At 49.2% G+C, this 123,978-nt stretch overlaps 2 protein-coding genes and 1 non-coding gene across 4 annotated transcripts; 2 read left to right on the top strand and 1 right to left on the bottom strand.

Annotated features, from left to right (window-relative positions):
• Positions 1-764: 764 nt before the first annotated feature.
• IL10 (interleukin 10) lies at positions 765-6,040 on the top strand. Of its 2 annotated transcripts, none has more exons than XM_038749624.1 (5): positions 765-950; positions 2,238-2,300; positions 2,934-3,083; positions 3,864-3,929; positions 5,881-6,040. In XM_038749624.1, exons 1-5 carry the CDS (start codon positions 786-788, stop codon positions 5,971-5,973), a joined length of 537 nt encoding a protein of 178 aa, XP_038605552.1. In that variant the 5' UTR covers positions 765-785; the 3' UTR covers positions 5,974-6,040. The 2 variants fall into 2 exon arrangements, with proteins under 2 accessions (XP_038605552.1, XP_038605553.1); XM_038749625.1 differs by having other exon boundaries at positions 2,241-2,300.
• A 12,987-nt stretch (positions 6,041-19,027) lies between these two features.
• LOC119931207 lies at positions 19,028-19,166 on the top strand. Its single transcript, XR_005452062.1, has one exon. It is a non-coding gene; the product is annotated as a small nucleolar RNA SNORA7 (small nucleolar RNA).
• Positions 19,167-47,738: 28,572 nt separating this feature from the next.
• MAPKAPK2 (MAPK activated protein kinase 2) lies at positions 47,739-121,497 on the bottom strand (the record flags this gene model as incomplete). The annotated part of the gene is made up of 10 exons (XM_038749630.1): positions 47,739-48,900; positions 50,317-50,397; positions 50,491-50,576; positions 51,066-51,190; positions 51,882-51,957; positions 52,419-52,545; positions 52,895-52,974; positions 53,417-53,481; positions 54,959-55,098; positions 121,246-121,497. Coding segments are annotated over 10 exons (1,176 nt in total), but the record flags the coding sequence as incomplete, so codon positions are not given.
• Positions 121,498-123,978: the final 2,481 nt, after the last annotated feature.

Genomic DNA, 123,978 nt, shown 5'->3' on the forward strand with positions numbered 1-123,978 from the left:
ACCCCTTAAGCACTTTGATTCTCTCCCCAGCCCCACAACATTTATAAATGTAGCCTCAAGCCCTGCCACTTCCCCTATCTGCAATTTATTTTAATGTCTATCTCCCCTGCTACACTGTAAGCTCCTTGAGGTCAGGGGTCGTGCCTACCAACTCCATTATAATTCTCTCCTCCAAGTGCTTAGTATAATGTGCTGCATACAGCAAGCGCTCAATACATTCCCCATTCTGCTGACAGAATTCCCAGCAGAAGCCCAGGGGGCGCTTGAAACTGTCTAATGCCTTAGGAACAGGCTGCTGGCATCAGCTGCTGGGCCTCAGTGCCCACGGCTGATAGGTACCGCTCACGATGCCCCACGGGAAGGAGGAAATCACCATTTATGTAAGCATTTTGCCAAATGGCAAAAAAAAGAGATTGTCCCTTTGATAAGACTCCCTCCCTCCTTCCATCCTAAAAATAGCCCTAAAGCAGAAGTTCTGGTCTGGCCGAGTGCACATGAGTGTCGCACATTTTTAAGAACCTACCAATACAAAAACCCCTCAAAGCCCAGTAGCTGCTACGACCCAATACGATCTTAGGTGGGGAAAAAGGGAGGGGCTCTGAACACAGGAAATCTCTTGCCAGGAAATCTATGACATATGACATTTTGTGACTGACAACTTGGAAAGTCAGCCCGCTTTTTGAGACTATAAATGGGGACCCTAAAGGTGCAGGACTGTATATCGGGGTTCGCTCTGACAAAACCAAGTTCATCACCAACCAACGAGAAGAAGGACTCACCCCAGCATGCATCACCTCCTCCTACTGCTTTCTCTGGTTTGCATCTTCAGCACGGAGCCAGCCTGGGGGCAGAACCCCCCATCAGCAGAGAACTGTGTCAGCCTTCCAGACACCTTGCCCACCATGCTCAGAGAGCTGCGATCTACCTTCAAGGAGGTGAAAAACTACTTTGTAAGTATTGATGATGCCTCTTGCCGCTTTTTCTCCTTCTGTCCCCTGCTTCTGCTCTGCCCTGATCCGGCTAAACCAATCCACTCGCTCCAAAATTTTCTCCCACTCTGGTGCTGTGGGGGTTGGTGTCTCCTGCTGGACCGTGATGCTGAGAGAAATGATGTGCTTTGAGCATTTGCTTCTTCCTTGAAGAGCCAACATTTGTGCAGTGCGGCACTTGCAGTTTCTGCACACCAAGAAACTTTTCTCCGTATCGACTCCTTTCGCAAGCTGCAAAACTCTCACCACTCCCTAAGGGGAGATTTTGCAACTGCAGGACTTTCTAAACCTGGTCTCATGTTATTTAGAAATGATTCAACCCTCGGCATCAAAAATGCCTTGGGTGGGCTGGGGAGAGAGTGAGGGTGTTCTTCAGCCGGCGCTTCCAAAATCTGAGCGATGGGGTTCCTTTGGGACCCAGAAGCTCCATAGTGACCAGCTCACTCTGGCTACTCTTCTTTTAAGTGTGATAAAGTGGAGAGGAGCCAAGAAAAATTTTGGAAGGTAATTTCAAGAAGCGTTCCCACGTGACAGCCATTTGAATGACACTTTTTCAGTACTTGACGTGTAAAATGGAGAGTTCACCGAGTTAAACCAAAGGTGAACGCGGGGTAAATGGCCATCGGAAAATGGCCTGAGCATTTAGATGCTGCCGTCTGACTCGGTGCCCGACAAAGTAGACTTGAGAGGAACCGGCTCTGTGTAGGAAAAGGGAGCGGGATGTCAGAATAGAAGTGGGCCATATTTAATCAACGCCTCATCCCAAACTAGGCACTTATCACAATAAACTGTCCCGTGGAATGAAGGACTTGGGCCCCGGGTGCACTGACGAACCTTGACGAGTTGATGGACTGAATGCTTGAACTCGGACGTGAACTCGGGCCCCAGAGGGGGATGCTTTCCATAGAGGGAGGGTTTCCTGAGATCTGAGCAGGGCAGAAGCTGGCAGGGGAGCGGAGTGGAAGCGGGGAGGCCCTCCTCCCCACAATGGGATGCCCACTTTCCTTCTCTGCCCCCGAGGTGACAGGACTCTAAGTGGAACCAGATGCAAAGAGGGAGCTCTCATTTCCATCCAGATCTGAAAAATGACAGCTCCGCCATCCAAAACCCTTCATTTTGAGGCGTCTGAGTTCCCCTTTTATAAGCCCTCGGCCAGGTGCATCCTCAGCACGAACTCTCTGAAAACCAAAAGTCCAGGGCGATCGTTTTTGCACCTCTCCTTATGATTCCATCCTATGCTTCTTACAGCAGAAGAAAGATGACAGATTGGACACGATCTTGCTCAAGGCCGATCTGCTGGAAGATTTTAAGGTGAGACTTGTCCCTTTGGGGCATTTCCCTCAGCTCAGCTTCCTCCAGGCAGAGATATGTGTGCGTGTGGTTAAGACTGGAGGAACTTTAGTGGCTTTTGCAGGCAAATTCTGGAGGTCCGTGCTCATCATACTTATTTATATCAATGTCTGTCTCCCCCTCTAGAATGTAAGTTCATTGTGGGCCGGGAACGTGCCTGCCAATGCCAACTCTGTTGTATTGGGCTTTCTCAAGTGCTCAGTATAGTACTCTGTTCACAGTAAGCACTCAATGAATACCATCGATTGAATGATCGTTCCCAGAGAAATTTAAATCAGAATACTAATCGTGGGGATGGTCAAGCGCTTACTATGAGCCAAGCACCGTCCCTAAGCATCGGGACAGATGCAAAATAAGTCAGTCACTCGGACCCGGGCCCTGTCCGGCACAAGGCAATAAGTGAAAGTGAGAGGTTTACCTGGTGCAGCAATGACTCAGAGGGAGGTTCCATGGGGATGTCTCGAGGAAGGATTGAGATCGGGAGAAGGTGTTCGGCGAGGATTCTTCACTTAGATGCACCCCCCCCCCCATCCCCCTCACCCCTGTCCTCCATGGCCTCAAGCCTCATGCGCCTTCTTTTCCGGCTCACCCTAGAGCTACCTGGGCTGCCAGGCCCTGTCGGATATGATCCGGTTTTATCTGGAGGAGGTGATGCCCAGGGCGGAGAAGACCGAAGAAATCAAACGGCACGTGGGCTCCCTGGGAAAAAAGCTCCAGAGCCTGCAGCACCAACTAAAGCGCTGTGTGAGTATAAGCGGCGTCAGCAAACCTTCCTGGAGCCCAGGGGAAGCTGGCAGAGACACCCAACACACACATCTCTTTCTGGGGCACGCCAGATCCCACATGCCACACATGCACGCATGCACACCGTACATGCACACACGCACCGACCACACCATACACTCACTCACTCGCTGCCCCGTTCATTTCTCACTAAGCAAAAACTGGGGGAGGCAGTGAGCATTTACATAGCTCTGGGTATTTGCAAACAATTTTCCTGTCATTCTGAGTCATAGGCCACAGGACCACAGAATCCTTCTAAGTATATTCATTTACCCTTTCCTCCCCGCCACCACCCCTCCAAACCCAATCCCCCACCTCCCCGTTATTTGGTTGGGAACACGGAGGTTGCCAAAGGGGTTTCCTGACTTTTTACTCAAACACTGGAGACACCCAAACTGGAATACAGAGACAGGCTGATGCAAGTCCACAGCTTTGGTCAGCCCTCAAGAGACCCTATTTCCCTTTTCCTCTAGGATCTGTTTGGCTGAAAGATTTATGTGGGGGGGCCCCTGCCTCTCGTTTTGAAATCATTCCACAGAAACTAGATAGGTTTGGTCCAGGCAGCGGGTTCTAATCTCAGCTCTCCCACTGAGTTGCTAGGTGACTTTGAGCAACTCATTTAACCCCGCTGGGTCTTAGCTCCCCAATTGTGAATGGAAACAAGGAAACTTGCTGCCTTTGTGGTGGGTTTGGGTTTCCCAAAGGGCATCTGCTCAAAGTCTCTGGGTTATTCTTTCACAGCACAGATTTTTGCCCTGTGAGAAGAAGAGCAAAGCCATTGAAGAGATCAAAAAAACCTATGACCAGGTGAGTCTAGGTCCTTGGGACCCAAGAGGTGTGAGTGAGAGAGGAGAGAGTGAGCGAGAGAGAGAGAGCGAGAGAGAGAGAGAGAGAGAGAGAGAGAGAAGAGAGAGAGGCAGACAGTCAGACAGAGTTCTCTTTTAGGAAAAGAGCAAGGGATTTTCCCCCTTTGATACCTGTTAACATTTTGGGAAGCCCCCTAAATAGGGTGAAATTTGATTACGTTGAGACTGGGGATGGAAGACAGCCCCTGGAGACATCAGAGGAATATGAACTCATAGTCAGGTGGTAAAATCTCCCTAGCTGGAGATTTATTTTAAAAGCTCACATGTGTACACACACCCACACTTTCTGGATGGGTGAGGCATTTATCTGCCCTGAGGGTTGAACTAGCATGGCATAGTGGATAAAGCACATGCCTGGGAGTCAGAAGGTCATGGGTTCGAATACCGGCTTCACCAGTTGTCTGCTGGCTGACCTGGGGCAAGTCACTTCACTTCTTTGTGCCTCAGCTACCTCATCTGTAAAATGGGGATCGAGACTGTGAGCCCCACATGGAACAGGGACTGTGTCCACCTTGACTTGCTAGTATCCATCTCAATACTTAGTACAGTGCCTGGCACATAGTAAGTGTTTAACAAATACCACAATTTGTATTATTATTATTATTATGAACTCTTGAGGTTGCTCCCAGTTCTAGGAATCTGTGGCTCCTGGAAGATAGACTACAGGGAAATGAACAAAAATACCATTAGGAGGAACTGAGGTTAGACATCAGGAAGAACTTCCTGGCTTTAAAATAGTACTGAGGTCTGGGAATGGGGACCAGAGTTCCATGGAAATTGCCAAAGACAGGAAAGGCCCCTTCCTCCCACCCCCATCTGATGGGAATGGGGTGAGGTAGTCCTCCCAGAAGGCAGAAGCTGGGGATAGAGGGAGGAGGGAGTTGGGGACAGCGGGGAGGTCTTCCAGCTCTATGCTTCTGAAATGCAGCTTTGGGTTCTCTGAAGCGCAATCATCAGAGACCCAGAGGCGTAGGGGAAGCCGAGACTGCCGTAGGCATGTCACTGCCTCAGAGCTGGGCCCGCGATCTTGAGTATGACAGAGGCCAAGGGTCTTGGAACCCAGCCCCAGTCAGCCAGAGCCAACCCTACTCCCGCACACCCCGCAAAAAGCCGAAATTCTCCCCTCGTACCTTCTGCAAGGCGTGTGAAAACCGAGAGCGCATTATCGCCTCCGCTGTAGCGGGCAAGGCCGCCTTCTTGGTTAAGCTTGTTTTCTGTGAAGTGTCTGTAGGGTTTCTAAATGACTCTCGGTAAATTCTCAAGACCTCATACACCCCTGGGGCTGAATTGTGCTCTCTGAAACCAAAAGGGAGTGGGAGTTATACAATCATAATATATTCAGAGAGAAAACTTGAGTCCACTCTAGATGCTCACTTGATGGCCCTCGGAGAGCCTTTAATCACTCAATCGATCGATTGATCAATAGTATTTACTGAGAGCTTATTGTTTGCAGGGGCATCCCTGCCCCTTGACTTATTTGGAACCCCAGGCTCCCCCTCACCCTCTAGGATCCAAATTCAAGTCTCACCCATATAGCTGGCCCAGCCTAGCAGCCCCTTGCTTTCCCCATGGGATTGATTGTGTCCTTCCCCAGGAAACAAAAAGATAATAATCATAATAACAATAATCATAATAATAATGGTATTTGTTGGATACAAGACAATCAGGTTGGACACAGTCCCCATCCCACATGCAGTTCCCAGCCTAAGGGGGAGGGAGAACAGGTACTAAATCCCATTTTTTCAGATGAGGAAACAGAGACCCAGAGAAGTTAAGTGACTTGCCCTAGGTCACACAGCAGGAAACTGGAGGAACCAGGAGTCAACCCTGGCTCAGCTCTCGATAAATAGAAGACTTGGATTTTGACCAAATTCCATTTCCTCCCTAAATAGCTCAAAGACCAAGGCATGTACAAGGCTATGGGTGAATTTGACATTTTTATCAACTACATGGAAACCTACCTGATGCTGAAAATACAAAAGTGAGACCACTGGAAGACATCCCTAGAAGACAGAAAATCTCAGAAGAACTCCAGAACAAAAGCTCAACCAGTCCCCGGACTCCCAACCCCAGGGTTTCCGGGGGCTGGGCCTTCCTCGAACTATCCCGTAATCCCACCGGACTTATTTATTACCTTTGATACCTCAGCTGCCAATTTTATATTTATTTTTTTACAGCTTTTCTTTGACCTGTTTTGAAGAGAAGAAAAATGGAGTTATTTTTTCAAGTTATTTATTTTTTTTTCTAAATATCTTAAAACTGTTTACACTGACTTTCGTTCCCGGTCGTCTGCTCCAGGAAAATAATGCAGGTTATTTATGGGGAGAAGCTTATGGATTCCTTGCTAGCCCCAATCAACTCCTCTCTGCAGTCTACAGCACCCCTCCCCCTAATTGAAGAGAACCACTGTGGGGGGAGGAGGAGTCTGTGCCATTTGGTCTACTCCAGATTACTACGGCTCTGGGGTATCGGCCTCTGCAGAAGGGAGAGGAATCGGGTACGCCGGGTGACCCACTTCCTGTCAGGTGGTTCATCGCGGACCGGCACTAGATGTTTCCCTATTAGTCCAAGCTCAGACTACAGGGACACCTCTCCCAGCACCCCCAACATACCCTTTTTTTCCTCTGCAGCCTACGAGACTGCTTTGGGTGACCTGCTTTTGGTTCTAATAGAACTCGGATTTCATGGGTCAGAATGATCAGAGCCTTCTTCTCCAGACTGGAGATGGGAAGTGTCGGGGGATGCTTGATCCGTTTCCACCATTTTAGGTGGATTTTTAACTGGTATTCAACTGCTTCGGTATCTTGAGGGGGCTGAGAGAACTTAGTTGACTGCAATGGATTGTCAGGCAGCCAGTCAGTCCTCAGCAAGAACCCTCTCTCTGCAGTTGGAAGTGTCTTGTCTCATTCAGCAATCCTCCTGGAACTGACTTGGAGTCCGGATGGGGGCTTTAGGTGCGGGCAGGAAGGAAGCGACTCCCATGGTGAAGCTGGTCCGTTTGGGTTCCTTTGGGGTATCGATTCTAATATTTAGAAAATTCCCTCAAATGTCCTCAAAGGGACAAGCACCCTTCCAAAGGGAGAGGAGTGGGGTCTCCTTCCCCCCGCCAGAACTACCCCTAGGGTTGGGAAAAATCCATCCCAACCAGGTTCCATCACTCTCGGTACCAGAGTCCTAGCAGGTCGGTATGAGACAGAATGGTGAGAGTGAGTTGTCAGAAGCGAGGCCTCCTGGCCTTGATCTGGGGCCACCACTGGAGTAAGAAACAAAACTCCTGCACCTCATTCAGGGGAGAAGTTCTACTTCCAGAATTGCGGCAGGCACCATCCCAGCACTCCCTGGAGGAGACAGCTAGAGGATGGAAAAGGGCCCAGGTGGAGAAGGACAGAGTTCAGACCTATGGTTCTCACTGGTTCATCTTCTCCATGAACTGTGACCTCCTGAGCACCCAACCCCAGTTTGTTCTACATTGCAGAGAGTTTAGCATAGTAGTCAATGCACAGCAAGCACTCAGTAGATACTATTGATTGATTGGTTGTTTGAATGCACGATCATCTTGATTATTTGTCTTTGTATCAGATTTTTATTTTGGAATTAAAAAAAAGCTCTCGAAGACAGTCCGTGTACCTCTTTGTCTGTTGAAGCTCACTTTCAAAGATCCAGACAGGAGGCAGGAGACACTTTAAAGTTCTGAAAAGTTTTTTGGTATGGGGAGGTGGTGCGTGGGGAGAAGGGTTGGATGAGGATTCTTCTTACTAAGGAAGCTCGACTGTGGGGTGTGGGAGGGGAGTTGAGCATTAACTGGTGAATTTGACCCACGAAGGAGGTGTCATCCCCCACACCACCTTTTTGCTCTCTACCTGAATTTCTGCCCCTAATGATCCAGAGAATTGTCTCAGCTCAAATAATTCTGTCTCTACAGACTTATAGGAGCGGGAGACATTTATTTTCCAGAGGCATGGGGGTGATTAGAGTTAGAAGAAATAGGAATTCAAAAAATGTCGCCTGTTTACCCCCTGTTCACCCCCACTTCCAGGTGCTTAACTTGCCTAATGTTGTAAAGCCTCGGGGCTGCCTGGTCTTATCTCTCCTCTGGCCCAGGCTTCTGGATCAGTCCACTCTTAGGAGCAGAGTGAGCATACCTCTAATCCTATCACATAATTTCTTGTTTATCTGCAAGGCTGACCACCCATCAGAACTCACTCTTGGACTCTAGGGTCCTGGAAGAGGGCCCTTGGCAGCATCACCACAGTGGTTAATGGGACCAGTGTTTGAAGATTAGAGGAAAAAATAAAGTGGAGGAGAGAGGGGAGAGGGAGAAGTAAAGAGCTTCATTAGAAGGCATGCCCTACCATAAATCAAATGACCAGAGCAGTTAGGCAAGTTCGCTGTGGACCAGAATGTGCCTGTTTGTTATTTCGTACAATCCCAAGCATTTAGTACAGTACTTTGCATACAGTAGGCACTCAATAAATACGATTGAATGAATGGTGAATGAATAGGAAAAGATCACGTGACCAGAAATCCAGTTGCCTGACTTTTTCACTCCCAGTAATAGATTTGCTGTGTGAGCTTGGGTAAGCCACTTGACTCCTCTGTGCAATTAGACTGACACTCAGAATCAATCAGTCAAACAAGGATATTTATTGAGGACCTACTGTGTGCAGAAAACTGTACTAGGAGATAGGGACAGTATCAGAAAATTAGTAGCCATGTTCCCCTCAAGATCGCTGCCCTCTACACTTTAAGCTTGCTGTGGGCAGGAAATATATCTGTTATATTGTTATACTGCACTCTCCCAAGAGCTTAAAGATACAATGTTCTGCACACTGTAAGCGCTTAATAAATATGATCGACTGACTCAAGAAGCTTACAGTCTAATAGGGGAGAGAGACACTAAAATACATTCTTGGATTATTAGCCTCCAAGAAATCAAGGATTGGGTCTTTTTTATTTTTTTAAATAGTATTTATTAACTGCTTACTATGTGGGGCAATATGAGATAGATACAAGATAATCAAGCTGGACACTGTCCATGTCCCATATTGGGCTCACAGTCTCAATCCCCATTTTACAGATGAGGTAACTGAGGCCCGGAGAAGTTAAGTGACTTGCCCAAGGTCACACAGCAGAAAAGCGGTGGAACTTGGATTAGAATGGAGGTCCTTCTGACCGTGCTCAATCTACTAGGCCACCTGATCCTGTCCATTTTATCTTCACCACATCTCTAGAACCCACCCCTTCCCCTCCTCCTTCTCCTCCATCCAAATGGCTACCATGATGATCCAAGCACATAACCCCAAGCACTTACCCTATCGCTCCTTGACTTCTGCGTCAGTCTCGTCCCTAACCTCCCTGCATCCTGTCTCTCACTAGTTCATACTTTCTGTTGCTGCACTGATCATTCTCTAAAACAATGGTAAGTCCACATCTCCCATCTCCTCAGAAACCTCCGATGGTTGCCCATCCATCCCAAAAACAAACAGAAACTCCTTACCGTGGGCTTTAAAGCACTCAATCTTCTCTCCCCTCTTATCAACTCATTGATCTCCTACTACAATGCAGTCCACACATTTCACTTCTCTTATGTCAACCTGCTTACTGTACCTCCATCTTACCTATCTCACCACCAACGCCTTGCCTACGTTCTGCCTCTGGCTTGGAACTCCCACCCTCTTCATATCCAACAGACCACCACTCATCCTTAGAACCCTCCTAATATCCCATTTCCCCCAAAGGTTTTCCCTGACCACCCCCTCATTTCCTCACCTTTTCCCCATCCCCTTTGGGTTGTCTATGTACTGAGATTGTTCCCCTTAAGCACTTTGATTTTCTCCCCACCCCAGCTCCAAGGACTTATATACGTATTCTTACACACTGCCATTTCCCCTATTTCTACTTTATTTAATATCTGCTTTCCCTTCTAAGATGCAAGCTCCTTCATTCATTCAATTGTATTTATTGAGCGCTTAGTGTGTGCTCAATAGACTGTACTAAGCGCTTGGGAAGTACAAGTTGGCAACATATAGAGACGGTCCCTACACAACAGTGGGCTCACAGCCTAGAAAGACAGGAATCACATCTACCAATTAGCAAAAAGATAACTGCTCTCCCAACTTCAAAGCTTATTGAAGGCACACCTCCTCCAAGACTTAATCTTCCCTAAGCCCTCCTCTCCTCTTTTCCTGCCCTTCTGTGTCACTCTGACTTGCTCCTTTCATTCATCCTCCTTCCCATCCCCACAGTATATATGTATATATCTGTGTATATCTGTTATTTATTTATTCATTGATTTATATTAATGTACATCTGTCCCACTGGATTGCAAGCCGGTTGTGGGCAGGGAGTATGTCTGTTCCTATTTTGTACTCTCCCAAATGCTTAGTACAGTGCTTTACATACAGTAAGCGCTAAATAAATACAATAGAATGAATGAATACCAACTCTATTGTACTGTACTCTCCTAAGTGTTTAGAACTTTGCTCTGCACATGGGAAGTACTCAGTAAACACCGTTGGTTGATTGATTGGGGTTTAGAGGGAGAATTGGGTGGATAAGTTGGAAGGAGATGGCCGACCGAGTGCCTCAAAAACAATGGTCAGAAGGTTCTGTTTTGTGTGGAGAGAAATGGGCAGCAAAACTGATAGGGTTTGGTGACAGCCTGAATATGGGTGAGGAATGCCAGAGAAGAGTTAAGGATCACCAAGGTTGCAAGCCTTAGAGATGGGAAGCAAGGTAGTCCGGTCTAGGGATGCGCATGGTGTAGTGAATAGAGCAAGGGCTTGGAGTCAGAAGTTCATGGATTCTAATCCTGGCTCTGCCACTTTTCAGCTGTGTGGTCTTGAGCAAATCACTTCACTTCTTTGTGCCTCAGTTACCTCATCTAGGGAAGCAGTGTGACTCAGTGGAAAGAGCCCAGGCTTGGGAGTCAGAGGTCATGGGTTCTAATCCCAGCTCTGCCACTTGTCTGCTGTGTGACTTTGGGCAAGTCATTTAACTTCTCTGGGCCTCAGTTACCTCATCTGCAAAATGGAGATGAAGACTGTGAGCCCCATGTGGAACAACCTGATCACCTTGTACCCTCCCCAGCGCTTAGAACAGTGCTTTGCACATAGTAAGCACTTAACAAATGCCATCATTATTGTTATTAATATTATTATTATTAAAATGGGAATTGAGAATGTGAGCCTTATGTGAAACAGGGACTGTGTCCAACCCGTTTTGCTTGTATCCAACTCAGTGCTCAGAACAGTGCCTGGCACATAGTAAGTGCTTAATGAATACCATGAGACAGTTAGGGGGAGGAGAGGATTTGCTGGAGGAAAATGCAGAGTTCAGTGGGGAACACACTGAGCTTGAGGACAGAGACTTGAGGGACAGCCTCAGTTAGGGAGTGGGAGGTGGAAGAAGAAACTTGATCCTAATAATAATAATTATTATGGTATTTGTTAAGCACTTATTATGTGCCAGGCACTACACTAAGCACTGACCCAGCCCATCTCTCCCCATTAACAAGGATGGAGGATAAGGAGGAGGAGGTGGAGTATGGCGACAAAGGACAGAGATGAGGAATGGGGGAGTCACGGGGAAGGGGCTGGGTGTCCGGGTGGAGTGGGTTTTTTTATGTTAGTTAAACATTTACTCCATGCCAGGCACTGTACTAAGCACTGAGGTAGATAAACGCTCATCAGGTTGGACACAGTCTGTGTCCCAAAAGGAGCTCACAGCCTTATTACAGACAAGGTAACTGAGGCACAGAGAAGTGAAGTGACTTGACTGAGGTCACACAGCAGATAATTGGCAGAGCTGGGATTAGAATCCAGGTCATTCATTCTTCCAATCGTACTTATTGAGTGCTTACTGTGTGCAGAGCACTGTAGTAAGCCCTAGGAAAGTACAATTTGGCAACAGATACAATCCTTACCCAACAACAGGCTCACAGTCTAGAAGTGGGGAGACAGACAACAAAACAAAGCAAGTAGACAGGCATCAGTAGCATCAATATAAATAAACAGAATTATAGATATATATGCATCATAAATAAAATAAATAGAATAATAAATATGTATATATATATATATATATACACAAGTGCTGTGGGACAGGGTGGGGTGCAGAGCAGAGGGAGGGAGTCGGGGTGATGGGGAGGAGAAAAGGAGCAGAGGAAAAGGGGGCTCCCAGCCTGGGATCTATCCACTAGGCCATGTAAGTCCCCTAGAGCCACAAGATGATCTCTGAGTCTTGAGGAAGATGTTCTGATCTGAAGAGTTGGTGAACGATTCTTGTAATCTAAGTTTTGAGCTTTTGGTTTGGGAGAGAGAAATCTGCCTGAGATGGTGTCAGGAACTGGATAAACAACAGTGAATATCTCAAGAGGAAACAGCCCATGCAGTAATGGTGATCTCAATCTTTCACATGACAGAAGCAGAGGAAATCAGGAGGTAAATCAGGAAAGCAGAGTGGCTTAGTGGAAACTGCTCAGGCCCGATAGTCAGAGGACCTGGATTCTTAGTCCAGCTCTGCCACTTACCTGCTGCGTGACTTTGGGCCAGTCACTTACCTTCTCTGTGCTTTCATTCCTTCATTTGCAAAATGGAGATTTAATATCTATTCTCCCTCCTACTTAAACTGTGAGCCTCATGCGAGATCTAATAATAAGAATAATTATTATTATCATGGTCCTTGTTAATCAGGTTGGATACAGTCCCTGTAGCACACTGGGCTTGCACGCTTAATCCCCATTTTTTACAGATGAAGTAACTGGGGCACAGAAAAGTTATGTGACTTGCCCAAGGTCAAAAAGTAGACAAATGGTGGAGTCCGGATTAAAACCCATGACCTTCTAACTCCTGGGCCCGTGCTCTATCCATAACACCATGCTGCTTTTTGTAATTATGATTACGAGACCTGATTACCTTGTATCAACCCCAGCACTTTGTACTGTGCTTGGCATATAGTAAGCACTTAACAAATTTTATTATTATTATCAAATGCTTAACAAATACCATTATCATTAATAATAATAATATCAATAATAAATACCACTGGATGGTGAGTGGAAGAGGTTTTGTTGGGTTTGAGGCCACATGGGAGAGGGTGGTCCAGAGAGGTGGGAAGAAACTTACACTTGGTCCCAGACATTTTGTGGGACAAGGACAGAATAACAACTATGAATAGGACAAGACCAACTAACTCGGAGTCATGCTCCAAAAGCAGGCTTCTAGCCCATGTGCAATTGATTTTAGCATCTGTCTTCCCCCACTACACCATAAGCTCCTTGAGGGCCAGGATCATGTCTACTAACTCTATTGCATTCTCCCAAGCACTTCGTGCAGTGATCTGGACACACTAAGAGTTCAGTGAAGACCACTGATGGATGGAATTATCAGAAACCAAAGGCAGTAGGAGCAGATAAGAGCTCTCAAGGAACGGACACAAGCCACTGAAAGATCCATTTGAAACAGAACCACAATGCGAAGCAACTAGACACCCCTGAATCCAGGTTCTTGAAGATTCTTGGGGATCATCTGGGGGTTAGCCAGGTGATTGTCCTACAAACCCTGAGAGCTTTAAGAAACACTTAGGATCCCAGCTGCTACAAGTTTGTTCCATCTGTGGTATTCCAGAAATTTTCAGAGCCATGGCAAAGGCAGACAAGCTCCAGAAATTCCTGGACTTCTGGTTTCTGAAATTGGAACACCTACAGTTAATGTACCAGAGGGCACCTTCTGGCCCGGAAACCTTCTTCTGTTATATAATGATGCTTGGGTTGAGAGGAGGAAAAGTCTGATGCAAAACTCCCTGGCCCAAGACCCTGAAGCAATATGCTTTCCTCCAGAGTATATTTCTAAACACTATGGTAGTTCTGGATGTGAAAGCTCTAAATGCCATAGGCATTTGAGTGGTTCCAGATTCTGAGTTGTTCAGATTCCTTAGAAAAGTGGGTAGGGGGTTCCCTCGAAACCCTGGAGGGAGAATTTTAGATTTTTCATAATTTTCCAGGAATAGTAATAATTTCTTGTCAACCAAGTCTTGATTCTCTAATCTTCCTGGCTTTAGATTTTCCCCAAACCTCTGTAAATAAAGGTTCTAGATGAATGGACACCCCAGAGGGCAACCATCAATTCATCAATCAATCAATCATATTTACTGAGCATTTACTGTGTTCAGAGCACTATACTAAGCACTTCGGATTGTGTCCAACCTGATTAATTTGCATCCACCCAGGTGTTTAGAACAGTGGCTGGCATGTAGTAAGCACTTAAAAAATACCATTTAAAAAAAGTGGCAGAAAAGCTTTTGTAGGCAGAAATGTGTGGGTGGTTGCGTCTGCCCCATATACTCGGCTCTATCCCTGCCCCATGTTGTAATTTTTCAGCAGGAGAAGATTCTCCTGCCTTTTAGCAGGTCACGCCTGACCCCATTGGCCGGCAATGAGCCGTTGACAGCCCGGGACATGGGAGCTTGTTGTGGGCAGGGATTATGCCTGTTTATTGTTATAAATAAACAAGTGCTTAGTACAGTGCTCTGCCCATGGTATGTGCTCAGTAAATATGATTGACTGAGCGAGACAGAGGCCCTGCCAGACGTCAACCGTTGCGCGTTCCGGGTGCCGACTGTGCTCCTAGACTAATCTCTGGTTAAGAACTGGGATCACTTGCTGTTTGTCAGGGCAGGGCTAAAAGCAGTGGGTGGAAAGTGGACATTGGTGGAGGGGCGGGGGAGGTGGGGGCTACTGGAGCCTGAGGGGCCACTTAGTTAACAAAGAGACAGCATCTGGGTGTTCCTTCCGTCGGATCACATGTTGAGAAGAGGTGCCCATGGCCAAGTGGCCGCCTCCGGTTGCAAGAGGAGTTAACTGGGGGAGGGATGGCAAGGAAGAGGCCAATGGTTATGCTAAGCACTAGCCTCCTCTATCCAGAAGCTCCTCTCTGGGGCAGTCTGCTCCCTTCCCTGGTGCCTTCTGCCCAGTCAGGCCACCCGGAGCCTCCCAGTACATTGGAGGGGGATGACTTTGAGGCCCGTGCCCCGGCCGCCCCTTTCCGCAGAGCCGGGGCAGATGCGGTGAGTGCTAGGCGTGTGGCGGGTGACCCGGTGGTGGTGGTGGTGATCCGGCTGGGCCGGGGTCTTCCCGGATCCAACCTGTTCCACAGAACTCTGAGCCGGTCTCGCGGCAGCCAAGATTGTCGGGTTTCCGGATCTTCCCCTCCATCCCACTGCGTGGCTTTCTCAAGGTCCGGCTTTCTTAACTGTCTCCAGGATCGCACATCTGGCAAGCTGGGGGCGTAGACAGCTGGTGGGGAGATCCCGCCGTCTCTGCAAGCAGCCGGCGTGGGCCACGAGCCGAGGCGGGATGTGGAAGCTGGGAGGTCTTCCGGTGGGGCGGTTCCTCTGGGAGCCGGCAGGATGGAATTCGGACCTTGGAGTGGTTCTTCCCTCATTGGCTGTATCGAGCTCCGAAATGGTGTCTGCCCTAAACCCCCACTGACAGGCTCTTGGCAGTGAGAACCCTGCATGCACTAGTCTGTCACTCAATTGTATTTATTGAGCGCTTACTCTGTATAGAGCACTGTACTAAGCACTTGGGAGAGTACAATACAACAATATGAGACACATCCCCTGCCTACAGTAAGCTTACGTGGCTCAGGAGAAAGAGCCCGGGCTTTGGAGTCAGAGGTCATGGGTTCAAATCCTGACTCCGCCACTTGCCGGCTGTGTGACTTTGGGCAAGTCACTTCACTTCTCTGTGCCTCAGTTCCCTCATCTGGAAAATGGGATTAAGACTGTGAGCCCCCTGTGGGACAACCTGGATCACCTTGTAACCTCCCCAGTGCTTAGAACAGTGCTTTGCACATAGTAAGTGCTTAATAAATGCCATTATTATTATTATTATTATTACAGACACATTCCCTGCCCACAAAGAGCTTACTCTGTAGAGGGGAAGACAGACATTAATTTAAATAAATAAATTACAGATATGGACCTAAGTGTTGTGGGGCAGGGAGGGGGGATGAATGAAGGGAACAAGTCAGGGTGACCGAGAAGGGAATGGATTTCATCATGTCCCATTGTCATTGTTGGAAGTAATAGGTCGGTTGGACCATTTTCCTGGCCCAATGATGACTTTGCTTATGTTCTTAGATTTATTTTAGGGATCCAATGGAAATAAAATTGGATTCCTCAGCTGTATCTTTGACCAGATCTATCAATCAGTCAGTCGCATTTATTGAGAGCTTACTGTTTGCAGAGTACTGTACTAAGTGCTGGGAGAGTAGAATATAACAACATAAAAGAAATATTCCCTGCCCACAACCAGCTTACAGTCTAGGGGAACAGATGTTGCCGATACCTTGGAAATAGAAATTCTAGCTTCGCTGGGGGAAAAGCTTCTAAGATTCCCCTTTTGCCCCCAACAGACCTCAGTCATTTTCAAACCAGAAAAGCAGCTGAAGTTCTAGAATGAGAGACCCCAATCTGAGATTTTCCAGCTGGAAGATGACGGGAATCAAATGTTTCCAGCCTTTCTCTCATGGCAGATCTCCAAATGGGATCTCCAACTACCCCATCCTGGTTGCTGCTCTGCCCCTGTTTTTTATGACATTTGTTCAGCGCTTACTATGTGTCAAGCACTCTTTTAAGCACAGGGGTAGATACAAGTTAATCAGGTTAGGCATAGTCCCTGTCCCACATAGACCTTTTCAATCTTTCTCTGTTGCACCCAGAGCTGGTTTCAGACAGCTGGCTGCCCAAATATTGATGTTTTAAAATAGTTATCATTATGTATCTAAATTGTAAGGTTGTTGTGCGCAGGGAGCAGGTCTGTTTACTGTTATATTGTACTATCCCAAGTGGTTAGTACAGTGCTTTGCTCACAGTAAGCGCTCAATAAATATGATTGAATGAATGAATGAAAAGCATTTCTACTGCTATTACCCTTACTATTAGCATTATTGTGTGAGGTGGGAGCCTCCTACTCCTTGAGTCCCTCCAGAAAGAGCAATGGGTGGGTTTCCTTAACTCTCTGATTCCACACCTTCCCCCATCACCCATTCCACGATCTCAAAATCTTCCCAATTGAGTAGCTCTTGGCTTTGGTCTGCCCCAAGTCCCTGTTGCTTTAGTGGAAATCTCCAAAAATCAATCAATCAATCAATCGTATTTATTGAGCGCTTACTGTGTGCAGAGCACTGTACTAAGTGCTTGGGAAGTACAAGTTGGCAACATATAGAGACAGTCCCTACCCAACAGTGGGCTCACAGTCTAAAAGGGGGAGACAGAGAACAAAACCAAACATACTACCAAAATAAAATAAATAGAATAGATATGTACTAGTGAAATAAATAGAGTAATAAATATGTACAAACATTCCTGCTAGTGATCTGGTCTCACTCTAGCCCCCAATTTTGCTGGATGCTAAAACCTGATTTATATCTCTTCCGTTCCCTTCCTATCTCGCCAACCCCATCTCCCAACACACACACCCCTCCAAGAGGCAACAATTGACTGAGAATGGGAGTGTTTCTGTGTTTTGTACATAGCTACATTTCCCCACTGAAGCTGGGGAAGAAGACTTCCTCAGGAAGCAGGCAGGGAGAGGCGTGGACCAGTAACCTTGCTGACCCCCCTCCACCCCAGCCTTAACCCCAACTTTTATGCAAAAGGCAGGCTCCTTCTCCTCACCTCCCCATTCCTCCCCCCACCACCCCCAATCAGACCGCACAACAGCAGAGGATGGTGAAGCAACTGTTGGCAAGAAGCCAGTCCATCTCAGAAACTTCATTCTGGGATGGCCCCCGGATGACTTAAAGATCCTTTTCAGGTCACTGACCCCGTGGTTGCAAGTCATCTTGACCATCCCCTGACCCAGGGCAGGGTTAATTCTCAGTCAGTCCTGACCGAACTGGCCACCTCTCAAGTAATGATAATAATAATTGTGATATTTGTTAAGTGCTTACTCTGTGCCGGGCACTGTAATAAGCACTGGGGTAGATACAAGGTAATCAGGTTGGACACAGCCCCTGTCCCACGTGGGGCTTGCAATCTTAGTCTCCATTTTCCGGATGAGGTAACAGAGGCACAGAGAAACCAAATGACTTCCTCCAGGTCACACAGCAGACAAGTGGCAGAGCCGGGATTAAAACCCAGATCCTTCTGATTCCGAGGCCCGTGCTCTATCCACTACTTAGTAGTAGTAGTTGTTGTAGTAGTAGTAGTAGTGGTAATAGTACTGGTTAAGCACTTACTGTGGGCAGAGCACTGTACTAAGTGCAGAGAAAGAAGATAAGGGTGGGAATTAAGACACAGTTTCAAGGAAGGAAGAGCAATAATCACTACAATGTGACCACCTATACTCTTGGGTTCCCACCCCACGCTTCCCCACACCCCATTATTACTATTATTATTATTATGATTAAGGTATTTGTTAAATGCTTACTTTATCAAGCACTGTTTTAAGTGCTGAGGTAGATTCAAGTTAGTCACATGGAGCTCACAGTCTAAGTAGGAGGGAGTAGGATTTAATCTCCATTTTACTGTTGAGAAAACTGAGGCCCAGAGAATAATAATAATAATAATAATAATAATGGTATTTGTTAAGCGCTTATTATGTGCCGAACACTGTTCTAAGGGCTGGGTAGATACAAGTGCTGGAGTCTATACAAAGTGAAGTGACTTGTCCAAGGTCACACAACAAGCAATTGACAGAGCTGGGATTAGAACCCATATCCTCCGACTCCTAGAACTGTGCTCTTTCCATTAGGCCATGCTGTCACTGGAGCAACAGGAGTAACACGGAGTAACGCTAAATCCCCCCGACACTGCCAGTAGCACTTACGCACATATCTTTAAACTCTTGTTGCTTCCTCCTACTGTGATTTATTGAGTGTTTGCCTCCCCACTGCCAGGCTGCAAACTCCTTAATGGCAGGGATTGTGCCTACTCAATCGATCACTGGTATTTATTGAGCACTTACTGTGTGCAGAGCACCATACTAAGCACTTGGAGAACCAAATAGAATTGGTAGGCACTATTGTATTATTTCCCCTCTCAGGGTCACACCTGGAGAGTTTCCAGTCCTCTACCAGTCTCAGCTACGGGGAGGGAGAGTCAAGCAGAGGCATACCCATTCCATCCCTAGCTTGGCCAGTGGCTAGTGAGTGGAAGGCAGTCTGCTAAAAGTCAAAACTCACCTGCGCCGGGCAGCAGCAGCATGGGAGACAGTCGAGGGCAGACTCGTTTACTGCGCGGAAGGAGGCAATGGTAAACCACTTCTGTATTTTGACCAAGACAACTCTATGGATACACAAACAAATGGAAGTGAGCCATTCTGGGAGAGATGTCTCCTTGCCGTTGCTATGGATAGGGCACAACTCGACAGCATAAGACAAGAAGTGCAGTATTAGTGTAGTATTGTGTTAAGCAATGTTCAAAGTGCTGGGGTAGATACAAGTTAATCAGATCGGACACTGTCCCTGTCCCAGTTGGGGCTCACATTGTACTCTCCTAAACGCTTGGTTCAGTGCTCTGCACAGTGGAATAATAATAATAATTCTGATGCTACTATTAATGATAGTATGGCATAGTGGATATAGCATGGCTGGGAGTCAGGAGGTGATGGGTTCTAATCATGACTCCACCACTTGTCCGCTGTGTGACCTGGGGCAAGTCACTTCACTTCTCGGGGCCTCAGTTATCTCACCTGTTAAATGGGGATTGAGACTGTGAGCTCCACATGGGACAGGGACTGTGTCAATCAATCAATCAATCAATCAATCAATCGTATTTATTGAGCACTTACTATGTGCAGAGCACTGTACTAAGCGCTTGGGAAGTACAAATTGGCATCACATAGAGACAGTCCCTACCCAACAGTGGGCTCACAGTCTAAAAGGGGGAGACAGAGAACAGAACCAAACATACAACAAAATAAAATAAGTAGGATAGAACCCGATTTGCTTGTATCCACCCCAGCACTTAGCACAGTGCCTGGCACACAGTAAGATCTTAACAAATACCATCATTATTATTAAATCCCATCGACTGACTCATCAAGGGTAGACTAGTTAAGACCAGAGGGAAAAAAATTCCCAGGCTTTGAACGTAGGCCCCTCAATTACCCTTACTGGGAAGTTCAGTTGGGTCTCTTTGTGCTGGGTTCTCCCTCTTAATCTTCCAATTCTGCTTTACACAAACACTCACGTGGACACAGATCCACCAGTTTTCACAACAAAGTGAAAAACACTTCCCCCATTTGTACTAAGTCAATCCGGTTTACTAAACCAAGTTGGCTTACGAAATGGGCGAGAGCCCCAGAGCAGCTGCTTCTGCTGCTGCTGCGGTGATGTCAGAGAGATGCTCTTCTTCTGCCCAGCTGCCTCACTGTGCATGCCACCCTATCAGGAGGGCTGGGCGAGGGAATATTGCAAACCACAACTGCTAAAACAACTCAAGCACAGGTTCTCCTGGCAGAGTGCCACGGACTTGCTCCCCTGACCTTGCCCAAGGTCACAGAGCAGACAAGTGGTGGAGTCACGTTTAGAACCCATGACCTTCTGACTCCCAGCCTTGTGTTATATCCACTTAATAAATACCACAATTATTATTATTTATTATTATTATTACTGTTATTATCGGCTGCCAGCGGCTGTCCCAGGCAGGAGGCGGGGTGGGCAGGATCCATCCCGGACCACCGTCAGGGACCGTGGCTGGCTGGGCCTCCCCGAGCCAGGAGCTGCAGTCAGGACCCCATCCTGAGAAGCCATGGGGCCACGATGCAAAGAGCACCGGCCCCCAAGTCAGTCAGGGCTCATCCCGGCTCTGCCGCTTGCTCGTCTTCTGACCTTAGTCAAATCAATCAGTCAATCGTATTTACTGAGCGCTTATTGTGCACAGTCCACTAAGTACTAAGTGCTTGGGAGAGTACAACGCCACAATATAACAGACACATTCCCTGCCCGCAACAAGCAAATCCTCTCACTTCTCTGTCCCTCTGTTGCCTCTTCTGTAAAATGGGGCTTCAATCCCTGTTCTCCCTCCTACTTAGACTGTGAGCCCCGTGTGGGACAGGGACTGGGTCCTAATTATTTCATATCTTGACCAGCGTTTAGTGCGGTTCTTGACACAAAGGAAGCAGTTAACAGATACCGGGGTTATCGTCACCACTGTCCGCAGGCTCTCTCGGCCTCCTCCATCTCTGCAGGAGGCCTCCATATCCTACCTCTGTCTGGGCCTCCCCGGCTGGTCCCCCCGCTACCCGATGTCCTGAATCACCCCTGACTCACCGCCCAGGTCCCCCCAGGCGGGAAGGAGCAGGGTACAACCCCTGTCACCACAGCGGAAACACCTCCTTATTTTTAACCCCGAGCCCAGTCAGGCCAGCCAAGCCCCTCTTCCTCCTTGGTCAGAAAAGGGGAAGGCTGGGACTGAGGCAAACGGGGCCCTTTGCGTCTGAGCAGGCGATGTCTGTCCTAGTGACGAAAACTTGCCCGGTGATCTGAGGGGGGGAGGGTTTTGTGTATGTGTGTGTGTGTGTGTGTGTGTGTGTGTGTGTGTGTGTGTGTGTGTGTGTGTGTGTGTGTGTGTGAATGGGAGCTCAAGGGAAGGGGTGAGTGTGGATGACGGACTGCATGTCGATGGTTTACAGGCCAGCCGCTATGCCTAAGCAGGAAAGACAACGTCCAACCTCTCTGCAATGCACCCTGCCAGGTGACTCTATTCATTCATTCATTCAATCGTATTTATTGAGCACTTACTCTGTGCCGAGTAAGCACTTGGAAAGTACAATTCGGCAACAGAGACAATCCCTACCTAACAACGGGCTCACAGTCTAGAAGTGGGGGAACAGCCTTAATCTCCATTTTACAGGTGAGATTACTGAGGAACAGAGAAGTTAAGGACTTGCCCAAGGTCACACAGCAGACAAGTGGCACAGTCAGGATTAGAACACTCGAACTCTGACTCCCAAGCCCATGCTTGCTTTTGTTTTGTTGTCTGTCTCCCCCTTCTAGACTGTGAGCCCGTTGTTAGGTAGGGACCATCTCTATATGTTGCTGATTTGTACTTTCCAAACACTTAGTACAGTGCTCTGCACACAGTAAGTGCTCAATAAATACGACTGAATGAATGAGTGAATGCCATTTCCACTAAGCCACGCTGCTTCAACTCTAGATTTTAGACTGTGAGTTCGTTGTGGGCAGGAATTGTCACTCTTTACTGTTGTTTTGTACTTTCCTAAGCACTTAGTACAGTGCTCTGCACACTAAGTGTTTAATACATACATTTGAATGAATGAATGAATGAATGAATGAATGAATGAAAGCCTGAAGGACCCGGGAGAAGGAGCGGGGCTTAGCGGAAAAAAAACAGCCCACGTAGGACAACCTGATCACCTTATATCCTCCCCAGTGCTTAGAACAGTGCTTTGCACATAGTAAGCACTTAACAAATGCCATCATTATTATCCCGGCTCTGCCACTGATCAGCTGCGTGACTTTGGGCAAGTCACTTGACTTCTCTGTGCCTCAGTTATCTCATCTGTAAAATGGGGATTAAGACTGTGAGTCCCTCGTGGGACAACCTGATTACCTTGTGTCTACCCCAGCGCTTAGAGCAGTGCTCGGCACATAGTAAGTGCTTAACAAATGCTATTATTATTATTATTATTAAAACAGGCCGGGCAAGTCTGAGGTCCTGGGCTCTCATACTGGCTCCGTCACTTACCTGCTGAGTGACTCTGGATAAGAAGTCATTTCACTTCTCTGGGCCTCAGTTTCTTCATCTGCAAAACAGGGAGTCAATCCCTCTTCTTCCTCCCTCTTTTTTTTAATGGTATTTGTTAAGCATTTACTATCTGTCAAACACTATTCTACAGTGCTTGAGTAGGAACAAGTTAATTAGGTCAGACTCTGTCTCTGTCCCACATGGAGCTCACAGTCTAAGTAGGAGGGAGAACAGGGATCAAATACCTGTTTTACAGTTGAGGAAACTGAGGCACGGAGAACTGATTTGCTCAAGGCCACACAGCAAGCAATTGGCAGAGCTAGGATTAGAACCCAGGTCCTCTGACTCCCATATCCATGCTCTTTCCACTAGATCACGCTGCTTCTCGGCAGCTCCTTAGATTGGGAATCCCGTGTGGGACAAGGACTGTGTCTGACCTAATTAACTTGTAACTACCCTAGCGCTTAGAACAGTGCTTGGCACATGTTAAGTATTAGCAAATACCCTGATTATTAGTATTATTATCCAGTAGAGGTGAAGAGATGATCTGAGTTCAGAGAAAGAGGAGACTGGTTTAAAAGACAACTGAAGGGATTGAAGTTCGACAAAAGAACTTCCTGAAAACTAGGTTTGTTAGACACCAGAATGAGGTCAAAGGAGATACTGGTGTTTGCTTCCTTGGCGATGCTTAAGAAAGGATTCACTGATTCATTCAATCAAATTTATTGAGCACTTACTGTGTGCAAAGCACACAGGACCAAGCGTTTGGGAGGGGACAATATAACAATAAACAGACACTTCCCTGCCCACGACGAGGTTACAGTCTAGAGGATGACATGGTTTTAGCAGGGTCTATCAAGGACAGAGGACCAGATGGCTCTCCAGGCCCCAAAGCCACCTTATGATTGGTCCTGGACACCTGGTTTTAAACCATCTTTAGCCAGGTCCCCTGGGATGCCTCAGAACTCCGGGCTTTGAGAGCACTCCTAAGTCTTCTTACTATTCTATTTGTTTTATTTTGTTAATATGTTTTGTTTTGTTGTCTGTCTCCCCCTTCTAGACTGTGAGCCCGTTGTTGGGTAGGGACCGTCTCTATATGTTAACAACTTGAACTTCCCAAGCGCTTAGTACAGTACTCTGCACACATTAAGCGCTCAATAAAAATGATTGAATGAATGAATGAATGAAGTCATTTTCAGGATTGGATCCATTTTAAACAATAATAATAGTAATTAATTATTGGGGCATCATTAATCCCATACTATGTGTCAAGCACTCTACAAGATAATCAAGTCAGACATAGCCCCTTTCCCATGAGGAACTCACAGCCTAAGGGGGAAGGGGGAACAGGTATCGAATCCCCATGTTACAGGTGGGAAAACAAAGCACAGAGAAGTCAAGCTACTTGCCTCAAGTTCCACACAGCAGGCGAGCCAGGATTAGAAGACTTTTATGTCCATTTTTTTCTTTATGGCAGCAAGCCTCCCTCTGCTGTGGCTCCTGCCAACATGTTCTGCAGCTCAGATGGCGTTCCAGACTTCACCCGGAGCTGGCAGGGGAGCACGAAGGCTCCGGACCAAGGTGGAGGGGTGGGAGTTCCGGGACAAACACTCAAGTTTCCAGCCCAACTGAGCGGATTTAAGCAAAAATGGAGGCATGTGACATCATCACGTCACACCACGCCCTGGCGTAGGGTATGTGATGACACAAACACCTGGAGGATGGGAATTTTGGAGTGTGTCTCTGGCCACCCTAGGGTTGACCCCTTCCTGCGCATCCCTGGTGGCTCCTCTGCCACCCCTGGATTTTGTAGAAAGGGCCCAGAGCTAAGGGTTGGCAAACACACACCCTAACCCTGACTGCCACAGACCTGGACAGGGACTTGGAGCAAGGCACTAGTGTCAACCCTAGCATTTAGAACGGTGTTTGACACATAAGAAGTGCATAGAAAATACTATTAATAAAAGGCACAACCATCCTTAGCCTCAGCAAATTGACAAAAATAATCCCTCACCCCAACACTTCCTCCACCACCCCCACATATCTCCTGGGGATGATGAGAACCAATGAAAATACTGACACAAAAATGCCAGATGTTTATTATTGTTGTTATTATTATTACCAAGACTGTAGACTGTAAGTTGTAGTCCATAAGCTCATTATGAGCAGGTAATGTGTCTGTTTATTGTTGCATTAAAGTCACCCAAGTGCTAAGTATAGTGCTCTATATCTCAATAGATATAATTGAGTGAATGAATTACTATTCTTTGTGGTGTTTTAATTACACTCTGTGAGGGTTCTTGTCTCCCTACCCTGTTGTAATATCCCACATGCTTAGTACATGCTCTGCACACAGAAAACGCTCAATAAATACCGTTGATTGATTGATTGATTGATTTCTGGGATTTCCTGATTTTCCTGAGCAGAGAGATGAGGAGAAGGGAAAAGAGAGGAGAGATGGGAAGAAAGAGATGTTGGAAGGGAAAGTAGCTTTTGACCTTATAAACTGAAGAATTTCTCAACTACCAAGCCAAACCCAATCAGGTTTCCTCTGAAGCCTCCTTCCCTTCCCCACAGCACCTGTATATATGTATATATGTTTGTACATATTTATTACTCTATTTATTTATTTATTTATTTTACTTGTACAGTGCTTTGCACATAGTAAGCGCTTAACAAATACCAACATTATTATTATTATCTATTCTATTTATTTTATTTTGTTAGTATGTTTGGTTTTGTTCTCTGTTCTCCCCCTTTTAGACTGTGAGCCCACTGTTGGGTAGGGACTGTCTCTATATGTTGCCAACTTGTACTTCCCAAGCACTTAGTACAGTGCTCTGCACACAGTAAGCGCTCAATAAATACGATTGATTGATTGATTGATTGATTGAAGCCCTGCTGCCGTAGCCAGAACGTTTCTCAGAGTAGGTGAAGTGGATGAGGCTGCAGATAGCAGAACCGCTGTTCTAAAGCCAGGGTGGGAAGGCAGAGAGAGGAGACATGGGGAGCATCAGATGGAGCTTATATTTGGGGGAAGCTATTCCTTGCTGCAGAATGGACTCAGTTCACTTCCCAAACTCGGGAAGCAAGCAGAACAGGAAAAGAAAACCTTCTGGCTCATTCCGGATTGATCTGATTCCAGTCTATATTCCCCAGCACTTAACACAGTGCTTGGCCTCTAGGAAGCACTCAACAAACACAACCACCATTATATTTATTATTTTTATGGTATCTGCTAAGCAATTACTATGTGTCAGCCACAATATATTAAGTATTGGGGTAGATACACGCAAATTGGATTTGGCACAGTCCATGTCCCACATGGGGCTCACCGTCTTAATCCTCATTTTACAGATGAGGTAACTGAGGCACAGAGAAGTTAAGTGACTTGCCCAAGATCACACAGCAGGTAAATGGTGGAAGCTGGATTAGAACCCAGGTCCTCTGACTCCCAGCCCCATCCTCTTTCCATTGGGTCACACTAATCCAACAGATAATTACTCTTCAAAACCTTATTGAAGGCACATCTCCTCCAAGAAGATTTCCCAGATTAAACCCTCATTTCCTCTTTTTCCTCTCCCTTCTGCGTCACCCTGACTTGCTCCCTTTATTCATGAGAAGCAGCGTGGCTCAGTGGAAAGAGCCCGGGCTTTGGAGTCAGAGGTCATGGGATCAAATCCCGACTCTGCCAATTAGCTGTGTGACTTTGGGCAAGTCACTTCACTTCTCTGGGCCTCAGTTACCTCATCTGTAAAATGGGGATGAAGACTGTGAGCCCCCTGTGGGACAACCTGATTACCTTGTAACCTCCCCCGTGCTTAGAACAGTGCTTTGCACATAGTAAGCGCTTAATAAATCTCATCATCATTATTATTATTATTAAAGAGCCCAGGCTTTGGAGTCAGAGGTCATGGGTTCAAATCCCGGCTCCGCCACTTGTCAGCTGGGTGACTTTGGGCAAGTCACTTCACTTCTCTGGGCCTCAGGTCCCTCATCTGGAAAATGGGGATGAAGACTGTGAGCCCCCCGTGGGACAACTTGATCACCTTGTAACCTCCCCAGGGCTTAGAACAGTGCTTTGCACATAGTAAGCGCTTAATAAATGCCATTCTTATTATTATTATCCCCCTTCCGAGCCCCGCAGCACTCATATCCATATCTGTAATTTATTTATTTATATTAATGTCTGTCTCCTGCTCCAGACTAGACTGTAAACTTGTTGTGGGTAGGGAATGTATCTGTTATAAAGTACTCTCCTAAGTGTTTAGTTTAGTGCTCTGCACACAGGAAGCGCTCAATAAATGTGATTGACTGGCTGACTGACTAGTTCCCTTATTTGAGTCATATCTGGCCCCAGTAAGGCCGTTTCTTCTAGAGCACCTGCTTTAATCCCATGATTTGGCTAGAACATAATGGAAATATAGGGGACGGTTCATTCTACACTGTGATTCTGTTTCGGTTATGACCCGATTCATGGAGGGGCAACGGCAAGTAGATTCAGTGAAGAAAGAACCGCCGTGTATGTGTGAGGAGAGTAGCGTTGAGCCTGTCGGTATGGATATCACAGGTGGTTAGTACAGTGCTCTGCACACAGTAAGCGATCAATAAATACGATTGATTGAATGAATGAATGGTGGTGGTGTCTGCCAACTTGTTCAATTTCCGCTGAATCAATGGTTGAGTGAGGCAACTTTCCCATCACCTGAGAATTTTTTTTTCCAGAACAAGGCCAACACGTTGAGGCAGAAATGACTATCGCTGAGAGTCACTTCCACAGTCTGTTAGAAGAAAATGGGATAAGGCAGCCACCAGCGAGGCTAATATCCAGAGATCTGCTGGGAAGATTGCGATGTATTTCCAGTCTCTGCCTCTCTCTGTGCCCAGTCCCATAAGCCCCTTTTCTACCTCCACATCCATGCACCCCTGCTCTGTGCCTGCTTACTTCACCCCGCCTTTCACCAATCATTCATGTCATCGTATTTATTGAGCGTTTACTGTGCGCAGAGCACTGAACTAAACATTTGGAAAGTACAATTCGGCAACAGAGACAAACCCTACCCAATAACGAGCTCACAGTCTAGAAGGGGGGAGACAGATGACAAAGCAAAACAGACAGGCCTCAGTAGCATCAACATAAATAAATAGAATTATAAATGTAAACACATTATTAATAAAATAAGTAGAATAATAAAATATTCATTCATTCATCAATAGTATTTATTGAGCGCTTACTGCGTGCAGAGCACTGTACTAAGCGTTTGGGAAGTACAAGTTGGAAACAAACAGAGACGGTCCCTACCCAACAATGGGCTCACAGTTTAGAAGTGGGAGACAGACAACAAAACAAAACATGTGGACAGGTGTCAAGTCGTCAAAACAAATATGTACATACATAAATAGAATTATAGATATAAACACATTATTAATAAAATAAATAGAATAATAAATATGTACATACCTACACAAGTGCTGTGGGGCGGGGAAAGGGGTAGAGCAGAGGGAGAGAGTCGGGGTGATGGGGAGGGGAGGAGGAGCAGAGGAAAAGGGGGGCTCAGTCTGGGAAGGCCTCCTGGAAGAGGTGAGCTCTCAGTAGGGCTTTGAAGGGGGGAAGTGTACTAGTTTGGCAGATGTGAGGAGGGAGGGCATTCCAGGCCAGAGGTAGGACGTGGGCAGGGGGTCGATGGCGTGACAGGCAAGATCGAGGCCCAGTGAGGAGGTTAGTGGCAGAGGAGTGAAGTTTGCATGCTGGGCTATAGAAGGAGAGAAGGGAGGTGAGGTAGAAGGGGGCAAGGTGATGCAATCCTTCTGTCTCCCTCGCCCCCTCGCCAATCACCTGACCTTTGTCCAGCCCTTGTGTCTAGGACTCTTCTAGAACACCAATATACTCTGTGTATTTCAATCTCATCTATGTCACAGCCAACCCTTTGCCCACATCCTCCCACTCTGTAGTCCCAACTGCCAACTTCTAAACATGGTATGGTTCCTCAACCATCACCCTCCCCTCTCATACGCAACAGTCCATCACTCTCCCCATCTTCAAAGCCCCCCTAAAATCACATCTACTCCAAGAGGCCAGCCCTCATTTTTCCCTCTCTGCCCTCCCCTCGATGTTGGCACCCAATTGGCAAGAGGCCGTCCCTCATTTTTCCCTCTCTGCCCTCCCCTCAATGTCGGCACACAATTGGCTGTGTAGCCCTTAAGAACTTCATTCATTCATTCATTCATTCATTCATTCAATCATATTTATTGAGCACTTACTGTGTGCAGAGCACTGTACTAAGCGCTTGGGAAGTACAAGTTTGCAACAAATAGAGGCGGTCCCTACCCAACAGCGGGCTCACAGTCTAGAAGGGGGAGACAGACAACAAAACATATAAACCAAATAAAATAAATAGAATAAATATGTACAAGTAAAATAACTTCAATACTCACCCCAGCCTCAGAGTACTTATGTACATGTCCTTATACTCTACTCTTTCTCCTATCAGTAATTGATTTTAATGTCTGTCTCCGCCCATACTGAAAGCTCCTTATGGGCAGGGAATCATGTCTACCTACATGAGAGCACTGTGCTCTCCTAAGTGTTTAGTACAGTGCTCTGCACACAGTAAGCGCTCAACGAGTACCACTGATTGACTGATTGATTCTGGGAAACTACTTGGCCTCCTTGGAGCTAGAGGGATGGGCTGGATGATCTGAGGAGTGGGTGCGGAGAGGAGGAAGTTTCAGCCAAGACCCCAGCTTTCTGATTCTTCAGCTAGAAAGCATCCCACCCAGGTAGTTAGCTTTACATGTATTGACAAATAAAAATTAATCAATCATATTTATTGAGCACTTATGCATGCAAAGCACTGTACTAAGTGCTTGGAAGAGTATAATATAACAAAGTTGGCAAACACATTCCCTGCTCACAACTAGCTTTCAGTCTAGAGGGGGAGACAGACATGAATATTCATTCATTCATTCATTCAATCGTATTTATTGAGCACTTACTGTGTGCAGAGCACTGTACTAAGCACTTGGGAAGTACAGGTTGGCAACACATAAAGACGGTCCCTATCCAACATTCATTCATTCATTCAATCGTATTTATTGAACGCTTACTGTGTGCAGAGCACTGTACTAAACATTTGGGAAGTACAAGTTGGCAACATATAGAGATGGTCTCTACCCAACAACGGGCTCACAGTCTAGAAGGGGGAGAGAGACAAAAAAACACAACACGTGGACAGGTGTCAAGTCATCAGAATAAATAGAAGTAAAGCTAGATGCACATCATTAACAAAATAAATAGAATAGTAAATATGTACAAGTAAAATACATGGAGTAATAAATATAATAAATGAAGGATATGGACACAAGTGCCATGGAGCTGAGGGAGGGGTGAATAAAAAGATCAAATGCAAGTGCAAGGATGATGCAGAAGGGAGTGGGAGAATAATAAGAAGTATTGGGGTATTTGTTAAGTGCTTATTATGTGCCAGATACTGTTCTAGGAGCTGGGGCAGGTACAACATAATCAGGTTGGACACAGTCCCTGTCCCACATAGGGCTCACAGTCTTAATCCTCATTTTGCAGACAAGGCAACTGAGACACAGAGCAGTTAAGTGACTTGCCCAAGGTCACATAGCAGACAAATGGCAGAGCTGGGATTAGAACCCAGGTCCTTCTGATTCCCAGGCCCACGCTCTACCTGCTAGGAAGAAAAGTGTGTCTACTTCAAAGCTTGTTGAGAGCAGGGACTATATCTATTTATTGAGAGGCAACGTGGCTTAGTGGCGAGAGTACGGGCTTGGGAGTCAAAGGACGTGGATTCTAATCTTACTCTGCCACTTGTCTGCTGTGTGACCTTGGGCAAGCCACTTAACTTTTCCGTGCCTCAGTTGCCTCGCCTGCAAAGTGGGGATTAAGACTGTGAGTCCTATGTGGAACAGGGACTGTGAAACAGCGTGGCTCAGTGGAAATAATAATAATAATAATGATGGCATTTGTTAACCACTTACTATGTGCAAAGCACTGTTCTAGGTGCTGGGGGGGATACAGGGTGATCAGGTTGCCCCAAGTGGGGCTCACAGTTTTAATCTCCCAGACGTGGGAGTCGGAGGTCATGGGTTCTAATCCCAGCTCCATCACTTGTCGGCTGTGTGACCTTGGGCAAATCACTTCACTTCTCTGGGCCTCAGTTACCTCATCTGTAAAATGGGGATTGACTGTGAGCCCCACATGGGACAACCTGATTACCTTGTATCTCCCCCAGCGTTTAGAACAGTGCTTGGCACATACTAAGCTTAACAAGTACCATAATAATAATTATCTTGTACCTGCCCCAGCACTTAGAACAGTGTCTGTAAAACGGGGATTAAGACTGTGAGCCCCACGCAGGACAACCTGATTACCTTGTATTTACCCCAGTGCTTAGAACAGTGCTTGGTACATAGTAAGCGCTTAACAAATACCATAATTATTATTATTATTATTGTTATAGTCTACTCTCTGAAAAACTTAGTACAGTGCTCTGCATACAGTAAGCGCTCAGTGAATACGACTGATTGAATCCATTTGCTTCAATAGGAAGCAGCAGAAAAGCAGCACGGTCTAGCAGAAAGAGCTCGGGCCTGGGAATCAGAGGGTCTGGATTCTAATCCCGGCTCTGCCACTTGTCTTTCCCACTCCCTTCTCTGTCTCCTTGACTTGCTCCCTTTATTCATTCCCCCCTCCCAGCTCCACAGCACTGATGTACATATCTGTAATTTATTTATTTATATAATGTCCATCTCCTCCTCTAGCCTCTAAGCTTACTGTGGGCAGACATTGTGTCAATGTGTCTGTTATACTGTACTCTCCCAAGAGTACACACAAGTAAGCACTCATAAATACAACTGACTGACTGACTTGGTGAATCACTTCACTTCTCTAAGCCTCAGTTCCCTCATCTGTAAAATGGAGATTAAGACTGTGAGCCATATGTGGGACAAGGGGACTGTATCCAACCCGATTAGCCTGAATCTACCCCAGCGCTTAGTACAACACATTGTAAGCGCTTATCAAAAACCATCACAAAAAAAAAGATGGGTGGGAGTGGTAAAGATCAGAACACCAAGAGTCCTGAGGAAGAGAAGCAGGGATGAAAAGAACTTTTGTGCATGACTGTATTCATTAATAAGCAAATTAGCACCTATCAGCGGGATCGGGGAACATGTCTGCCCACTCTGTTATATTGTACTCTCCCATGCAGTTAGTACAGAGCTCCACACATAGCAAACACTCAATAAATGTGTTTATCACACATTTATCAAATTTGTTTATCACACATTTATCAAATCATAGTAATCGATTTATCGATTGATTGATTGCTCTTGCATTAGGGTAGCCAGTTGATCCTCAAGGGAGGGAGGTGAGGGAGGAAGTGAGAGGAATGGGGGGAAATGGTGACTGTGTAGATAAGGAAGCTCACCACAACAGGTCTCCAGTGGGGGCCAACAGGGAAAATAAGACCAAAAATCTAACAATCAATTAATCATATTGACTGAGTGCTTACTGTGTGCAGAGCACTGTACCAAGCACTTGGGAAAGTAATAATAATAATAATAATAATGGCATTTATTAAGCACTTACTATGTGCCAAGCAATGTTCTAAGCACTGAGGTAGATACAAGGTAATCAGGTTGTCCCACGTGGGGCTCACAGTCTTAATACCCGTTTTACAGATGAGGGAACTGAGGCCCAGAGAAGTGAAGTGACTTGCCCAAGGTCACACAGCTGACAAGTGGAGGAGCCGGGATTAGAACCCATGACCCCTGACTCCCAAGCCTGGCTCTTTCCACTAAGCCATGCTGCTTCTCATACAATATAAAGTACAGTGTAAAAGTACAAGTACGATATATAAGCTGGTGCTCTAGACTGTAAACTCATGATGGGCAGGGAACGTATCTGTTAATTCTGTTGTACTCTTCCAAGCTCTTAATACAATGCTCTGCACATAGTAAGCACTCAATAAATACCACAGAGTTGGTAGAAATGTTCCCCGCCCACAAGGAGCTTACAAGGACCCAAGGGGTCAAAGTACTTGATTCAAATCACAGTGTGTCTGCATCTGTCAATCAGTCAATGGTATTTATTGAGCACTCCTCCCTCCTACTTAGACTGAGAACCCCATAGGAGAAAGGTGTCAGTTCTGATAATCTTGTATCTAGTCCAGCATTTAATACAGTGCCTGGAACCAAGTCGGCACTCAACAAATGCCACAGTTATTACTACCATATGCGGAGCACCGAACTAAATTCAATTCCTGCCACAGATCTTCACTCAGGGGCCCTAATTCCTGGCCAGTAATAATGGGAGAAGGGGCAAAACTCCCCATTCAGAGGGAGATCATCGGGGAAAGCCTTCCATTAGATTTCACTTGCAAATTCAGGAAGGGCCGGAGGGCCGGAGGAGGAGGTGAACTTTCTTCATTAGGCAGAAGCCATGCAAATAAATCTATTTATATAGCAGCAGCTCCAGACCCATTAAAATAACTAACCACAGGCAGCCCTAAAACAACTTCCACCATTATTTCCCAGCCTGTACAAGCTTCACCTTCCCCAGCATAAAAATAATAATGATAATAATAGTGTTTGGGAAGCAATGTGTCAAGCAAGTTAGAACTGCACTGAGGAAGATGCAAGTCGATCAGACCAGACACAGTCCTTGTCTCACATGGGGCTCACAACCTAACGAGGAGAGAACGGGGTATTGAATCCTCATTTTGCAGAGGGAACTGAGGCACAGAGAAGTTAATAAACTTGCCCAAGGTCACACAGCAGGTAAGTGGAAGCAGTGTGGCCTAGGGGAAAGAGCAAGGGCCTAGGAGTCGGAGGACCTGGTTTCTAATCCCGGTTCAGCCACCTACCAGCGTGGCTCTGCGGAAACAGCCCGGGCTTTGGAGTCAGAGGTCATGGGTTCAAATCCCAGCTCCGCCAATTGTCAGCTGTGTGACTTTGGGCAAGTCACTTAACTTCTCTGTGCCTCAGTTACCTCATCTGTAAAATGGGGATTAAAGACTGTGAGTCCCCCGTGGGGTGACCTGATCACCTTGTAACCTCACCAGCACTTAGAACAGTGCGTTGCACATAGTGAGCACTTAAAAAAACACCATCATTATTATTATTACCTGCTGTGTGACCTTGGGCAACTAACTCACTTAGCTTCTCGGTGCCTCAGTTTCCCTCCTCCCCCTGCAAAATGGTAACTCGGTATCTGTTCTCCCTCCTACTTGGACTGCGAGCCCAGCCCCACTGTGGGCTCTGATTATCCTGTGTCTATACCAGCGCTTAGTACATTCCTCACACATAGTAAAGACTCAACAAATATCACAATTACAACTGTTGTTTTTCTTATTATTATTTTTATGATTAAATGGCAGAGCCGGGATTAGAATCCAGGTCTTCTGACTCCCATGCCCATTTTCTTTCCACTAGAACATGTAGCTTCTCAGACAACATCTAAGACAGGATAACCCTGGTAGTCTGATGAACATCAGAGACCACCACTGAGGCTATTTACCCACCTCCACTCAATCCTCACAGACATAGATGATTATACAAAGTCACTTCCATTCTCAGTATCTCAGTTCCCTCATTTGCAAAATGTGGATTCCGTACCTGTTCTCCTAGATTGTGAGCTCCAGGTAAGACCTGATTATCTTGCTTCTACCCCAGTGCTTAGTACAGTGCTTAACACAAAATTATTACTGGGGAGAGAAACACAAAATAATTTACAGATAGTGAGAGAAAGATTGTGAGCTGCTAGAGGGCAAGGATTGGATCGTGCCTATGTACTCTACTGGATTTTCCCAAGCTCTTGGGACAGTGCTTTGCCCACAGTATGTGCTCACTAAATACTGTTGGTTGATTGAGAATGGAAAGATGGTTACGTGGATAAGTGCTGAAATAGTGGAATGTGTAAGTGGATATGTTCAGAAATGCTACAGGTGGAGGTGGGTAGAGGTGGGGGGTTCTATAAAATGGCTGAGATGGGAGTTGGGGTGCTCTGACTTGGGAAGAAAAATGGAACAAGGAAAGTCTCTTGGAAGGGGTGGGATTTCAGGAGGGCTGTAATTGTGGGGAGAGCTGTTTTTGGAGGATTTGAAAGGGGAAAGAGTTCCAGGCAGGAAAAAGGTCAGGAGCAAGGAATCGTCACAAGTGGAACAGTCAAGAATGAGTCCAGAGAGTTAGCTTGGGAGGAATAAGGAGTACAGGCTAGGGTGTAACCGGAGAAGAGAATGAATAAGTGGGAGAGAGAAGAAGCACAATGGCCTAGTGGATAAAGCATGGTCCTGGGAATCAGAAGGACCTGGGTTCTAATCCCGGCTCTGCCACCTGTCTGCTGGGTGACCTTGGGCATGTCACTTCTCTGTGCCTCAGTTACTTCATCTGTAAAATGGGGATTAAGACTCTGGGCCCCATGTTGGGTGGGGACTTTATCCAATCTGATATCTTTTATCCATCCCAGAGCTTAGTACAGTGTCTGGCATGTAGTAAGGGCTTAACAAATACCACAGGAGTCAGTCAATCACTCAGTGGTATTTATTGAGCCCTTACTGTATTGAGAACGCTGGACTAAATGCTTAGAAGAGAACAACGTAATAGAATTGGAAGACCCAATCCCTGCACACAAGGAGCTTAAAGTCTAGAGACAGACCTCAAAATAAATTGCGGATAAGGGAAATGGCAGAGTAAGGATATGTACATAGCTTCTCCGGGATACAGATCCAAGTGCATAGGCGATGTAGAAGGGAAGGTGATTAGGGGATTCGAGGGGTTAGTCAGGGAGGGCTTCTTGGAGGAGATGTGATTTAAGTAGGGTTTTGAAAATGGAGAAAGTGGTGGTCTGTCAGATATGAAGGGGGAAGGAGTTACAGGCCTGAGGAAAGATGTGGGCAAGGGGTTGGTGGGAAGACAGATGAGATAGAGGTACAGTGAGTATGTTGAGTAGCCAAGTGTGTGGGCTGGGTGGTAGTTGGAAATCAGAGAGGTAAAGTAGGAGGGGGCAAAGTGAGAGAATGCTGTAAAGACATTGATAAGGAGCTTCTACTTAATGAGAAGGTGGATGGGCAACCATTGGAGGTTCTTAAGAAGTGGGGAAACATGGACTGGATGGTTTTGTAGAGAAATGATTCAGGCGGTAGAGATGAATTTACATGGGGAGAGAGGAAGGAAAGGAGGTGAGGGAGGAGGCTGATGGTGAGATAAGATAAGGGCTTGGGTCAGCAGTGGTAGCCTTGTGTTTGGAAAGGAAAAGGAGGCTTCTAGAGATAGTGTGAAGAGAGAACTGACATGATTGGTGGCAGACTGAATATGCAGTTGAACGAGGGAGATGAGTCAAGGATAATCCCAGGGTTATATGCTTCTGAGATGGGGAGGATGGTGGTGCTGTCCGCAGGGATGGGAAAGTCTCAGGGAGGACAGGGTTTGGGAGAGAAGATGAAGAGTTCTGTTTTGGACGTGCTAAGTTGGAGCTGTCAGGAGGACATAATAGTAATAATGGCATTTATTAAGTGCTTACTATGTGCAAAGCACTGTTCTAAGCACTGGGGAGGTTACAAGGTGAACAGGTTGTCCCACGGGGGGCTCACAGTCTTAATCCCCATTTTACAGATGAGGTAACTGAGGCCCAGATAAGTTAAGTACTTGCCCAAGGTCACACAGCTGACAATTGGCAAAGCCGGGATTGAACCCATGACCTCTGACTTCAAAGCCCGGGCTCTTTCCACTGAGCCACGCTGCTTCTCTAACAGGCTTAGGGTTAGGGTTAACAGGACATCCAAGTAGAGATATCCTGAAGGCAGATGGAAATGCAAGGCTGAAGAGGAGAGAGGTCAGGGCTGGAGAGGTAGATTTGGGAATCATCCAGGCAGAGATGGTAATTGAGCCCGAAGGAGCAAATGAATTCTCCAAGGGAGTGGGTGTAGATGGAGAATAGAAAGGGACCTAGAACTGAACCTTGAGGACAGAATTAAAAGGCTGAAACAACTGGCAAGGCCAATGGGCATGGATGCCAATAAGGATGGAAAAGTATTGTTGTTGGGCAGAGAAGAGAGCAGGTGAGGGTGATTTGGGATGGGTGAGGTCAGCCTGGTGTCTTGATTTCTACCAGCAGCACTCTATATAGCTCAAACACAGGAGTAGTGTAAGCAAACTGTCGAGGTGACCTAGGCCTGAGGGATGGTGGGATGAGAGCAAGGAGGGGAGAGGGTGGTGTTGAGGGTGGATTTGTGTCAAGAGAAAATAGGTTGGGTAAGGAGCTCAAATGGGGCTTGATGACTTTGGAAAATTAGAGGGGGTTGAAAGATTGGAGGACTCTATGGGGGAACAGGTTAGTTTTGTGTGAGGGAGGGAGAGAAGGCAGGTGAGGAGGTTGTGGTCATAGAGTGCAAATTGAGTTGGTGAGGTTAGAGATTGTTCAGTGATTAGAGGTGATGAGGTTGGGTATGAAGTGGTGAGGGGGTGAGGTGGAGAGGAGCAGGAGGTTGCTGGAGCTGAGGAATGAGAAGAAGTGAGCAGAGAGAAGGTCTTCAGGAACAACCACGTGGATGACTGGATTCTGCCTCTTCACTAGTGAAGCAGCGTGGCTCAGTGGAAAGAGCCCGGGCTTTGGAGTCCGAGGTCATGGGTTCAAATCCCGGCTCTGCCACTTGTCCGCTGTGTGACTTTGGGCAAGTCACTTCGCTTCTCTGGGCCTCGGTTACCTCATCTGGAAAATGGGGATGAAAACTGTGAGCCCCCCCGTGGGACAACCTGATCACCTTGTAACCTCCCAGTGCTTAGAACAGTGCTTTGCACATAGTAAGCGCTTAATAAATGCCATTATTATTATTATTACACAGAAACTGTCCCAAGGTCACCGATGATTTGCTTCTTGCCAAAAACCAATGGCATCTACTCTATCCTAATCCTCCTCAACCTCTCAATTGCCTTTGACACTGTTGGCTCCCACCTTCTCCCGGAAACATTACAATAATAATAATTATAATAATGGCATTTGTTAAGGGTTCACTATGTGCCTGGCACTGTACTAAGCACGGGGGTAATAATAATGATGGCATTTATTAAGCGCTTACTATGTGCAAAGCACTGTTCTAACTGCTGAGGAGGTTACAAGGTGATCAGGCTGTCCCGTGGGGGGCTCACAGTCTTAATCCCCATTTTACAGATGAGGTAACTGAGGCCCAAAGAAGTGAAATGACTTGCCCAAAGTCACACAGCTGACAATTGGTGGAGCCGGGATTTGAACCTATGATCTCTGACTCCAAAGCCTGTGCTCTTTCCACTGAGCCATGCTGCTTCTCAACGTGGTTAGATAGGGTAGATATAAGCAAATCAGGTTGGACAGTCCCTGACCCACATGGCGTTCACAGTCTCAATCCCCAATTTACAGATGAGGAAACTGAGGAACAGAGAAGTCAAGTGACTTTCCCAAGGTCACAGAGCAGACAAGAGGTGGAGCCGGAATTAAATCCCATAAACTTTTGACTCCAGGCCCCTCCTCTATCCATTATGCCATGCTGCTCAGTTTCCTGGTTCTCCTCCTATTTCTCTGGCTGTTCCTGCTCCCACATTCCTCCTCTGCCTCTCATCCTCTACCTATGGGAGTCCCTCAAGTTTCTTAGAGCCAATGATGTGGTGTTTCTGTGTTATGTGGGCAAAAAGTCATTAAAAGTTTTTGAGGCCAAAACAATGTTTTAGAAAAATAATCCAGGCAACAGACTGAAGGATGAAGTGGAGAGGAGAGACTGAAAGCAGGGAGATCAATGAAGGAGCTGATAATAACTGTGCTATTTGTTCAGCACTGAGTATGTACTAAGTCCAAAGATAATCGGGTGGGAAACAGTTCCTGTTCCACAAGGAGCACCCAGTCTTAGAGAAGCAGCATGGCTCAATGGAACGAGCACTGGCTCTGGAGTCAGAGGTCATGGGTTCAAATCCCAGCTCCGAAAGTTGTCAGCTGTGTGAATTTGGGCAAGTCACTTAACTTCTCTGGGCCTCAGTTCCCTCATTTATAAAATGGGGATGAAGACTGTGAGCCCCACATGGGACAACCTGATCACCTTGTAACCTCCCCAGCACTTAGAACCATGCTTTGCGCATAGTAAGTGCTTAATAAATGCCATCATTATTATTATTAAGTAGGAGGGAGAATCAGGATTGAATCCCCATTTTACAGATGAAGAAACTGAAGTATAGAAAAGTTATGACTTGCCTTCCCTCGCCAAAGGCCTCTGCTCCCAACATGCTCTGGATGGGACAGAGAACAGCACTGGCAGGCTGAGGGCTCCACAAAACCCCAGGAAGACTGGTGGCTTCTAGAGAGGCTATCGTGGCTAGGGGTGTGCCTTGGACTCTAAACCACGTGGAGCTTGAAATTCTGCTCCTCTGGCCCGCACTTTCGATTTTTGTTTTTATTTTGGGTAATTGTCCATGTTTTTGATCTTCTTTTAGTGTTTTCTTGTATCATCCTCCCCGATGTGTCTGCCTCCATGCCCCCCTCCCCACTTATATACTTAGATTGGGAGCCCCACAAGGGCTAATCCCACCTGGGTATTCTTTCCCAGCACTTACAGTGCTCTGCAGACAGAAGGCACCTCATAGTAGGCAGACAGTAGGCATATTACTACTACTACTACTAATGAATTGTTGGCCCTTGGGGTGGAAGACTCCCCTCCCCATAGACTGCCTGCATGGGCAGAACCGTTGGCTTTTGGGAAAGTCCCAAGGCAGAGCCAGGTATAAACACTCACTGTTCCTTCTGACGCCGTGCAAAGCGGGCCTCTCGCTTTCCCCTGCATGACCAACCACCCAGATCCATCAGTCTGGGTGATGCAGAGCAGCTGGGGTTGGAGGTCTCTGAGCTGCTGACAGAGGGCAGGGAGGGATAGAGGGTCAATCAATCAATCAATCAATCAATCGTATTTATTGAGCGCTTACTATGTGCAGAGCACTGTACTAAGCGCTTGGGAAGTACAAATTGGCATCACATAGAGACAGTCCCTACCCAACAGTGGGCTCACAGTCTAAAAGGGGGAGACAGAGAACAGAACCAAACATACCAACAAAATAAAATAAGTAGGATAGAAGTGTACAAGTAAAATAAATAAATAAATAAATAAATAGAGTAATAAATATGTACAACCATATATACATATATACAGGTGCTGTGGGGAAGGGAAGGAGGTAAGACGGGGGGATGGAGAGGGGGACGAGGGGGAGAGGAAAGAAGGGGCTCAGTCTGGGAAGGCCTCCTGGAGGAGGTGAGCTCTCAGCAGGGCCTTGAAGGGAGGAAGAGAGCTAGCGCGGCGGATGGGCAGAGGGAGGGCATTCCAGGCCCGGGGGATGACGTGGGCCGGGGGTCGATGGCGGGACAGGCGAGAGCGAGGTACAGTGAGGAGATTAGTGGTGGAGGAGCGGAGGGTGCGGGCTGGGCAGTAGAAGGAGAGAAGGGAGGTGAGGTAGGAGGGGGCGAGGTGATGGAGAGCCTTGAAGCCCAGGGTGAGGAGTTTCTGCTTGATGCGCAGATTGATCGGTAGCCATTGGAGGTTTTTGAGGAGGGGAGTAGTATGTCCAGAGCGTTTCTGGACAAAGATAATCCGGGCAGCAGCATGAAGTATGGATTGAAGTGGAGAGAGACACGAGGATGGGAGATCAGAGAGAAGGCTAGTGCAGTAGTCCAGACGGGATAGGATGAGAGCTTGAATTAGCAGGGTAGCGGTTTGGATGGAGAGGAAAGGGCGGATCTTGGCAATGTTGCGGAGCTGAGACCGGCAGGTTTTGGTGACGGCTTGGATGTGAGGGGTGAATGAGAGAGCGGAGTCGAGGATGACACCAAGGTTGCGGGCTTGTGAGACGGGAAGGATGGTAGTGCCGTCAACAGAGATGGGAAAGTCAGGGAGAGGACAAGGTTTGGGAGGGAAGACAAGGAGCTCAGTCTTCGACATGTTGAGCTTTAGGTGGCGGGCGGACATCCAGATGGAGATGTCCTGAAGGCAGGAGGAGATGCGAGCCTGGAGGGAGGGGGAGAGAGCAGGGGCAGAGATGTAGATCTGGGTGTCATCAGCGTAGAGATGATAGTTGAAGCCGTGGGAGCGAATGAGGTCACCAAGGGAGTGAGTGTAGATTGAGAACAGAAGGGGACCAAGCACTGAACCTTGGGGAACCCCCACAGTAAGAGGATGGGAGGGGGAGGAGGAGCCTGCAAAAGAGACTGAGAAGGGTCCAGCTGGGTGAGCCCCCAGCCCAGGCCCTGACTAGCAAACCTCACCCCAGTAGAAGCAGCGTGGCTTAGTGGTTAGAGCACAGGCCTGGGAGACAGAGGGTCATGGGTTCTAATTCCGGCTCCGCCTCTCGTCTGCTATATGATCTTGGGCAAGTCACTTCACTTCTCTGGGCTTCAGTTACCTCATCTGTAAAATGGGGATTAAGAATGTGAGTCCCATGTGGGACAGGGCACTGTGTCCAATCCGATTATGCGTATACATCTCTATTTCTATTAATTTATATTGATGCCTGTTTTACATGAATTGACGTCCGCCTCCCCAGCTCTAGACTGTCAGCTCGTTGTTGTCAGGGATTGTCTCTTTATTGCAGTATTGTACTTCCCAAGTGCTTCGTACAGTGCTCTGCACACAGTAAGTGCTCAATAAATACTATTGAATGAATGAATGATTAGCTTGTTTCTACCCCAGTGCTTAGGACAGTCCTTGGCACATAGTAAGTGCTTATCAAGTACCATTATTATTATTATTGATACAAGCCTTCCTGGGCGATGGGGCCGCCAGAAGCGGGGCTGGGGTCAGGGTCGGAGTGCAGGGGGCCATGGTGTGGCAACTCAGAGTGGAAGGGTGGCGGAGGTAGGGAGGAGGAGGAGGAGAGAGAGTTCTGTCCCGCTGGGGCCCATCAGAAGCAGGTGTTCTTTGCCCAACAGCAGAGACAAAGTGGCGTAGAGCCCTTCTGGGAAGCTAATCCCAACTCCTCAACAAGAGCAGAAGCACCTGCCCAGGCTTTCGAGCCCCCCGACCTGCCCGGGCCCCAGCCCCACTGGCTTAGGGCCAGACCTTCCCCTGGGTTGTTTACATCCACAACTTTCCCCTCCCATTGAGTCAGCTGTGATGAGGTGGGTCTACGCCACACCTCCTCCTCTCCTCCTCCTCTTCCTCCCCACCTCCGACGGCGGCAGTGGCTCACACATCTCCCCCAGGACTTCCTGTCCCCAACCAGACAGGTGACGCCGGTCTCCGGTCTAGGAGATGCCCCAGGGTTGCCTGTTTTTGCTCACCTCGCCGCAGACCTCCTCATCCACCGCTCAGGGCCGGGACAGGGAGGCAGGCGGCCTATGTCCTCGCCCCCATCCAACGGTCAGAGCTCAGAGCGGGGCCTCCCAGGGCTCCCCTTCTTCTTGGGGCTCCGATGGGCAGCAACAGGATGGGAGCGGCAAAATTCCTGCATTCCAACTTTGGACTGGAGCTCTAAACAGATCCCAAAGAAGCCAACTCCTACCCTAGCTCCCACAGCCTTTCCACGGCATGCCAGGGGTTGGCAGCCTGGCCCGGTGGAAAAGGGCACAGGCCTGGGTGTTGGGAGACTGTAGACCAGAAGCGCATGGTGGCCTGGGGATGTCTGTTAAATTGTACTCTCCCAAGTGCTTAGTACAGTGCTCTGCACACAATAAGCCTGCTCAATAAATACCACTGGTTGATTGATTGATCGAAAGGAGACCTGAGTTTGAATCACCACTCCTTCACCGGCCAGCTGCCTGACCACCGGCAAGTCGCTTAACCTCTCTGCGCCCCCATTTTCTCAGCTGTAAAATGGGGGTGATAGTGTGACTCTGAGCCCCATTTGGCGTAGGGACTGAGTTCAACTTGATGGTGTTGTATCTACCCGAGGATTTAGCACTGTGCTTGACCCATGTAAGTGCTTAGTAAATACTATCGTTGTGATTATGGTAATAATAGTAATTGCGGTATTTGTAAAGCACAGGCACCGTACTAAGCGCTGGAGTGGTTACAAGCAAATCGGGTCGGACAGAGTCCCTGTGCCACTTGGGGCTCACAGTCTTAATCCCCATTTTACAGATGAGGGAACTGAAACACAATCAATCTTATTTATTGAGCACTTACTGTGTGCAGAGCACCGTACTAAGTGAAGTGACTTGTGGTAGTTTGCCGAGGAGCTGGCAGGGTGGAATGAAAGCTTCCAGACTTCAGAAGCCAAAGGGCTGCACCAGTCTTTCCCTTCACCGTCAGCTATCTAACCCTTGATTCTTTTTTTCTGTTTGTTTTATTATGGTATTTGTTAAGCATTTACTGTGTACCAGGCACTGTACTAAACACTGGCTAGATACAAGCTAATCAGGTTGGTCACAGTCCATGTCTCACATGAGGCTCACAGTCTTAATTCTCATTTTACAGATGAGGTAACTGAGGCACAGAGAAGTTAAGGACTTACCCAAAGGCACACGGCAGGCAACTGGCAGATCCGGCATTAAAACCCAGGTCCTGCTGACCCTCAGGCCCGTGCTGTTTCTCACTAAGCCACACTTAGAATGATGCTTGGCATATGGGAAGTGTTTAATTGTTATTGTTATTTTTTCACTTCACTTCTCTGTGCCTTAGTCACCTCCTTGATAAAATGGGGATTAAGACTGTGAGCCCCATGTTGGACATGGACTGCGCCCAACCTGATTATATCTACCCCAGAGCTCAGAACAGTGCATGGCACATAGTAAGTGCTTAACGAATACCATACCAAAAAATAAATAAATTATGCCAGCTTCCAGAGGAGCTGGTACTGTGCAGTTAAAGCCTCCAGCCTTTTTTTAATGTTAATTTTTAAGCACTTACTATGTACCAAGCACCCTATTAATCACTGGGGTAGAGAGAAATTAGGTTGCACATAGTCTCTGTCCCATGTGGGATTCACAGTCTTTATCCCCATTTTGCAGCTGAGGCAACTGAGGCACAGAGAAGGACTTGCCCAAGGTCACACAGCAGACAAGTGGCAGAGCAGGATTAGAACCCAAGTCCTTCTGACTCCCGGGCTGGGCTCTAGCCTCTCTGCCCACCATCCTCTAACCCTCGATCTCGGGAAAGTAACAGCCTTGAAAGGCTGGAGGCCTGGGTTCTAATCCCCTCTCTGGTATGAGAGTTTAAAAAAAGATTGCAAATACCTAGGAGGGTCTAGAATAGATCACCTAAGAGTGCTGAGATAAAATTTAGAGAAGCAGCGTGGCTCAGTGGAAAGAGCACGGGCTTTGGAGTCAGAAGTCATGGGTTCGAGTCCCGGCTCCGCCACATGTCTGCTGTGTGACCTTGGGCAAGTCACTTAACTTCTCGGAGCCTCAGTTACCTCATCTGTAAAATGGGGATGATGACTGTAAGCCCCACGTGGGACAACCTGATCACCTTGTATCCCCCTCCAGCGCTTAGAACAGTGCTTTGCACATAGTAAGCGCTTAACAAATGCCATCATTATTATTATTATTATTATTATTATTATTTTATTACTACCACCTCCTCTCACCTCTCAAATCTGCAGCCAAGACAGGACAAGAAATATCATTTTTCATTAGAGGCCCCTGCTGCTGCTCCCAGCCACAGCCCCCCCGTTTCACCCCGGGACACTCGCCCGTAACAAGGGGAAACTGAGGCTCAGAAGACCGAGCTGGCTCTCTGGGTCCAAGCAGCAGGCCCGGGCTGGGGTCCCTAGGCATTTTCTGATTCTCCAGGCCCCACTGGGCCTGTTCTAGACCTCTGTAGCAACACCCCCTCATTGCCTTAGACTTTTTCATCAGCCATCACTCCACGTAAGCCATTGTGGGGGGCAGGCGAGGGTGGTGTGCTCCACATCAGGTCAGGGGGCCCCGAGATCCCATGTTCCGGCCACACATTTACCTATGGGGGAGACCCCACCAGGTGAGCCCCTTTTCCTCTCCCCCTCCCCACCTTCTTCCCCTCCCCACAGCACCTGTATATATGTTTGTACAGTTTTATTACTCTATTTATTTTACTTGTACATATTTACTATTCTATTTATTTTGTTAATGATGTGCCTCTAGCTTTACTTCTATTTATTCTGATGACTTGACACCCGTCCACATGTTTGGTTGTCTGTCTCCCCCTTCTAGACAGTGAGCCCGTTGTTGGGTAGGGTATATGTCGCCAACTTGTACTTCCCAAGCGCTCAGTGCAGTGCTCTGCACACAGTAAGTGCTCAATAAATATGACTGACTGAATGAAGCCCTTTCCCAGGGGACAGAATGAGAGCCAACTGAAGTCCTGGGCCAGGAAACCAGCCAAGGTGAAAGCGCAGCTCAGTGGAAAGAGCCCGGGCTTTGGAGTCAGAGGCCATGGGTTCAAATCCCAGATCCGCCAATTGTCAGCTGTGTGACTTTAGGCAAGTCACTTCACTTCTCTGTGCCTCAATGACCTCATCTGGAAAATGGGGATTAAGACTGTGAGCCCCCCGTGGGCCAACCTGATCACCTTGTAACCTCCCCAGTGCTTAGAACAGTGCTTTGCACATAGTGAGCGCTTACTAAATGCCAACATTATTATTCCAGCGCTTAGAACAGTGCTTTGCACATAGTAAGCGCTTAACAAATACCATCATTATTATTATTATTATCTCCTGCCAGCTGGACTTCTTACCTTCGGGGCATCCGACTGTGAGGCCACTGTTGGGTAGGGACTGTCTCTATATGTTGCCAACTTGTACTTCCCAAGCGCTTAGTACAGTGCTCTGCACACAGTAAGCACTCAATAAATACGATTGATTGATTGATCAGACAAAACCTGGACGCCTACTGCCCCCTGCTGGGCATTCTTCACCCCGCCACCAACCCTGCCTCTTTTCCCACCTCCACTCCCCCAGGCACATGGTCACAAGCACACGCTCATTTCTTTCTTTCTCTTTCTTTCTCCCTCTGTCTCCCAAAATAAAGGAAATAAATTCCTTTTTTTCACACTTTCCTGTGAGCCGTTGTCCTCCCTCAGTCGGTCTGTCTCTCTCCAAAATAAAAGGAAACAGAAATTCCTTTTTTCCACTCTCCTGTGAGACACAGTCCTCCCTCAGTACAAGAGGTGAGAGGCCTCTCTCTCGCTCTAACGATTGTCTGCGGGGGGGATAAATGGGCGAAGTCCCTTACGGTGCCTCCTTTTCCACTCTCAGCTCCCTCGGGGAGCAGCAGCTCAGGGGCTTTGCTCCCCAGCACCGCTTTGGTGGTGAGCATTTCCTGCACACACACAAATATGTCAGTTAATATTGTACTCTCCCAAGGGCTTAGTACAGTGCTCTGCACACAGTAAGCCCTCGATAAATACAACTGGCTAACTGACATGCACACAGACACATACACACACGTGCACGTGCGTGTACGGATCAACTGGGCCGACTCCATTCCTTCCAGTTTCTTGGCAGCTGCTTCTCCCCATTCCAGGGTCCAGGGCGACCAGGAGGCTCCGCTCCCCTTAGACGAGGGCTCAGCTCCCCGTCATCCCTCTGCCGGCCCTCCTACCTGGCCTTTCCAGACATGGCCCGGGTCAGGATGGGACAGGAGAGACAGGCCAGGGCCAGGCCAGGCCAGGAAAGGAAATGAGCCTCTCCAAGGTCAGGGCCCTGGAGGAGATCTCAAAGGGGAAAGAAAGAAAAAGAATCCTCTCAACTATTAAATTTGTTTAGTAAAGACAGTTTTGATCGTACAAAACAACAACAGTTACAATAATCCGAGTGCCGGACATATCACAGGGGGCTCGAGTCGAGTCACCCAGCCTCCCCCGACGTGGGAAGAGCATTCGGCAGCGCTCCCTGTGCCCGACCGCGCACCCCCCTCCCCCTCTGCCACCCCTCCACCCCCGCCACCGCGGTGGGAGATCCAGAACCGATTACAGCCGATGACCCCTCCTCCCCGTTACTCAGAGGGGAAGCCCGGAAATGAGGGGTCCCGGGGGTCGGCCCCCGACTCCAGTGTCATCCCCAGGTAACAGCGGGAAGGAGGTTTGTACCCGTCCCCCAGGTAGAGCAGCGAGGCGAGAAGGGGAGAACGGCACAGCAGCTGCCAAGGGATCCAAACTGGGGGGGAAGGGGATGGCGGGGGCCTGGGGGAAGCATAGTTAGGGCATCTTTGGTGAGAGCGCTCCTCTGTCTGGCGGCTCCACCAGAGACCAGAGAGAGCAGAGAGTCGGGCGCTGCCTCCGACCCACCGAGGGCAAACCGGAGGCCTGGAGTGCAGCAGAGGATGCTGGGAATGGGGGAAAACAGTCAAAAAATATTGTCCGGGCATCAAAGATCCCAAGAACTGGGAAGCAAAGGTTTAAAAACAATAAGGCTAAAATCTAGAAAAGGGCCGGGAGCAGATAGCCCTTAGGAACGGGGCAGGAGGGGATGGGGGGAGCGAAACACCCCAGCCAAGGCCTTGGCCGGCCCCCATCCCCTCACTAGTTAGCCTGGGCCCCCTGAGGGATGTACCCAGAGCCCAGGAGTCCCTAAACCCCGGCAGAGGGAGATGGAGTGACAGAGAGGGCTGGGATACCCCACCTAAGTTGCCCCAGCTGCCCGGCTTCCAGCTTCTCCTTTGGCCCCACGGGGCTGGGGGCGGGGGAAGGAGAGGAGATTTTCCCAAACAGGCTCAGAAGAGGGGGAAAAAGGGAAGGGGTTGGGCAGAGGCCACGCTGACCAGGAGGCTTCTCCCTCCTCCGCTCCAAGCAGGCTCCCCAGGCTGGTGAGGTGTGGCACTAGGGGCTGGCCCAGGGCAGGAGGACAGGAGACGGGGGACAGAGAGGGCAAAGCGCGTCCAGCCTCTCTGCACACCAGGGAACAGTCCCTAATTCTTGTCCCTCCATCGGAATCCTCTCAGTCCCTTTTGGAGTCCGTTTGGGCCAATCCCTCTACTCTGCCATTCCTCCTTCCATCGGTAATTTATTTCAAAGTCTCTCTCCCCCTCGGGACTGTGAGGTCCGGGTGGACAGGGATGGTGTCTACCAACTCTACCGCACTGTTCTTTCCCAAGCGCTTACAACAATGCTCTGCACCCAGGAAGCCCTCAATAAATACCATCGATTGATTGGCTGACTGATTTGAATCCCTGGGATATTTGGCAACCAGGAGGGCAGGATTGGGAGGGTGGGGGGACAGAGGGGTCTCATTCCACTGCACCAACAGCTATGCAGGACCCACCACAAAGCCCACCCAACCCAGACTAGGCCGGTGTCCAAACAACAGGCCCCAGATCTGCTCTCTCATGAGCGCAAGCGTGCACACATGCACACACACATACGTACACACACTCACTCACTCCTCTCGCACCCGCCCCACCTCACTGGGGCAGCAGTGTCTCCACTCCGAGGTCAAATAGCCTTATGACCCTCTCGCCCTGGCCGGCCTCAGTCCCACCTGTCCCCCCACCGAGGTCCACCTCCAGGTGATGAGTTTGGGCAGAGGGACAGAGGCCAGCTCAAGCGCTCCAGCCCCTGTGGCTCAGTTTCCCAGGCAGCGACCCCTCCCCTCCCACCCCCTAAGAAAGGCAGAAATCTCCCCCAGGTTTGCAGGTGGGAGCTGGCTGGAGCAAGGCCCCCGAGGGAGGGGAGGAGAGGGCGAGGGGGGAGGATGAAACCACGTGGTAACAACCCCTACAGCAGGTCCGAAAAATCTGCAACCAGTTCTTGGCCCTCTGATCCCGCCGCGATCAGGGGAAGGGAAAAAAGAAAAAGAGATTTCACGAGGGCCAAATGGACCAGGGAGGAGAGAAGAGGCAGCGGTGGCCAAGGAAGGTGGGTTGGAGAAGGGGCTCTCTCCCCGAGAGACGGGCCACAGAAGTGGGCAGCAGCTGAAGGGCACAGACGCCTCCTTGCCCGGTGTCTCGGCTCCGTGCAGGCGGAGAGGACGGTTTGGTGTCTCTGCTTTTCAAAAAATAGATTTCTATTGAGAGTTATTGCTTTTCCTCCCCAGGGCGGAGGCGGGGGCTCAGCCCCGTGGGCTGAGCGGGAGGCGGTGGCGGCCGGGAACTCAGGCCGAGCGACTCAGTGGGCGAGGGCAGCTGCCTCCAGGGCCCGGGCTTTCTTCCGCCGCTTCAGAAGCAAGGGGTTCGACGCGTCCTCGATTTTCTTGATCTTGATCTGTTCGTAGTCCACACGCATTGTGGCCAAGGCACTAGTCATCTCCTCCTGCAGGCGGGGAGCGGGGCAGAAGAGTGAGAGACAGAGGGACATACGGGACACACAAGTGAGCAGACGACATGACAAGAGAGGGAAACCGGAGGGAGGGGATTAGGGGATGAAGAGACTGAGGGGAGGCTGGGGATGAGGGGATGAACAGACCAAGTGGGAAGCCCCTGGGAGACCATTCCTCTCCCTCCCGACACCAGGTCTGGAATGGAAGGGAAAAGAGGCCCTGCCACACCGTGGCTCTTCCCCAGCCACCTGGAAACGTCACTGCCCTTCTCATCTGATGAGAAAATGGAGATCCAAGGGATGCAGAGTGGTCTAATAGAAATAGCATTAGAATAGGAATCAGAGGACCTGACTCCTAATCCCGCCTCTGTCACTTGTCTGCTGTGTGACCTTGAGCAAGTCAGTTCACTCTCTGGGCTTCAGTTTCCTCAGCCGTAAAATGGGGATTCGACATTTAGACTGTGAGCCTCATGTGGGACAAAGACCATCTGACCTGATTACCTTGGATCTACCCCAGTGCTTAGAACAGCACTTGACATGTAGTAAATGCTTAAGTAATTCCATTTTTTTTTAAAGTGGGGAGTAGGAGGAGGAGGAGGGGGGAAGCAGCATGGTCTAGTGGCAAGAGCACGGGCTTGGGAGTTGGAGGACGTGGGTTCTAATCCTGGCTCTGCCACTTGTCTACTGTGTGACCCTGGGCAAGTAACAGTAGTAGTAGTAGTAGTAGTAGTAGTAGTAGTAGTAGTAGTAATAGTAATAGTAGTAGTAGTTGTAGTAGTAGTAGCAGCAGCAGTAGTAGTAGTACTTCCTTCCTTCCTCTCCCCCTCGTCCCCCTCTCCATCCCCCCATCTTATCTCCTTCCCTTCTCCACAGCACCTGTATATATGTATATGTTTGTACATATTTATTACTCTATTTATTTTACTTTCTACATATCTATTCTATTTATTTTATTTTGTTAGTATGTTTGGTTTTGTTCTCTGTCTCCCCCTTTTAGACTGTGAGCCCACTGTTGGGCAGGGAGTGTCTCTATATGTTGCCAACTTGTACTTCCCAAGCGCTTAGTGCAGTGCTCTGCACACAGTAAGCGCTCAATAAATACGATTGATTGATTGATTGATAGTAGTAGTAGTAGTAGTAGTATTAATGGTAACAATATTATTATATTATTATAATGGTAATGACACCATTATTATTATTATTATTACTTCTAATAATAATAATAAAAATAGTAGTAATGGTATTTGTTAAGTGCTTACTATGTGCCAGTCACTGTACTTAACTTCCCTGTGCCCCAGAGGTAAGTCCCGATTGCGTCCAGGACTCCAGCTCCCCACTCCTGCTGCCAGACCCAGCTCAGAGCCCTCCCTTCCCCAGCCACCTCCTCGATTCCGAGGAAATCATACTTACCTTGACATCCTCCCACCTCTCCTTATCTTCCTTCAGGACCCGGCTGGTGTGCAGTGGCGTCTGGGGGACTGTCATGGATTGCTTTGAGAGGGAGAGAAAGAGAGGGAGGGAGATTTAAAATCAACAAGAGTGGGTGCCCCCGCCCCGTGGGGTGAACCCTTGCCTTCGACTCACCATGATCCAAGGGTGGTTCATGAACTCTGTGATGGTCATGCGCTGGGTGGGGTCCGTCTTCAGTAAGTTCCGGATCAGCATTTTCACTGGGCCGGCGGGGGGAGAGGATGAAGAAGGAAGAAGAGGATGAGGATGAGGAGAAGAGGGATGCGTCACGGCAGCACTGTGCTCCTCCCCAGTGCTTCCCGCCTCTCCTCTGGGAGCTCCTTGCTCGGCTCCTCCTCCCCGGCCTTCCCCGCCTGCCCATCCCACTCCTCTACAGGCTCCGGTCCGCGCACCCACTCCCCAGCTGCCCTGGCTGCTCAGTCCTTGCCAGCCGAGCCCCTCGCCCTGCTCCTCCGCCTCGGCTCCCCGACTGAGGGCCAACCTCAAGGGGGTCGGGGGAAGAGGGTCGAGGCAAGGACAGAGGCGTCCCCCACCTGCCCTGCTGAGTCACTGAGTCTGCAGGGCCCCAACCTCGGCCCACTCACAATTCTGGGTGAAAGCAAACAGTCCCACGTGTGAGGGCACACGCGCACACAGTCACGCACACGTGCTTTACACCCAGCCCCACACCCACCAGGCCAGGCTCCTACCTTCTTCGGACACCTCCGACCACTCCGGGTTGGGAAACTCATACTGGCCCATCCGGATGCGTGACTTCATGCCAGGAGAGATGGCCAGCCCGTGGTTGGAGTAGAACGGGGGGTACCCACACAGCCTGGGCCCGCAGAGGGTGAGAAGTACCACAAAGGGATGGTGTGTTAGAGGGGGGTCGCCCTGGGCGGCACAGGGGGGTGAGGAAGTGGCGGGAAAGCGGCCTGGCCTGGCTCTGAACCTCTCACCCCTCTGACGGCTCAGTGACAATGGGGTACACACAGAACCCAGCCAGGCAGAGAACTCGGGGTTCCAAAACAGCGAGGTGGTGGGGACCTAGGAGCCAGAACCTGGGTTCTAGAACCAGCTCGGACCCTCATCTGTTGTGCAAACCGAGGCAAACCACTTAACCTCTCTGGGCCTCCCTTCTCGCTTCCATCCAAGAGATTACAATTCCTGCTCTTTCTCCCTCCTGAGCCTGGTGTTGGGGTAGGGGTAGTGCCCAGTCTTGATAATGCTATATTTATGCCACCGCCTGGCCCCGAACCCCAGAGTATGTCGGTCATTCTGGCAGCCAGCTCCGGTGTTGGCTCTCGGTGGCCATTCCCTCCAACGGGCTGGGCTCCGCCGGGTCCCGGGGCGCAGGGGCAGAAGAGGGGCCCCCAAGAAATCCACCACATGAACTGACTGGGACAGGGCTAGTTGCTCCCTCCTCGGGTCCCCTTCCCCCACATTACGCCTCCCTCCCATCCCCGGCAACTATCCCCCAGGGCCCAGGGCAGAGAGCCCTGGCTCCTGAGGGGTCTAGCACTCACAGGATGTACATGATGACTCCAAGGGACCACATGTCACAGGATTTGTCGTACTTCTCGGGTCCCAGCACTTCCGGAGCTGCAAGCCAAACGGTCGGCCCGCGATCAGCCCCGCGGCCAGACCCTGCTGTGTCGTGGGGCTGGCCAGAATGCAATGCCCCCGCCGGGCAGCCCCCTCCACAGACAGACTTCTTCTCCACGTCCCGTTGGAATGATTGGATGAAAGGAAACTCCCAAGGGACACCAAGGGTCGGGGGGTGGGAAAAGTCTGTTTCCCAGAGAGGTTCAGACCAAAGCATCCCCCTAGCTTCCGACCCGGTGGGGGGCAAAAGAACGGAGGAGCCCAGGGATGACCAATGGGTTGACACTTCCCCATGCCGCCCTCGCCCCTCGCAAATCTCCAGGGGTGGAAAAGACCAAAAGGGGTCATCTTGGCCACCCCCCTAAATCCGGGCAGGCCTCCCCGGCAAACAGCAAAGAGCCTTACTTTCTCTGGGCTCCCTGGATGGAGGTTTGGGGCCTCACGTGCCTAAGTCTTACCCACGTAGTAGGGGGTGTAGCAAGGGGTAGTCAAAGAGTTGTGAGTGGTGGTCTCCTTGGCAAAGCCGAAGTCGGTGAGTTTGAGAATGGCATTGGGCCGCTTGGAGGTGTAGAGGAGGTTCTCTGGCTGTGGGAAGAGACAGGAGCTGAACCCCAAGCCGGCCCCACAAGCGAGGAGGGGTGCGAGGAGATGGTGTATTTCTGGGGTCTCCCGGGGGTAAAGGGGGCCTTTGGAGATTCTGAGCAAGAGGTCGTAGGTCAAGCCCACCCCGACGACAAGACCAACCACCGGACCTGGGGTTGAAGGAAGTACCAAACGGCAAGCCAGCCCCAAAGAGCTGCAACTGGGCGTATGCAGCGGGAAGTGGGAGTTTCCTCTGCCTCCCATCTGCCCCAGTCCTCCTTAACCCCCATCCTCCACCTCTCTGGGCTCTAATATGGGCAACAACACCCCTGGGGACAGCCCACATAGGTACCTTGACATCCCTGTGTGCAATATTGATTGAATGTAAGTACTGGATCGCTTCCCCAATGCTCTTCATGATCTCTGATGCCTCTGGAAGGAGGGAGATGGAAAAGGAAGGAGATGGAAAAGGAGGGAGATGATGGAAAAGGAGGGTGTATGACAGGAAACAGACATACACACACGCTTCATTTAACTTCAAGTCTTTTAGAAGCAATCTCTGCTTACCCATGCCAAAAAACTGACCCGACCCGACCCTCCCCTCCTCCAAATGAGGGCCCTCAAGCTGCCCTTTCTCCCCTCGCCCACCCCCAGGCAGCCAGCATAAAACAAGGGTGGGCAGCGCACAGTAGAGAACGGCAGATCCGAGGGGCCTAGGGTCTGGAATATCTGGGGAGCCTACTGCTGGTGGGGAGCCAGGGCTCCAACAGAGAGGACAGGAAACCCCTTCCCCCCACCCATTTCCCTCCCCAGGCAGGCAGGCTGGTTCCCAAATCACCGGATGGGCACGGTGGAGGGTGTGGGGTGGGCCTACCTCTTTCTGTGAAGGCCTGGTCGCCCCGGTCCTGGATCCGGCTAAACAGCTCCCCGCCATCCAAACTGAAACAAGTCCCACGGGTGAGACTGGGGGCGACGGGTCTGGAGGTGACAGGCTTGATACCGCCGGACCTCCCACCAGGGGGGTGGGGGGAACCAGGGCAGGGGCCTAACAAAGCCGGGGAAACCCCCATGAGCCGGCACTTGGAGTGGCACCTTCTCATGGGGACTCCGTCAGGGACCAGGCCGAGCCACTCTGCCCCCCACCACCCCATCCAGGCGTCTGTCCACTTGTCCGTCCGTCCGCGGAGCTTCACCACGGGCCTAGATTCTGGGGGTGGAGCTGGCAGGGCAGGTCCCCTGAGCCCCAGAAATAAGCCAGTCTCCTCGAGAAAGGACCTTTTTCAATCTCCCTCACCCCCTGATTCCCACCCAACTGGCTCTCCCATCCCAGAGAAAGGGATGTCTCCCTCTGGTCTTTTCACTTCGGGGCCCATTCGCCTACTGGCCGCACCCTGCCCCATCCTTTCACTCGGTGGCATTTCCCCAGTGCCTACTGGGGCCGGGGCACTGTACTAAGCACTGGGGTGGAGTACCAGAAAAGATCGGTAAGGCTCACGGCCTAGGACGGGGGCCGGGCGGGGGATCGAGGGCACACGATGACCGATGGAATAGATAACTATAAATAACGGAAGAGCGCTGGGGCAGCTATGAACGCAGCTCGAGCGAGAACCCTGAGGTCGAAGGAGCCATCCTAGGGCCAGAGTCTCCAGAGCACAGCTGCCTCAGCCATCCGATGCCCCCCTCCTGCCTCCGCCCGGCTCCGGCCTGGCACTGAGGGTTCTCAGAGACCCCAAGGCAGGGACTAGGTCCCTCATCTTTCCCACTGGGTCCATCGCCACACCCTTCCCCACTTCTTTTTAAGTGCGGGCCCCTGGAGGGCCAGGGACACTGTTTTTACTCTCGTCCACGCATTCTTTCCCAGTGTTTAGTACAGTGCTCTGATCGCCCTGAGTGCATACTACTATTACCACTACTGGTGCCATGCTTGGTGCTGCTGAGACAAGGCAGAGGGACGAAGGGGTCTGAGGCGGCTCGGTGGAGAACGGGAGCCTGAGCTCGGAAGTCCTGCCCTCTGGGGAGGCGGTGGGGGAGTGAGATTTCCTGGGGAGAGACCCCAGCTGACTCCCGGCACCCTCCCGGCTCTCAACTGCTGTGGCGATGGAACTGAACTCTCTCGCCTCCATCCCTGCCCTTCAATCCCACACACTGCCCTTCATGGCCAAGCACGGTCTCCCAATCCTGGAACCCACCATCCCACTCTCCCCAGAGCCTACCTCCTCTAGGCAGTCCTCCCTGGTTCGGGGGAGAGGAAGGTGTCACGAGGCTTACCCCCTGCCACCCACACTCAACTCAAGAACAGGTTCAGCGACCAGCTCGATCCATGCAGACTCGGTCAGTGACGGCCAATCCCACGCCGGGGGCGGGGGAGGGATAAGAGGGGTATCAGGGAGTGGGGGCGGGCTTTCCCGGGACTTACCACTCCATCACGATGAGCAGACACTTCTTGGACGAGTAGAGGTTCTCGTAGACATCCACGATCTTGACGATATGGGAGCACTGGGAAGCTCGCCAGTGCAACTCGACCTCCCTGCGGGCCTTGTGACAGTCCTGCAGCATCTGCAAGGAGACGGACGGCGCTGTCACATTGGGGGCAAGCTTGGGGGTGGGGGGCGAGGGCGGGGTTTGGTCCGTCTTGGCATTAAAATCTCCCAAAATGGAGACTGGTGGAAAGAGCACAGAGCTGGGAGATGGGAGGAGACTGGGGTTCTAATCTCAGCTTTACCACCAGCCTGCTGTGTGACCTTGGACAAGTCACTACGCTACTTTCTGCTTCAGTTTCCTCGCCTGTAAATGGGGGTCACCTAGATACTGGCTCAGTGGAAAGAGCCCAGGCTTGGGAGTCAGAGGTTGTGGGTTCTAATCCCGGCTTCACCACTTGTCAGCTGTGTGGTTCTGGGCAAGTCACTTAACTTCCCTATGCCTCAATTCCCTCATCTGTAAAATGGGGATTAAGACTGTGAGCCCCACTTGGGACAACCTGATCACCCTGTACCAATCCCAGCACTTAGAACAGTGCTTGGCACATAGCAAGCGCTTAACAAATACCATCATCATCATGAGTATTATTATTATGCTCTTCCTCCTACTTGGAATGTTCTACTCCGGCTATGCCACTGCAGAAACAAGATAATCGGATCGGGCAGGGGCGGTATCCGATCTGATTATCTTCTTTCTACAGTGGCAGAGCCAGGATAAAACCCAGATCTGCTGAATTCCAGGTCTGCGCTTTTTCAACTGACCACGCTGCTTCTTTAGAATTTACCACAGAGACCTCCCGGTTCCCGCAGAAGATTCCCAAATCCTCCACTCCAGCCCTGACCTCTCTTCTTCTCTAGTCTCACACTTCCTCCTTCCCTCCTCACGTCTCTACTTGGGTGTCCAGCAGACGCCTCAAATTGAACGGATCCCAAACAGAACTCCCACGCAAACCTTGACCTCCCCCTGACATTCTTATTGCCGGAGACACCACCTCCATCCTCTCTCTCTCACAAGCCTCTAACCGCGGCATTACCCCCGCTACATCCCTCTAATTCAACCCACATATTCAGCCTGTCAGCAGATCCCGTCAGTTCTACCTTCACGACATCGCTACAATCCATCTTTTCCTGTCGATCCAAAGAGCCACCGCGCTGATCCAAGAGCTTCTCATACTTCCCACCTTGATTACTGCATCAGCCTTCTTGCTTGACCTCCCTGCCTCCTGCCTCTCTTCACTGCACTCTATCCGGATCACTTTCCTAAAAGAAACATTCTGCCCACATCTCCTCACTCCGCAAAAATCTCCAATGGTTGCACATCCACCTCCACATCAAGAAGAAAATCCTAGCAATTAGTCTATGCTCAATCAGCTCTCCCCCATCTTACCTCGCTGATCTCCTACAAAAATCCTCCCTCCCTCTAAGTCTGATGGATGATCACTCTCCCCACCTTCAGAGCCAACCTAAAATCACATCTCCTCCAAGAAGCCTTCCCAATTAAGCCTTCTTTTTCCCTATTCCCTCTTCTTTCCGCATCACCCTTGCACTTGAATTTGTAGTCTTTATTCACTCCGCCGTCAGCACCATAGCACTTATATCCCTGTGCCCTGCCAATTACCATGGGAAGCAGCATGGCCTAGTGGAAAGATCCCAGGCCTGGATGTCAATGAACCTGGGTTCTAATCCCACCTCTGCCCCTTGTCTGCCGTGCGACCTTGGGCAAGCCACTTCACTGGACCTCAGTGAAATGGGGATTAAGACTGTGAGCCTCACGGAGGACAGGGAACTGTGTCCAACCTGACTGACCCAGAGCTTAGAACAGTGCTTGGCACACAGTAAGTGCTTAATACCTCAATCACTATTATTCATTCGTTCATTCAATCATATTTTTTAAGCGCTCACTGTGTGCAGAGCACTGTACTAAGCGCTTGGGAAGTACAAGTTGGCAACATATAGAGACGGTCCCTACCCAACAGCGGGCTCACGGTCTTGAAGGGGGAGACAGACAACAAAACATATTATCAAAATAAAACAAATAGACTAAATATGTACAAGTAAAATAGAGTAATAAATATGTACATACATATATATACAGGTCATATGATATTATTATTATTATTAAAGCAGAGAATGAGACCAATTTCTTCCTAGTTAGGTTGTGAACCCCTGGTGTGTCTGTCGATCATGTGAGTCCCAGGTGGGACAAGGACTCTGCCCACCCTGATCATTTTGTATCTATCCCAGCATTTAGCACAGTATTTGGCAGAGTACTGAATAAGTAGCATAATTATCTGTATTCATTTCAATGTCTGTCTCAATCAATCAATCAATCATATTTATTGAGCGCTTACTATGTGCAGAGCACTGTACTAAGCACTTGGGAAGTACAAATTGGCAACATATAGAGACAGTCCCTACCCAACATTGGGCTCACAGTCTAAAAGAGGGAGACAGAGAAAAAAAAAAAAAAAACCAAACATACTAACAAAATAAAATAAATAGAATAGATATGTATAAGTAAAATAAATAAATAAATAAATAGAGTAATAGAGTAATAAATATGTACAGTCTCCCCCAGAGACTGTAAACTCCTTGTGGGCAGGGAGTGTGGCTACCAACGCTACTGCAGCGTACTCTCCCAAGGACTTAGTAGAGTGCTGTGCTCACAGTAAGTGCTCAATAAAGTGAATGATTGATTCCCAGAGCAGGGATCAGCTAGGAATTTGGTCTTGCCCAGGGAAAGTCACATGAGTTCTCCGGGCTTCCCCCAGCTGAGGTATCTCCAACTGGAGCAGGGGAAGCAGTGTCACCGCTCCGGGAGCGCCTCAGCTCCTTATGGGCAGGGAATGTGTCTGTTCATTGTTATATTGTAAAAAATAAAAAATAATAAAATAATGGCGTTTTTATTAAGCGCTTACTATGTGCAAAGCACTGTTCTAAGCGCTGGGGAGGTTACAAGGTGACCAGGTTGCCCCACGGGGGGCTCACAATCTTAATCCCCATTTTACAGGTGAGGTAAGTGAGGCCCAGAGAAGTGAAGTGACTTGCCCAAAGTCACCCAGCTGACAAGTGGCGGAGCCGGGATTTGAACCCACGACCTCTGACTCCAAAGCCCATGCTCTTTTCCACTGAGCCACGCTGCTTCTGGGACTCTCCAAGCGCTTAGAGCAGTGCTCTGCACACCATAAGCGCTCAATAAATATGTTCGAATGAATGAGCGCAGCAACGCATGAGAAGCAGCACGGCTTAGTGGAAAGAACATGGGCTCAGGAGTCAGAGGACGTGGGTTCTAATCCTGGCTCTGCCACGTCTGCTGTGTGATTTTGGGCAAGCCACTTAATAATAACAATAATGAAGGCATTTGTTAAGCGCTTAATATGTGCAAAGCACTGGTATATGTGCTGGGGTGGGTACAAGGTGATCAGGTTGTCCCACGTGGTTGTCCCATTTACAGATGAGGTAAATGAGACACAGAGAAGTGAAGTGACTTGCCCAAAGTCACACAGCTGACAAACGGCAGAGCCGGGATTAGAACCCATGACCTCTGACTCCCAAGCCCATGCTCTTTCCACTGAGTCACGCTGCTTCTCTAACCACACTTAACTTCTCTGGGCCTCAGTTCCCTCATCTGTAAAATGGAGACGAATACTACTAATAATAATAATGATGGCATTTATTAAGCGCTTACTATATGCAAAGCACTGTTCTAAGCACTGGGGAGGTTACAAGGCGATCAGGTTGTCCCACGGGGGACTTACAGTCTTAATCCCCATTTACAGATGAGGTAACTGAGGCACAGGGAAGTGAAGTGACTTGCCCAAAGTCACACAGCTGACAAACGGCAGAGCCGGGATTAGAACCCATGACCTCTGACTCCCATGCCCATGTTCTTTCCACTGAGTCACGCTGCTTCTCTAACCACACTTAACTTCTCTGGGCCTCAGTTCCCTCATCTGTAAAATGGGGACAAATACTACTAATAATAATAATGATGGCATTTATTAAGCGCTTACTATATGCAAAGCACTGTTCTAAGCACTGGGGAGGTTACAATGTGATCATGCTGTCCCACGGGGGACTCACAGTCTTAATCCCCATTTACAGATGAGGTAACTGAGGCACAGGGAAGTGAAGTGACTTGCCCAAAGTCACACAGCTGACAAACGGCAGAGCCGGGATTAGAACCCATGACCTCTGACTCCCATGCCCATGTTCTTTCCACTGAGTCACGCTGCTTCTCTAACCACACTTAACTTCTCTGGGCCTCAGTTCCCTCATCTGTAAAATGGGGACGAATACTACTAATAATAATAATGATGGCATTTATTAAGCGCTTACTATATGCAAAGCACTGTTCTAAGCACTGGGGAGGTTACAATATGATCATGCTGTCCCACGGGGGACTCACAGTCTTAATCCCCATTTACAGATGAGGTAACTGAGGCACAGGGAAGTGAAGTGACTTGCCCAAAGTCACACAGCTGACAAACGGCAGAGCCGGGATTAGAACCCATGACCTCTGACTCCCATGCCCATGTTCTTTCCACTGAGCCACGCTGCTTCTCTAACCACACTAAACTTCTCTGGGCCTCAGTTCCCTCATCTGTAAAATGGGGATGAATACTACTACTACTAATAATAATGGCATTTATTAAGCGCTTACTATGTGCAAAGCACTGTTCTAAGCACTGGGGAGTTTACAAGGTGATCAGGTTGTCCCACGGGGGGCTCACAGTCTTAATCCCCATTTTACAGATGGGGTAACTGAGGCCCAGAGAAGTGAAGTGACTTGCCCAAAGTCACACAGCTAACTGGCGGAGCCAGGATTTGAACCCCTGACCTCTGACTCCAAAGCCCGGGCTCTTCCCACTGAGCCACGCAGCTTCTCTCCAAAAAATCTCCAGTGGCTACCAATCTGCGCATCAGGCAGAAACTCCTCACCCTGGGCTTCAAGGCTGTCCATCCCCTCGCCCCCTCCTACCTCACCTCCCTTCTCTCCTTCTCCAGCCCAGCCCGCACCCTCCGCTCCTCCGCCGCTAATCTCCTCACTGTACCTCGTTCTCGCCTGTCCCGCCGTTGACCCCCGGCCCACGTCCTCCCCCGGGCCTGGAACGCCCTCCCTCTGCCCATCCTCCAAGCTAGCTCTCTTCCTCCCTTCAAGGCCCTACTGAGAGCTCACCTCCTCCAGGAGGCCTTCCCAGACTGAGCCCCTTCCTTCCTCTCCCCCTCGTCCCCCTCTCCATCCCCCCGTCTTACCTCCTTCCCTTCCCCACAGCACCTGTATATATGTTTGTACATATTTATTACTCTATTTATTTATCTTACTTGTACATATCTATTCTATTTATTTTGTTAGTATGTTTGGTTTTGTTCTCTGTCTCCCCCTTTTAGACTGTGAGCCCACTGTTGGGTAGGGACCGTCTCTATATGTTGCCAACTTGGACTTCCCAAGCGCTTAGTCCAGTGCTCTGCACACAGTCAGCACTCAATAGATACGATTGATTGATTCTCTAACCACACTTAACGTCTCTGGGCCTCAGTTCCCTCATCTGGAAAATGGGGATGAAGACCGTGAGCCCCACGTGGGGCAACCTGATCACCTTGTATCTACCCCAACGCTTAGAACAGTGCTTGGCACGTAGTAAGCGCTTAGCAAATCCCACTGACTCAGGGCAGGCCGGGCGGGGGCAGTGACCTGCTGGGGTCGCACTGCCATCTGGTGGCCAGCTCAGAAACTGCGCTTCTTCATTCATTCATTCCATCGCATTTATTATTATTTATTATTATTATTATTATTATTATTGATAATTATTAATAATAATATTAATAATAATAATGGGATTTATTAAGCGCTTACTACGTGCAAAGCACTGTTCTAAGCGCTGGGGAGGTGACACGGTAATCAGGTTGTCCCACAGGGGGCTCACAGTCTTAATCCCCATTTGACAGATGAGGGAACTGAGGCTCAGAGAAGTGAAGTGACTTGCCCAAGGTCACACAGAAGACATGGGGCGGGGCCGGGATTCGAACCCATGACCTCTGACTCCAAAGCCCGGGCTCTTTCCACTGAGCCACGCTTGTGTAGCACTGGACAACTACTACTAATAATAATGGCATTTGTTAAGCGCTTACTATGTGTGAAGCACTGTTCTAAGCACTGTATGGGGATACACGGGGATCAGGTTGCCCCACGTGGGGCTCACAGTCTTAATCCCCATTTTACAGATGAGGTAACTGAGGCCCTGAGAAGTTGTGACTTTTTTATGGCATTTGATAAGCGCCTACTATGTGCCAAGCACTGTTCTAAGCACTGGGGGGGATACAAGGCAATCGGGTTGTCCCACGTGGGGCTCACATTCTTAATCCCCATTTTACAGATGAGGTAACTGAGGCCCAGAGAAGTTGTGACTTTTATTATGGCATTTGTTAAGCGCCTACTATGTGCCAAGCACTGTTCTAAGCGCTGGGGGGGATACAAGGTAATCGGGTTGCCCCACGTGGGGCTCACAGCCTTAATCCCCATTTTACAGATGAGGTAACTGAGGCCCTGAGAAGTTGTGACTTTTTTATGGCATTTGTTAAGCGCCTACTATGTGCCAAGCACTGTTCTAAGCACTGGGGGGGATACAAGGTAAGCGGGTTGCCCCACGTGGGGCTCACAGTCTTAATCATCATTTTACAGATGAGGTCACTGAGGCCCTGAGAAGTTAAGTGACTTACCGACTTACCCAAGGTCACACAGCAGACGGGGGGGGCGGGATTAGAACCCACAACCTCTGACTCCCAAGCCATGCTGCTTCTTGCCCAAAGTCACACAGCTACTAAGCACTTGTTTCTCCCACGGGAGCCTCATTCATTCGCTTAAAACTTCATTCCACCTGCAGAGGTGGACGGCAAAGAGATCCCTGGACGGACCCTCAATTCCCCCAGCTGCTGGGACAAAGTGAGAGGGGACACGGGTCAGTGGGGCCGCTGGCCTTGCCCTCATTAGGAGCTGCACTGCACCCCTGCAGCCTAGAGTTGGACGTGCCCAACTTGTGCTTCCCAAGCGCTTAGTACAGTGCTCTGCACACAGTAAGCGCTCAATAAATACGACTGAACGAATGTGCCTGTCCACTGGGTACGCCGGAGCAAGATGGGCAGGCTAGTGGTGGGCACAGCCATCTATCAGTCAAAGCCAGCCAGAGGTGAGGCAGTCCAGGGAAGGATGGAGGGAAGAGGGAAGGGAAGGGAAGAGAGAAGGGAAGAGAGAAGGGAAGGGAAGGGAAAGGAAGGGAAGGGAAGGGAAGGGAAGGGAAGGGAAGGGAAGGGAAGGGAAGGGAAGGGAAGGGAAGGGAAAGGAAGAGGGAAGGGAAGGGAAGGGAAAGGAAGAGGGAAGGGAAGGGAAGGGAAGGGAAAGGAAGAGGGAAGGGAAGGGAAGGGAAGGGAAGGGAAGGGAAGGGAAGAGGGAAGGGAAGGGAAGGGAAGGGAAGAGGGAAGGGAAGGGAAGAGGGAAGGGAAGGGAAGAGGGAAGGGAAGGGAAGAGGGAAGGGAAGAGGGAAGGGAAGAGGGAAGGGAAGAGGGAAGGGAAGAGGGAAGGGAAGGGAAGAGGGAAGGGAAAAGGGAAGGGAAGAGGGAAGGGAAGAGGGAAGGGAAGGGAAGGGAAAGGAATTTCGAGAAGCAGAATCTCATTTTTCAATCATTGGTATTTACTGAGCACTTACTATGTGCAGAGCACTGTACTAAGTGCTTGGGAGAGTACAACAGAATTAGCAGCGTGGCTCAGTGGAAAGAGCCTGGGTTTGGGAGTCAGAGGTCATGGGTTCTAATCCCGGCTCCGTTGCTTGTCAGCTGTGTGACTTTGCGCAAGTCACTTGACTTCTCTGTGCTTCCGTTACCTCATCTGTAAAATGGGGATGAAGACTGCGAGCCCCACGTGGGACAACCTGATTATCTTGTATCTTCCCCAGAGCTTAGAACAGTGCTTTGCACATAGTAAGAGCTTAATAAATGCCATTATTATTATTATTATTATTATTATTATTATTATTATTATTATTATTAATTAGCAGACACTTTCCCTGCCCACAACAAGCTTATACTCTAGACAGGGAGACAGACAACGTTATGTGCAATTTTATTTATTTGTACGGATATCTGTCTCCCCCATTCTAGATTGAGAGCTCGTTTTCAGGGATTGTCACTGTTTACTGCCGTATTGTATTTGCCCAAGTACATAGTACAGACCTCTGCACACAGTAAGTGATTAATAACTACAACTGAATGAATAAATAAATGAATTATTTATGTGTGTGTATATATGTATATATATAGATAAATTAGATAGATAGATAGATAGATATAGATAGATATATATACACACACACACACATATATATATATATATATATCCCGGCTCTGCCACTTGTCGGCCGGGTGACTTTGGGCAAGTCACTTGACCTCTCTGGGCCTCAGTGACCTCCTCTGTCAAATGGGGATTAAGACTGTGAGCCCCACATGGGACAACCCGATCACCTTGTATCCTGAACAGTGCTTTGCACATAGTAAGCGCTTAGACTGTGAGCCCACTGTGGGGGTGGGGACCGTCTCTCTATGTTGCCAACCTGTACTTCCCAAGCGCTTAGTCCAGTGCTCTGCACACAGTAAGCGCTCAATAAATACGATTGAATGAATGAATGAATGGCTATACATATACATATAAATAATTCATATAGATAGCTATAGCTGAAATTGTCAGGATGATGGAAGGAGCACTCCATCCGGGGTGAGGGGCAGAGGGAGGGGGCCCTGAACGTCCCTGGACACGTCACTTCACTTCTCTGTGCCTCGGTTCCCTCCCAGCTCACTGGGAACACTGCAGCCGAGGCCCGGGGGAGGACCAGGAAAGAAAAGTTGAGCGTGACTCAGGGTGGACCTAATCTCTCGCTCCCGGGTCCCAGCTCACAAAAGTCAATCAATCAATCAATCGTATTTATTGAGCGCTTACTGTGTGCAGAGCACTGTACTAAGCGCTTGGGAAGTACAAATTGGCAACATATAGAGACAGTCCCTACCCAACAGTGGGCTCACAGTCTAAAAGGGGGAGACGGAGAACAAAACCAAACATACTAACAAAATAAAATAAATAGGATAGATATGTACAAGTAAAATAAATAAATAGAGTAATAAATATGTACAAATATATATACATATATACAGGTCGGAGCAGGGGAGGTCTGGGGCTCACGGAGCTCGAGTCCCAAAGCGAGCCAGGCCAGTTGGGCCTCCGGCCAGCTCTTCCCTCTCTCTTCCTCGTGGCCGGTGGGGAGTGGCGGGGGACATTCCTGGGTAAGACCTTTCCCTTTAGAGGGAGAGATGGGCTGGTGAGCGGAGGTTATTAATAGCTCAGGGAGCCACGAGATACGGCTCAGGCTCCCTGATGCTCCTCCCCACTCCCTCCTCCCCGATTCTCTTCCCTCCCTTCTTTTTTTTTATAGTATTTAAGAGCTTACTATGGGCCAGGCACTGTTTTATCCCTCTAACATTGCCCTATTACACCGTCCAAGCGCTTAGGACAGTGCTTTGCACCTAGTAAGCGCCCAATGACCCTCCTCTAGGACAGGAGGCCTTCCCAGACTGAGCTCCTTCCTCTCCCCCTCGTCCCCCTCTCCATCCCCCCGTCTTACCTCCTTCCCTTCCTCAAAGCACCTGTATATATGTATATATGGTTGTACATATTTATTACTCTATTTATTTATTTATTCATTTATTTTACTTGTACATTTCTATCCTATTTATTTTATTCTGTTGGTATGTTTGGTTCTGTTCTCTGTCTCCCCCTTTCAGACTGTGAGCCCACTGTTGGGTAGGGACTGTCTCTATGTGTTGCCAATTTGTACTTCCCAAGCGCTTAGTACAGTGCTCTGCACATAGTAAGCGCTCAATAAATACGATTGATTGATTGATTGATTCCCTTCCCCACAGCACCTGTATATATGCATATATGTTTGTACATATTTATTACTCTATTTATTTATTTATTTTACTTGTACTTTTAGACTGTGAGCCCACTGTTGGGTAGGGACTGTCTCTATATGTTGCCAATTTGTACTTCCCAAGCGCTTAGTACAGTGCTCTGCACACGGTAAGCGCTCAATAAATACGATTGATGATATCTATTCTATTTATTTTATTTTGTTAGTATGTTTGCTTTTGTTCTCTGTCTCCCCCTTTTAGACTGTGAGCCCACTGTTGGGTAGGGACTGTCTCTATATGTTGCCAACTTGTACTTCCCAAGTGCTTAGTACAGTGCTCTGCACACAGTAAGCACTCAATAAATACGATTGATTGATTGATTGTTCTAGGCTCTGGGGTAGATACAAGGTAATCAGGTTGGACACAGCCCATGTCCCACACGGGAGCCCACAGCCCCATTCATTCATTCAATCGTATTTATTGAGCACTTACTGTGTGCAGAGCACTGTACTAAGCGCTTGGGAAATACAAGTTGGCAACATATAGAGGCAGTCCCTACCCAACAGCGGGCTCACAGTCCCAATCCCCACGCTACAAATGAGGCAATCGAGGCACGGAAAAGTCAAGTGGCTTGTGCACAGTCACAAAGCAGACAAGTGGTGGAGCAGGGATTAGAACCCAGGACCTTCTGACTCCAAGGCCTGGGCTCTGTCCAAGAAGCCATGCTGCTTCTCTGACTCCAACTTGGGACCGCAAAGGGTAAAAAAACAAAACCCAGGCCTGCCCAAGGGGGCTCGGAGTCAGCGAAAACACCTAGAGTATTGTGTATTGTTAGTGTTCAAGCAGCGCGGCTCAGTGGAAAGAGCCCGGGCTTTGGAGTCAGAGGTCACGGGTTCAAATTCCGGCTCTGCCAACTGTCAGCTGTGTGAGTTTGGGCAAGTCACTTCACTTCTCTGGGCCTCAGTTCCCTCATCTGTAAAATGGGGATGAAGACTGTGAGCCCCTTGTGGGACAACCTGATGACCTTGTGTCTACCCCAGCGCTTAGAACAGTGCTTTGCACATAGCAAGCGCTTAACAAATGCCAACATTATTGTTATTATTATTATTATTTGGAGTCAGAGGTCACGGGTTCAAATTCCGGCTCTGCCAACTGTCAGCTGTGTGACTTTGGGCAAGTCACTTCACTTCTCTGGGCCTCAGTTACCTCATCTGTAAAATGGGGATTAAAATTGTGAGTCACTCCCCCCCGGCATGGGACAACCTGATCACCTTGTAACCTCCCCAGCACTTAGAACAGTGCTTTGCACATACTAAGCGCTTAACAAATACCATCATTATTATTATTATTATTCATTATTGAACAAAACCAGTGTAATTCAGGCCAGATTGAGCATGGCAGGTTGTTGGTGGGGAAGGGTTGGGAGTTGGGGGATTTGGGGGAGATGGAGGAAGCTCTTGGCCTTGACAAGTCACAGTGTGACCTGGTGGAAAGAGCACAGGCCCAGGAGTCAAAGGATTTAGGTTGTAACACCCGCTCTGCCGCTTGTCTGCTGTGTGACCTTGGGCAAATCACTTAACTTCCTGTGCCTCCATTGTAAAATGGGGATTAAGACTGTGAGTCCCCATGTGGGACAAGGACTATGTCCAATCTGATTATCTTGTATCTAATCCAGCGCTTAATACAGTAACCACTTAACCAATACCAGACAGGCAAGGTCTCACCAACCTCGGCCCTAGACTCTGGAGAACTAAGAAGGGAATGGAGAAAGATAAGTTGGGCTAGTGTGAGCAAGAGGCTTGCAAGACGTTTATACTGCAGTGACTGTGTCCAAAAGCACCAAAACCCCCACCCTCCAGCAGCTGACCCCTGTCCAGGTCCCCAGGCCCACCGGGGTGGGATCTTGGTACTAGGAAACCTTAGTGAAGGGACATCTCTTCCAAGAGGCCATCCCTGACTACTCCCTCATTAATTTTTCTCCCACTCCTTTTTACATCACCCTGATTTGTTCCTTTATTTAGCCCTCCCTCAGCCCCACAAATACCTATGTACTTATTTATGTCTCCTCCTCTAGACTGTAAACTCATTGTGGGCGGGGAACACCTACAAACTCTGTTATATTGCATTTTCCCAAGAGCTTAATACAGTGCTCTGCACATAATAAGTGCTCAATAAATACAAGTGACTGAAACCCAAAATAGCAGAACTCCTCTGGGCTGCAGCCTGGAAGTGGGTGGTGGAGGGGAGGTGAGCCCACTGTTGGGTAGGGACCGTCTCTATATGTTGCCAACTTGGACTTCCCAAGCGCTTAGTACAGTGCTCTGCACACAGTAAGCGCTCAATAAATACGATTGATGATGATGATGATGATAAATACGATTGAATGAATGAATGAATGAGGTGGTAGGGGGGCGGTGCGGTTCTAAGCTCACTGTGGGCAGAGAGTTTATTATTTTGTACTCTCCCAAGTGCTCAGTACAGTGTTCTGCACACAGTAAGTGCTCAATAAACACGACTGAATAGTGCAGCAGCCTCACATGGCTCCGTGTGGCCGGGGACTCCCTACTACTACTAGTAGTAATAATAATAATAATAACTGTGGTATTTGTTAAATGCTTACTATGTGTCAGGCACTGTATTAAGTGCCAGAGTGGAAACAAGCAAAACAGGTTAGTCACAGTCCCTGTCCCACATGGGGCTCACAGTCTCAATCCCCATTCATTCATTCATTCATACTTATTGAGCGCTTATTTTGGGCAGAGCATTGTACTAAGCGCTTGGAAAGTACAATTTGGCAACAAATAGAGACAATCCCTACCCAACAGCGGGCTCACAGTCTAGAATAGGGGACACAGCCAACAAAACAAAACAAGCAGACAGGCATCAATAGCATCTAGAATTAGACACATTACTAATAAAATAAATAGAATAATATGTACATATATACACAAGTGCTGTGGCATGGGGGAGAACAGAGGGAGGGAGGAGGGGCGACGGGGAGGGGAGGAGGAGCAGAGGAAAAGGGGGAGCTCAGTCTGGGAAGGCCTCCTGGAGGAGGGGAGTTTTCAGTAGGGCTTTGAAGGGGGAAGTGTGCTAGTTTGGCGGATGTGAGGAGGGAGGGCATTCCAGGCCAGGGGGAGGACGTGGGCCGGGGGTCGACGGTGGGACAGGCGAGAACGAGGTACAGTGAGGAGGTTAGCGGCAGAGGAGCGGAGGGTGCGGGCTGGGCTGGAGAAGGAGATTAGGGAGGTGAGGTAGGAGGGGGCGAGGGGATGGACAGCTTTGAAGCCGAGAGTGAGGAGTTTTTGCTTCATGAGAAGGTTGATAATCATAATGGTATTTAAGCACTTACTACGTGCCAAGCACTGTTCTAAGTGCTGGGGTAGATACAAGGTTACCAAGTTGTTCCACCTGGGGCTCACAGTCTTAATCCCCATTTTCCAGATGAGGTAATTGAGGCACCGAGAAGTGAAGTGACCTAACCAAAGTCACACGGCTGACAAGTGGCAGAGGCGGAATTAGAACCCAAGACCTTCTGACTCTCAAGCCCGGGCTCTGGCCAGTAGGCCATGCTGCTCTGCCCCTGGTGGGGAGGGAGGCAGGGGTCCGGGGCCCAGTAGAGGACACTGTACTAGCCGAAGCGGTCAATACGTTCCATGAAAGAAGAAGCAGCGTGGCTCAGTGGAAAGAGCCCGGGCTTTGGAGTCAGAGGTCATGGGTTCGAATCCCGCTCCGCCAACTGTCAGCTGTGTGACTTTGGGCAAGTCACTTCACTTTTCTGGGCCTCAGTTACCTCATCTGTAAAATGGGGATGAAGACTGTAAGCCCCATGTGGGACAACCTGATCACCTTGTGACCTCCCCAGCGCTTAGAACAGTGCTTTGCACATAGTAAGCGCTTAACAAATACCATCATTAGTATTATTATTATGAAACCTCTGACGTCATCTGGAAAGAATGCGGCGCGTGCGCACTGCGACCCCCGCCGGGGGGCCTGGGGCACGAGCCGGCCTCAGGGAGGGCACGTGCCCTCGGCGGCCAACCGGAGCATGCGCACATGACGGCGGGGAGGAGGGCGGTTGGGGGCACACGCCCTCGGCGGCTAGCGGAGCATGCGCATACGACTGTGGGGAAGAGGGCGGTAGGGGGCACGCGCCCTCGGCTGCTAGCGGAGCATGCGCACACGAACGTGGGGAGGAGGGCGGTAGGGGGCACGCGCCCTCGGCTGCTGGCGGAGCATGCGCACTTGAAAGCGGGGACGAGGGCGGTAAAGGGCACACGCCCGCCGCCGCTAGCGGAGCATGCGCACGTGAAAGCGGGGAGGAGGGCGGTAGGAGGCACGCGCCCTCGGCTGCTGAGCATGCGCACGTGGGCCTCGGGGCTAGAACCACGCGCGCATGCGCGTGCCCCTCGGCCGGCCCCTGGCCTCCATGAAGGGAGGGAGGGAGCCCCACGCCTCTGGGCCGGGCCTTTCATTCATTTATTCAGTCGTATTTATTGATTACCATGAGGGTGCACACTGCTTCCCTGCTCGCTGTCTGTTAACAATAATAATAATAATAATAACAATAATAATAATAATAATAATAATAATAACAATAATAATAATAATAATAATTAGCATTTATTAAGCACTTACTGTGTGCAAAGTACTGTTCTAAGCGCTGGGGAGGTTACAAGGTGATCAGGTTGTCCCACGGGGGGTGCACAGTCTTCATCCCCATTTTACAGATGAGGGAACTGAGGCCCAGAGAAGCAAAGTGACTTGCCCAAAGTCACACAGCTGGCAACTGGCCTGGAATGCCCTCCCTCTGCACATCAATCAATCAATCGTATTTATTGAGCAGTTACTGTGTGCAGAGCACTGTACTAAGTGCTTGGGAAGTACAAGTTGGCAACATTCAGCACACATATTCAATCTATCACTAAATCCCGGCATTTCAACCTTCACAACGTCAAATAAAATCCACCCTTTCCTCTCCATCCAAACTGCTACCATGTTAATCCAATCACTTTATCCATCCCGCCTTGATTACTATATCGGCCTGCTTACTGGCCTCATTCATTCATTCAATCGTATTTATTGAGCGCTTACTGTATGCAGAGCACTGTACTAAGCGCTTGGGAAGTACAAGTTGGCAACCTAGAGAGACGGTCCCTACCCACCAACGGGCTCTGCCTCCTGTCTCCCCCCACTCCAGTCCACAGCGTGGCTCAGTGGAAAGAGGCCGGGCTTGGAAGTCAGAGGTCATGAGTTCAAATCATGTCTGCTGTGTGACCTTGGGCAAGTCACTTAACTTCTCTGAGCCTCATCTGTAAAATGGGGATTAAGACTGTGAGCCCCACGTGGGACAACCTGATCACCCTGTATCCCCCCGAGCACTCAGAGCAGTGCTTTGCACAGAGTAAGCACTTAACAAATGCCATTATTATTATTATTATTACTTCACTCTGCTGCCTGGATCACCTTTCTACTAAAATGCTCAGTTCATGTTTCCCGACTCTTCAAGAAACTCCAGTGGTTGTTCACGCACCTCTACGTCAAACAGAAACTCCTATATATCTCTCAAACACCTTGCCCGCTCCTAGCTCACCTCGCTACTCTCCTATTACAACCCAGCCTACACACTTTGTTCCTCTAATACCAATCTCCTCTCTGTACCTCGATTGCATCTACCTCACCACCGACCTGTTGCCCACGTCCTGCCTCTGGCCTGGAAAGCTCTCCCTCTTCATATCCGACAGACAATTTCTCCCCCACACGCCCACCCACCTTCAGAGTATTTTTGAAGGCACATCTCTTCCAAGAGGCTTTCCCTGACTAAGCCCTTTTTCCCTTTTCTTCCACTCCCTTCTAGGTCGCTCTGACCTGCTCCTTTTATTCACCACCCCCCACCTCCCAGTCCCACAGCACTTATCCAGAATTTATTTATATCAATGTCTGTCTCTCCCTCTAGAATGTAAGCTCTTTGGGGGCGGGGAATGTGTCTATTACATTACGCTCTCCCAAACTTACTATGATGATGGCTTTTATTAAGCGCTTACTGTGTGCAAAGCACTGTTCTAAGTGCTGGGGAGGTTACAAGGTGACCAGGTTGTCCCATGCGGGGCTCACAGTCTTAAACCCCATTTTACAGATGAGGTAACTGAGGCACAGAGAAGTGAAGTGACTTGCCCAAACTCTGCACAAGTGCTTGATAAATACGACTTCCCATCCCCACAGCACCTATATATATATATATATATATATATTTGTACAGATTTATTGCTCTATTTTACATGCACATATTTACATTTATTTTGTTAATGATGTGCATATAACTTTAATTCTATTTGTTCTGACGATTTTGACACCTGTCTACATGTTTTGTTTTGTTGTCTGTCTCCCCCTTCTAGACTGTGAGCCCACTGTTGGGTAGGGACCGTCTCTATATGTTACCGACTTGTGCTTCCCAAGTGCTTAGCACAGTGCTCTGCACACAGTAAGCGCTCAATAAATACGACTGATGAATAAATATGACTGAATGAATGAATGAATGAATGAATGATGTGTTAAGCACTAGGCTAGACACAAACATACCAGACACAATCCCCAGTCCCACAAGGGCTCAGAGTCTAAGGGGTGGGGGAAGAACAGGCATTTAATCCACATTTTACAGATGAGGAAACCAACTCTGAGAAATTTGGTGACTTGCCAAGGTCACAAAGTGGCAGAGAAATGAATCCAGGTTTCCTGACACCCAGTCCTGGGCTCTTTCTACTAAGCCACACTGCTTCTCAAAACATGGGCAATGAACAGTTCATCTGTTCATCCTTTCGTCCCTCTCCGGTGAGGGAACTCTGCTCTAAATGTAGAATCTTGGCCATGGAAAGTATCCCAAGAATGGGATCTGGGATCTGGTCCTGACTCTGGGCACTGGACTCTATAAACCAGTCAGACCTGCTGATCACCTGTCATTCACTTATAAAAAGGATCCAGATCTATGCATGCCCCTGCCTATGACATGTTTTTCATTCATTCAAAAGGATTTATCGAGTACCTCATCTCTCCTACCTCTGACCATTTGCCCACAAGGAGCTTCCAGTCTAAAAGGGGAAGGCCGACGCTGAAATTACAGAAAGGGAAAATGACAGTGTGTCAGGTGACTATCAAGCGTCACCTTCTCCTCAGTGTGCCTCGTTCTGGCCTGTCCCGCCATCGACCCCCGGCCCACGTCCTCCCCCTGGCCTGGAACACCCTCCCCCCATACATCCGCCAAGCTAGCTCTCTTCCGCCCTTCAAAGCCCTACTGAGAGCTCACCTCCTCCAGGAGGCCTTCCCAGACTGAGCCCCCTTTTTCCTCTCCTCCTCCCCATCCCCCCACCCTACCTCTTTCCCCTCCCCACAGCACCTGTATATATGTTTGTACTGATTTATTATTCTATTTATTTTACTTGTACATATTTACTATTGTATTTTGTCAATGATGTGCATCTAGCTATACTTCTATTTATTCTGATGACCTGACACCTGTCCACATGTTTTGTTTTGTTGTCTGCCTCCCCCTTCTAGACTTTGAGCCCGTTGCTGGGTAGGGACCATCTCTACAAGTTGCTGACTTGTACTTCCCAAGGGCTTAGTACAGTGCTCTGCACATAGTAAGCGCTCAATAAATACAATTGAATGAATGAATGAATGAATGAAGTGCTCACAGGGATCCAATATGTATAGCCGACGCAGAGTGGCCCACCCAGTATCTACCCCAGCCCCACGGGGAGAACAGCCGGCTTCAAAGCAACACGGAGCTGGGAGGCCCAGGAGAGACTGTCTGTTAGAAAAGACCAATCGATCAACCAGTAGTATTTATTATGAGCCTGAGCCCTTGGGAGGAGAGTCCAGGGGACTCAGTAGACACAGTCCCTGCCCTCAAGGAGTACATAATCAAGCAGGGGAGACGGACACTAAAGATGATGGAGGAAAATGGGACATGTTCTTTGAGTTAATATGAAGGAATTTAAGAGATTCATAGAAGAACATAGAGGATTCCTGGAGGTTCTAAGTAAGCAACTGTGGAAACGTGGCAGTGGGGGAATATATCCCGGGGAGAGTCGAAATTTATCAGGGGAGGCCGCTTGGAGGGGGTGTGATTTCAGGAGGGCTTCATTCATTCATTCATTCAATCAATCAACCGTATTTATCAGGCGCTTACTGTGTGCAACGCACTGTACTAAGCACTTGGGAGAGTACAATATAACAACAGACACAGTCCTGCCCACAACCAGCTCACAGTCTACAGGGGCTCACAGGAGTGCTCATATTCTCCCTACAGTCAGTTTGGCACTTTTGCTCTTCCTCAGCATTTTTGAACATATTTTACATCCCACCCTTTCTGAGCACTTCTTCCTCATTCATTCATTCATTCATTCAATCGTATTTATTGAGCGCTTACTGTGTGCAGAGCAATGTACTAAGGGCTTGGGAAGTACAAGTTGGCAACCTCCTTCCTGGTACGTTATTTTACCTCTGTCTCTCCCAGCTAGACTTTAAGTCCCTTGTGGGCAGGAGCCGTGACTTCTAACGTTCCCTGGAATAGTATTCTGCGTTCTGGAGGTGCTCAAGAAATACTGTTGGTTAATGGGGAGGGCTGGGACTTGTTCGATTTAAAGGAGGAGGGAGGTCCAGGCAGCGGGAGGGCTTGGATAAGAAAGCGTTGGTGGCAGAGAGATGAGAACAAGATACAGAGAATACGGTTAGCTGGAGAGGAGAGTGCAGAGGGGGGTGTGGTGGAGGAGAGTGGGTGAATAGGACGTCACCCTCCCACTCAGCACCCAACCTGGAGCAGAGGCAAATACCAGTATCCCCACTTCTGCCAGAACCTGTTTCCTGAGCAAGTTGGGGCAAAAGCATTGTTAGAGTATTAGGAAACATTCATCTGGGGCTGTTTGGGTGCAGTGCGTTGCAGTGGGACACACAAGTTTCCTTTCATACGGGCTTCTGTGAGCACACAAAACCCACGTTTTTAGAGAACGAGGTGTAACGTGTCGGCCTGGCATTCTGTCTCCAACAGCGGCAACAAAGAAGAATCCTGTGACCGTAAACTCTTTGACCTACGTAATAATGACGGTCTTTATTAACCGATCAGTGGGTATTTACTGAGTGCTTTCTGGGTGCAGAGCACTGTACTTAGCACTTAGGAGAAAACGCAACACGGCTGATAGGCACATAGTTAAGCAAGAGCCAAGCACAATGCTGAGCGCCGGATTAAATACGAGGTAACCAGATCAGGTACAGTCCCTATCCCACCCTGGGCTCACAAACTGAGAGGGAGAAAGACCAGGTAAACTTTATCCCCACTTTACAGATCATCATCAATCGTATTTATTGAGCGCTTACTGTGTGCAGAGCACTGTACTAAGCATTTACAGATGAGAAAATGGAGGCAAGGGGAAGGGACCTGCCCAAGCACACAGCAGGCAAATAGCAGAACTGGGACTAGAAACCAGCTCTGCCACTTGTCTGCTGTGTGAACCTAGGCAAGTCACTTCACTTCTCTGGGCCTCAGTTACCTCATCTGTAAAATGGGGACTGAACCTGGGAGCCCCATGTGGGACAGGGATTGTGTCCAACCCGACTTGCTTGTGTCCACCCCAGCATTTAGTACAGTGCCTGGCACACAGCAGGCGCTTAACAAATACCACAATTATCATTATTATTATTATTATTCCCACCAGGCCCCGCTGCCTCTCATACAAACATTTTCATGGTTAGGGACATACCCAACATTCCTAACATTTCCCTCTACTTCGCAATTCTCTTCCACAAGTTCAATTAAGAAGCAGCATGGCCTAATGGAAAGAGCAAGGGCCTGGGAATCAGAGGACTTGAGTTCTAATCCCGGCTCTGCCACTTGTCGGCTGTGTGACCCAGGCCAAGTCACTTCACTTCTCCGCACCTCTGTTTCCTCAACTGTAAAACAGGATTCAATCCTACTTCCCTTCTAGGCTGTGAGTCCCATCCAGGACAGAGACTGAGTCCAACCTGATAACCCTGTATCTACGCCAACACTTAAAGCAGTGCCTGGCACACAATAAACATTTAACAAATGACACGATGGATTAATTTAATCAGATATCAGCCCCGTCCCCCAAGGAGTTACAGTCAATTAAGGAAGACAGATGGTGAAAAAATTTACAGATAGAAGAAATGGGGGCAGGGAATATTTACATATTTATTACTCTATTTATTTATTTATTTTACTTGTACATTTCTATCCTATTTATTTTATTTTGTTGGTATGTTTGGTTCTGTTCTCTGTCTCCCCCTTTTAGACTGTGAGCCCACTGTTGGGTAGGGGCTGTCTCTATGTGTTGCCAATTTGTACTTCCCAAGCGCTTAGTACAGTGCTCTGCACATAGTAAGCGCTCACTAAATACAATTGATTGATTGATTTACATGAGTTAGTTAAGTAAGATGTTATGTAAGGTATATAAAATGCTCTGGAAAAAATAATGGTATTTGTTAAGCGCTTAGTATGTATCAACCACTGTTCTAAGCGTTGGGGCAGATACAAGGATATCAGGTTGTCCCACATGGGGCTCACAGTCTTAATCCCCATTTTACAGATGATGTAACTGAGGCCTAGAGAAGCAAAGGGACTTGCCCAAGGTCACACAGCAGACAAGTGGCAGAGCCAGGATTAGAACCCACGTCCTCTGATTCCCAAGCCTGTGCTCTTGGCACTAGGCCATGCTGACTATGGGATCACAACTGCTCTGCCAACAGTGAAGTGCTGAGGTAACAGTAGGCAACCAGGGGAGAGTTAGAGTCGAATCATGGCAGCATTCTTGGAGAGATGATTTTAGGAAGGATTTGAAGATGGGGAGATGTGTGGTGTGTTCCATTTCAAGGAGGAGTTCCAGGCATGAGGAAGGGCACGACATCAGCACAGGAGAAACAAGGCACGGTGAGTACATTAGCTTGGGAGAAGTAAAGAGTGAGAGCTGAGGTGTAGTGGGAAAATTCATTCAGTCAGTCGTATTTATTGAGCGCTTACTGTGCGCAGAGCACTGTACTAAGCGCTTGGGAAGTACAAGTTGGCAACATATAGAGACGGTCCCTACCCAACATCAATCGATGGTAGTTACTGAGCACTTACTGTAGGGCAGAACACTGTACTAAGCTTCTGGGAGAATAAAATATAACAGTAGGTAAACACGTTCCCTGCCCACAAGCTGACAGTCTAGACCTTTTAGACTGTGAGCCCACTGTTGGGTAGGGACTGTCTCTATATGTTGCCAGTTTGTACTTCCCAAGTGCTTAGTACAGTGCTCTGCACATAGTAAGCGCTCAATAAATACGATTGATGATGAAGGGGAGACAGACATTAACAAAAGTAAATTACAGATATGTACATAAGTGCTGTGGGGCTGGGATGGGCGATGAACAAAGGGGAAATGAGGGCTTAGTCAGGGAGGGCCTCTTGGAGGAGATGTGCCTCCAATAAGGCTTTGAAAGTGGGGAGAGTGACTGTCAGATATGAAGAAGGAGTGCATTCCAGGCCAGAGGCAGGACGTGGGTGAGAGGTCAGCAGCGAGATGGATGATATCGGGGTACAATGAATAGGTTGCCATTAGAAGAGCAAAGTCTGTGGGCTAGGTTGTAATAGGAAAGCAGCGAAGTAGGGTAGGAGGGGGTGAGGTGATTGAGTGCTTTAAAGCTGATGGTAAGGAGTCTGTGTGATGCAGAGATGGATTGGCAACCACTGGAGGTTCTAGTGGAGAAGAGAGTGAATAAGAAAAAAAAAGTTGACAAAGTACCCCCAAGCCACTGGTTAAGAATGTCTGCTTGACGCAGAGGGGAGTGGAAAGACATGGGTAGAACAATGATTGAGAAAGGTGATCTGGCCAACAGGGTGAAATGTCCTGGAGAGGGGAGAGACAGGAGGCAGGGAGCTCAGCGAGGAGGATGAGCCAGTAGTCAAGCAGGGATCTGACCAGTGCTCATTCATTCATTCATCATCATCATCATCATCATCATCAATCGTATTTATTGAGCGCTTACTGTGTGCAGAGCACTGTACTAAGCGCTTGGGAAGTACAAGTTGGCAACATATAGAGACAGTCCCTACCCAACAGTGGGCTCACAGTCTAAAAGGGGGAGACAGAGAACAAAACCAAACATACTAACAAAATAAAATAAATAGAAAAGATATGTACAAGTAAAATAAATAGAGTAATATGTACAAACATATGTACATATATACAGGTGCTGTGGGGAAGGGAAGGAGGTAAGATGGGGGGATGGACAGGGGGACGAAGGGGAGAGGAAGGAAGGGGCTCAGTGTGGGAAGGCCTCCTGGAGGAGGTGAGCTCTCAGTAGGGCCTTGAAGGGAGGAAGAGAGCTAGCTTGGCGGATGGGCAGAGGGAGGGCATTCCAGGCCCGGGGGATGACGTGGGCCGGGGGTCGATGGCGGGACAGGAGAGAACGAGGTACGGTGAGGAGATTAGCGGCACTCAGTCATATTTATTGAGCACTTACTGTTTGCACAACATTGTACTAAGCTCTTAGGAGAGTAAAGTACAACAATAAACAAGACACATTCCTCTCAGGATGGAGAAGAAGGGGCAGATCTTAAATTCTTCCAGTGCTTCTTGGGATCAAAAGTTTCAACTGGGCCCTCTCTCAGCCTGTCTTTCCAGACAGACGGTAACAACAATAAATAAATAATAAATAATGATGGCATTTGTTAAGCGCTTTCTATGTGCAAAGCACTGCTCTAAGCGCTGGGGGGATATAAGGTGAGCAGGTTGTCCCATGTGGGGCTCACAGTCTTAATCCCCATTTTACAGATGAGGTAACTGAAGCTCAGAGAATAATAATAATAATGGCATTTATTAAGCGCTTACTATGTGCAAAGCACTGTTCTAAGCACTGGGGAGGTTACAAGGCGATCAGGTTGTCCCACGGTGGGGGGGGGGGGGGGGGGGGGCGCACAGTCTTAATCCCCATTTTACAGATGAGGTAACAGGCACAGAGAAGTTAAGTGGCTTGCCCAAAGTCACACAGCTGACAAGTGGCAGAGCTGGGATTAGAACCCATGACCTCTGACTCCCAAGCCCGGGCTCTTTCCACTGAGCCACGCTGCTTCTCTAGATTAGAACACCTCATGTGGAAGCTGTTCTGTGTTCCTGAGCATCCTGGTTGCCCTTACTAAACTGGGCAAGGTCTGAGATGTCCTAAAACACAGCCACCAGAAAACAGCACCCAGTAACTCAGGTAAAGGTGAATGGGTTTTGGGTAGTGGCAAAATTCCCCTTTTTGCCTTGGTTTTTCCCTCTCCCCGCAAAGGCCGCCCAGAATTTTGCTGGCCTACAGATAGCCCACGGTGTAATCTGAGATGCCTGTGCTACCCTACCTCCTTCCCTTCCCCACAGCACTTGTATATATTTGTACAGATTTATTACTCTATTTTACTTGTACATATTTACTATTCTATTTCTTTTGTTAATGATTTACATATTGCTATAATTCAAACTGTTCTGACGATTTTGACACCTGTCTACATGCTTTGTTTTGTTGTCTGTCTCCCCCTTCTAGACTGTGAGCCCGTTGTTGGGTAGCGGCTGTCTAACTGTTGCCGACTTGTACTTTCCAAGTGCTTAGTACAGTGCCCTGCACACAGTAAGTGCTCCATAAATACAATGAATGAATGAATCCGAACGGCAAACACACCTCTAGAAGCTTCTCTCAGCCCCCACAGGAACATACCTGGGGCTCAGGAAGTCAAGTCCGAATGTAACAGGTTGAGGCAGAGGCCTTTTTGGAATCTCTCCTCCCATCCCAATCAATCACATTTATTGAGCGCTTACTGTGTAAACAGCACTGTACTAAGCGCTTGGGAGAGTACAACATAACAGAGTTGGTAGAGGCGTTCCCAGGCCACCAAGAGCTTACAGTCTAGAAGGGGAGACAGACAGGAATATAAATAATAATAATAATGTTGGTATTTGTTAAGCGCTATGTGCCAAGCACTGTTCTAAGCACTGGGGTAGATACAAGGTCATCAGGTTGTCCCACGTGGGGCTCACAGGCTTAATCCCCATTTTACAGATGAGGTAACTGAAGCACAGAGAAGTTACTTGCCCAAAGTCACACAGCTGACAATTGGCAGAGCCAGCATTTGAACCCATGACCTCTGACTCCAAAGCCCATGCTCTTTCCACTGAGCCATGCTGCTTCTCAGCATAAATTAGGGATATGTGTAGGGACCGTCTCTATATGTTGCCAACTTGTACTTCCCAAGCGCTTAGTACAGTGCTCTGCACACAGTAAGCGCTCAATAAATACGACTGAATGAATGAATGAATGAATGAATGAATGAATATGTACATAAGCGCTGGAGAGGTGAATATAGGGAGCTAATCCTCCTTGCTTTAGCTGGAGTGGAAAGGAGGGGACTTTCATGGTCGTGACGATGTGCATAATCATGATCTTCTCTGTATCCACGCCACCCGGACCACAAAGAGCCACAGACTAGCCAAGCCAAGGGACGGTGGCGGATTCCCACAATCAATCAATCAATCGTATTTATTGAGCGCTTACTGTGTGCAGAGCACTGTACTAAGCCCTTGGGAAGTACAAGTTGGCAACATATAGAGACAGTCCCTACCCAACAGTGGGCTCACAGTCTCAAAGGGGGAGACAGAACAAAACCAAACATACTAACAAAATAAAATAAATAGAATAGATATGCACAAATTAAATAAATAAATAAATAGAGTAATAAATATGTACAAGCATATATATACACACAGGTGCTCCAGGATGCCTTCCCTGACTATGCACCCCCTTTCCTCTTCTCCCACTCCCTTCTGCATTGCCCTGACTTGCTCCCTTTGTTCTTCCCTGCTTCCAGCCCCACAGCACTTATGTACATATCTGTAATTTATTTATTTCTATTAATGTCTGTCTCCCCCATCTCTAGACTGTAAGTTCGTTGTGGGCAGGAAATATGTCTGTTTATTGCTGAATTGTACTCTCCCAAGCACGAGAAGCAGCATGGTTCAATGGAAAGAGCCCGGGCTTGGGAGTCAGAAGTCATGGGTTCTAATCCCGGCTCTGCCACATGTCTGCTGTGTGACCTTGGACAAGTCACTTAACTTCTCTGGGCCTCGGTTACCTCATCTGTATAATGGGGATTAAGACTGTGAGCCCCCGTGGGACAACCTGATCACCTTGTACCCGCCCCCAGTGCTTAGAACAGTGCTTTGCACATAGTAAGTGCTTAACACATGTCATCATTATTATTATTATTATTACAGCACTCTGCATACAGTAAGCACTCAGTAAATACAACTGAATGAACTGAATGAAAGTCATTTCATTTCATTTCATTACATTTCTATCCTACTTATTTTATTTTGTTGGTATGTTTGGTTCTGTTCTCTGTCTCCCCCTTTTAGACTGTGAGCCCACTGTTGGGTAGGGACTGTCTCTATGTGATGCCAATTTGTACTTCCCAAGCGCTTAGTACAGTGCTCTGCACATAGTAAGCGCTCAATAAATACGATTGATTGATTGATTTCATTTCTCTGTGCCTCAGTTACCTCATCTGCAAAATGGGGATTTACGACTGTGAGCCCTGTGTGGGACAGGGACTGTGTCCAACCTGACTGGCTTATCTACATATTTGTATGTTATGTACATATTTGTATATATTTATTACTCTATTTTACTTGTTCATATCTATTCTATTTATTTTATTTTGTTAGTATGTTTGGTTTTGTTCTCTGTCTCCCCCTTTTAGACTGTGAGCCCACTGTTGGGTAGGGACTGTCTCTATATGTTGCCAACTTCTACTTCCCAAGCGCTTAGTACAGTGCTCTGCACACAGCAAGCGCTCAATAAATACGATTGATTGATTGATCTACCCCAGTGCTTAGTACAGTAAGCTCATTTCGGGCAAGAAACACGTCTGCTAATTCTGTTGTACAGTACTCTCCCAAGGATGTAGTAAGCGCACAATTCAATTGATTGGCATGTAGTAAGTGCTTAAATACCATTAAAAAAAAAAACCAAAAAAACACAACATCACAGGAAAGACCGAGCATTGGGACTCTGGGTAGCTGACACAGAAGGCAGAGATGATAAGCAGTGGCTGAGATATTGGAGCAAAGGTAGCTACAGGCATACAGCAAGCCACAGCCTTTGCCTCAGTTTCTCCAACATTCAGAGGAGACGGGGGCAGGGGTGGGGAAGAGAGGGAGAGGGGCAAGGGGAAGAAGCACGCAGGAAAGACGGTGGCTGGGGGGGGGTGGGGACGCTGCCCCAGGGCCCACTCCTAATAACACCAACAATAATAATAATGATAATAACAATAATAATAACGGGGTTCACAGTCTATGTAGGAGGGAGAACAGGTACTGAATCCCCATTTTCCAGTTGAGGAAACAGACACAAAGAAGTCAAGTGACTTATCCCAGGTCACACAGCAAGCACTTGACAGAGCCGGGCTCGTGCTCTTCCACTCGGCCACACTGTTTCTCCAGGCTTTCATATTTAGCTCACTCAGGAAGGGCATAGACTTCAAAACCCCTCTGGTGCAGGCTTAAGACTTTAAGCTCATCTCTAGACTGTAAACTTGTTGTGGGCAGGGAAAGTGCCTGTTTATTGTTATATTGTACTTCCAAGCGCTGAGTACAGTGCTCTGCACACAGTATGCGCTCAATAAATATGACTGAATTTGATTCATTCAGTAAGCACTCAATAAATACGACTGAATTTGATTCATTCATTCAATCGTATTCACTGAGCGCTTACTGTGTGCAGAGCACTGTACTAAGTGCTTGGGAAGTACAAGTCGGCAACATATAGAGACCGTCCCTACCCAACAACGGGCTCACGGCCTAGAATGAATAAAAACCCTTCCATCACACTCTGGGGGGGCACCTAGACTGCCAGCTCCTTGTGGGCAGGGAACATCTCTACCAACTCTGTTATGTTGTTCTTTCCCCAGCACAGTACAGTGCTCTGCACACGGTAAGTGCTCAATAAAGCAGCACTCGAGAAGCAGTGTGGCTTAGCAGAAAGAGCACGGGCTTGGGAGTCAGAGGTCGTGGGTTCTAATCCCGACTCCGCCACTAATCAGCTGTGTGACTTTGGGCAAGTCACTTGACTTCTCTGGGCCTCAGTGACCTCATCTGTAAAATGGGGATCAAGACTATGAGCCCCAAGTCGGACAACCCGATAACCTTGTACCTATTCCAGCGCTTAGAACAGTGTGTGGCACATAGTAAGCGCTTAACAAATATTATTATTATTAATAAAGACCACTGACTGATTAACCTAGGTTTCCACGGGTCTCAAACAGCATCATCAATCGTATTTATTGAGCGTTTACTGTGTGCAGAACACTGTACTAAGCGCTTAAGCACTGTACTAAGCATCCTTCCAGGTGGACAGATGGATGGGATCAGGCCCCTTCTGCAGTCCAGGATCCTGACATGCCAGGGTCGGGTGGGAGGGCCTCTACGGAGCACAAGCCTGGAAGTCGCAAGGCCCTGGGTTCCGATCCCAGCTCTGCCACTTGACTGCTGTGTGACCCTGGGCAAGTCACTTTACTTCTCTGTGCCTGTTACCTCATCTGTAACATGGGGATGAAGACTGTGAGCCTCATGTGGGACAGGGACACTAACCTGACTTGCATATAATAATAATGATGATGGCATTTATTAAGCGCTTACTATGCGCAAAGTACTGTTCTAAGCACTGAGGGGAGTACAAGGTGATCATGCCAACTTGTACTTCCCAAGCGCTTAGTACAGTGTTGTGCACACAGTAAGCGCTCAATAAATACGATTGAATAATAATAATAATAATAATAATAATGGCATTAAGCGCTTACTATGTGCAAAGCACTGTTCTAAGCGCTGGGGAGGTTACAAGGTGATCAAGTTGTCCCACGGGGGGGGCTCACAGTTTTAATCCCCATTTTACAGATGAGCTCACTGAGGCACAGAGAAGTCAAGTGACTTGCCCAAAGTCACACAGCCGACAATTGGTGGAGCCGGGATTTGAACCCATGACCTCTGACTCCAAACCTCGTGCTCTTACCACTGAGCCACGCTGCTTCTCAATGAATTGAATGAATTGAATGAATGAATGATTGAATGAACCAGGTTGTCCCACATGGGGCTCACGGTCCTCATCCCCATTTTACAGATGAGGTAACAGGCACAGAGAAGTTAAGTGACTTGCCCAGAGTGTCACAGCTGACAACTGGCAGAGCTGGGATTTGAACCCTTGACCTCTGACTCCAAAGCCCGCGCTCGTTCCACCGAGCCCGGCTGCTTCTCCACCCCAGTGCTTAGTACAGTGCCTGGCTTATAGTAAGCACTTAAACATTACAATTATTATCACTCCAAGTACAACTTAATCAGTAGGGGCGACGGGAGATGGAGCGGTACAGAGTCGGGAAGGGAAATGGGGAGAAATAAGCCAGCCCCAAACCCACCGGCTCTTCCCCATGTCAGCAGGCAGATGCTCAGGGGAGACACTCTCCCTCTTCTCCCACCTCACTCGTGCCCGCGAAGCACCCGACACTGGGCGGGCACATCTGCTGGGCATTTGTTCATCCCACCACAGACACACCGCAAACTGCTCCTTCCTCAAGCATGACAGATGTGGTCACTGTGCAGGCCTTTCAGGAGGGGACAAAAGCCTCTCCAGAAACACAAAGCCAACAGAGAAGGAGGCCAAGCCAAGCTCAATAGGAGCCACCTGGCCCTGCCCCTCCCGAGCTTCCCGCCCCCTCTCCAGGGCCCCCCAAGTCGGCCGGCGCTGGGGGCCGGGGGACATGAGCCGGTTTCGGTCCAGCCCACCAGCCTAATTCCCGGTGTCCTGGGAATTGAGGGAACAGGGAACTGGGAATCCAGACAGGTTGTGAGGGGCGGGGTCTCTGGGAAATCTGAACCATAATAATGATAATAGTAAGTGTGGTATTTGTTAAGTGCTTATGTGCCAGGCACTAAGCTAAGGTAATTGGGTTGGACACAGTCCCTGTCCCATATTGGGCTCGCAGTCTTTATCCCCATCATCATCAATCGTATTTATTGAGCGCTTACTGTGTGCAGAGCACTGTACTAAGCGCTTGGGAAGTACAAGTTGGCAACATATAGAGACAGTCCCTACCCAACAGTGGGCTCACAGTCTAAAAGGCTGCCCATTTTACAAATGAGGTAACTGAGGCCCGGAGAAGTGAAGTAACTTGCCCGCGGTCACACAGCAGACAAGTGGCAGAGCCGGAATTAGAACCCATGTCCTTTTCCGACACTTATGCCCGTGCTCTAGCCACTAGACCAAACTACTCTGTTGTGGCCATCAAGACAGGCTTGGATCTGCACAAGAGAGCACCTGTCTACCAACTCTCCTACACTGTACTCTCTCAAACGCTTAGTACAGTGCTCTGCACACAGCAAGTGCTCAACAAATACAACTGATTGACAGAGACGGCCATTGACTTCTATTCTATTTATTTTATTTTGTTAGTATGTTAGTATGTTTATCTATTATGTTTATGTGTATGTCTATTATGTATCTAGTATGTTTATCTATTCTATTTACTTTATTTTATTTTGTTAGTATGTTTGGCTTTGTTCTCTGTCCCTCTTTTAGACTGTGAGCCCACTGTTGGGTAGGGACTGTCTCTATATGTTGCCAACCTGTACTTCCCAAGCGCTTAGTACTGTGCTCTGCACACAGTAAGCGCTCAGTAAATATGATTGATGATGGTTGAAATATGATTGATGATTGACTTTAGGATCTATCTCCCCCCACTAGACTGTAAATTCCTTGTGGACAGTGAACGTATCTGCCAACTATTCTATTGTACTCCCACTAGCACTCAGTTCACTGTTTGGCACATTAATAATAATAGTAATCGTAATGGTGTTTGTTAAGCTCTTACCAGGTACCAAGCACTATACCAAGTGCTGGAGTGAATACAAGCAAATTGGGTTGGACACAGTCCCTGTCCCACGTGTGACTCACAATCTCAACCCCCATTTTACAGATGAGGTAACTGAGGCACAGAGAAGTGAAGTGACTTGTCCAAGGTGACAAAGCAGGCCAGTGGCAGAGTTGGAATTAGAATCCATGACCTTCTGACTGGACACTGGTCACTTGGGCCCGGGTTGAAGGAAAAGCTGAGAAGAGAGAATATAGTGAAGTCCAGCATTAAGGCACTACAAAGCTAATAATAATAATAATAATTTATAGTGGTCAGAGCAAGGGACTGGGAGTCAAAAGGATGTGGGTTCTAATCCCAACTATGCCACTTGTCTGCTGTGTGACCCTGGACATGTCACTTTACTTTTCCATGCCTCATCTGTAAAACGGGGATTAAGACTGTGAGCCCCGCATGGGACAAGGATTGTATTCAATCCGATTTGCTTTGAACAAATGCCCAGCAGATGTACCCGCCTAGTGTAGGGTGCTTCGTGGGCACGAGTGAGGTGGGAGAAGAGGGAGAGTGTCTCCCCTGAGCATCTGCCTGCTGACATGGGGAAGAGGTGGTGGTTTTGGGGGTGGCTTATTTCTCCCCATTTCCCTTCCCGACTTTGTACCGCTCGATCTCCCGCCAACCCTGCTGATTAAGTTGTACTTGGAGTAATAATAATTGTAGTATTTAAGTGCTTACTATAAGCCAGGCACTGTACTAAGCACTGGGGTGGAGAATCAGCGTGGCTCAGTGGAGAGAGCACGGGCTTTGGAGTCAGAGGTCATGGGTTCAAATCCCAGCTCTGCCAATTGTCAGCTGTGTGACTTTGGGCAAGTCACTTAACTTCTCTGTGCCTCAGTTACCTCATCTGCAAAATGGGGGTTAAGACTGTGAGCCCCACGTGGGACAACCCGATCACCTTGTAACCTCCCCAGTGCTGAGAACAGTGCTTTGCACATAGTAAGCGCTTAATAAATGCCATTATTATTGCCATTGTTTTATTACTACCTCTTCTGCGCATCACTCCCACCAGGCCCAGAGTGAGGCTCCCAGGCAGGAGAGGAGCAGGGCTCTAGATCCCCCATGAGCTTGGGTGAGGGCAGGGAGGGCAGCAAGGTCCCAGGTTGGCACACCAAGGTTGCCCCCCTCCTCCCATCCCCGTCCCCACAAAGGAAGAGGCAGCTGGGACCTCTCTGCTCACAGTCAGTCACACCGCAGCCTCAGAGCGGGGCAGCCTCAAGGCTTTTCCCAGAGCCCCTCTGGCGTGGTGTGCTCCTCTGTGGTTAACAACCAACCCCGGGGGTTGGGGCAGAGGTCACAGGGCAGACTCCCTTAGACATGAGAAGGGGCAGAAGGGAAGCAGCATGGCCTAGTGGAAAGAGCCCGGGCCTCTGAGTTAATCAATCAATCAATCAATCATATTTATTGAGAACTTACTGTGTGCAGAGCACTAAGCATTTGGGAAGTACAAGTTGGCAACACATAGAGACGGTCTCTACCCAACAGTGGGCTCACAGTCTAGAAGTCTAGAAGTCTGTGAGTCAGAGGACCTGGGTTCTAATCCCGGCACCCACCACTTGTCTGCTGAGTGACATTGCGTAAGGCCCCCTTCTCTGGGCCTCAGTTCCTACATCTACCAAATGGGGATTCAAAACCGGCTCCCCCTCCTACTTAGCCTGTAAGCCCCATATGGGACCGGATGAGTTTGTATGTCAGTGATTAGGACAGTGCTTGGCACGTAGTAAGGGTTTAGCAAATACCACAGTTATTAAGGGGCAAAGGAGTGGGGAGGAAGTGTGCAAGGGAAAGAGATTCCCCTTTAGTCGTGCCCAAGAAAGGAGACCCCTCCCCAACCCCGAGAATCATCACTCTTAGTCCCCCTCCTTGCCCTCTCCAATATGTCAGTGACATTATAAGGAATCAAGTCAGATCTGAGCTCCTGGGATTCGAAACATCTGCAGAAGTACGCTGAGGCTCTCCCTTCTCGCTTCTGGCAAAATGTGAGGAGCAGCGTGGCCTGGTGGATAGAGTACAGGCTCAGGAGTCAGAAGGACCTGAGTTCTAAACCTGGCTCTATCACTTGTGTGCTGTGTGACCTTAGGCAAGTCACTTCACTTCTCTATGCCTCAGTCACCTAATCTGTAAAATGGGGATTAAGACCATAAGCCCCATGTAGGTCAATTACTCATTCAAATCATATCTACCGAGCACCTACTGTGTGCATTCATTCATTCAATCGTATTTATTGAGCACTTACTGTGTGCAGAGCACTGTACAAAGCGCTTGGGAAGTACAAGTTGGCAACATATAGAGACGGTCCCTACCCAACAGCAGGCTCACGGTCTAGAAGGGGGAGACGGACAACAAAACAAAACATACTAACAAAATAAAATAAATAGAATAGTAAATATGTACAAGTAAAATAGAGTAATAAATCTGTACAAACATATATACAGGTGCTGTGGGGAAGGGAAGGAGGTAGGGTGGGGGGATGGGGGGGAAGGGGGAGAGGAAGAAGGGGGCTCAGTCTGGGAAGGCCTCCTGGAGGAGGTGAGCTCTCAGTAGGGCTTTGAAGGGAGGAAGAGAGCTAGCTTGGTGGATGTACAGAGGGAGGGCATTCTAGGCCGGGGGAGGACGTGGGCTGGGGGACGACGGCGGGACAGGAGAGAACGAGGCACAGTGAGGAGGTTAGCGGCAGAGGAGCAGAGGGTGCGGGCTGGGCTGGGGAAGGAAAGAAGGGAGGTGAGGTAGGAGGGGGCGAGGTGATGGACAGCCTTGAAGCCGAGAGTGAGGAGTTTTTGCCTGACACGTAGGTTGATTGGTAGCCACTGGAGATTTTTGAGGAGGGGAGTAACATGCCCAGCGTGTTTCTGCACAAAGATGATCCGGGCAGCAGCGTGAAGTATAGATTGAAGTGGGGAGAGACAGGAAGATGGGAGATCAGAGAGGAAGCTGATGCAGTAATCCAGTCAGGATAGGATGAGAGATTGAACCAGCAGGGTAGCGGTTTGGATGGAGAGGAAAGGGAGGATCTTGGCGATGCTGCGGAGGTGAGACCGGCAGTTTCTGGTGACGGACTGGATGTGAGGGGTGAACGAGAGGGCGGAGTCGAGGATGACACCAAGGTTGCGGGCTTGTGAGACGGGAAGGATGGTAGTGCTATCAACAGTGATGGGAAAGTCAGGGAGAGGGCAAGGTTTGGGAGGGAAGATAAGGAGTTCAGTCTCGGACATACTGAGTTTTAGATGGCGGGCAGACATCCAGATGGAGCTGTCTTGAAGGCAGGAGGAGACACAAGCCTGAAGACAGGAGGAGACACAAGCCTGAAGGGAGGGAGAGAGAGCAGGGGTGGAGATGTAGATTTGGGTGTCATCAGCGTAGTGGTGACAGTTGAAGCCATGGGAGCGAATGAGTTCACCAAGGGAGTGAGTGTAGATAGAGAACAGAAGGGGACCAAGAACTGACCTTTGAGGAACCCCTACAGTAAGGGGATGGGAGGGGAAGGAGGAGCAAGCAAAAGAGACTGAGAATGAATGGCCGGAGAGATAAGAGGAGAACCAGGAGAGGACAGAGTCTGTGAAGCCAAGGTTGGATCGCGTGTTGAGGAGAAGGGGGTGGTCCACAGTGTCGAAGGTAGCTGAAAGGCCGAGGAGGATTAGGATAGAGTAGGAGCCACTGGATTTGGCAAGCAGGAGGTCATTGGTGACCTTCGAGAGGGCAGTTTGCAAACCATACTGATTGGGAAAATAGACTACAATAAGAAACAAATACATTCCCTAACCACAACAAGCTGATTAGCTTTTCTCTATCCCAGTACTTAGTACAGTGGCTGGCACAGAGTGAGCGCTTAACAAACGCCATAAAAAAACCAAAAATGTGAAGCAGGACAGTCATGAGGAGAAAACCCTGGGAGGAGAGAGAGAAAGGGGCAAATCCAAGCCCAAGTGTAAACAATCAAGGAAGCAGAACAGACTCCAGGAGAGGGTGATTTTGACCCACAGAACTGAGGTGGGGCAGGAAGATGACGCTGCTGAATGGGTCACTGAAGCTTATAGTGCTCTCTCAGCTTCTCACAATTAAAAAGAAGGAAGGATTAAAAAGAAGGAAGGGTATCCTTTCTTCTCTCCCCTCACCTCCACCCCAAGCCTCCAGCCCCATCTCCATTTGTATTCTCTTCCAGTTTTGTTTTTTAATGGTATTCGTTAAATGCTTACTATATGCCAGGCACTGTACTATATGCTGGGATAGAAACAAGCTAATCAGGTTGGACACGGTCCATGTCCCACATGGGGCTCCCAGTCTTAATCCCCATTTTACAGATGAGGGAACTGAGATACAGAGATGAAGTGACATGCCCAAGATCACACTGCAGACACAAGGCAGAGATTAGAAACTAGATGCTCTGAAGCCCAGGCCTGTGCTCATTCCACTAGGTCACACTGCATCTCCCTGATATCAGCTCTCCTCCACCCTCATAAAAACTGCCAGTTTTATTTATTGCTCAAATACCAGTGCTGTCCTAGAGAGCTCCCCCAACCCCCACCTCTGCTCCCTTTGTTTTCCCCCACCCTCCCCAGCTCCACAGTGCTTATGTCCATATCTGTAATTTCTTTATTTATATTAATGACTGCCTCCCCACCCCCAGACTGTAAGCTCGTTGTGGGCAAGGAATGTGTCTGTTTATTGTTGTACTCTCCCGAGTACTTTGCACAGGGGAAGTGTTCAATAAATAAAGAAATAAATAAACTGAATGAATGACTGAATTAGCACCCAAACAACCAGTGGCTTGATAAGCACTTTTCACCATGCTTCCTTTAGAAACCTAAAATGCCTCCTAGAGAACAAGGGAAGGGGGAAGGGGTGTTTACATTCCCAGGATATCTTGTAAATAGTCACTGGCCCTGGGGCCGGTGGTTAAGAATGCTGGTGCCCTCTCTCCCATAATCAGAGGGAGAGTGGAATAAGGACCCGGCTATCTGCAGGCCAAAGGGAAGGGGCTATCTGCAAGCCAAAGGGAAGGGACAGGCTAAACAGAACAGTACAGGGCCAAGGAGAGGCCCTCCCCGACTGGAGGTGGTCAGAGTGAACCCACAAATGGATGGGCAGGACAACACTGGAGCTGAGACTTGAACTTCGCAACTGGAAGAATCTGCCAGCCTGGGCACCGGTGAGAGTCATGCATTCCAGAAGCAGCTTCCTCACCACTCCACCATTCCGAGGGCCTCTGACTTCCAAGTTAAGGGACACCAACAATTAAAGAGTTCCTGGCATTTTCAAACTGGAAGTTCCCTCTGGGAGTCATCTAATCCCTCCTCCTGTTTCCCAAGCCTCTGACATGCCCCTGTAAGAAATCCATCAATCAAAAAAAAAATAAAAAATCAATCAACGGTATGAGAAGAAGCTACAGAGCTGACTTGTCTGGGAGTTAGAGGACCTGATTTCTAATTTCCGCTCTGCAAGTTGACTGCTGTGTGATCTTGGGCAAATCACTTAACTTCTCTGTGCCTCAGTTTTCTCATCTTTAAAAGGGGAATTCAATACCTGTCCTTTCTCCTACTTAGACTGTGAGCCTCACATAGGACAAGGGACTGTGTCCAATGGGATTAACTTGTATCCTGCCCAGCATTTGGAACAGTGCTTGACACACTTAATATCAGCATCATTATCAATATCATTCAGGGCTTACTGTGTGACCAGCACTTGAGAGAATACAGTACAACAGAGTCAATAGGCATGATCCTTGCCCACGAGGAGCTGACAGTCTACAGGAGGAGACAGATATTAAAATCACAGATCAGGGAAATGGCAGAAAGTAAAGATATGTACATAAGTGCTACGGGGCCGGCGGGATAGAGAGCGGTGAATATCAAGTGCTTAAAGGGTACAAATCTAAGTGAAAAGGTGATGCAGAAGGGAGAGGGAATAGAGGAAAAGACAGCTTAGTCAAAGAAGGCTTGCTGACTAGAGAAGCAGCGTGGCTCAGTGGAAAGAGCATGGGTTGGGAGTCAGAGGTCAAGGGTTCTAATCCCGGCTCTGCCACTTGTCAGCTGTGTGACTTTGGGCAAGTCACTTAACTTCTCTGTGCTTCAGTTACCTCATCTGTAAAATGGGGATTAAGACTGTGAGCCCCACGTGGGACAACCTGATCTCCTTGTATCCCCCACCACCCAGCGCTTAGAACGGTGCTTTGCACACAGTAAGTGTTTAACAAATACCATTATTATGTTGGAGTACATGTGATTTCAGTAGGGCTTTGAAGGTGGGGTGAGTCGAATGTGAAAGGACAGGGTTTCAGGCCAGAAGGAGGATGGGGACAAGGGGTCAATGGAAATGCAGACACGATGGAGGTACAATGAGCAGGTTGGAAATAAAGGAGTGAAGTGTAGGGGTATTAAGCACTTACTCTGAGCAGTGCTTTACTATGCACTTGGGAAAATACAACAGAATTAATATGCACAAGCCTCCTCACGGAGCTTCCAGCTCCTTGACAGACTCTAAAAGTAATTACCGCTAAGAAGTTGTTATCCCTTTTGTAGAAGGCCAAAGTTTGCTTGGCAGTGTGGCCTAGTGGAAAGAGCATGGGTCTGGGAGTTGGAAGGACTTGGGTTCTAATCTTGGCTCTGCCACTTGTCTGCTGTGTGACCTTGGACAAGTCACTTCACTGTTCCTCAGCTGCCTCATCAGTAAAATGGGGAACAGGGACTGTGTCCAACCTGATTAGTTTTTATCTAACCCAGGATTTAATAAGGTGCCTGCCACACCAGTGCTTAAATTCCATAAAAGGAAAAAAGGAAAAAAGGGCCCTGCACTGACAGTCAGAAGAACTGGATTCGAGGCTATTGGCCTGCTGCGTGAGCTAGGGAATGTGACTTAACCTCTCTGGGCCTGTGCTTCTTCATCGGTAAATCAATGGTGTTTGTTGAGCACTTACTATGGGCAGAGCACCGTACTAAGTGCTTGGGAGAGGACAACACAGCAGAATCAGCAGACACATTCCCTGCCCATAACAAGCAAAGTCAGGGGTAAAGTAAATCGAGCCCCCGTGGGCCAAGGACTGAATCCACCCTCCTAACCTTGTACCACACTGGCGCTCAGCCCATAGTAAGTGCGTAATACATGCAGTCGGGACTCCGGTTCTGCCCCCGCTCCCATTATGGCCACAGACTGAGAGCCGGGGCCGGAGCCTTCCTGTGGAAGGGGCAGGTGCCAGGACCGCCAGGCCCATCTGGCCGAGCGGGTTCAACCGGCTCCTCGGGCATCTTCCCAACTCCTCTTCGAGAGGACATGCGCACTCTCCCCACACCTGTGTCGGTGCCCTAGCTGCCCCGAGACAGCATTTGTCAATTGTATTTATTCATTCAATCGCATTTACTGAGCGTTTACCGTGTGCAGTGCACTGTACTAAGCACTTGAGAAAGTACAATACAACAATAAGCAGACACATTCCCTGCCCACATTTCCCTCCCCGTCACCCTCCCTCTGCTCTACTCCTCTCCCCGCCCCACAGCACTTGTGTATATATGTACATATTTATTATTCTATTTATTTTATTAATGATGTACATCTATCTATAATTCTACTTATTTATATTGATGCTATTGATGCCTGTCTACTTGTTTTGTTGTGTCTCCCCCTTCTAATAATAATAATAATAATGGCATTTGCTAAGCGCTTACTATGTGCAAAGCACTGTTCTAAGCGCTGGGGGGGTTACAAGGTGATCAGATTTTCCCACGGGGGGCTCACAGTCTTAATCCCCATTTTACAGATGAGGGAACTGAGGCACAGAGAAGTTAAGTGACTTGCCCAAAGTCACACAGCTGACAATTGTCGGAGCCAGGGTTTGAACCCATGAACTCTGACTCCAAAGCCCGTGCTCTTTCCACTGAGCCACTCAGCTTCTCACTGTACTAAGTGCTTCTAGACTGTGAGCCTGTTGTTGGGTAGGAGTTGTCTCTGTTTGTTGCCAAATTGTACTTTCCAAGTGCTTAGTACAGTGCTCTGCAAACAGTAAGCCCTCAATAAATGACTGAATGAATGAGCTTACAGTCTAGAGCGGGGAGACAGATGCAATACAAATAAATTACAGATATGGGCATAAGTGCTGTGGGGATGGGAGGAGGGGATGCTTACTGTGTGCAGAGCACAGAACTAAGTGCTCTTGAGAGTACAATATAACAACAGATGCATTCCCTGCCCACAAGAGGCTTATGGCCTAGAGGGTATTTACTAGGGAAGAGCGGCCTTAGCCCAGCATCTTGAATAATAATGTTGGTATTTGTTAAGCGCTTACTATGTGCCGAGCACTGTTCTAAGCACTGGGGTAGATACAAGGTAATCAAGTTGTCCCATGTAGGCTCACAGTCTTCATCCCCATTTTACAGATGAAGTAACTGAGGCACAGAGAAGTGAAGTGACTTGCCCAAGGTCACACAGCTGACAAGTGGTGGAGCCAGGGTTAGAACCCACGACCGCTGACTCCCAAGCCCGTGCTCTTTCCACTAAGCCGTGCTGCTTCTCTGAATGCCTAATAATAAACAAGCGTGGCTCAGTGGAAAGAGCCCAGGCTTTGGAGTCAGGGGTCATGGGTTCAAATCCTGGCTCTGCCAACTGTCAGCTGTGTGACTTTGGGCAAGTCACTTCACTTCTCTGTGCCTCAGCTCCCTCATCTGTAAAATGGGGATTAAAACTGCGAGCCCCCCCGGGGACAACCTGATCACCTTGTCACCTCCCCAGAGCTTAGAACAGTGCTTTGCACATAGTAAGCGCCTAATAAATACCATCATTATTATTATTATTACTACTTGTTAAGTGCCATGCACTGTTCTAAGCACTGGAGTAGATACAACCTAATCGGTCCAGTCCCACATGGAACTCACAGTCTAAATCCCCATTTTACAGATGGGGTAACTGGGGACCAGAGAAATGAAGTGACTTGCCTAAGGTCACACAGCAGACAAGTGGTGGAGCCGGAATTAGAACCCATGACCTCCAACTCCCAGATGCACGCTATACCCCAACTCGCTGGACACCCCCACACGTACATCCTTCCCACCCCCCAAACCAAGAGACCAGGCTCTCCCCCTGCCAGCAAGACCCCCTTGGACCAGAAACATCGTCCCGGAGCCAGGGGCCTAGACACGGCGGCCAGAACTGGCCCCTTGAGTCAGAGCCTTGAGACTGGGGCCAGGATGTCTTGTTCCCAGATAGGCGCTGGGCCTTGGAGAGAAGCGGGGAGTCTGAGGGAATCCTCCCAAGGACGCCTGACAGGACGGCGGCCAGGCCAGGCAGCTTGAAGGAAGCAACCTTCAACTTTCACAAGCCATCGCCAATGCCAAGCTGTCTCCGAAACCCGGGCCGGGCGCCACACACCCTCGCCAGCGGCTGGAGGGGAGCGCCTGTCTCCTCTCAATCAATCAATCAATCAATCGCATTTATTGAGTGCTTACTGTGTGCAGAGCACTGGACTAAGCGCTTGGGAAGTACAAAAGGGAGCACAAGAAATCGGTCCCCCGAGCTACATGCCAGGCCTGGGGGGTCAGGGGGCACATGGGGGTGATTAGAATTGCCCTGAGAAAGCAATTAAGAGGTTGGCTGGGTAGGTGGAGGGACAACACTCTCCTTCCCTTCCCCACAGCACCTGTATATATGTATATATGTTTGTACGTATGTATTACTCTATTTTACTTGTACATGTCTATTCTATTTATTTTATTTTGTTAGTATGTTTGGTTTTGTTCTCTGTCTCCCCCTTTTAGACTGTGAACCCACTGTTGGGTAGGGACTGTCTCTATATGTTGCCAACTTGTACTTCCCAAGTGCTTAGTACAGTGCTCTGCACACAGTAAGCACTCAATAAATACGATTGATTGACACTCTCCTCTCTAACCCCATTCCCCTCTTCATTCATGTCAACCAAAGGAATGAGCAGCTTGGTCTAGTGGATATAGCACGGACCTGCCAGTCAGGTCATGAGTTCTAATGCCGGCTCCACCACTTGTCTGCTGTGTGACCTCGGCCAAGTCACTTCACTTCTCTGTGCCTCAGTTCCCTCATCTGTATAATGGGGATTAAGACAGTGAGCCCCACAAGGGACAGGGACAGTGTCCAACTCAATTTGCTTGTATCCACCCCAGTGCTTAGTATAGTCCCCAGCCCACAGTAGGTGCTTAACAAGTTTTGTTTCGTTGTCTGTCTCCCCCTCCTAGATTGTGAGCCCGTTATTGGGTAGGGATTGTCTCTGTTGCTGAATTGTACTTTCCAAGCACTTAGTACAGGGCTCTGCACACAGTAAGCGCTCAATAAATGCTAATGAATGAATGAAATATCATTATTATTATTATTATAATGTATTGGATGCTGTGTGCAGAGCCCTGTACTAAGCGTTTGGGAGAGTACAATAGAATAGAGGTAGTCGACCCATTCCCTGCTCACAAAGAGTTCACAATTTTGGGAGACAAACCCTAAAATATTTCAAGTAGGGAAAGCAAACCGAGAACATGGATATGACTGTTGTGGGCAGGAATGTATCTGTTTATTGCTATATTGTACTCTCCCAAAGGCTTAGTACACAGTAAGTTCTCAATATAAATATGTACATAAGTGTTGGTGTTTTTGCGAGGTGAGAGAGTGCCTAAAAGTTTAAGAGTTGGAAGGGGCCAGATGGAGCCTTAACCCCCATCTTACAGATGAGGTAACTGAGGCACAGAGAAGTTAAGTTACTTGCCCAGGGTCACAGCACCTAAGTGGTGGAGCCAGTATTAGAACCCAGGTCCTCTGACTCCTGTGCTTTTTCAACTAAGTTATATTGCGTCTCCGATTCTTAGAGTCTACTATTTCTGCTATCCCTAGTCTAATGCCCATGTCCCCTGCAGACTTCCTTTTGTGTAGGGAACGTGTCTACACATGTCGGCAACATATCTGTTGTATCCTACTCTGCTCTGCACACAGTATGTACTCAACAAATACCACTGACTGATTGGCTGAATGTCAGAGGGAGTTGTGGGATCTTGAAAAAGCCTTCTTTTGTGCTGGAAGAGATTTGGAAGCGTTTGCGGACAGAGGGAAAGGAGCAACCAGAGTGAGAGGTTGAAGGAAGTGGAAAGCTTTTTAGGAGGTGAGAGGGGATGGAGTCAGAGGCTCCAGTAACTTCTCTGTGACTCACTTTCCTCACCTGAAAAATTTGGGTTAAGACTGTGAGCCCCATGTGGGACAACCTGACTACCTTGCATCTACCCCCACTGCTTTGAACAGTGCTTGGCACATAGTAAATGCTTAACAAATACCATTATTATGAAGCAGCATGGCTTAGTGGAAAGAGCACGGGTTCGGGAGTCAAGAGGTTGTGGGTTCTAATCCCGGCTCCGCCACTTGTCAGCTGTGTGACTTGGAGCAAGTTACTTCATTTCTCTGTGCCTGTTACCTCGTCTGTAAAATGGGGATAATAATAATAATAATAATAATGGCATTTATTAAGCGCTTACTATGTGGTGGTTTACAGCGCTGGTTTAAGACTGTGAGCCCCATCCCACATGGTACAACCTGATTACCTTGTATCTACCCCAGCATTTAGAATGGTGCTTGGCACATAGTAAGCACTTAAATACCATCATTATTATTATTATTACTCACCACAGTGTTTAGTACAGTGATGAGCACCTAAAATATCACGAGGGTGGAAGGGGCTGAAGGACTTTGGGATGTTCACGCCTGATTCACGCCTAACAAGAGTTGGTAGGCACATCCCCTGCCCACAAGGAGCTTATGGTCTAGAGGGGAGGACATGAAGGGCCAGAATCTGTCCCCCTCTTGCCAGCCCCTCTCTCCCACCAGGCAAGAGCCCCAAAGCGAGAATTACCCTGCTCTAAGCAGCTCACATTTATAATAATACTACTACTACTAATTATAATAATAATAACAATAATAATAATGACGATGGCATTTGTTAAGTGCTTACTATGTGCAAAGCACTGTTCTAAGCGCTGGGGGATACAAGGTAATCAGGTTGTCCCACATGGGGCTCACAGTCTTAATCCCCATTTGACAGATGAGGTAACAGGCACAGAAAAGTTAAGTGACTTGCCCAAAGTCACCCAGCTGACAGGTGGCAGAGCCGGAATTAGAACCCATGACCTCTGACTCCCAAGCCTGGGGTCTTTCCACTGAGCCACACTGCTTCTCGAAATAGTTGAGTGGGACAGGAGTAGGTCAACAGCACTTTTGTATATATCTATAATTTTATGGACTTCTACTAATGTACTAATGTTGGGTAGGGACCGTCTCTAAATGTTGCCGACTTGTACGTCCCAAGCGCTTAGTACAGTGCTCGGCACACAGTAAGTGCTCAATAAATATGATTGAATGATGTCTGTCTCCTTTCTTCTAGACTGTGAGCTGTCTAGAAGCTCACAATAAGAAAAGCCACCTCCCCATTTGTAGGGAAGACCCATCGATGGCATAACAACAACAACAAAAAGGGCTTAACCGCAGCAAGAGGGACTTAAGTTAGAAATGCGGAAGAACTTCCTGGCACTGGGAATTTTTTTTAAGGGTATTTGTTACACGCTTACTATGTGCCAGGCACTGTACTAAGCACTGGGGTAGATACGAGGTAATCAGGTAGGACTCGTTCCATGTCCCACGTGGGGCTCACAGTTGTAATCCCCATTTTACAGATGAGGGAACTGAGGCCCAGAGAAGTGAAGAGACTTGCCCAAGATCCCACAGCAGACAAGTGGCAGAGGCAGGATTTGAACCCAGGTCCTTCCTTAGAACAGGAAACTGAGGGAGGCTGTGGAATGTGCTTTTCTGGGGCCAGAACCAGGGCCAGCTTGAGACATTTGGGCTCTGGGAGCCCCGTGAGGGACAAAGACTGTGTCCGACCTAATTCACTTGTATCTCCGTCCATGCTTAGAAATGTGTTTGACCCACAGTAAGCGCTTAACAAATACCATGAAACAACAGACAACTCTAAGTAACAGGAAGAGACATGGAAAGAACCACAACAAGTATTAGTCTGAAAGAGAAGGGAGAATCCTGCATGTAGTCTGACAGTGCCCTAAGCTGTAAGCACTTAGTACAGTGCTCTACACACAGTAAGCGCTCAATAAATACGACTGAATGAATGAAAATGGTAGAGTTGACCCTGTCTGGAGGTGGGGAGATGGGGGATGAGTGGAGGGGTCTTTAGAACGAGGCTGTCATCTAAGCGGAATGGGCTACGTGGGATTAGCAGTGGAAAGAGCCCGGGCTTTGGAGTCAGCGGTCATGGGTTCAAATCCCAGCTCCGCCACTTGTCAGCTGTGTGACTTTGGGCAAGTCACTTCACTTCTCTGGGCCTCAGTTGCCTCATCTGTAAAATGGGGATGAAGACTGTGAGCCCCCTGAGGGACAACCTGATCACCTTGTAACCTTCCCAGCGCTCAGAACAGTGCTTTGCACACAGTAAGCGCTTAATAAATGCCATCATTATTATTATTATTATTCTGCCTGAAGGCAAGGGGGATGGGTGAAATGACCTCTCAAGGTTCTTCCCTGCCCAGTGAGACTTGACCCTTTTCCTCTGGCAAAAATCACTTGAGCAACTCAATCCGGCCCAATCCAGCTGTTGTTAGGGGTTTCCCAGTCTTCCCAAGGGGGAGTTGAGATGGCAGGAGATCTGGAGGAGAAGCAAGTTCTCAGAAGTCCAGGTTTATCTTGGTTTCCAGAATGAGGGGGCTTTCCTTTGCTGCCTCTCCCCAGCGTGACTGCTGCAACTTACTGCATGCTTATTGAGAAGCAGTGTGGCCTAGTGGAAAGAGCATGTGTTTTGGAGTCAGGGGACCTGGGTTCTAATTCTGGTTCCACCGCTTACTTGCTGTGACCTTGGGCAAGTCACTTAACCTTTCTGTGCCTCAGTTGCCTCGTCTGTAAAATTCATTCATTCAATCGTATTTTTTCAGCGCTTACTCTGTGCTCAAAACTGTACTAAGCATTTGGGAAGTACAAGTTGGAAACATATAGAGACGGTCCCTACCCAACAACGGGCTCACAGTCTAGAAGACTGTGAAGTCTAGAAGTAGTAGCACCCTTCCCTCAAGTAGCCTACTGTCTAATGGATGAGGCAGAGAGAGTGTACGCTCATTGGAAAAAGGACGGAAAACTTGCAGCAACAAAAGTTGGAAAAAAATCCATGTGAATTAAATGATCTAAGATACACATACTTGTACAAGGTAACAGCTAGGCTGAACTAGAGAGCAGTGTGGCCTAGCGGAAAGAACACAGACCTAGCAGTCAGAGGACCTGGGTTCTAATCCCGGCTCTAATCCCGGGTGACCGTGGGCAAGTCACTTCACTTCTCTGTGTCTCAATTACCTCATCTGCAAAATGGGAATTCCGGCTGATTTCCACGTGGGGCATGTATGGTGTAAAATGAGGATTAAGACTGTGAGCCCCATTTGGCACAGGGACTGTGTCCAACCTGATCTGCTTGTGTCTTACTGCAGCACTTAGTACAGTGCCTGGCACATAGTAAGGGCTTAACAAAAACCATGAAAAAAAAAAAGCAAAAACACTCTACTAAGCAATGGGGTACAGTGCTTAGACCTGACAGTGTCTCTCCCACATGGGGCTCACAGACTCAGGGGGAGGCAGAAGAGGTATTTCATCCTCATTTTACAGATGAAGAAACTGAGGCACAGAGAAGTGAATGGCCTCTTCAAGTGGACAAGGCCACCTTGCAAGCAATAGGCAGAGCTGACATGGAACCTAGGTTCCAACTCCCGGACCCGGACTCTTTCCCCTAGGCCACGCTGCTCTTCCAAACTTTCCTTCTTAGGGGAAGCCACTGAAACCCACCTCCCTGTTCTCCCACATCCATCGAAGCACACACCGAGTGGGGTGGGAGAAGGGAAGTCCCAGGCTGGAGTCAGAGGGATGGGATCTGCCTCTTTTGCATGTATTTCCCAGTTCTGATGCTGCCCTGATACAAGACCCCAGGGGCTTGACACCACTCCCGGCCCAGTCTAAGATAGGTGTCTCAATCCAGCCAGCCAGGTAGCCATGGCCACTGGAGCAGAGGGCACTGCCAGCCCAGAACCCACTGGGCACTGCCAGCCCAGAATTCATTTATTCAATCATATTTATTGAGCACTTACTGCGTGCAGAACACTGTACTAAGTGCTTGGGAAGAACAAGTTGGCAACATATAGAGACGGTCCCTACCCAACAACGGGCTCACAGTCTAGAAGGGGGAGACAGACAACAAAACATATTAACAAAATAAATAGAATAAATATGTACAAGTCAAATAAATAAGTAGAGTAATAAATACGTACAAACATATATACGGGTGCTGTGGGGAGGGGAAGGAGGTAAGGCAGGGGGAATGGGGAGGGGAGGAGGGGGAGAGGAAAGAGGGGGCTCAGTCTGGGAAGGCCTCCTGGAGCAGGTGAGCTCTCAGTAGGGCTTTGAAAGGAGGAAGAGAGCAAGCTTGGCGGTTGTGCAGAGGGAGGGCGTTCCAGGCCAGGGGGAGGACGTGGGCTGGGGGTCGACAGCGGGACAGGCGAGAACAAGGCACAGTGAGGAGATCAGCGGCAGAGGAGCAGGGGGTGCAGGCTGGGCTGTATAAGGACAGAAGGGAGGTGAGGTAGGAGGGGGCGAGGTGATGCAGAGCCTTGAAGCCGAGGGTGAGGAGTTTTTGCCTGATGTGTAGGTTGATTGGTAACCACTGGAGATTTTCCAGCAGAAAGTCTGCCCATCAGACTGCGAGTTCCCTGAGACTAGTAACTGTGTGCCTGTGCACTCTTAGCACTCAGTAGGGGTGAAGAAATAACCCTGGTGACCAGACCTGGGCTCCTCATGCTCTGCCCCACAAGAGACCCCCGCTGGGGCCCCTCAGAGCCACCTGAACAGATTGCTGACCCACAGGGGCCACAAAACTAATCTGCTCTGGGGTCCGGGCAGAACCCCAAACCAAGGCACTGCCAAAGGCTCAGGCCTGCCCTCTTTGGTATGCAAACCAAAATGGTGCATCAGAGTCTACACTAGACTGGAGGTTCTGAAGATGATGATGATGATGATATTATTATAATACCTAAGTGCTTATATTGTTATACTGTACTCTCCCAAGCAATTAGTACAATGCTTTGCACACGGTAAGCGCTCAATAAATACTACTGACCATCAAGCACTGTACTACACACAGGGGTGGATCAAGATAATCAAGTTGGACACAGATCCTGTCCCACATGGGGCTCACAGTCTTAATCTCCATTTTACAGATTTTACAGAGAAGTAAAGTTACTTGCCCTAGGTCTCCCAGCAGAAAAGTGGATTAGAACCCCGGTCCTTCTGACTCCCAAGCGCTTGTTCTATCCACTAGGCCACACTGCTTTAATAATAATAATGATGGCATTTATTAAGTGCTTACTATGTGCAAACCACTGTTCTAAGCGTTGGGGAGGTTACAAGGTGATGAGGTTGTCCCACGGGGGTGGGCTCACAGTCTTAATCCCCATTTTACAGATGAGTTAACTGAGGCACAGAGAAGTTAAGTGACTTGCCCAAAGTCACACAGCTGACAACTGGCGGAGCTGGGATTTGAACCCATGACTTCTGAGTCCAAAACCCGTGCTCTTTCCAGTGAGCCACGCTGTTTCCTACAAAGCATGTCCCCTCCAGCGACTCCCCACCACCACCCACCCTGACAGGGGGCACCGCCCCAGGGGGAGAATTGAAGCCCAGTGAAGTCCAAGACTCACCCAGTGTCCCAGCACCTGGAGAGATGGCAAGGAGCCCCAGGGCCCCCACTTCCGCACTGGTTCCGGACCCCTGGAGATATCGGCTTAGTGGTTAGAGCACGGGCCTGAGTGTCAGAAAGACCTCGGCTCTAATCCCAACTCCACCCCATGTCTGCTGTGTGACTTTGGGCAAGTCACTTCTCTGGGTCTCAGTTACTTCATCTGTAAAATGGGGATGAAGACTGTGAGTCCCGTATGGGGCAGGGACTCTGTCCAACCTGATAAACTTGTGGTAGGTACCCCAGCACTTAAAACAGTGCTTGGCACATTGTAAATGTTTAACAAGTACTACTATTATCATCATCGTCATCATCTCACCTCTCTCCCTCAGGATCCAAGAGTCTTCTCCGAGTGGCTTCAGGGGCAGGGACACCCGGAGGCTCACGGGTCCGTTCTGCACTGTGGCAGCATGCACAGAATGGAGGCACCATCTAGATGCCACCTCTCAAGTGCTTAGTTCAGTGCTTTGCCAATAGTAAGCTCTCAATAAATACGACTGAATGAATGAATCTGGACCCTTGGCTCCTGGCCAGTCTCGCCTAGCCAAATGGTTGGGGACACCAGAGAGGCAGAAAAGATCAGGCCTTTCCCCCAGGGCACCCAACATCTCAGGTCCCCAGCCCCTGTGAGGCGGCCAGCTTTCTGGGTTAGGCCACCCCACAGCCTCGTTCGAAGAGATCTGCCCAAACTGGGGCAACTGGACGGGGGTGGGAGAGAGGAGGAAGCCAATCTCCGATTGCCCCATCCCCGGTATGAGCCAAGAACGGGCCAGAGGGAGCCAGACCAGGTCTTCGGGGAGGACGAAGTACCCCCTTCTGCCCTTGAACAGGAAGATGGAAGGAGTGGGAGGGAAATCAGGGTGTAGAGAGAGGAAAACCACCATCGGTAGCTGTGGTCGGGTCTTACGAGAATAGAAAACCCGCTAACAGAACGAGTCAGCAGACCATCTTCATTCATGGGGGTTGAAGGCAATCCAGCGGCGGCAAGGAAGTTCAGAGAACGGAGGAAGAGGAAGAAAAAGAGGAGGGAAGATGTGGTATTTGTTAAGCGCTTACTATATGCCAAGCACTATACTTAGAGAAGCAGCGTGGCTCAATGGAAAGAGCAGGGGGGCTTTGGAGTCAGAGGTCATGGGTTCTAATTCCGCCTCCGCCGCTTGTCAGCTGTGTGACTTTGGGCAAGTCACTTCACTTCTCTGGGCCTCAGTGACTTCATCTGTAAAATGGGGATTAAGACTGTGAGCCCCCCGTGGGACAAGCTGATCACCTTGTAACCTCCCCAGCACTTACAACAACGCTTTGCACATAGTAAGTGCTTAATAAATGCCATTATTACTATTATTATTATTCATTCATTCCATCATATTTATTGAGCGCTTACTGTGTGCAGAGCACTGTACTAAGCGCTTGGGAAGTACAAGTTGGCAACATATAGAGACAGTCCCTACCCAACAGTGGGCTCACAGTCTAGAAGGGGGAGATAGAGAACAAAACAAAACATATTAACAAAATAAAATAATTAGAATAAATATATACAAATAAAATAGAGTAGTAAATATGTACAAACATATATACATTATTAGCATATAGAAGCTGAGGTAGATACAAGATAATCTGGTCCCACATAGGGCTCATAGGTTGTTGGAAGGGTTTTAACTGGTATTTGTTAAACTCTCACTCTGGGCCGGGCACTATACTAAGCACTAGGGCAGATACAAGCTAATCAGATTGGACACAGTCCATGTCCCTCGTGGGGCTCACAATCAATCCCCATTTTACAGATGAGGTAACTGAGGCCCAGAGAAGTGAAGTATCTTGTCCAAGGCCACACAAAAGACAAGTGGTGGAGCTAGGATTAGAACCCAATTTAAAATCGAGGATTATAGCTTAATGGATACAGCATGGGCTGGGAGTCAGAAGAACACGGGTTCTAATCCCAGCTCCACCACTTGTCTGCTGGGTGACCTTGGGCAAGTCACTTCACTGGGCCTCAGTTACCGTAAAATGGGGATTAAGACTGTGAGCCCCACATGGGATGGGTACTGTGTCCAACCTGATTAACTTTTATCTATTCCAATCAATCAATCAATCGTATTTATTGAGCGCTTACTGTGTGCAGAGCACTGTACTAAGCGCTTGGGAAGTACAAGTTGGCAACACAGAGAGACAGTCCCTACCCAACAGTCTAGAAGGGGGAGACAGAGAACAAAACCAAACATATTAACAAAATAAAATAAATAGAATAGATATGTACAAGTAAAATAAATAAAAAATAGGGTAATAAATACATACAAACATATATACAGGTGCTGTGGGAAAGGGAAGGAGGTAAGACGGGGGGCATGGAGAGGGGGCGAGGGGGAGAGGAAGGAGGGGGCTCAGTCTGGGAAGGCTCGGGGGATCACGTAACTAGTTAGCAGCGTTTAAAATAGTACTGGGCATACAGTAAGCACTTAAATACCAAAATCATTAGGCCACAGTCTAAGTAAGAGGGAGAACAGGTAATGAATCCCCATTTCGCAGATGAGGGAAATGAGGCCCGGAAGTTAAGTGACTTCCCCAAGGTCACACAGGAGGTAAGTGGCGAAGCTGGTCTAAGAGCACAGGTCCTCTGACTCTCAAGCCCGTGCTGTTTCTACTAGACCACACCGCTCCCCAGTGTGTACATGCATGTGTGTGTATAAACACACACACACACAAACTCATTTTTGCTGAGCATGTTTAGCTCTTCACAGAGCTCCGGGCAGCCAGGATTCCCTTACCTGCCCACTCACGACACCCACCCCCCAAATCAAATTGGGTTCTAATCCTAGCTCCACCACTTGTCTTTTGTGTGGCCTTGGGCAAGATACTTCACTTCTCTGGGGCTCAGTTACCTCATCTGTAAAATGGGGATTGATTGTGAGCCCCACGAGGGACATGGACTGTGTCCGATCTAATTAGCTTGTATCTACCCTAGTGCTAAGTATAGTGCCCGGCCCAGAGTGAGAGTTTAACAAATACCAGTTAAAAAAACCCCAACAACCTATGAGCCCTATGTGGGACCAGATTATCTTGTATCTACCTCAGCTTCTACATGCTAATAATATATATATGTATATATGTTTGTACGTATTTACTACTCTATTTTATTTGTATATATTTATTCTAATTATTTTATTTTGTTAATATGTTTTGTTTTCTCTATCTCCCCCTTCTAGACTGTGAGCCCACTGTTGGGTAAGGACCGTCTCTATATGTTGCCAACGTGTACTTCCCAAGCGCTTAGTACAGTGCTCTGCACACTGTAAGCGCTCAATAAATATGATGGAATGAATGAATGAATGAAATCATCAGAAGCCCTCCCCACACAGCTTCCCACGTTCACTGGCTCCTCACCTAACCTACCATCCCGGCCTCCTCCCCCAGCTCTCCCAGAGGGCTCGGAAGCTTCCGGAACCCTGGGAGATGCTGCCGCCCCTGGGATAAGATCCGGGGGAGGAGAGGATGGACCCAGAAAAGGAGACTCGTTGTCCCTTCCCCCAGGGAGCCATGAAGCCCTAGCCAGGGAAGGCTGGCGGGGCCAGACGGGAGGGAGAACAAGCGAGCAAGAAAGCAAGAGTCACTCCAGTGACGCAAGCCCTGATGGTCAGGGGTTTGAATGATGCACTTCTGGGCTGGAGGGTTGGGAAACACAAGTGGGCGGCTGAAGGGAGAACGGCAGCCGCACCCACTCTGTGGGGATCCCTGGGGGCCCAGCCCTCGTTTCCTCTAGACTGTAAGCTAGCTGTGGGCAGGGAATGTGTCTGTTATATTGTACTCTCCCTACCCAATAGTACGGTGCTCTGCATCATCATCATCATCAATCATATTTATTGAGCGCTTACTATGTGCAGAGCACTGTACTAAGTGCTTGGGAAGTACAAATTGGCAACATAAGCACTCAATAAATACCGTTAATTGATTCCCCTAACAATCCTCTGTTCCACTTCACCTAGGCACTTGATGCCCGAAACCTTTAGGAACTTGATAGTCACCCCACCCTCATACCATATATACACAGACTTACCCGATCATTTCTTCTATCTGCAACATTTAAATTTCTCTCTCCCCCTCTAGTCCCTAAGTTCAGTTACAGTGTACTCTCCCAAGTGCTTAGCACAGTGCTCCACACACAGCAAGCGCTCAAAAAATATGATCGATTGGTAAACTCCATGTGGGCAGGAAGGGTGCCTATCAACTGTTTCACTGTACTCTCCCAAGCCCTTATTACAGTGGTCTGTACACGGTACACATTCAATTAGTACAGTGCTCTGCACACAGTAAGCGCTCAATAAATACGACTGAATGAATGAATTCAATACCACTGACTGAAATGGACATATGATGAGTTGCCCATTGTTGGGTAAGGACCGTCTCTATATGTTGCCGATTTGTGCTTCCCAAGCGCTTAGTACAGTGTTCTACACACAGTAAGCACTCAATAAATATGATTGAATGAATGAATGAGCGAGTGTCCAAATAGAAGGGAGAACAGGTACTGAGTTACCATTTTACAGTTGAGGAAACTGAGGCATAGAGAATGACTTGCCCAAGGTCACCCAAGAGACAAATGGCAGAACGAGGATTAGAACCCAAGTCCTCTGACTCCCACCCCTGTGCTCCATGCTAACCCATGACTCTCCATCAACCCAGTGGCTCGGGCAGAGCAATTAAGGGGTAAAAATAACCCTGAGGTGAGAAAGAAACTCTGCTCAAGACAGAAAGATTCCTTTCCTGGCCCAAACCCTGGGGACTAGGGAGAGAAGATGAACAAGGCTTTCCTCCTCTCAACCATGAACGTCTCCCCCTTTAGACTGGGAGCTCATTTTGATGAGAGAACATGTCTATATACTGTTATACTGTACCCTTTCAAACACTTAGTACAATGCTCTACACACGACTGATTTTTTTTTAAATGGTATTTGTTAAACACTTACTTTGTGCCAGGTACCGTTCTAAACACTGGTGTAGACACAAGCTAATCGGATTGGACACAGTCCATGTCCCACATGGGGCCCAAAGTCTTAATTCCCATTTTACCGATGAGGGAACTGAGGCACAGAGAGGTTAACTGACTTGAAAAGGTCACACAGCAGACAAGTGGCGGAGCCAAGATTAGAACCCAGGTCCTTCTGAATCCCAGGCCCAGGCTCTAACCACTAGTCCACGCTGCTTCTGCAGGAGATTGACCAGGAGAGGGTTTTCAGAAGTCCACTTCCCCCCCATCCCTCTCTTCTGCAGGTGTCTAGCAAAGGGCTCGGTGCTGAAGGTTTGAGGTTTTCCCTTCCATTCATTCATTCAATCGTATTTACTGAGCGCTTACGGTGTGCAGAGCACTGTACTAAGCGCTTGGGAAGTACAAGTTGGCAACATATAGAGACGGTCCCTACCCAACAGCTTTTCCAGGGAAAAGCAAACAGTCCCCACTCCCCATAAGCATTCATTTGTCTCCAGGGGGTGGGAGGTCTTTATTAATAGAACAAGCGGTGCTTCTGAGGGCAAAGGGGCACACCTGCCTGAGAAGGGGGAGGGGACAAGCGGAGTCACTGTGTCACTGGCCTTCCCGCGCCGGGACCTAACCTCCAGCGGTCCCAAAGCCCATGGGCCACATCTCCCGCAACACTGACATTCCAGGGATATCTGGGGGCTGGGAGAGCAGGCTCCACTTTGGCACCCCAAGGGTAGTCCCCTACTAACTTGAAAGAGCCAGGGCTTTGGAGTCAGAGGTCATGGGTTCAAACCCCGGCTCCACCACTTGGCAGCTGTGTGACTTTGGGCAAGTCGCTTAACTACTCTGTGCCTCCGTTCCCTCATCTGTAAAATGGGGATTAAGACTGAGCCCCATGTGGGACAACCTGATCACCGTGTAACTTCCCCAGCGCTTAAAACAGTGCTTTGCACATAGTAAGTGCTTAATAAATGCCATCATTATTATTATTATTATCATTACAACCCAGCCGGCACACTCCGCTCTTCTCATGCCAACAGTTCCTCCACCTCATCTATCACACCGCCGACCTCTCTCCCACATCCTGTTTCTGGCCTGGAACGTCCTCCCTCCTCATATCTGAGAGACAATTACTCTCCTCTGCTTCAAAACCTTATTGAAGGCACATCTCCTCCAGGAGGCCTTCCCTAACTAAACCCTCCTTTCTGTTTCTCCCACTTCCTTCAGCGTCGCCCCGACTTGCTCCTTTCAGTCACCCCCCCCCTTCCAGCTCCACAGCACTTATGTCCATACCTGCAATTTTATTTATAGTCACGTCTACCTCCCCCTCTAGACTATAACCTCGTTATGGGCAGAGACTGGGTCTGTTTATTGTTAAATTTTGTACTCTCCCAAGCACTTAGTACAGTGCTCTGCACAGTTAGCGCTCAATAAATATGACTTACTGACTGACAGAGGGATGGCAAGCTGAATCCACAGTGACAATCTCAGGGAACCCCAAAACAACAGCGCCCACCCTACTCTTGTTGGCCGGGTTTCATCTGCTTTCTTTTCCAAAGTGCCGGGGGGAGGGAGGAGGGGAGACTGGGTCTAGATGGAAGAGGAAGGAGACAGGCCATTCCAAGGACATGCCAGACAGCCCTTCCTGGGAGAGTTAAAAATAAACCATTAGCACTAACCACCCAACACGGGGCTGGTGAGCCTGCCCAGATCATCTGGCCTCTTACCTGGAGGAATATGAGGCCCCAGGAAGGGAGAGGATAGCCTCGCTGTGTGATTCAAGGCCTCAGGATTCCGGGCTCCCCTCCCTGCCCGATTGCTCCCGGGCTCTGGAATTCGTGGAGGCGCCAAAATCCGGCTCTGACCTCCCGGGCAGCCGTCTTATTTTGCCGTGTTACCCCGGTAGCCCATCCTGAGCTCCGTTCCCACATCCCCTGCCACAGCCTCTAGCCGCTACCGGTGGGGATCCCGGCCAGAACGGCTGGCGGGAGGCGGGGGCGGGCAGCTGGACCGTCTCCCACCGAGAGCTGTTCCGGGATGCGAGGGACCCCGAGCTGCCCTCATGACGCACTTCTGCGGGCGGTGCCAGGCTGAGGTTCGGTTATTCTTGGAAGCCGGTGGGGATGAGGTCACGCCCTGCGAAGGCTGTAACCCGAGGCACCGTGTGCCCGGCCGGGAGGGAGGGAGCCGGCCCGCTGGAGCGGCTCTGCTCTGCCCCAGAACAGCCAGGGCAACGGGGCAGTCGGTTCACCCAGGGAGAGATGGAGACACGAGACACAGAGACAAAGAGAGATGAAGCAGAGAGGCAGCATAATGCAGTATATAGAGCACAGTACTGGGAGTCAGAAGAACATGGGTTCTAATCCCAGCCTTGCCACTTGTCTGCTGTATGACAGTGGGTAAGTCACTTCTCTGGGCCTCAGTTCCCTCATCTGTAAAATGGGGATTGAGATTGTGAGTCCCACGTGGGACAGGGACTATGTCCAACCCAATTTGCTTTTACCCACCCCTGCGCTTAGCACAGTGACTGGCACATAGTAAGCACTTAACAAACACCACAATTATTATTAGAGACAGGAGACGCAGAGACGCACCACACCCACACCCTTTTTTCCCTTCCCCTAGTGGGAAGCAAGAAACCAACACAGCCCTTGCAACCTCTGGAGCCCCAGGGCCTGGCTCCTACAACCGCTCTGGAGGGGAGGAAAGGGGTTGCCCAACAGCGAAGTGGAATCAAGGGAGAGGGAAGCTGGGAACGGCGTGTCGGCTCGCGGGGTGGCCTGGGCAGATTTATTTTTAGCCACCAGGACGAGGCCGAGTAAGACGATCCTGGGCCCGCGGCAGGACGCCAGGCTGCGGGCACTCGAGAGCCAGGAAAATCAGCTGTCCTGAGAGCCGGCTGTTCTGAAGGGAGGGAGGGAGGAAGACTCCGGAGGCTTATACTGCAGCCCTTGGCCACCAGCTCCCCTAGGAATCCGGACTCAGTTCCATCATTAAGACTCAGTGAGGGCCACGAAGCAAGAGGTGGAGAGAGGGACTGAACCCGGAGCTCCAGTGCTGGAGGAGCAATGTAGCCAAGTGAGCAGAGCACGGGCCTGGAAGTTGGGAAGAACTGGGTCCTAATCCCAGCTCTGTCAATTTGCTTTGCTGTGTGACCTTAGACAGTCACATAAACTCTCTGTGCCTCTCTTTCATCACATAACCTCTCTGTGCCTCAGTTTCCTATTTTTAAAATGTGAATACCTGTTGTTCCTCCCACTTAGCCTGTGAGCCCTATGTGGGATAGGAATTGGGTCTGACCTCATTAATTTGTACCTACCCCAGTGCTTAGAAAAGTGTCTGATATATAGTAAACGCTTAAATACCATTAAAAAACACCCAGTCAGAGGACGCAGGGCCATTAGGAAGGCCAACCCAAAAAGTGGGGAACTATACAACCTGTACTCCAGTCAACCCCGCTGAAGCCTGAATTCTGGAGCTCCTCTCTATGCTTCTCCCAACAGTCTCCCTGGCCCTGCAGAGACCCGAGGAAGCCCAGAGAATGCAACGGCAGCCACGAGCCCCCGTGAAGCCTCCGGTCCTAGCCTCGGACCACTCGACCACAAATACCATCATCATCATCTCCCCTGGCGGGTGGTGGCGGGGGAAGAGATCTGGGTCAGGAATCTCTTCTGCACCCCACTTACCAGAATCATCAGTGACCCCCTTCCCACTGCTGCAATCACAGAGTCCATTCCATATGAAGATTCCCTTTCCCCCCAACCGGCCATGTACCAAGACACACAAACCTGCAGCGGCCCCCTTACCTGCTGCTCCTGGGAATGAGAATCGGCTCCAGGGGTGGGAAGTCAGGAAGGGAAAAGCAGGTTGGAGAGAGTGGGCAAGTTATTTTAAGGAGGAAGTGTGTCTCATACAAACACACCTACAAGCGTGCGCGCGCACACACGACCCATATAATTAAATCTCGCACCCCCTGTGCTCGGCAAGTGTTTGGCACACCTCCTAGCCCCTCTTGTTGGAACAGCTGGCCAGTGACGATTATTAATTAACTGGACTCAAGTAGTTCTGGAGCCCAGCATTCTGCCCGGCTAAAAGGGCACCCGCTAACCAAGGCCTGGTCAACTAAGATGTGGGGAGGTGGGGGGAGGTCCAGCTACAGTTCACTCTGCCTTGTTATCCTTCCACCTGCCAAACCCCTGTCTCCACTACCTCTTGGAATCCCACTCTTCTACAGGCATGAAAGAAAGAAACTACAAGTGAGCTGACCCCATAAGACACGCGCCTTAGGACTCAGACAGGATATAACCTGCAGAGAGCCGAAGAAAGGGCCGGGGGTGCCTGGGGCAAGAAATCCTTATTCTGTCATTATAACCCTAAATTCAAACATAGGGCAAATGCCAATAGCTTAGAATTAAAAACAATAATCCATCCATGGCAAAGAAAACAGTTCCAGTTTGGCCACTTGGCTCATTTTTCCTGGGGACCCCTCTGGAAATCCTCCCTCCCAATCCAAATCAGGGATTTTCTCCTGACTGACAATGGCCTTTCCAATCGATCAGTGGTATTTACTTGGCGCTTAGTGCCCCGCCCCCAAGACTGTAATAATAATAATAATAATGGCATTTATTAAGTGCTTACTATGTGCAAAGCACTGTTCTAAGCGCTGGGGAGGTTACAAGGTGATTCAGGTTGTCCCACAAGGGGCTCACAGTCTTAATCCCATTTTCCAGATGAGGGAACAGGCACAGAGAAGTGAAGTGACTTGCCCAAAGCCACACAGCTGACAAGTGGTGGGGCCAGGATTCGAACCCATGACCTCTGACTCCAAAGCCCGGGCTCTTTCCACTGAGCCATGAAAGCTTACTGTAGGCAGGGGATGTGTCTCATATTGTTATATTGTACTCTCCCAAGTGCTTAGTACAGTGCTCTATACACAGTAAGCACTCAATAAATACAATTGACTGACAGACTAGTGCGTGCAGGGTTCTCACTGCCAAGAGCCTGTCAGTGGGGGTTTAGGGCAGACACCATTTAGGAGCTCAATACAGCCAATGAGGGAATAAGCACTCCAAGGTCAGAATTCCATCCTGCCGGCTCCCAGAGAAACCGCCCCACCGGAAGGCCTCCCAGCTTCCACATCCCGCCTCGGCTCGCGGCCCACGCCGGCTGCTTGCGGAGACGGCGGGATCTCCCCACCAGCTGTCCACGCCCCCCAGCTCGCCAGATGTGCGATCCTGGAGACAGTTAAGAAAGCCGGACCTTGAGAGAGCCACGCAGCGGGATGGAGGAGAAGAGCCGGAAACCCGACAATCTTGGCTGCCGCGAGACCGGCTCAGAGTTCTGTGGAACAGCTTGGATCCGGAAAGACCTCGGCCCAGCTGGATCGCCGCCACCACCACCAGGTCACCCGCCGTACACCTAGCGCTCACCGCATCCGCCCCGGCTCTGCGGGAAGGGGCGGCCGGGGCACGGGCCTCTAAGTCATCCCCCTCCAATGGACCGGGAGGCTCTGGGCGGCCTGACTGGGCAGAGGGCACCAGGGAAAGGAGGAGACTGCCCCGGAGAGGAGCTTCTGGGTAGAGGATGGTACTGCTTAGCATGACCACCAGCCTCCTCCCTGCCATCCCTCCCTCAGTTAACTCCTCTTGCAATCGGAGGCAGCCACTTGGCCGTGGGCACCTCTTCTCAACATGTGATCTGACAGAAAGAGAACCCAGATGCTGACTCCTTGTGAACTAAATAGTCACTCAGTCTCCAGTAACCCCCACCTCCCCGCCCCTCCACCAATGTCCACTTTCCACCCACTGCTTTTAGCCCTGCCCCCCAAAACAGCCAGTTATCCCAGCTCTTAACTGGAGATTAGTCTAGGAGCACAATCGGCACCCGGAAAGCACAACGGGTGACGTCTGGCAGGGCCTCTGTCTCGCTCAATCATATTTACTGAGCGCATACTGTGGGCAGAGCACTGTACTAAGCGCTTGGGAGAGTACAATATAACAATAAACAGGCACAATCCCTGCCCACAACAAGCTCCCATATCCTGGCCCGTCAACGGCTCACTGCCGGCCGACGGGGTCAGGCGTGACCTGCTAAAAGGCCGGAGAGTTTTCTCCTGCTGAAAAATTACAACACGGGGCAGGGGTAGAGCAGAGTAGATGGGGCAGACACAACCACCCACACATTTCTGCCTACAAAAGCTTCTCTGCCACTTTTTTTAATGATATTTTTTAAGCGCTTACTACAGGCCAGCCACTGCTCTAAGCACCTGGGTGGATGCAAACTAATCAGGTTGGACACAATCCCTGTCCCGCGTGGGGCTCACACTCTTAATCCCCGTTTTCCAGATGAGGTAACTGAGGCCCAGAGAAGTGAAGTGACTTGCCCCAGGTCACCCAGGAGACAAGTTGCAGGGCTAGGATTAGAACCCAGGTCCTTCTGACTTCCAAACCAGTGCTCTATCCACTAGGCCACGCTGCTTCTCGGCAGATTTCTCTGACACCTGTCCCATGGAGCGCCTCTTCCCCCACACTCCAGTCAGTCACGGTAATCTCCACGGCACCCCTCAACAGAGATGAATCTCTCCAAATACTTGTTTGTCTTTTGTTCCTGTCCTTGCTGTTAGCCTTGTATCTTGTTGATCTGGGTCTGTCCCGCTCAGCGTCTTTTGCCTCCAAGCTCCAGGTGCTGCTAAGTGCTTAACTGTTCTCATCCCAGAATTACTTCCTATCGGTTCTGCTCGCGGAATCATTTATTCATTCATTCAATCGTATTTACTGAGCACTACTGTGTGCAAAGCACTGTACTAAACGCTTGGGAAAGTACAACACAATACATAGTGAAATTCACTGCCTATAATGAGCTTAGAGTCTGCGGTGGGGGGAGGGCAGACATCAATACAAATAAATAAAATCACAGATACGGACATAAGTTTTGTGGAGCTAGGGGCGTGGGGGGGAGAGTAATGGGAGCAAGTCAGGGCGACGTGGGAGTGGGAGATGAGGAAAAGTGGGGCTCAGTCTGGGAGGGCTTCTGGGAACCGTCCAGCAGGTTGCAAAGTCTTTGGGCCCCTTCGCACCCCTGAACTGGACAGCTCCCACCTCCCACGGGTCCAGCATACTTTTGCAGGCAAGGCCAGCCATGACGTAAGAAGGTTCACTCTTCTGACCCCTGTTTAATCTAGATTAATATCCGTCTCCCCATCTAGACCACTATGGGAAGGGCACATGTCTAGTTATTATTATTAATAATAATAATAATGTTGGTATGTGTTAAGCGCTTACTATGTGCCAAGCACTGTTCTAAGCACTGGGGGAGATACGAGGTAAACAGGTTGTCCCACGTGGGGCTCACTGTCTTAATCCCCATTTTCCAAATGAGGTAACTGAAGCACAAAGAAGTGAAGTGACTTGCCCAAAGTCACACGGCTGACAAGTGGCAGAGCCAGGATTAGGACCCACAACCTCTGACTCCCAAGCCCGTGATCTTTCCACTAAGCCACACTGCTTCTCTGACTGTAGTTCTGTTGGACTGTACTCCCGACCACTTGGTACAGTGCTCTGCACATAGTAAGTGCTCAATAAATACCACTGATTGATTGACTGATAGCTCACCAGGGCTGCCAGTCGGCTGCAGCCTGGTCTTGCCCGGGTGGTACTGGGCAGCTCCTCAACCCAGGCAATAACCATTTCCCCCAAGGCAAAGTCCACAGAGATGTCTCTTTGGGGGTCTCTGACAGCAACCTGGGTAAAAAGGTGGCAGTCAATGGTGAACACTTATTGGGAGAGGAATATTAATAAAAATAATAATAGTACTAGTTAAGCACTTACTACGTACTAAGCACTGGGGTAGAAACAAGCAGCATGGATAGGGGTACAATGGTGAACATTTACTGGGAGAGGAATATTAATAAAAACAATAATAATAGTATTTGTTAAGCACTTACTACATACTGAGTACTGGGGTAGAAACAAGCAGGGGTAGAAGCAGAGTGGCTCAGTGGAAAGAGCACGGGCTTTGGAGTCAAAGGTCAGGGGTTCAAATCCCACTCTGCCAATTATCAGCTGTGTGTCTTTGGGCAAGTCACTTCACTTCTCTGTGCCTCAGTTACCGCATCTGTAAAATGGGGATTAAGGCTGTGAGCCCCCTGTGGGACAACCTGATCACCGTGTAACCTCCCCAGTGCTTAGAACAGTGCTTTGCACCTAGTAAGTGCTTAATAAATGCCATTATTATTATTATTATTATTATTATTATACAAGCTAATCAGATTGGACAAAGTCCTTGTCCCACAGGGGCTCCTGGTATAAGTAGCATTCATTCATTCATTCAGTTGTATTTATTGAGAGCTGACTGTGGGCAGAGCACTGTACTAAGCACTTGGAAAGTACCTGGAAAGAACCTGGGATTAGAACCCAGGTTCTCTGACTCCCAAACCCATGCTCTTTCCACTAGACTCATAAGACTCTTTTTCCTGAAACCTCAGAGGGGGAAAACCCACACAGAAAAATTTACAGCGTCATAGATAGAACCCGAGCAACACCCTAGGATCCTCTATTTTATGAGGCTATGAAAGGCCCCAGCTAGTCCCAGCCATCTAGCAGACAGTGACAGGAAAGCTGCTTTTAAATTACATCTCCCAGACAGGTCGGGGGAGTTTCCTTCCTTCATCAACAGTGATGGCTCTGTGATACCCAGTGGGAATGGAACCAGGGGGCTTGAATCTGCTCTTTGCACCAGAAAGTGACATTTTACAAGGTCTAATCAATGGTATTTGAACGCTTACAGTGTGCAGAGCACTGTACTAAGAGTTTCGAAGATTACAATACAAGAGAGTTGGTAGACACCATTCCCTGCCCAGGAGGAGCTCACAGCCCAGCTCCTAGCTGCTGACGGACTGAAGGCACTTAGTACAATGCTCGGCATGCAGTATGTGCTCAAAAAATACAATTGATTGATTGTGGTTGGGGAACATAACAAACTCTGTTGGATTATACTCTCCCAAACACTTGGTACAGTGATCTTCACACATAAACACTCATTGCTTGAATTTATTTTTTTTTTTTGCTATAGGTAGCCCACCAGCTAAAAGATTTGCAGAAAAGCCGACTACAACAGAAGCGAGTTTCTGTTCCCAGGATCAGAAGCAGCATGACCTAGGGGCTAGAACCCGGGCCTGGGAGTTCAGAAGGACCGGAGTTCTAATCCCAGCTCTGCTGCTGGTCTGCTGTGTGACCTTGGACAAGTCACTTCACTTCTCTGGGCCTCAGTTACCTCATCTGTAAAATGAGGATTCAGACTGTGAGCCTCATGTGAGACAGCGACTGTGTACAGCCTGATTAGCCTGTATCTACCCCAGTGCTTAGAACGGTGCTTGGCACATAGTAAGCGCTTAATAAGTACCATCATCACTGTTATTATTAGGACCCTGTTTAGTGTGTGCACTCTAGTGACCAAGTAGAGTTCCCGTTCAGAACAGTCACTAGGTATGAAACATGGGTCAATCCATATACTGCAGAGGGAGAGATTCTTCTTTAAAATCACCACCCCACAACCCCCTGCCAGTTTCCACCTTATGATCTCTCTAAGCAGGGCAAGATCTTTTTGCTATGGCTTCAGGCCAGGACACTCACTTCACCAAACCATCAGAAGCCGACTGCAACAAGCCACTGAAGAATGCTACGCCATAACAAGTAGGGTGCAGTCAGTGGGAACAGAAGACTCTTCAATACCTAAGGCATTTAAATGCTAAAAAGAAATATAAAAAGATGTAGAAAGCAAGGTAAACCCCGAGAACGGAGGAAACGAGGAGAGCTGGTGTCCCAGACGGGTTGGTTTTCCCTTTGTTCTCCTTCAACGTAGCTCAGAAAAATCGCCACACTATCTCCCCAAACCATCTTCCACCACCCAGCCAGCCGAACCACCAAAGGAGGTGTGGAATCCCTATTTTTTTAAAATGGTATTTGTTAAGCGCTTTCTTTGTGCCAGGCATGGTACTAAGAGCTGGGGTGGATATAAACGAATCAGGTTGGACATAGTCCCTGCCCCATATGGGGCTCACAGTCTTAATCTCCATTTTACAGATGAACTGAGACCCAGAGAAGTGAAGTGACTTGCCCGAGGTCACACAGGAGGCATATGGCGGAGCAGGGATCAGAGCCCAGGGCCTTCTGACTTCCAGGCCATGATAGGGTTGCCCACCCAGCCTTCAGACAACTCTCGACAAGATCAAGAAGGTGGAGACGCCCTGCCCCATTCCTTTCCCTCTGCCCATAAACTGTCCGGGAAGATACTATGCAACCACTTGAGGCCCGGGAGGAACTCCTAAAAATACCCTCCGGCCTGGGCTAGCAGCTATTTCTGGCCAAAGAAATCCTTCTGCCCGAAATAAACGGCAACTAATTCAGGCTCCTTGTGGGCAGGGATCATGTCTACCTGCTCTATTGAATTGTACTCTCCCAGGCACTTAATCCGAGGCTCTGCACACAGTTAAGTCCTCAGTAGATACCACTGACTGCTTGAGGCTTGAAATATCCAGAGGGTGTGAGAAGTAGCATGGCCGAATGGAAATCAATCAATCAATCGTATTTATTGAGCGCTTACTGTGTGCAGAGCACCGTACTAAGCGCTTGGGAAGTACAAGTTGGCAACATATAGAGACAGTCCCTACCCAACAGTGGGCTCACAGTCTAAAAGGGGGAGACAGAGAACAAAACCAAACATACTAACAAAATAAAATAAATAGAATAGATATGTACAGGTAAAATAAATAGAGTAATGAATATGTACAAACATATATACAAATATACAGGTGCTGTGGGGAAGGGAAGGAGGTAAGATGGGGGGATGGAGAGGGGGACGAGGGGGAGAGGAAGGAAGGAAAGAGCACAGCCCTGAGAGTCAGAGGACCTGGGTTCTAATCCCAGCTCTGCCGCTCGCCTATGTGACCTGGGGCAAATCACTTCACTTCTCAGGGCCTCAGTTACCTCATCTGTCAAATGTGGATTAAAACTGTGAGCCCCACGCGGAACAGGAACTGCGTCCGACCTGATTAGCTTGAATCTACCCCATCATTTAGTACAGTGCCCGCAACAGAGTAAGCGTTAAAGAAATACCAATTAAAAACAAAACAAAAAAAAACAAAAAACAAGACACACAGCTTTTGTCCCTTTCCCCTCTGGCACCCCTAGGCATTTAACCACTAAGCCCAAGGGATTGGTAGTAAGAAGGGAAGATCTTGTTGATTCAGCATCTACTGGAGCAGGAGTCTACATATGAGGTCTTCCCTCCACAGGCTACCACTTCATCTTAACCAATATTTTGATAAAGCCAGAGCTGTTGACACTGGTATCGCGGCTTAAGCATCTCCCCATCTTTCTTCCTTTGTCATTAAGTTTTTACGCAACCAAGTGTAGGAAATCTGCAATTTAACAGTTGAGTCAACTAAAGTCTGGGAGCAAGCTACCTGTCAAAACAGACACTGACTTCACTCCTTCACCCACTTCCCAGCCTGAAGAGGATGAATTATACACTGAAAAAAGTATTGTGCTGCAAGTTCTCTTGCTACTAAAGGAAAATTGAAACCAAACAAATTTTATGACCTGAAGCGAAATCTGAAAGAAGGGCAAGGGGGATTTGGCTCAAAACACCAAGAGGAGACACTCTAATGGCCTCTCATTTGTTTACAAAACAATAAGTCAGTCTTCTTATAATATTTTCACCACACAGAGTGAGTGGAGAAGCAGAGTCCCCCAACAGCTGATGGAGGAAGGCAGATGGTTCCCTAGAACAGGCTCGGAAAAAAGGAAGTCTGTTCCAACCTCAGTGTTAGACTGCTAAAACTCCTCACGGTCCCCACCCGCCACTTCCCAAACGCCCCCCAACATGGTCACAAGCTCCCACCCACAGGAAGATCAAGTTCCCAAATTTCAGCTCTGAGAAGCCTGTGGGTTCCACGAAAACACAACCTGAGCAAGGGGTGTCTCTGATGAGACAGAATGAAATGATGAAAATCAAAACAGAACAGTGCCCTAGAGTACAGAGAACTGGAAATTACGAGGAAGTCTGAAATAGGTTAGCTTGGTTTTAGCACCCTCCCCGAATGCGCATAAAGAAAACAAAGGGGGTGGGGGGGGGAGTGGAAAAATAGATCACAAAGACCTTGACCTTTGGGGACCTGATACATTCCCTTCCTAAAGTCAGTCAGCCCTTTTGGTTTCTTGTACTATTTTGTTTTTTCTTGACCTCTGGGGACCTGATACATTCCCTTCCTAAAGTCAGTCAGCCCTTTTAGTTTCTTGTACTATTTTATCTTTTCCACCCACAAGTGACAATTCTTTATTCCTCCCTAACAGGTGATTGTTTTAAACAAATGAATTAGAAAGTATCCTCCTTACCCCTCAGATCTCTAAGACATCAACTGTAAGCACGTGGTTTCCCCTTTCAGAACCCTGCTACATTTGAAAGCTAGGGGACGAAACCCCATTCTCTGGGGGGGCCTTTCCTGACCCCCCCCCCACCTTACCCCTTCCTTAGCACTTGCTGATGGCCTAGTGAAGGTAAGCCTCCTCCTGCAGACCCCTGCCCTGCTCTGGTGACCATTTGGTAGCTTTGCCGCTCTCCTCCTACCTGGTGGTAACAGGACAGGAACCAGGAGACCACTCCCCTGGAAATAGTCAAAGACTATGCCAGGTGGGTGAGGGTGATGGTCAGACTGGCTGGGGATGCCTTAAGCGAGCTGTGGAAGTGGCAGGTAGAGAGAACCAAAGCCTGCAGCCATGGGGGAGGATGGAGGAGGGAGAGAAGGTGGGGAAAAAAGAAGGTGGGGGGGGGGAGGCAGGGATGTAAGTTCCAGCTAGACTAAGCTCATTGTAGGCAGGGAATATGTCTATTATTTTGTAGTCTCCCAAGCACTTAGTACAGTGCTCCACACACAGTAAGTGCTCAATAATGAAAGGGGATGTGGGGAAATGAGAAGGGAGGGAAGGTTGGGGGGGGGGGGTGTAAACTCCTGCTAGATTGTAAACTCGTTGTAGGCAGAGAATATGTCTGCTTAATGTTATTTTGTACACTCCAAAGTGCTTAGTACAGTGCTCTGCACCCAGAAAGAGCCTGGAGAAATACAATTTAATGAATGAAAGGAGTGGGGGGAAAGAGAAGGGAGGGAAGTTGGGGAAAGGGAGTGATGTAAGCTACCACTAGACTGTAAACTCGTTGTAGGCTGGGAATGTGTCTGGAATGTGTCTGTTTATTGTTATTTTGTACCCTCTCAAGCGCTTAGTACAGCGTTCTGCACACAGTAAGTGCTCCAATAAATATAGTTTAATGAATTAAAGGGGGGTGGGGGGACAAGAAGGGAGGGAAGGGAGGGAGAGAGGAGAAGGGAGGGAAGGGAGGGAGAGAGGAGAAGGGAGGGAAGGGAGGGAGAGGGGAGAAGGGAGAGAAGGGAGAAGGGAGAGAAGGTGGAGAGAGAGAAGGGAGAGAAGGTGGAGAGAGAAGGGAGAGAAGGTGGAGAGAGAAGGGAGAGAGAAGAGGGAGAGAGAAGGGAGAGAAGGTGGAGAGAGAAGGGAGAGAAGGAGAGAGAAGGGGAGAGAAGGGAGAGAAGGGAGAGAAGGAGAGAGAAGGGAGAGAAGGAGAGAGAAGGGAGAGAAGGAGAGAGAAGGGAGAGAAGGAGAGAGAAGGGAGAGAAGGGAGAGAGAAGGGAGAGAAGGTGGAGAAAGGAGAGAGGAAATGGGAGAGAAGGTGGAGAGAAAGCAGAGAGAAGGGAGAGGAGAGAGAAGGGAGAGAAGGTGGAGAGAGAAAGCAGAGAGGAGGAGAGAGAAGGGAGAGAAGGTGGAGAAAGGAGAGAGGAGAAGGGAGAGAAGGTGGAGAGAGAAAGGAGAGCGAAAGAAGAGAAGATGGAGGAGGAGAAGGGATAGAAGGTGGAGGGAGGAGGACGGAGGAGGAGAAGGGAGGGAAGGTAGAGCGAGGAGAAGGGAGAGAGGGTGGAAGGGCCCAAGGAGTTCGGGCCGATCCAAAAGAGAAAACCCGGCCAGTCTGGGCGGCCTTAAGTTGTTGGGGTTCTTCCCTCGGAAACTCCTGCCTTGCACCGCTCTCTGGGCCACGTATTAAGTCGGCGGCGGCGGCGGCGGCGGCGGCGGCGGCGGCGGCCGAAAGAGACTCCGGAGGGCAAGGGAAATGAAATCATCCATTCCGGCTCCCAAATCTGGAGCCGGGCCAAACACACCTCGTCTCGGCCTCCGTCCCGCGGTGAGTAATGGGGCCGGGACCCGACCCCGACCCCGACCCCGACCCCGGGGGAGGCGGCGGGGAACCCCGGTGTCTGACCCCCCCTCACTTCCGCGAACGTCTTTTTTTGGGGGGGTGCGGGGCTAGAGGTGGGGACCCCCCCCCCCCCGAACTCCAACTCCAAAGCGGGCCGGGCTCGGGAGCCCCTGTCCCCCCGGCCTGCCCTGCCCCTTCCCCTTCCCCGCCGCCCCCAACTCCGACTTCTGGGGGTCCGTCCGGTCGGTCGGCCGGCCGTCCGTCCGGCCCGCCCGGGCCCCCCCCTCCCTACCTTGAGGGCGAATTTGTCCCCCGACTTCTTGTGGAAGATCTGCAAAACTTTTCCGTTGATGCCGAGCCCCAGGACCTGCGTGGTGACCTTGTAGTCGTCGGTGATGGCGTGCCTCTTGATCTGCAGGGTCTTCGCGTACAAGGCGGGGAACAACGGCGGCGGGGCCGGAGCCGGAGGGGCCGGCGGCGGGGGCTGCTGCGGGGCCGGAGGGGCCGGCGGCGGGGGCTGCTGCGGGGCCGGCGGCGGCGGCGGCGGGGTGGTTGGGGCCGGGGGCTGGAGGAGCGGGTCGGGGCGGGACGGAGCCGGCCCCGGGGAGGTCTGCTCCGGGGAGCTGGACAGCATGGTGCCCGGAGAGGACGGAGGAGGGGCCCCGCAACCCCAGGCCCCCCGGACCCCCCGGACCGGGCGGCGGGAAGGGACGGGACCGGCCGCCCGCCCGCCCGTCCGTCTGTCCGCCCGTCCGACCGCCCGCCCGCCCGGGCCTCCTGCCGCCGCCGCCCCCGGGGAGCGCGGGGGAAAGGCCGGCGCGGGGCCCGCTGTGAGCGGTGAGCGGTGCGGTGTGCGGGGCCCGCTGTGCTGCCCCGGGGCCCGGCGGGCGCGTCACACGGCGGTCGGGGCCGGGCGGAGCGGGCGGCGGGCCGGCGGAGCGGGCGGAGCGGGGAGCAGCCGCTTAAAGGGGAGGCCCCGGGCCGGGGGCGGGGACCGGGGGGCGGAGGGCCGGGGGAGGCCGGTCCTTAAAGGGGAGGGCGGAGGAGGCCCCCGGGGGAAAGGACGGAGGCGGGAGGGGGGAGACCGGGGGAGACCGGGGGAGGGAGGGAGAGGAGAGGAGAGGAGAAAGAAGGGGTGGTTGGGGGGAGGAGACGGAAGAGGAGACGAGGAGGAGGAGGAGGACGGGAAGAGGAGGAGGAAGAGAGGTGGAGGAGGGGGGAGGAGGAGGAGGGGGAGGGGAAGAGGAGACGGGGGGGGAGAGGAGAAGGAAGAGAGGAGACGGGGGGGGAAGAGGAGGGGGAGAGGAGAGGGGGAAGAGGAGGAAGAGGAGGGGAAGAGGAGGAGTTGGAGGGGAAGCTGAGCAGGAGGAGAAGAGGAGGAGGAGGAGACAGGAGAGGAGGGGGAGAGGAAAAGGAAGAGAGGAAACGGAAGAGGAGGAGGATGGGGGAAGAGGAGGAGGGGGAGGGGGGGAAGAGGAGGGAGAGGGGGAGAGGAGGAGGGGGGAGGTGGAGAGGGAGAAGAGGAGGGAGAGAAGGAGGGAAAGAGGAGGGAGAGGAGGAGGGGACGAGGAGGAGGTGGAGGGGAAGAGGAGAAGGAAGAGAGGAGAAGGAAGAGAGGAGACGGAGGGGAAGAGGAGGAGGAAGAGAGGAGGGGAAGAGGAGAGGAGAAGGAAGAGAGGAGACAGGAGAGGAGGAGGAAGAGGAGGAAGAGGAGGGAGAGGAGGAGGGGGAGAGAAGGAAGAGAGAAGACAGAGAGGGAGAGGAAGAGGGAGAGGAGGAGGCGAAGAGGAGGAGGTGGAGGGGTAGAGGAGAGGAGACGGAGAGGAGAAGGAAGAGAGGAGACAGAGGGGGAGAAGAGGAGGAAGAGAGGAGACGGAAGAGGAGGAGGAAGAGGAGACGAGGAGGAAGAAGTGGAGGAGTTGGAGGAGAAGAGGAAGGGGAGAAGGAAGAGAGGAGATGGAGGAGGAGAGGAAGAGGAAGGGGAGGAGGAGGAGAGGAAGAGGAGGGGGAGGAGGAGAAGAGCAGGAAGAGGAGGGAGAGGAGGAGGAGGGGAAGAGGAGGAAGAGAGGAGGAGAAGAGGAGAAGGAGGGGAAGAGGAGGAAGGGAAGAGGAGACGACGAGGAAGAGGAGGAGGGGAAGAGGAGGTGGTGGAGGGGAAGAGGAGAGGAGAAGGAAGAGAGGAGATGAAGAGGAGGGAGAGGAGGAGGGGAAGAGGGAGAGGAGGAGGGGAAGAGGAGGAGGTGGAGGGGAAGAGGAGGAGGTGGAGGGGAAGAGGAGAAGGAAGAGAGGAGAAGGAAGAGAGGAGACAGAGGGGAAGAGGAGAAGGAAGAGAGGAGGGGAAGAGGAGGAGGAAGTTAGGAAAAGGAGGGGGAAGAGGAGGAGGGGAAGAGGAGAGGAGACGGGGAGAGGAGGAGGAGGTGGAGGGGAAGAGGAGAGGAGACGGGGGAGAGGAGGAGGAAGAGAGGAGACGGAAGAGAAGAGGAGGAGAGGAAGAGAGGAGACGGAAGCGGAGGGGAAGAGGAGATGACGAGGAAGAGGAGGAGGAGGGAGAGGAGGAAGGGAAGAGGAGGTGGTGGAGGGGAAGAGGAGAGGAGACGGGGGAGAGGAGAAGGAAGAGAGGAGAGGGAGAGGAGGAGGAAGAGGAAGGGGAGGAGGAGGGGAAGAGGAGGGAGAGGTGGAGGGGAAGAGGAGAGGAGACGGAGGGGGAGAGGAGGAGGAAGAGAGGAGATGGAAGAGAGGAGACGGAAGAGGAGGAGGAAGAGGAGACGAGGAGGAAGAAGTGGAGGAGGAGAGGGAGGAGACGGAAGAGGAGGAGGAAGAGGAGACGAGGAGGAAGAAGTGGAGGAGGAGAGGAAGGAGGGGAAGAGGAGAGGAGGAGGAAGAGAGGAGATGGAGGAGAAGAGGAAGGGGAGAAGGAAGAGAGGAAGAGGAGGAAGAGGAAGGGGAGGAGGAGGAGAGGAAGAGGAGGAAGAGGAAGGGGAGGAGGAGGAGAGGAAGAGGAGGAAGAGGAAGGGGAGGAGGCGGG

The sequence above is a fragment of the Tachyglossus aculeatus genome, chromosome 7 (genome assembly GCF_015852505.1).
Source record: "Tachyglossus aculeatus isolate mTacAcu1 chromosome 7, mTacAcu1.pri, whole genome shotgun sequence".
Taxonomy (NCBI): Eukaryota; Metazoa; Chordata; class Mammalia; order Monotremata; family Tachyglossidae; genus Tachyglossus; species Tachyglossus aculeatus.

What these genes read in the sequence shown, in the direction of transcription:
- IL10 (XM_038749624.1), top strand. Translation starts at nt 786, where the DNA reads ATGCATCACCTCCTCCTACTGCTTTCTCTGGTTTGCATCTTCAGCACG. An exon ending in AGGAGGTGAAAAACTACTTT is followed by an intron (nt 951 to 2,237) that starts GTAAGTATTGAT and finishes TGCTTCTTACAG; the next exon opens with CAGAAGAAAGATGACAGATT. An exon ending in TCAAAAAAACCTATGACCAG is followed by an intron (nt 3,930 to 5,880) that starts GTGAGTCTAGGT and finishes CTCCCTAAATAG; the next exon opens with CTCAAAGACCAAGGCATGTA.